Source organism: Ursus arctos, unplaced genomic scaffold (assembly GCF_023065955.2).
Source record: "Ursus arctos isolate Adak ecotype North America unplaced genomic scaffold, UrsArc2.0 scaffold_17, whole genome shotgun sequence".
Classification (NCBI taxonomy): domain Eukaryota; kingdom Metazoa; phylum Chordata; class Mammalia; order Carnivora; family Ursidae; genus Ursus; species Ursus arctos.
Genome location: NW_026622841.1, coordinates 25,979,065 through 26,113,415, shown reverse-complemented (window position 1 = coordinate 26,113,415; position 134,351 = coordinate 25,979,065). Strand labels below are relative to the sequence as shown.

At 38.3% G+C, this 134,351-nt stretch overlaps 1 protein-coding gene and 1 pseudogene across 10 annotated transcripts; one reads left to right on the top strand and one right to left on the bottom strand.

Moving 5' to 3' along the window:
- Window positions 1–28,241: 28,241 nt before the first annotated feature.
- Window positions 28,242–116,956, bottom strand: PIAS2 (protein inhibitor of activated STAT 2). 10 transcript variants are annotated; one of them, XM_048218405.2, is made up of 15 exons: window positions 104,376–104,464; window positions 102,073–102,181; window positions 89,513–89,987; window positions 78,189–78,273; window positions 70,422–70,472; window positions 70,205–70,295; window positions 64,517–64,651; window positions 62,215–62,320; window positions 60,738–60,811; window positions 53,317–53,477; window positions 51,850–51,983; window positions 49,833–50,004; window positions 43,128–43,267; window positions 38,348–38,385; window positions 28,242–35,644 (listed from the first exon to the last, which is right to left on the bottom strand). In XM_048218405.2, exons 3-15 carry the CDS (start codon window positions 89,982–89,984, stop codon window positions 35,465–35,467), a joined length of 1,839 nt encoding a protein of 612 aa, XP_048074362.1. In that variant the 5' UTR covers window positions 89,985–89,987; window positions 102,073–102,181; window positions 104,376–104,464; the 3' UTR covers window positions 28,242–35,464. The 10 variants fall into 10 exon arrangements, with proteins under 10 accessions (XP_048074362.1, XP_026352039.1, XP_044238920.1 ...); XM_057313110.1 differs by lacking the exon at window positions 104,376–104,464 and adding an exon at window positions 116,787–116,956 and having other exon boundaries at window positions 31,474–35,647; XM_057313109.1 differs by having other exon boundaries at window positions 31,474–35,647.
- On the top strand, window positions 44,472–44,854 carry LOC113253382 (40S ribosomal protein S25-like; annotated as a pseudogene).
- Window positions 116,957–134,351: the final 17,395 nt, after the last annotated feature.

Here is a 134,351-nt window from a genome sequence, read left to right as displayed (position 1 = left end):
CCACATCAGGCTCCTCTGCTAGGAGCCTGCTTCTTCCTCTCCCACTTCCCCTGCTTGTGTTCCTTCTCTCGCTGGCTGCCTCTCTCTCTGTCAAATAAATAAATAACATCTTTAAAAAAAAAAAAAGAAATGTCTTCTGCAAATATTTTCTCCTATTTCTCGTCTTGTTTTCTTTACAATGTCTTCCACAGAGCAGGAGTTTTTAGTTTTTCAAAATTTAATTTAAATTCTAATTAATTAACATATAGTATAATATTGATTTCAGGAGAATTCAGTGATTCATCACTTACAATATTAACACTCAGTGCTCATCATAACAAGTGTCCTCCTTAGTGCCCACTACCCTCCATCAACCCTCAGTTTGTTCTCTATAGTTAAGAGTCACTATAGTTATGGTTTGCCTCTCTTTTTTTCCGTTTCTATATGTCCATCTGTTTTGTTTCTTAAATTCTACATATGAGTAAAATCATATAGTATATTTCTTTCTCGGACTTATTTCACTTAGAATAATACACCCTAGCTCCATCCATGTCATGGCAAATGGCAAAATTTCATTCTTTTTGACGGCTAACATTCCATTTTGTGTGTGTGTGTGTGTGTGTGTGTGTGTGTGTAGACCACATCTTCTTTATCCATTAATCAGATGATGGACATTTGGGCTCTTTCCATAGTTTGGCTATTGTTGATCATGCTGCTATAAACACCAGGGTGTGTGTGCCCCTTCGAATCTGTACTTTTGTATCCTTTGGGTAAATATCTAGTAGTGCAATTGCTAGATCATAGGGTAGTTCTACTGTTAACTTTTTTTTGAGGAACCTCCATACTGTTTTTCAGAGTGGCTTGCATTCCCACCAACAGTGTAAGAGGGTTCCCCCTTCTCCACATCCTCGCCAACATCTGTTCTTTCCTGTGTTGTTAATTTTAGCCATTCTGACAGGTGTGAGGTGGTATCTCATCGTGGTTTTGATTTGCATTTCCCTGATGATGCGTGATGCTGAGCATCTTTTCATGTGCCTGTTGGCCATTTGGATGTCTTCTTTGGAAAATGTCTATTCATGTCTTCTGCCCATTTCTTAACTAGATTATTTGTTTTTGGGGATGTTGAGTTTGATAAGTTCTTTATAGATTTAGGATACTAACCCTTTATCAGATATGTCATTTGCAAATATCTCCTCCCATTCTGTAGGCTTTTAGTTTTGTTGATTGTTTCCTTCGCTGTGCAGAAGCTTTTTATCTTGAAGTCCCAATCCATTTTTGCTTTTGTTTCCCTTGCCTCCAGAGATGTGTCTAGTAAGAAGTTGCTATAGCCGAGGTTAAAGTGGTTGCTGCCTGTGTTCTCCTCTAAGATTTTGATGTTTTCCTGTCTCACATTTAGGTCTTTCATCCATTTTGGATTTATTTTTGTGTATGGTGTAAGAAAGTGGTCCAGCTTCATTCTTCTGCATGTGGCTGTCCAGTTTTCCCAACACCCTTTGTTGAAGAGACTTTTTTCCATTGGATATCCTTTCCTGCTTTGTCAAATATTAGTTGACCATAAAGTTGTGGGTCCATTTCTGGGTTTTCTATTCTGTTCCATTGATCTATCTGTGTTTTTGTGCCAGTACTATACTCGCTTGATGACTACAGCTTTGGAATATAGCTTGAAGTCCAGAATCATGCCTCCAGCTTTGTTTTTCTTTTTCAGGATTGCTTTGGCTATTTGAGGTCTTTCGTGGTACCATATAAATTTTAGGATTGCTTGTTCTTGCTCTGTGAAAAATGCTCATGGTATTTTGATGGGGATTGCATTAAATGTGTAGACTGCTTTGGGGTAGTACAGACAGTTGAACAATGTTCTTCCAATCCATGATCACGGAACGTTTTTCCATTTCTGTGTCATCTTCAATTTCTTTCACAAGTGTTCTATAGTTTTCAGAGTAGGAGTTTTTAGTTTTAATTAAGTGCAGTTTATCAATTATTTCTTTTGTGGATTTTACCTTCAATGTTGTATGTAAAAAGTCATCATCATACCCAAGATCATGCAGATTTTCACCCATGTTATCATCCAGCAAATCTGTCACTTGCTTCTATTTCTGTGAGTTTGTGTTGCCTGTTTCCCCAAGAAATCATAAAAACCTTGAGGTTTTAAATCTCTGTATTCTCCACAGCACCTTGCACACAGCAGACACTCAACAGAACGATGGCTGAACAGGCTGGTTTACCAATAAGGAAAAAATGAAGGATCCATAATTAGAGGCTACACTATCTTTCTGGCCCCAGCTCTCATGGGCCCACCGTTCTCACTGTACACATGCAGGTAGAAAGATAATGACTAGCAGCCACAACAAAACTGTGAAGTCCCGGGAGCCTTCTGTAGACCCACCCTCCCTTTCCTGTGACCTTGACACACAGTGGCCTCCATGGTTTCCTCATCTTTTTGCTTGGTAGCTGTCCAAAAAAGAAAAAAAATTCATATGTGCTTGGAATAGAGCTTTTTTACAATAATGATTGCCAGTTTCTTTTATGTCATGAAAGGATTTTTCTCTTACAAAGGAAATGAGGGGCATTAATAAGTAGACGAAGAAGGATGTTAAGAGAATGTTGCTCTGAAATCATGCCATGCCTAACACTAGTCCCGGGGATATGGGGCAAGGTCTGGGTCTATCCCCTGAGATGTGTGTGTGTGTGTGTGTGTGTGTGTGCGCACATGCGCAAGAAAGAGAGACAGAGACATCAGCTAAGAGAATACTATTAATAGTTAAAAGATTGGAGTGTTTACACAGTGAGAAGAGAAAAAAAATTTAATGAGCTGTCAATATAAAAATGATACTAATTACAGTTACTTAGTAGAACTGCTTGCCATTTCTAGCAGATTATCATGCAGCACCATAAGTACATAAGTCAGTGATTTTTAGACCCTTCTTCAAAACATGGGTTTCTGTGGCAATGCTTCCAGGGCCCCACCACCCCCATTCTACCTGAGGCACTCCTCCTCATCTACTTACAAGATTTAATTAGAAAGAAAGTTTCACCGAAGATGAAGAAAAGAGAAGAGGGACCAGAGGCAAGGAGGGAAGGAATCTGTAAATCACTGACATGAAAGATTAAATCTAGGCTAGATAAGCGTGACTTGGATCAAACTTTTTTCTCCAGCTCTGAAACAAAAGCAGCACAATAAGAGGGAGATGGTTTGACCAGACACTAAATGCATTACAAAGCCTTGATAATTAAAACGGTATGGCAGTGATTCTTGAGGGGACAGATTACTAAAAGAACAGAATCGAAAGTACAGAAATGGACCAAAACATGCACAGCCATTTGGTAAGAAACGAAGATGGCTTATGAAAGAAAAACTGCTGCTCTGAGTTACGAAATGATCCTTGACAGGGAGACAAATGAGAAATCTCCTGAATTCTTGGAAGAATTACGCTCTGAGTGGGGCCTTTATTTTTTCTCCTTCTACCCATGGTGTCGGGTTTGCCTGCACTAAACTAAAATAGAGCATTTGCCGTAACCGTGTCTTCCTTTCCCAAGTCAGACGATTTGGGGCAGCTGGACAGCAGGCTGAGTTCCTGCTTCATTAAATCTCCGTTCACCCAAAAGTCCTTCCAAGCTGCCCCATTCTGGCCCTCCCGCCTCAGGCTCCACGTCCCTCCCACTGTGGGGACAGCTGTTCTGGGCAGTGAAGCGGAGCATCTTCGGAGGCCAGAGGCCCTTCCCAACCCTCACGCAGGCCAAGGCCCAGATACGCGTTAAAGCAGAAAGCAGCTCTCCTGTGCGGCGACCGCTCTGCCCAGCTCCCAGCCTCTGACTTCTGGTTGGCCTGGAGTGCCCTGGGGTCACCACAGATTTTTAAAACTCCCCAGGTGTTTCAAGTGTGTGGCCAGAGTTGAGAATGACCGCTTGAAATTGTAAGGTTATCTTTCTTTCCATAAAGCGTGGTAAATCATTCTCGGATGATGCGTGATTAAATAAGATGATGTATGTGGAAGCACTTGGAAGCTACGTCACTACCTAACTGGCATCCACTGGCGGCATCAGAACCTTCAGGGTGGGGCCCACGGGCTGAAGGAGAGGAGGCTCGCAGCCTCTTGAATGCTCACATTGTCGCTGCTGTTCAGGGACCCGTTGTGCTGGGTGACACGTGCGCAGGACCGGCCTTTGGTTACCTACGTTGGTTTCAGGTGGATCGACCTCGGCCGTGTTTTTTTTCTAACAACTCCATTGCGGCCAACGGCAGAGGCTGCCGCCGATCCCCAGTGGGAGCTCAGGTGAGCAGGCTTCGTGAGCCAAGCAGGCGTCCCTGCTGCCCAGCCTGCGTCTGAGGGTTGTCACTGCCTCTTTCCTCCTCCAGGACTGTCCCTCCCCGCAGAGCACAAGTGGACACTGTCTGTGACTAGCCACCCGCCCCACCCCTGTGTCTTACTGCCGGAAACACCACTTAGCTGTTCACACTGCCTTGTGAGGCACCTCTTAAAATTTTCTTTGCAGCCAACTTGGTAATATGTTGTAGTTTTCCACACTCTCTGCTCTCCTCTCTCTCTCAAATAAAATCTATAAAAATGCATACATATATAAGCACTTTAATGCACTCTATGTTCATAGCAGTGTTATTTACAATGGCCAGGGTATGGAAGCAGCCCAAGCGTCCATTGATAGATGAATGGATAAAGAAGACGTGGCATATATACAATGGAATATTACTCAGCCATAAAAAAGAATGAAATCTCGCCATTTACAATGACATGGATGGAGCTAGAGAGTATAACGCCAAGTGAAATAAGTCAGTCAGAGAAAGACAAATACCATTTGATTTCACTCATATGTGGAATTAAAAAACAAAACAAATGAGCAAGGGGAAAAAGAGAGAAAGAGAGACAAGGAAACTGAGTCTTAACTATTGAGAACACACTGCTGGTTACCAGAGGGGAGGGAGTGGGGGGATGGGTGAAAGAGGTGATGGGGGATTAAGGAGGGCACTTGTGATGAGCACTGGGTGCTGTATGGAAGTGCTGAATCACTATTTGTACGCCTGAAACTAATACTACACTGTACGTTCACTGGAATTAAAATAAAAACTTTTAAAAATATATAAGACCTTTATTTTTATTCACTAGTTCATATGTCAGTTTTTTGGTTTTGTTGTTATTGTTGAAAGCTTTTTCATAATAGTCGACTTTGGTATCCATAATTTGTTTCATTTACCCGTTAAATACAAATAAACCAGTGGTCAATTATACACTGAATTTTATAAGTTTCAATCTTACTTATAAAATAATTTTGGTTAAAAACTACCACATATGCTAAATGAAGGAGGCGATTAGATTTGAATCTCTTAGAAAACTCACTGTTAGTAATAAAGCAGTTTCCCAATTCGTCACTTTATTCAATTATCCCCAGTCTGCCCTTTGGTCCTCCATGGTCCTGGGTCAGAGCTAAATCTGAAGATTGGGACCCCAGGGCAGGGGCCCTCAAGGAGAAAGCTTCCCAGACCTCCTGCTCTAGACTGAATGTTTGTGTCCCCCCAGAATTCCAGTGTTGAAACCTACCCCCCCCCATGTGATGGTATTGGGACGTGGGGCCTTCGGGAGGCGATGAGGTCATGAGGCTGAAGCCCTCAAGAATGGGATTAGGGTCCTTATAAGGGGACGAAGAGACCAGAGCTCTCTCTTTACACCGCATGCTACAATGAAAAGTCAACGGTCTGCAAGACCGAAGTGTCCCCTCACCAGAACCCAGCCGTGCTGGCGCCCTGATCTCAGACTTCCTGCCTCTAAAACGGTGAGAAATGCACATTGTTGTCTGTAAGCCACCCAGTCATTGCTACTTTGTTCATTCAGCCCAAACTAAGACACTGCCTAAGTTCTCTTAGGCCCGGATGTCAATTTTGAGACTGTATCCATGTTCTTCATTTGTGCAGTTTTACACCTTACTCTCCCTAACAGGCCTGTGCACGCTCGTGAGCAGGGACCAGGGCAGCCCCTTCTCAGGTGCCCCCGTGAAACTCAATACCTTGTTGGGTACAGGCGAGGCTGCCAGTGACTAATTCTCTAACCCAGAGGCGGCTTTATTACGAAGCTGAAGACACATAAGCTCCCAGGACCCCTTTAAAGGCCCTACGAGGGCCCTAGTCGTGTGTTCACCCATCACAGGTATTTGTAAGATTTGCAGATAATGCAACCTATGCAATTATAAATGCATGATACGTTTTTAAATGGGAATTGTGAGAAATAGTGTTTTTCAAACACAAACCTGTAGTGAGCAATATTACAGTGGGTATGTTCATGAAGCTGAATCTTTTTGCATCCTATCAGCAATAAATTCTGACCAACTACTAGAAAACCAAACTTTCTGTTCTCTCTATAGAAAATCTTACAGGGGCGCCTGGGTGGCACAGCGGTTAAGCGTCTGCCTTCGGCTCAGGGCGTGATCCTGGCGTTATGGAATCGAGCCCCACATCAGGCTCCTCCGCTGTGAGCCTGCTTCTTCCTCTCCCACTCCCCCTGCTTGTGTTCCCTCTCTCGCTGGCTGTCTCTATCTCTGTCAAATAAATAAAATCTTAAAAAAAAAAAAGAAAGAAAATCTTACAGACTATGAAAAGACGAGCATATGCAATAATGTAGGAACAATGTTTTATAGAGGCATGTCAAGCAGTTAATAAAAAAAGAATTTCTTCTGGACTTTTTATGGTATTTATCAGTGTGCAGTAAAGGGTTAACTCAACAGATTGAGATTGTTCAAACCCTGCACATTCCAAAGAAAGACTGGCCCTTTAAGCGCTCCTAGGAGAGAATTCTAAGCCTTGGAATATCCTGAGAAGAGGTTGTTTTTAAATACCTGAGGCCTTGGGCCACATTCTGTCAGTGTGAACAGATAGTTTAGGCTAATAGTGAGACTGATGGTGAATGCCTGCTTTTGTGTGTCCGAAGCCCAGGGCCATACCCTATCAGTGTGACCTCTAGGGGGCTGGAGACTGAGTAGCTAAGGTCAGCTGCATGGGAGCTGCTTGCCCGTGTGACTGATACGAACCCTGGACACAAGTCTTAAGTGGGCTCACTTGGGTGGTGACACTTCGCAGACGCTGATGTGCATCTTGCATGGGAGAATTCGGTGCTGTCCGTGCAACCCCACTGGGGGAGGATGAATAGGAGCCTGCACCTGGTCTCTCCCGGACCCCACCCTCCGTGCCTTTCCCCTTTGCTGATTTTCATCTGCATCCTCTCACTGTAATAAACCACAAACAGGAGTGTAACTGCTTTTCTGAGTCCTTTTAGCTTATCACGGAGCCCGAGGGGTGGTCCTGCAGACCCCCAACAATCAGCTTTTCGAATTTGCAACTGCTATGATCTTTTTCATTCTCCATGGTTATTTTCCTATCTAATCTTGTATTCCTGGTATTGTATTTCCCCAAAGAGGGACCCCAAAATTGCATAATGTTCGAACTCTACAAAATGTGGGTCTACCCTTAAGTCCTCCTTCTCGCCTCTCTTGGGCCTTTTCTCATGCGAACACCTTCACTTGGGGAGGAGTCAGCTGAGCCAAGGCACCTGGAAATTTCCTACTTCCTTTAGTTCTGGGCCAGAACCTTGCCCTCCCTCTGCCATGCCCCTAACACCTCACACACAACTCTGTTTTAGTACACATCCCATCATACCATCATTACTTACGTTACAGATGCGTGTGTGTCTGCCTCACTAGGCCGGGCAAGGCTTGGCTCTGTCGTTATTCCCTCTGGAAGGGAGGGGAGACAGAATGAGTCGAGGCATCTGGCAGAGGTAACGTGGTGAGTTAGAATTTGTGTTTATCACCAAATAAATGGGGGTTGGGGGGGGCTCAAGATCTATCAGCTGTGAGGGGTCAGGCAAGTTTACCTCTCTCAGCGTCCCACTCTCCTTGATGGAAAATGGGTGATGTGCCATTTGCCTGAAAGGCCATCTTGAACACTGAGTAAGAAGATGCAGATGAAAACGTAGCCAGCAATCTGAGTACGAGGCTGGAACGAGGTGCCCTGAACTCGAATGTCAGTTTCCCCACCTACTGGCTCGGGACTCTGGCCACCTCCTCAATGTCTCCATTGTGTAATGGAGACAACAGTGCCTTCCTCACAGGGTCATTGTGCTGATTAAGCGAGCTAACCAGTGCCTGGCTCGTAGTAAGGGGTCAGTAAATGTTGAGCTACTGTTAGACGCTCAAGGAAGGCTAATTCCTTTCTCTTTCGTGGCATGCACAGCAAGGAATAAATCTGTTCATAAACTCCGGCATTTGTGGTTATTTCCTCTAAATAAATATGATCCTGTTTGTGCCTCCATCCCACTCCCACTCACGGAACAGGTAGGAAATTCAGCCTCAGACATGTGGAGAGCTTCTCCCACACCCATACCCAGAGGTGCTGGGTCAGAAGAGGTTCCAGGTACCAGTGACTGGCTCCTGTGGGTACTCCAGAGTGCAAGCTCTTTGGACACGCTTGGGGAGAGTTCCTGACATGCCTTTGGTGGTCCCTGGCAGTCCCACCTGACCCTTTGGGCAGCAGCCATGAAGGGGTACTGGGTCACCATCAGAAACCCACTGTCCTCTCTCCCTGGCTTGGAAGGCTGTCTTAAGTCTGGGTGGGAAAACCATCCTGACCACCCCAAGAACCTGCAGCAACAGTCCCTACAAAGGGCTGCAGGCTAGGTAGCTTCCTAACTTAGCACGAACGCTCAGAGGCTGGCACCTGCTGCGATGTGAGGGAAAGATGGAGTAAAGGGAGAAGGAAAAGGAACCGGAGCTTCAGTGTGGACTCCTCCTGCTCCCCCCATTCCTGATGGCAGGAGGCTTTCCACCGCAGCTAGGGCTCTCTCGTGGACACGGGGGTCCCGGGACTCATCAACCTTCCCTACAGCAGGTGACTGGGCCTCGGTGAGCTGCAACTTCCTACAACCCTGCAGGTCCACTCACCTACTCACTCATTCCAGACGCTTATCCTACTTCCAGGCACTACGGTTCTTAGCCCCGGCTGCCCCCTTGGAATCCCCTCTCTACCTGCTGCCCCCCCACCTGGAGCTTTTAAAAAGTGCCCATGCTGGACCCCCATTCCCCAGAAATTGACTTAATCAATCGGTCAGAGGTGGAGGCCCAGTCACAGGTTAATTCTTAAACGCTGCCCAAGACTTCGATGTGCAGCCGGGGTTGGGAACCACAGGGTTGGAGCTGGTGGATGAAAAGGGTGAACTTGCACTGTCCTTCGGCACCCACCTGCCACTACCTCCTCCCGAGCGCTATGTAGGATGGTTACTGCTCCTCCCAGGACAGCAGGGCCTGATGGGAAAGGTCTTGGGTTGGAAGTCAGTTTGGAGTCCTGTCTGACCTTTGGTGAATTGTCTGTAGTTTAGTTTCCCTTTGGAAAATGAGAGAGAGGAAAAAAAAAAAAGATTTTTACCCTGTATGCCTCATGGGATTATGAGATACAGCCCTTTGGGGATAAAAAAGTTATAGAAAAGGGGGCGCCTGGGTGACACAGCAGTTAAGCGTCTGCCTTCGGCTCAGGGCGTGATCCCAGCGTTCTGGGATCGAGTCCCACATCGGGCTCCTCCGCTATGAGCCTGCTTCTTCCTCTCCCACTCCCCCTGCTTGTGTTCCCTCTCTCGCTGGCTGTCTCTATCTCTGTCGAATAAATAAATAAAACCTTTAAAAAAAAAAGTTATAGAAAAGGCTATTTTTTTATATATCTCCAATAAAGTCAGTACCTTAACACAGGAAATATGTTTTAATATCTTTACCTCTCCCCAAAGCTTATAGCAATCTTACCTGTAAGCTGTGAGAATTGCAAAGAAAAGAAACTGGTGGTGGTTTTGCCAGATTAATAAAAGCAACAAAACGTAAGCCTGGTCCTAGTTACAAAATAAGAAAAATGAAATACCTTAGTATATCCAAATATATCCAATTAAAAATATGCTAAAGAGCATTTGGTTGAAAACCAAACTGATTTTAAATTAGGGACTCAAACTGAAATATAGGAGCTCATGCTAGCAAATACTTTCAATGGCTTTGGTTTCATAATTTTATCAGCTTTTGTTGCTTCACTACTGTTACTTATTTTGCTTACATTTGTGGTCCTCTTTAGGAGAAAAAAAACGTGACTATTTGGCCTTAATTAGGGGCCTGGCAAATGAGAACCATTTATTCTAACCTGAGATTAAAATAATCAGGTAATTCTGCTCCCCTCCATAAACTGAAAGGGAGTGATAATAGTTCTTAATGGGTGCTGGGTATTTGCTCTGAGGCTTTCCCTGTATTTCAATCCTCCAAAATGACAAACTCAAAGGTAAAGTACTCAAGTCCTCCTCGTTTCGCACAGGATGAAGCTGGGATAGACAGTACTTCAGTAACTTTGCCAAGATCACACAAGTAGTGAGTGGTGGAGAGGGACACAGAATTTGAACCCAGGTGAGCCTCAGAGCCGAAGCTCTTCACCACCACCACTACCTGAGGGTCTGGCCAGACTCTGCTCAGTTCCAAGTGACAGGAAGCAGCTCATGCAGCTCCCATTCTGCAGAGACCTCATCGCAAACCACAAGCCTTTCTTTGTGTTTCTACTGATGTCAAAGGACAGCATCGTTCCCCATGCTGGCGAGCACTACTAACAGAGGTATTTTGTGTTAATTATTCAACAAACATTTACTGAGTGCCTTTCAAAGCACTGAGGGTAAAAGAGCAAAGGAGGCAAGGTCCTTGCCTGCAAGAGGTTTACCTTCTGGTGAGAGAACAGGTAAGTAGATAGTTGTCTGTCCTTGGCAGCAGGATAATGGCTCCAGGGGAGGGAAGCACAGGGTGCCAGGAGAGCTCCTGAGAGAGAGTTGGACCCAAAGCTTGGAAGGGCAGGGATTGTTGGGGTTTTCCTGGAGAAGTGACCCTTCACCTTGGCTGCATATTAGAAACACCAGGAAGATTTTAAAAGATTGCCAAGTCCAAACCACAGGCCAGACTAATCCATCAGAATCTCTTGGGAATTTTTAAAAAGCCCCTAAAAGAGCAGCCTCTAAAAGAACAGCATTCCTATCCCCTGGGAACTTGTTAGAAATCCCATCCCAGATCTACTAAACCAGCTTTCCAGGGGATTCTAACACAAACTCGAGTTTGAGCAGTGGGTTGAACAGTGGTTCTCAAACTTAAACAGGCATCAGAATTGCCTGGAGGACTCCTTTAAATACATTTTGGTTTGCAGAGCCCCAGAGGCCTCACCCCCAGAGTCTTGGTTCAGTCCCAGTTCTGACCGATTCCCAGAGTGCACACTTAGAGAACCACTGCCCTAGACAAAGGGATGGCCAAACTGGAATCTGAAGGGTAAGCCAGCAAAGTGAAGAGGTTGAAGGGATGGAATGAAAACATACTGATCACTCCATTGCATTTTTCTATTTTATTTCTACTCTTAGTTTTTTCCTTTCTTTTTTTTTTTTTTTTTTTTTGACTTAGGATGCTAGTCTTATTCTAACTTTATATGGATGTTTGTCTCATTTTCAGCTTAGCTTTTTTTTTTTTTTAAGATTTTATTTATTTATTGGACAGAGAGACACAGCGAGAGAGGGAACACCAGCAGAGGGACTGGGAGAGGGAGAAGCAGGCTTCCCGCTGAGCAGGGAGCCTGATGCGGGGCTCGATCCCAGGACCCTGAGATCATGACCTGAGCAGAAGGCATACGCTTAATGACTGAGCCACCCAGACACCCTTAGCTTTTCTAATATACATCTTTGAAGCTACAAACCTTCAAGTATTACTCTAGCTGCATCCCAAAAGTTTTGATACACCGTGTTTTCATTGTCATTCAACTCTAAATACTTCTGGTATTTCAACCCTTTGAGATTTGAAATGTATGGCCTAGTCTTTGGTCAGTTTTTATGACCCGTCCCACCTGTGCTCCAAAGGAATGTGTATTCTGCAGTTGTTTGAAAGAGCATTCTATATGTTCACTAAACCATGTTTTTCATGTTATTTAATTCTGTGCATTTCTAATTTTTTAATATGCTTGTTCTATTCATTACAAAGACAGTTGTGTTATTATCCCCAGCAACTGGATTCTTTTATTCTCTATGCAGTTCTGACATTTTCTGCAATATATATTTTGGCTATGTTACTAAGTGCATGTAACTTTAAAATTATTTTATCTTGATAATTTCGTGGCTGTTCTGATATTAATACAGCTACATCAATGTTCTCTGGGTTAGAATTTGCCTAGTGTATATTGTGCTATCTTTTTAAGTATTTCTGCACACTTGTGTTCCAGATTTTTTTTGTAAACAGCATATTCTCTCATATCTGACTGTCTTTGTCACCTAAGTAGAGATTCAGTCCATACTGACTTCATGTAGTTTTTGAGAGATAGGCTTTCCATTTATCACATAATTTTGATGTTTCTATTTCTCTCCTTTATTTCTATCATTTGAATTATTATTATTATTAGTAGTAGTAGTAGTACTATTTTACATCCTGCTTATCCCCCTACACGTCTGGAAGCTGCTTGTTTTAGCAGGAGGCACTAACCTGGCCAGCCACCTGTCTGCACCCAGCCAGGTGGACAACATCCAGTGTTGTCAGGCAATGCTTTTTAAACTGCTGGTTGACACAGTTTCATGTGTCAGGAAATCGATGCAGTGGGTCACAATCAGCAATTTTTTAAAAATAGAAATATCAGAAATACCTACTTGAAATGGATATTAGAATAGAAAGTACCTAAGGGAGAGAGCCCAGGAACAAGACATGTCTCAATAAACACTATGGCTGAGACAAACAGTATAGGAAAAATAGTGAGGGGCAGGTGATGAACAGATGAAATGGAAGGAATAGGTCACTTCCTCTTTTTGTAGAATGGCACTCCATTTGATTTTCTGGCACAGGCGGGGTCATTCCAGTATTATTTAAGTTTTATATTAACACATTCCACTCTTGGTATTATAATCCACTGTTGGTAAACACGTCAATACTCTGACAGTTGTTCAAGTATGGTGAGTTCGTTTTTTAGACAGAATACTATCAAGGATGTAGCATTTTTCATATGGAAAACAAGACTTAAAAGTTCTCACTCTATTATATTTCCTAACATTCTTAAGAATGTGAATGTTTTTATGACAATGGTCTGAATGAAATAAAAATAGAGGTGGTATTAGATCTCATTTTTCTGTCACAAACTCTTACTCATTACATTCCAGGAGAGAAATCTGAAACACTAAAAAAAAAATTTTAGTGACTTCCCTTCTGCCCAAGAAGGGACTAGATTTATCCTTATGCCTGCAACAATCAAAATATCCAAAAAATATGTAAAACAATTGCTTCTAAGATACTGGGCATCAGGCAGCAAAGGACAGTGATCCCCAAGAGCGAGGAAACAAATGGGTTGCGCCCTACTGTCTAGAGAGATTCTAAGCTGCAGCACAGAGAACCCAGACAGAGCCCAATGGAGCCCCGGATTAAGGAAATGGAGCCAAGAGCCCAGAGAGACCAAGGTGGTGAGAATTTGCAAGACACACTACCAGAGACAAAGAGCTAATCAGAGAGGCACTCCCTAAGAAATTCACCCCGATGGTTATCAGTAAGTGCATGTAAGGAAATGATCTGAGATTGGTGGAAGAATCACCTGGAAGAATTAGGGGGAACAATGCTTAGCACTCACACAGAGTCAGGATATAGGTACTATTCCTATATAGGAGTGCAAAACTTCATAATTCAAGAGGCGCTGGGTGCAAAAACCAGGAAGATCTTGCCTCAGTAGTGGGGAATAGTTAGCTCTAGAAAGAGCACCGTTCTGGATGTATCTAACAAATCATAAAAGCAAGACCTGAAAGGATCAAATGTGCCCAAGTAACAAAACCGTATCCCAGAGCAATGCTCAACTACATTCACAGGAATACAAATACATTCAGCACTTGACAAGGTCAAATTTACAATCTCTGGCATATAAACAAAGACTACCGGGCATACAATGAAGCAGGGAAACATGACCGATAATGAGGAGAATTATCAATCAATCAAAACCAAACCAGAACCGACCCAGATGTTAGAGTTTGCTGATAAGGACAGTAAGACAGGTATTGTAACTTTATTCTATATGCTCAAAAATCGAATAGCAACTTGGAAGAGACTAAAACTAGATTCCAAATGAACTTTGAGATGAAAAATATACTGAATGAAATTACCAGATGATCAGTCATGCTGTATTTAAATGTTAATGAAGTCATATATGCTTCTTAGCTACCTAAGGACCAATAACGTTTCTCAAAACTTGTCTTTAAAAAAAATATGTGTAAGGGGCTCCTGGGTGTGGCTCAGTCGGTTGAGCATCTGACTCTTGATCTCAGCTCAGGTCTTAATCTCAGGGTCATGAGTTCAAGTCCCTCATAGGGCTCCATGCTGGGCATGGAACCTACTTAAAAAAAATAAAATAAAAAAATATGTGTACATACAAAGTGGGTATATTAAGACATAATGTAAAATATATTTCTTACTGTGGTCACAAGTGAAAGTTTAGAATCACTAATGGAGGGCCTTGTAAGTCATGGTAAAAACGGTTGTATTTTACCCTGAGTGAGCCGGGGAAACACTGAAGGGTTGTAAGCTGAGCGGTAACAGGATTCAATTTGTATTTTAAGAAGACAAATTTGTTGCTATGAGAAATAGCTGTAGGAAGGCCAGGAGGAAAGCAACAAGACATGCTTCCTACAATTACAATAGTCCAGGTAAGAAAAACACATATATGCAGCATGACCGCCCCCTCCACCCCACCATGCAGCCAGACTGTGTAATTACCCGCTGAGACAGAAGGAAGTTTTCCTCAAGAATTAAAAACCTAGGCTTCTGTCTCCCTCATACACAGCTGTTATGAATGAGAGACAACCTATCAGATCTGAAAATATGTAGTTTCTCCAAATCATTGTATAAATCACCGAGAAACCAGTATTGATTCATGTTCACATTTTTTAGATCAAAGTTGTCTTTTATCTTTTAAAATGAGTAATATGTGCACATAGTCCAACCTGTCCAATCTGCAGTACAAAGTTATTATGAGGTTCAGATGAAATAACAATGTGGGAGATACAACTCTACATTATGTTTAAGTTAGAATGCTATTACTACCATGTCTTCCCCCATTAAAATAAAATGTCTTTAAGGACCTAATCCTACTGCTAGAGCTTTACTTCTTTAACTGAAGACATGAGTGGGGATGCTTTGAATCAAGCTATCATCGATGGCATGAAAGAAAAGGGCTGACTCAGAGGTTAGGGTGTGGGGGAGAAAAGGCTGTGGGCTCTCACATCCTGGGCAAGAAGACGTACAACCAGTGAGGAAAAGAGTTTAGAACAGCTGGGAAGCTGGCATGACCAAGGGAAATGCTGCCAAATTTGGCTTAGCCACAGATCTACTGGGGAGGGAAAGTGGTATTTCCTTTACCCCTCATCTTATTCACTTAAAGTAGTAGACATGCCCAAGAAATAAAGCTATAAATAGAGCGTGTTTGGGAGGAAAATCGGCATTAAGTATTATTACTGAAAATAATACTTCTGCTTGAGGCCAAGATGGAATAGCTGGAGTCAGAGTTACCCCCTTACCTGAAACAATGAAAAAATGTGTGAAAAAATAGTTCTCCAAGGTACTGGATGTATGGCAATGAAGGAAAGCAATCGGAGAGATGGGGAATCAAGCCAGATGAGCCCTATGTTTCAGGCCACAGGGCAAGCAGTGGGAATGCAGGAGGAAGCCAAGAGTCCCCTTCAAAAGTTGAAGAGTCCAGTCCAGCATGAAAGGAGCTTGGAAGTTGTCACTCCCACCCTAGCAACAGGAAGAAAGCTCAAACTGAAAACCAACAACCCTTCTGGATCCAGCAGAGAACTAGTATCACAGTGTAAACTGCTGTCCCCCAAACTGGAGAGATGGGCAGGCAGACACAGAGAGTCACAAGCAACCAGAGGAGAAACCATCACTGGAACCAACAGTGGGCCCCTGTTACCCAGCATATCATGTCTGACTTCCAACAAAAAAATTATAAGGCATACTAAAAAACCAAAAACACAGTTTGAAGAGATAGAACAAGCACCAGAACCAGACTCACATATGGCAGAGACAGTGAAATTACCAGATCGGGGTTTAAAACAACTTAAGATTAATAAGGTAAGGACTCCAATGAAAAAAAATAGGACACCATCAAGAACAGATAGATAACACAGAAAGATAAAAACTCTAAGAAAGAATCAAAAATAAAAGTTAGAAATAAAAAATGGTGTCACAAAAATAATGCCTTTGATGGGCTCATCAACAGATTGGACACGGCTGAGTAAAGAATCAGTGAGCTTGAAGAAGTGTTAATAAAAACCTCCAAAATGGAAATGGAAAGGAAAAATAAAAATTAAAAAAAGAGAGAGAACAGGATATCCAAGAACTGTGGGACAGTTGTAAAGGTGTAAGTTACACTTGGTAGGAATACCAGAGGGTAAAGAAAAAGAGAAAGGAACCAAAGAAATATTTGAAACAACAATCACAGAGAATTTCCCAAAATTAATGAGACACCAAACCACAGACTCAGGAAGCTCTGAGAACACCAAGGAAGATAAATATTTTAAAAGCCCATACCACGCATATCATATTCAAACTGCAGAAAATCAAAGAGACAGAAAATCTCACGAGAAGCCAAAGAAAGAAAACATCTTACCTACAGAGGATCCATGATAAGAATTACATTGGACTTCTCTTCAAAAATCATATAAGCAAAAAGAGAGTGGAGTGAAATATTTAAAGTGGTGGGGAAAGAAGACCTACCAACCTAGAATTATGTCACTAGCCAAATTAACCTTCAAAAGTGGATACAAAATAAAGACTCTCTCAGATAAACAAACATAAGGGGAATTTGTTAACCGCAGACTTACCTAGCAAGAAATGTTAAAAGAGATTCTTCTGAAAGAAGGAAAATGACATAGGTCAGGAACTCGGATCTGCTTAGAAGAGGAATACACAAAGGTAAAATAAAATCATTTATTCTTCTTATTTGAACACTTTGTTCAGAATAATAGAAGCAAAATATTCCATGAGTATAGCTATGGATAAATTCACTGAAGGACAGCAGTATCATAAGAGATGGAGGGAGGAACTGGGAATACTCAGTATAAGACACTTACATTACCCCTGCAGCAGTACAGTGTATTGTACCCTGACAGATGACAGGGATTAGCTGTAAATGTATATTGCAAAGTCAAGGGCAACCACTAAAAAAAAGTTTTTTGAAAAAGGTAGAATTGACATACTGCAAAGAAAAAATGGAATATAAAATGCAGAAAAAGAGGAAAAAAGCCCAAATAACATGGGCAACAAACAAAAAGTAGGAAAAAATATGGAACATATTGACCCACCTATATAAAAAATCACTTTAAATGTCAATGGTCTAAATGCACCAATTAAAAGACAGACTGCCAGAGTGAATTAAAAAAACAAGACCAAACTATGCTGTCTACCAGAAACCCACTTTAAACATAAAGACACAGATAATAAAAAGTAATGGAGAAAGATGTACCATGCTAACACTAATCAAGGAAAGCTAGAATAGCTCTATTAATTTCAGGCAAAGCAGACTTCAGAAGGAGGAAAGCTATCAGGGATAAAGACGGGCAATACATGATAATGGGGTTGATTCTTCAAGAAGACAGGGCAGTCCTTAATGTGTCTGCACCTACTAGTAAGTCAAAATATTTGAGGCAGAACCGGATAGAACCTCAAGGAGACATGGATACATCCACCACACAGCTGAAAATTTCAACACCTACCAGTAACGGGCAGACCCAGCAGGCACAAAATCAGGACGTAAGGAACAGCGAGCTCTGTCCACCAGACCTAAGAGGCATCTATAGAACACCTCATCCTGCAACACTCTTCTCAAGCCCACACAGACACTCATCAAGAGTGACCACATTCTGGGCCATACAACACATCCTAGCAAGTTTAAAAGAACAGAAAACATATAGTATGCTCTCAGACCACAACAGAATTAAATCAGAAAGCAGTGAGAGAGGACGCAGAAACCCCCCAAACGCTTGGAGATTAGACAGCATACTTCTAAGTAACGTGTGAGCCAAAAAGGGAAATTTTCAAGGGAAATTTTTAAATACTGTTAACTAAATGAAAATGAAAATACCACTTATCAAAATTTATGGGATATAGCCAATAGCACTGCTTGGAGGAAAATTTATACCACTGAATGTACATATTAGAAAAGAAGAAATATTTAAAATCAATCATCTAAGCTTCCACTTTAGAAAACTAGAAAAAGAGGAACGAATTAAATCCAAAGCGAGTAGAAGAAAAGAAATAATAAAAATTAAAGAAGAATTCAATGCAATTGAAAACAGGAAATCAGAGGAGAAAAACCAATGAACACAGCCCCCCTGCCAATCAGTTAAATTGATAAACCTGAAGCCAAACTAATTAAGAAAAAAGGAGAGAGGATATAAATAACTAATATCATAAATGAAAGAGGGACATTTCTGATACCATGGACGTTAAAAGGATAATAAAGGAGCTCTATGCACAATTCCATGCCCACAAAGCTGATAACCTAAATGAAAGGAGCCAATTCCTGAACTACCAAAATTCACACAAGGAGAAATAACTAACCTGGATGAGCCTGTATCTACTAAAAAAAAAAAAAAGAGAGAGATGATAATTATTCAGCTTTCAAAACAGAAACGACCAGGCCCAGAGGGGTTCACTGAATTCTACCAAACATTTAAGTGTGAAATGATACCAATTCTCTATCAAGTCTTCCAAAAAAACAGAAGCAGAGGGAGTACTTCCTAGCTAATTCTATGAGCTAGGATCACCCTAATACCAAAACCAGAAACATTACAAGAAAACTACAGACCAATATCTCTCATGAACACAGCTGCAAAAATACTCAACAAAATATTAGCAAATCAAATCCAACAATGTATAAAAAGAATTGTACACGATGACCAGGTACAATTCATTGAGGTACGCAAGACTGTCTCAACATTCAAAAATCAATTAACATAATCCATCACATCAACAGGCCAAAGAAGAAAAACAATCACATCCATAGATGCAGACAAAGTATTTCACTAAATCCAAGACCCATTCATGATGAAATGCTCAGAAAACTAGGAAGAGAGAACTTCCTCAACTTGATAAAGAACACTGACTAAAAACATACAGTTAACATTGTACTTAGTGATGAGAAACTCAATCTTTCCACTAAGATCAGGAACAGCAAGGCAAGAATATCACCTCTTAGACTCCAATTCAGTATCATACTGGAAGTCCCAGTTAATGCAGTAAGACAGTTAGAGGTGTACGGATTGGGAAGAAGAAATACAACTGTCTTTGTTTGCAGATGACATGATTTTGTAGAAAATCCGAAATAGCGGACAAAAAACCTCCTGGAACTAATAAGTGATTAAGGAAGGTTGCAGGCTATGAGGCTGAAGTCCATTGCTTTCTTATACAGCAACAATGAATAATTGGAATTTGAAATAAAAAAATACAAGACCATTAACACCAAAGGAAAACAAATATTTAGGTATAAATTTAACAAATTATGTATAAAATCTATGTAAGGAAAACTGCAAAACCCTGATGAAAGAAATCAAAGAAGATAAATAAATGGATAGATAGTCCATGTTTATGGGTATGAACACTTTACATTGTTAAGACGTCAGGTTTTTTTCCAACATGATCTATACATACATATAATGACTCATATAAATCCAAGTTATTTGTAGATGTCGACAAACTGATTCTAAAGTTTACATACAGAGGAAGAAGTCCCAGAATAACCAACACAATACTGAAGAACAAAGACAGATACTACCTGACTTCAACACCTAACATAAATCTACAGTACTCAAGATAGTGTGGTATTGGCAAAAGAATAGGCAAATAGATCAATGGAAAAAATAAGGAGCCTACATGTACACTGACACGAATATAGTCAACTGATCTTTGGCAAAGGAGCAAAGGCAATTCAATGGAGGAAGGAGAATCTTTTCAATAGATGGTACTAAAATAGACATCCACAAGAAAAAAAAACATCCAGACAGAAGTTAACTCAAAATGAATCATAGACCTAAATGTGAAATGCAAGGTATAAAACTTGTAGAAGGTAACATAGGAGAAAATCTAGATGACGTTGGGTTGGGCAAGGACTTTTTAGATAACAACATAAAAACCACAATTTGGGGCAGCTGGGTGGCTCAGTCGCGTCTGCCTTCAGCTTAGGGCGTGATCCCAGCGTTCTGGGATCGAGCCCCGCATCGGGCTCCCTGCTCTGCTGGGAGCCTGCTTCTCCCTCTCCCACTCCCCCTGCTTGTGTTCCCTCTCTCGCTGGCTGTCTCTCTCTCTGTGTCAAATAAATAAAATCTAAAAACAGAAGAAAACAAAACAAAAACCACAATCTATGAAAGAAAAAAACGACTACACTGGACTTCAATAAAATTAAAAACTTTTGCTCTGCAAAAGACACTGTAAAGAGAATGAGAAGATAAGCCACAGACTCAGAAAAGATATTTGCAAAACATGTATTTGATAAAAGACTGGTTTCCAAAACAAAGAACTCAAAATTCAATAAGAAAATGAACCCAATTAAAAAATGGGCAAAAGATCTGAACTGACATTTCACCAGAGAAGATGTACAGATGGCAAATAATATATGAAATGATACTTGAGATCACACATCATTAGGGAATTGGGAATTAAAACACTGAGATACGCAATATAGCTATTAAAATGGCTAACATCCAAAACGCTGACAATGCCGAACACTGACGAAGCTGTAGAAAACACGGGAACTCCAATGCACCTCTGATGGGAATGCAAAATGGTGCAACCACTTTGGAAGACAGTTTGACAGCTGCTTACGAAACTGAACATACTCTTACCATGAAGTAGAGGAACCCTAAACGCATATTAGTAAATGAAAAAAATCAATCTGAAAAGGCTACATACAGAATGATTCAAAACCATATGACATTCTGGGTGCCTGGGTGGCTCAGTTGGTTAAGCAACTGCCTTCAGCTCAGGTCGTGATCCTGGAGTGCTGGGATCGAGTCCTGTATCGGGTTTCCTGCTCAGCAGGGAGTCTGCTTCTCCCTCTGACCCTTCCCCCTCTCACGCTCTCTCTTTCTGTTGCTCTCAAATAAATAAAATCTTTTTTTTTTAAAGATTTTATTTTTATTTATTCGACAGAGATAGAGACAGCCAGCGAGAGAGGGAACACAAGCAGGGGGAGTGGGAGAGGAAGAAGCAGGCTCCCAGTGGAGGAGCCTGACGTGGGGCTTGATCCCATAACTCCAGGATCACGCCCTGAGCCGAAGGCAGACGCTTAACCGCTGTGCCGCCCAGGTGCCCCATAAATAAATAAAATCTTAAAAAAAAAAAACCTATATGACATTCTGAAAAAGGCAAACTATGGAGACAGTTAAAAAGATCAGTGGTTGCCAGGGATGGAGCTGGGGGAGAGAGATAAATAGGGGAAGTACAGAGAATTTCTAGGAGAGTGAAAATACGCTGCATGATACTACAGTAATGAATACATTACCATTATACATTTTTCCAAACCCATCTAATACACAACACCGAGTGAACACTAACGTAAACTATGGACTTTGGGTGATTATGATATCTCAGTACAGGTTCATCAATTGTTAACAAATGTCCCACTTTGGTGGATGATGTTCATAATGGGGGAGGCTATGCATGTGCGAGGACAGGGGTTATATGAGAAATCTATGTACCTTCCTTTTAATTTTCTTATGATGCCAAAGCTGCCCTAAAAAAATAAGGTCTTTTTTAAAAAATGGGCAAAGGATCTGAACAGCCGTTTCTCTACGGAAGATATACAAATAACCAATCATCATGTGAAAAGATCGTCAACATCATTAGAGAAATGTAAATCAAAACGATAACCAGGTAACATATCAAACCCACCAGGAAGGCTGTAATTAAAAATCAAATTATGAACAAAAAACAAAAGTTGGTGAGGGTAAGAAGAAATCAGAGCCCTGATTTCTTTGTCGGGGGGAATTTAAAATGGTGCAGCCACTTTGGAAAACAGTCTGGCAGTTCCTCAAAATGTTAAAATTGGGGGAGCCTGGGTGGCGCAGTCGTTAAGCGTCTGCCTTCGGCTCAGGGCGTGATCCTGGTGTTCTGGGATCGAGCCCCACATCAGGCTCCTCCGCTGGCAGCCTGCTTCTTCCTCACCCACTCCCCCTGCTGTGCTCCCTCTCTGTCTCTCTGTCAAATAAATAAATAAAATCTTTTAAAAAAATGTTAAAATTGGAGTTACCATATGACCCAGCAACTCCTCTCCTAGGTATATACCTAGGAGAAACAAAAACATATGTCCGTATTACTACTTATACACAAATATTCATAGTACCACTATTCATAATTGCCAAAGATGGAAACAACCCAAATGAACTGGTGGACAGATACAGTATGATACATCCATATAACGGAATATTACTCAGCCATAAAAAGGAATGAAGTACTGTAGTATATGTTACAACATGGATGAATTTTTAGAACACTGGGTGCTAAGTGAAAGAAATTAGTCACAAAAGACCACATATTTTATGTCCAGAATAGGCAAATATATAGAAAGAAAGTAGATTAGTGCTTGCCTAGTGCTTGGGGGTGTACTGGGGAAGTGGGGATGGGTGATTGTTAATGGGTATGGAGTTTCTTTTGGGGGGTGAAGATAATGTCCTGAAATTGACTGTAGTCATGGTTACACATCAACTCTGAATATACTAGAAACCAATGAATTGTACGCTTTAAATGGGTAAACTGCATATGAACTGTATTTCAATAAAGCTGCTATATGTTTTTTTTAAAGCTACACAAGACACTAGCAAGAAAAATGCCATCATGCCCTCATCCCTGTTAATATGTCATTACATGAAGCCAGATAATCCCACATCCACTTAGACTCTCATCCCATAAGGCTCTGAATATTTCCCAATCTAACCTCCCCCATTACTTCTCAACCCTCCGAACTCTTCCAGTGTGCCCTCTGCTACTTAGGGTCCATCCATTATCAACAAAATCCCCTATATTCTCAATCATTCTCTGAAATTTCCCTTCATTGTCTTGATCTAGCAGAACACTGGCTCTCCCCTGAGGACCCTGCTTACCCTGCAACCCTCTCAAGTGGATATACTTTCTCTCATTCCTCCCACCAGGAGACAGACCAATTACTGCATCCAGATGAGTCTCCCTTTCACCTCCCTGAAAACCTCCAGCTCCTATGATCAAATGATATCACCCCTCCTTGGTGCAGTCATCTACAGACCTGCAGGTCACTCACCACACTACCTGAAGCCAGCCCCTGGGCTCAGTCCTTCTGCCCAGTACTACTCCTGTTGCATTTCTTGGTGACCTCAGTATCTGCATGGATGGCCCTTCCAACCCTGGCCTCTCAGTTCCTCGACATCCTCTAATAATCTTGCCTTTCCTCCCTGACCTCAGCACCCCTTCTACAAACATAATTTAGGCCTCAGGATTAAAAATCACTGCACTCTTGGGGCGCCTGGGTAGCGGTCGTTAAAGCGTCTGCCTTCGGCTCAGGGCGTGATCCTGGCGTACCGGGATCGAGTCCCACATCAGGCTCCTCCGCTATGAGCCTGCTTCTTCCTCTCCCACTCCCCCTGCTGTGTTCCCTCTCTCGCTGGCTGTCTCTCTGTCACATAAATAAATAAAAAAAAAATCACTGCACTCTTGCCCAAGTGGTCAGGAACCACTGCCTTCACTTCCTCTCCCCCGCTGCCTCATGAACCCCTCCAAGTCAGAATCTTGTTCCCACCACTCTACTGAAACTTTGTGAGGGTCCCTGATGCCTTCCACATCACCGAAACCAGTGGCCAGAGCTTCTGCTAGACTTTTTGTCCTTTCTCCCCTGAGAGGTACAGGAATATGATTTAGGAAACAATTAAGTCTGAAACAATTATAATCTCTTGAGATGCCTATTACTGAAGGTTTCATGTTAACAAATCGGCAGCAAATTGAAAGAAAACAAATGTGAGGCTAAAAATATAATTCTCTCTGGGTGAAATAGCTCTTTAATCATAATTTCAGATTTTTTTTGGTAAACAGTATTACTTCTGTATTCAGAAAAGATATACACATACTGCTTTCTCCTGCTCCTCCACCTGTGAAATCCTTCTCTGACGTTGTTCTGCCAGAGCTGCCAGGGAGAAGGGGATGACAAAACCACACCAAGACTATCTATCTATTCTGAGTCTGTAATCAACATGGCGCTCACTGAAATTTAGAGAACTTTGCAAAAAAAAAAAAAAGTCATATGAACAGATTAACAGAATCATCTCACACAACCTGAGATTAACCATCATTTTTAACTGTATGTTTCTTAAAAGTAGTTCTAGCAATTTGCAGCTCTTTCCTTAGAGATTTCTATTAGCCAACACTTGCTATATGGCCTTTTGAGAAACAAAACACTCTTGGTATCTTAGTTTTTTGTTTTTGTTTTTTTAAATAATACTTCAGACAATAATCACTCTAGTCAAACACCACAGGAAAAACTCTGGCTACCATGGCTACCCATCAGCAAAGGTTGAGTGGAAAGCCTAGACTTCTTCCTTCACCCAGGGGTGGGTGATCGCTAACGGGTACAGAGTTTCTTTTGGGGGTGAGGATAATGTTCTAAAAAAGTTGTGATGGTTACACAACTCTGTGAATATACCAAAAACCAGTGAATTGTACACTTTGAATGAATGAGCTGTACGTGTGTTACAGGTTGAATTGTGTCCCCCAGAAAAAAAGTTATGTTGGAGTCCTAACACCAAAATGTGGCCTTATTTGGAGACAGAATCTTTAGAAGCAATCAAGTTAAAATGAGGTCATTAGGGCAGGCCCTAATCCAATATAAACAGTGACCTTATTAAAAGAGGAAACTTGGACTCAGAGACAGGCACAGAGGGAAGACAATGTGAAGTGACACAGGGTGAAGATGACTATCTATCTATAAGCCAGAGAGACCGGGAATTGATCTTCCTCAAGGCCCTTACAGGGAACCAACCCTGAGGACACCGGTTTTACTGCAGCCCTTGCAAACGAAGACTATATGTGAATTATAGCTCAACAGAGGTTCTACCAGAAAACAAAAAACAAACCACCAACCACATGCTGTCTATAAGAAAGTTGCCTCAAATATAATGGCATAGGTTTAAAGTAAAACTATCTTGGGGCGCCTGGGTGGCACAGCGGTTAAGGGTCTGCCTTCGGCTCAGGGCGTGATCCCGGCGTTGTGGGATCGAGCCCCACATCAGGCTCCTCCCCTGTGAGCCTGCTTCTTCCTCTCCCACTCCCCCTGCTTGTGTTCCCTCTCTCGCTGGCTGTCTCTATCTCTGTCAAATAAATAAATAAAATCTTTAAAAAAAAAATAAAATAAAGTAAAACTATCTTAGACACTTGCAATAGTGTGGTTAACAAAAGAAACAAAGAACTTAGCCCTCGTGGAACTTACATTCTAGCGGAGTAGTTGAGTATAACAAGGAACGTGAGTCAAGTGGCTGGGAAAGGCAGCCAACCAAGCAAAGTTACACCTACATGTACATTTCCAGGGCAGAGAGAAGAAAAGGAGCTCCTGAAGAAGTCAGAAAAAGAATTGTGTTGTCACAAAAACCAAGGAATGGAAGAGACTGTGTCAAATGCAGATGTTGAAGCTGAAAGTCAAGTGCACGGAACGTGACAATTTATGTGTACATTTTGACTTCAGCAAGAATAATTTCAGGAGTGTGATGGCAGCTGAGCTTTCATTGTGTCAACTACTTGCCAGCATCCTCAAGATGTTATTCCTGTCATTCTTCTGTTGCACCTTTACAAAAACCCATCCTTGAATAAGTAGACTTTACCAATGAGCACTGCTGAAAAGTCCCACAGAGAAATGGATGCCATTGGTAAGTCTATAGTGTCTAATTCATTGCTGTTCTAGATCATTCTCTTTCCCATTCTAAGACTATTTCAAACCGTCTCTGTTGTCTTTTTTTTTTTCTTTTTAAATTTCTAACTGAAGTATAGTTGACATACAATATTAGTTTCAGGTATAAAATGAGTGATTAACAATTACATACATTATGAAATGCTCATAAGTATAGCCACCATCTGTCACCATACAAAATTGTTGCAGTATGTCTGACTATATTCCCCATGCTATATTTTTCATCCCTAACTTATAACTGGAAGTTTGTACCTCTTAATCCTCTTCACATATTTTGCCCATACCTGCATCCTCTCCCCTCTGGCAACCACAAGTTCGTTCTCTGTATTTATAGATCTGTTTCTGCTTTTTGGTTTTTTAGATTTCATATACAAATGAAATCATATGGCATTTGTATTTATTTCACTTAGCACAATACCTTCTAGGTCCATCCATGTTGTTGCAAATGGCAAGATCTCACCATTGTTATGGCTGCATAGTATTCCATTGTGTGTGTACACATCTTTATCCATTCATCTATTGAACCAATTCAATCTGCCAAAGGTCACTTAGGTTGCTTCCATATCTTGGCTATTGCAAATAATGCTACAACAAACAGAGGGGTGCATATAACTTTTTTGAATTTGTATTTTTTCTTCAGGTGAATACCCGGAAATGGAATTGCTGGATCATATGGTCTCTTTTTAATTTTCTGAGGACCCTCCATACAGTTTACCATAGTGACTACACCAACTTACATTCCCACAGTGCACAAAAATCCCCTTTCTCCACAGCCTAAAACTTGTTATTTCTATCTCTGTTGACTTTGTACCTAAATTCTCATCTCCTTCCCACTTCTTGAACTCGTCATTTCACTTGGTTCTCAAAAACATAAAAGCAAAACCATTAGATGAAAACATTACACTCTCAGCTAACTGACACAACTGTGTCCATATCCATTGCCTCTGATATGGATCCCAAGTTCCCCCTCTCGCTCAGGGACCTAAATGTACCAATGACCTTGGCCAACCCCTACTGCACTACCCACATTCACCTCCCCCTCTCCTACAGACTGCATCTCACTATGTAATTAGCATTGACACATGAGACTCGAGTTTCTCCCATCTTGAAAAAAAAAAATACACATTTCTACTTCTCCAGCCTCACCCTTCATCTGAGCCAGCTGAGTTGTCTATATTTGCACACTTCATTTCTGTACTTTGCAGTCCTCATCCCACTGCAGCCTAGATTTACCCTCATCATTCCACTGAACTTGTTCTTGGTGAAATTACTAGATACGGCCAGGCTGAGAAAACTGAAGGCAGATACAGATTATTGTTACTCTTAAATTCCAGGATGCATATTCACTCCTCCCCCACATTTTAATGAGCTTCATCTTACAATCAGTGCGATTGAAAGCAATGGGTCATAGCTTGATTAGCAGGTTTTGTTTATACAAAGCTGTTAAAATCAAGCAGGTACAGATTCAAATATGGTATTTCTGAAATTAGTTCTTTTAATGAATACTTTTTGTATTATAGAAGCTTTTAATTCCACTGACACTCTCTTCTCCTTGGAATGCTCTACTGTTTTGGACTCTGTGAGATCACTCCTGACTTCCATTCTACCTCAGGTGCTCCTTCTCAATCTGTTTGTTGTGTTCCTTTTCTAGCTCTTTTCTCACTCACTGACTTTACAGGCTGAGCTCTTGCCTTTTCATGGTTCAATACCACCCATACGTTGTAGGATAGGCCTGTTGCTCCTCTAATGGCATGTGGGCATGATTTCCAGAAACACTGCGTTAATGGATTCTTGCTCCAGTTCCAAAGTACAGACTCCAATGACGACATGGGTCAAGTTACTTGCCTTGAGAGACTGAGGCTGATACAGGAGAATTCCATCTACAATTGTATTGTGTAACTCAGTGTGGCATACCTGACCCAGATGAGTGGTCTGTATATAGATTACCCACAGAATTTCCCAGGCATGTATGCACATGGGAGGCCAAGTCTGTAAGGGGGTCATTTAGACTTTCAGGTTTAAATACAATACCTACTTATACATTATTATCCTCAGTGTGTACTGCCCTAAAATTCCCCATTCCCAGTGCTTGCCCCTGTAAGATTCCGGAGTCTAGGTCAGTATACTGACTTCCCCCCAAATCCCAAGCATGTGTCACCTCTACCATCTGCCCCAAACATGTATCTCCTCGTTTTCCTCTCTTGGTGAACACCTGCTTCTCAGGTATTAAATTATTTACCCTATCAGCACAAGTCAAATACAAACATTTATCCACCACTTCTTCATTTACAAATTTTTATTGAGCACCTACTATGCACCACACACCTTGTTTGTTAGGCTCTGGGATGCATGTGAAATGAGACCACTCCTGCCCTCACGGAGCTTACAATCTAGTAAGGGAAAGACAATACACGGTGAACCAACACATAAACACAGGTTGTGATAAGTGCCATATTGAAATATAAACAGTGACATGATAAAGGGTAGTTAGGAAATACCTACTTTTTAGATAGAATGACCATGGGCGGCCTGAGGTGGTTAAAAGCTGAATTTGAAGCCTACCTTGCCACTTACAAGCTGCATGACCACAGGCAAGTCACTCTCCCTCTCAGGCTGTTTCCACATTTGTAAAATGGAGACAATCATACCAAACTCAACCAGTGCTGCTCATCAACGGTTAATGATCATGAGAACTTCTCAGTGTCTTCTCACTGCTAAGGCCCTGCATGATTTCTCACACACCTCCTATTCCTTAGCAAATGTGCAGCTATTCTGAGCACTGTCAATTCTCTTGACAACTCATCAACTGCCACGGTCCTACTCACTGGACACCTCCACCGGATCAGCTGCCTCATCTATGTGCTACTCTAACACCCTCTATTTTGCCTTTTACCACTGCACTGTCATCTCCCTATTTCACTCATCTTTATTCTACTGAATTACAACTTTGGTGAAGGTAGGTATTTATCTACCTTGTGTTCTAAATGCCTGATACAATACCTGGCATGTAACACAGGACCTCATATTTGATGACTAACACTTCTGTAAGCCAAAAGCAGCAGCAGAGAGGTGAAAGACATTCAGAAAAGAGGGAGTGTGATGAAGAAAGGTCCTGAAGACGGCAGGAGACAACAGTCAAAAGTCCATGGGGCTAAACTGGCCTTCGGGCCCACCTCATCCTGAGACTGGATTGAAGAATGAAGATGGGCACATGTGGAGAGAAATTATGCCGACAAACTGAATCTTCTGAGTGCATTAGGAAGCAAGGTCATCTGCGGAGACAGGTGTGGTTTGAAAAGGAGTAACATTTGTAATAATCAACAAGAATGGGCAAAAGAAGCATTTGATGCCAAATCAAAGGACGGATGGGTGACCCCGGAGGAGGGATCTGGGATACTTTTGAGGCTGTAATAATGGAGGAGCAGTCTAAGGTGGACAAGAAGTACAGAGAAAACACAAGGGGTTAAATATTGGTTGGGTGTTTCAGTGCAGGAAAATATCAGAGGTAACCAAAAATCTCACAAGCTAGACTGCTGGATGGATCATCTGCCAAAATGCTGAAGACTGAGAATGACTACAAAGTTAAGAGATGGCAAGAAACACTGAGTCAGGAAGTGAATGAAGCCTTCAGCAAATCCAAGGACGTGGTCAGGTTACTTGGTTAAGAGTAAAAGCAGCTAACAGTAGAACCTCGCACGTGCTGCACATGGGGCAGATTTTCGTCAGAGGCCTGGGGAGAAATTATTTAGAAATTACAAGAGTAAGGGCAGCAACCACCCACCTGTTAAGTTATGTGGAATGTGAACACGGCCACACTGGTGAGAGGTGCAGGGGATGACCAGACTTAAGGTGACAAGGCAGGGAAGAGAAAAATCCACAGAAAAGGTGGAGATGCAGTGAGCATGCTTTAGCAGAGAGTGGATGCGCAACTGGGAGGGACTGGAAGATCTACAGAATGGAAACCAGTGAACGCGAAAACAGACAACGAAGGAAGGTTGCACATCTTCAAAAGACTGCAGAAAAACAAACACGAGCTTCACAGGCCCTTCCCTTTTGAAATCTCATGCTTAACATCAATCCCCTCACTGCCTCTCCTAAACGACTAATGTCCATTTTAACTGCATCCTCTCTCTGTAAACGTATCCATTATCCTGGTTACCCAGGCTGGAGAAATGGACTCAGCCCCTCACTCCTGTTACCTATTCACGCCACTGAATCTGGAGTCTTCCTCTGGAATGGCTCCAGGGTCCACTCCTGCCTTATTCCCGTGGCCATCACCTAAAATCAGTTCTTATAATCTTAGGTCTAGATAGCCTAGCTGATTAATGTCACTTCCGTTTAGTCAGAGGGCTTTTGAGGTAGGTCTGTTTCAGACTCCCAAGTCCACTAAGAAACTTACTTAAATCTGTTCCTTCATCTGTAAAATGAGAACTATACCACTTTCCTTTGTAGGGCAATTGTAAAGAATGAGACATTTTTGTAAAATTCTTAGCACAATGCCTGTTAGTAAGTAAGAATCCTTGATTTTTGAAAAGCTGATTAGGAGCCCTTTGAAGCCTGGGACCAAATCTTTTATTCTACTCTATCCCACACACATTTATAAGACATGTGAATAGTTTGATGAAGGCCAAAGTAAGAGGCATATTCTATTTTATAACACAACTCTCTTCTTCACTTGAAAGAGTTAAGCTTTGAGAACACAGAATGAAGAAGCTTTAAAAGCCATTCTGAAATAAAAAGCAGTCTGGGAAATTATGTGATATGCCAATCAAGAAAATAATACACCCTGAACATTTGAGATAGCAATCTGTTTTTGCGGGTTTTTTTCTGTTTTTTGTTTTTGCCACAGAGCTGCCCTTAGGACGCCAAGTCACTGGAAACACAAAAGACTACAAAGCGAAACAAGCAAAGCTCAGCCCTGCTTTTGTTGGTCAGCCTTACCACTCTTCCAGTTTGGGTGGACTGCCTTTGGCTCAGGAGATCCTACTGGCTGTGGGGAGCTCAGAAAGCCCAAAATGGAGCCTACAGAAAGAGGAAAAAAGAAAGCTGGCTACTAAGGGCTGGCCCTAGGTACAAATGGTTTAAAAAAAAAAAAAAAGTCAAAATCTTCTAACTAAAAATAGAAAATATAGACAACGGGCTATTTCACAAGGCTAGTAAAACTATGTGAAAAATTATTTGGATACCCTTAAGCAGGTGTATCTGGAACATGTCAAAGAGATGTAGCTGAAACTGAGACAGCCCAGGAAAATCTTTGCCAAGTACTTCCAAATCAGCCCAGCTCACCAGGCTCAGAAAGGTAGAGGGTCTTAGTGCAGATGCCAGCAGAGAGAGGAAAGGTACATATTTTTGGAAAATATGGTTAAAGAGTTCTTCTCATAGCATACGGTTGGAGTACAAATCAGTAAATTCATGTCTGGATAAGTGAATCAAGAACTACAAAAGTGTTTGTATTCTTGACCCAGAAATTCCATCTCTAGTAATTCATCCTAAGGAAATAATTTATACACAAAGACATTCACTGTAACTTTATGAGATGCAATCTAAAATGTCCAATGGGGAAAGGTGAAACGAATCATGGCACAACCATACAATGGACTATCATGCAATTAATAAAAGTTGACAGTTTTTAATTGACATGTAGACCGAGAAAAAAAACCGAGACACAAATTATATTGAGAATAAATAAAACTATGTAAAAACACGCACAAGGAGCAGAGAGATGGGCAAGAAATATGCAAAAATATCGAAGTGCTTATTATTTTTCTTTATACTTTTCTGTATTGTCTAATTTTTCCACAATGAGCATGTATTACTGACATAAACAGAAAAAACAAAAACATTATTCAATCAGGCAAGCATTAAAGAAGAGTGGGCACTTTTATATAGCTTTATTTGTTTCTGTTACGAATTGGGACCGTGGCTCCTAATAACAAAAAAAGGGGGGCTTACAAACCAGTCATTCATTTGACAGGAGCAGCAGACTCTTAAAAAAGCAGAGGAATTCTTAAATTGTTTTCCACAAGTTTCACCATATTCATGTAGAACTGCAGCAGAAAAAATGGTGAATCAGATTGAATGAGCAATCACTGATCTTACTGACAATAAGCTCCCACAGCACGTGGACCCAGGGCCACAAAACACATCACACCCAAGTTTAAATGGCGCACAGCTCTGCATTTTTCAAAATGAAAAAAAATAGGAAAACAAGTGCTAACTTAAAAAAAGGGGGGGGGGAAGTACATAGTTTAAGTGCTTTTGTACCAATTGGGGGCTAAAGAGAAATAAAAAGCATATCTGAGAATTAAACTAATGCTTTGTAAAAATCAAATTTACTTTAAAAGACAACATGTAACTAATGAATACTTTATTAGCAAAAGAAAAACAAACTTGGTTATAAGTGACTAGTGTCCAGGACTGGCCTGAAGGCAGAAGGCCTGAAAGGTCTAACATCAGAACAGTCTCTGTTGAATACCACTTCACCTAAAATCCAACATTTTAATCTTTCTTCAAACTCTTTAAAGATTCTACCCTAGGGAAACTTGCTTTATGTCAAGAGTTACGGCTCAACTTACTTATACTTAAAACCCTCCACTAATCATACTATTTTCATTCTAGCTTTCCTGAAGCACATTATAAGATAAATGCCACATAACCTAAATTTAACGCTATTATTTCATTTGGCCTTATAATTATCCTATGACAGATGCCAAGTATATTTACCTTCTGGGCAGAAATGGAAATTACAAAATCCTAAAGTGGCTCACCTAAGGGTCAGAAAGCTAGCGAATGTAAGCAGAGTTTAGCTGTGAAGTTCAGCACCAATTATGGCGGGAGTCACCAAATCAAGGAAAGCCCTTAACATTTCTGCGCGGATAAGGATCAAAACCACAGGCTGCCTCTGTTTTTAACTAGTAGCTGCAGTATGCAGTTCCTTTCCTTAAACAAGATACTCCACATAATCACTGGTTGGCTAACATCTACGTAACCGCTAAGACCACCTCCTCTGAAACTGCATTGCACTAGGTTAAGCAGAAATCTGGGCAAGCAAACTAAACTACTAAAAAGTTACAGTCTCAGTAGAAGTATCGGGTGACTGTGCTTTAAAAAAAAAAAAGGGATAATGACTTAATGATCTTGCTGTTGTAAGGCAAAAGCATGAAGAGTACTCACCTTCAAAGATACATACATAAAAGCCCCAATGTTAAGATCACAAACTTAAAAGTGTATTTTTTAAAATGTTAGTCACCTGTATAAATTAAATTTTATGTAATTTCAGTATAAAGCACCAAAAATGAACACTAAAACTGTTCACATAAAATAGTAAAAAGGAAACAAAGCACAACTATAAAAGCACAGAGGTATCGGTTACGAGAACCAAGTAAATAATTTCTATGAATATATTTTCATTTAACCTTATAAAACTTTGTTGATTACACTGGGGAGGGGGAGTCTGAAAATCTAAAGGGTAACAAAATGGTAACAAATATACATCATTTATTTATTAACAAATTATACCACACAAGTCGGAGTTACGTTTTCTATCTGATTACAGAGTTAACAGAGATTGCATCTGTATTTAGAGCAGCAACATAAAATTTGACGAGGAGGAAATTCCCTATGTGGACCAAAGTCCTGTAACATGGACTGGAAATCTAATGACTAAGAAGGTAAAACTGGCAACGATGGTGCAACTACTGCAAGAAGATTCCGGTTTGTTTCCACGTTTTTAATAGTAAGCAGCTCTCCAAAAGGAATAATATATTAATTTAAGGGATGATGTTGCCAAAGGAGGGATGACGTAGAAAATCACATGAAATTAAATCAGTTCAAAAGGAGCACAGCGGCCATAAAAACTTGAGAAGGTGTTTAAAAACAAAAACCACCGAGCAGTGACAAGTCAGCTTCCTGGAGTTACACCAACCCTCAAGTAATGTGAGATGTCCCTGCTCTAGCTGGACTGGTACTCTTCGTCTGGGCGCTTCGGTCTGAGAAATCAGATTAGTCCTTCTTAAAAAGGGTATTTTATTTTTAAAGTAGATACAGTTAGGAAGAGAAAGATAAACATTAGAAAAGTATTAATTCCTTGAGAACTCAAAAATTTAGGGAGCCAAATGAAACAAAGGGAAATATAAAAGGTGGACAGAAATGTTCCTCTAAGGGTAAAACTCGGTCTCCTGAGGGATTTAAAATCAAACACACTCTGAGCGAGTGGTTTTCAAGATGGGCTGCAGGCCCATCCTCCCCAGACCTTCCTTACTTTAAATTCACATATTTCTAACTCTGTATGTCCTTCGTGGTATCAGGAAAGATTTCCTTGTAAAAAAAGGAACAGGAAATCCGATGCAGTCCCCGTGCCTTGCCGTTGTTTTTGTCTACTAATTAAGTTTGAAAATCATCACTGAGACTGTACTGGTGAGAAATGTGACCAGAGTTCTAAATCATATCTGCTTTGTTAGTGTCACTGAAATGTGAAAAATTTCAGCAAAGATTTGTATATTATTCTATAAAATAAATGAGCAAAATAAATTCCCAGGGAGAGATTAAACTTTGTTAATCCCACCTTCCCAAAATCTGTTGTTCTACTGCCTCAAAGCTCTCAATGTTTCTGGTCAGTGTGAACAAAATTCTAATGAACAGTCTAGCCACAGGTTGCTCCAAAAACATTTCATTCAATATTCAATGGCTGCACAGAATTTCTTTTTTGAGAAGGCAAGCCCAATTTTGTAGAAATCTCTAGAATGAGAATGTACAATTACCAAAAATAACACACATTATGTCAGGGCAGAATCTGCATAGTGTTCTTCAGCACAATCACTGATACCAAGCAGCCGAATCCCAGAACCTCCCTCTGCAACTGCTAGCAAACAACATCAAAGTGTAAATGACAACCAGGGAAAAATAAGTAACACAAAGGCCATTTTTCTTTGATGGAATCAGGAAGAAAAGAGGAACTGCAGGAAGAAAAGTGGAGCCAAGCTCTGGACACTTAGCAAGACTTCATTATTCGATGAAACAGGACAAATCTCCGTGGAAAGGACTCATTCAGCAAACATGACTTCTTTCCATGTATTTTTTTCCTTCACATCAGGTTAAACAAAAGTTGCTGTCATTTTAGAATCACTGATTACATCTCTTAGTTAGAAAAAAGTTTACTTGAATATTTACATAATTTTATTGCTGTTTATTACAACAAAAAAAATTTTAACCGATGTGTGTAGAATCCATCCAGTAACATATGAAATTGAAATCCGTCTCTGGAGAAGATACAGTTATGGCTGAATGTATCTGATGCTCAGAGTACAGCATGAGTAGGAAAAATCCTTGCATGTCATTTGGTTCTTGCTGCAGTCATCTGTGTTCGTCTCTCAGAAAGCAAAAGAATCCATTTGACGTTTCAATAAATATCAAAGTAATTGTTACCAAAAAAATAGCTTCCATGGACCAGAGATCCAAGAAAGAACAGTTTTGATGAATGATTCCTAGAACCGAGTGAGTCCTCCTTTAGTCCAATGAGATGATGTCAGGAATGTTACTTCCACTGCTGGTTATGACCCCTGTCTCACTCCTGCTGCTGGATGAACTAACATGAGTACTGCTTTCATGGGGGCTGGTGGTGGTGACAGACGTACTGCTTGCTGTTAGGGGTGAGGTGAGACTATCCAAAAACATAGGAGGACAGTACTGCTTGAAACAAACAATGATGCCGATGAGGAAGAGGCTACATTGATTTTAAATAAAGAGACTAGAAATTGTTAGATATGCACAAGTGATAGCCACATATTTAAATCCCAGTGGGATTAAGAAATTTCTCAAAACTTCACATCTTTGGATGGAAGGTGGCATGAATTTAGTTAGCTAGTTTACTGTTTAATGAGTGCAGTATATTTTTCATTTTCTCAAATCTTGTAGGATTTGTTTGTTGACCAAGTATATAGGTACAAGTACAAAAATGTCAACAATAAACTTATTTAATAGTAAATATTGGCCCCACAATTATGACTCATACTTAACCTCCAAAAGAATTTGCTCACTAAATGTATTTACACTTGGTTTAAATCACATCAAAAAGTCTAGCAAATACTTATTTCCAATGGTATTAAGCAAAAATGCCAATGCAAAATTCAATAATTCTTTCAAAATTTAGTATCAATCAGAACCTTTAGGAATAATGTTAAGACTGATTAACTCAATAGTGCCATCTGAATCCTTCGGACATACTTTCTGAAATGATACCTGTGTAATCAGGAACATAGCATTCATTCTAAAATAGAGACTTCATGGCAGCTATCACGGGATGTTCAGAACAAAGGTGTACCCCACATAATCACAAAATTTTGGAATAAATCTTAAAGGAGATCTGATCTAATCTTCCTTGTGAGACTCGATACCCGCCCTCCAAGAATTCATATTTCAAGTTTCTTTACCATCTTGATCGCTGACTCCCAAATTCAGACCTGAGTTTAATACTCTAATATCGTCCAAGAGAAGTAGAGAAGACAGGAGCTAACAGCTTTATTTTATGTCACCAAAGAATATTTTATGTGAGAAACAGCACCACTGACTTCAGTAAAGTAAGTGAGGTCCAATATATACAAGAGGAGAAGTCCTAAAAGTATGTCTTTAGATTAACTGTATCAAAGAAGATCAGTAAAGATATCCTATCAGTATCATCAATTCAATAAACTTTTCAGCCTATCATTAGACATACTAAGTCACCAAACAGGAAGCTGTTTCAACTACATGATTTTCCAAAAGACCTTAAAATGGCAATGACAGCCCCAGGCTTACACTGCCAGTCAGTGGAAGAGCAACAACTAACATTCAGGCTGCCTTACCAAAAAAAAGTAGTTTAGTGGTTAGGATGGGTTATGGTCTTGGTTCATGAATAAAACGAACGTCATGCACAAAGAGATCAAAGGGATATTGGTTAAGGGCGGGGGGGGGGGGGGAGAAGGAATAGTTCTTAAAAAGCTTCTGAGAAGCTCTAAAGAAAGAAGAATCGTAAGGCATTAAACTATTTTAAAATCAAATCAATTCTAATTTTCCAGTAATATTGAGGAAACAATCTGGAAAAAAGCCCAGAAACTTACGTTTTATCTCTACTTCCTCTCAGGCCATTTTTGACTGCCTGGTAATAAAAAGGTACTCTCTTATTTATAAGATGAATGCTAGACACCACAGTACTGCTATCAACAGGCCCTGTAAATTATAATACTCAACTTGCAGCCAATTCACCTCCAACTCTGTAGTCTTCATGCGTAATTGGCACATATCAGCACAAAGATAACAGGGCTTAAGGGGGCACTACGGAGGTAAGGAGAACAAATCTAAGGATTCTCAGGAAAACTGAAAGCACCACCTCACCTTTCCACTGGCTTAACAAAGAAGTTAGCCTGACACTAAGTATGCCAAATAGCACTATGAAATCAAAACCCTCTGGGTTCCAACGTCATTTTTTTAAAGGATGATTCTCACAAAAATCAGTAATATTTTAAGGCTGAAGATTCCATTTCCTAGAAAAACATATAGCTACCTTTGCTAAGGATCTACTGATGTAACAAAGTCATCTCAAGGTGAGAAGAAATTCCTCATTCTGTACGTGTTACCCTAGGCCCAAATTTCCAGTGCTGTTTTGGTGATGAGATACAGAACCCTGACATAGGAGGTCGACAAGAGATTTAGCAACCTCTGTGGCCTACGAAGCAGTGGTCTGTGGGTCTTCCTCTGGCCCTCCCTACCCTTGGCAATTCTCTCCAAGTCTCTCTGGGTCCCTTTCCCCCTTCTGCTTCTCCCGTGCCTTTCCCTCCTCTGCTCTGCCTCTGCTCTATGCCTGTCAGTCCAGGCTTACTGCAGGTCTTCATGTTGGGACTCTGGGCTACGCGAGTTTCTTATCGCTGGCAGAAAAAACGGGAATGACTGGTTTATAGCAACTTTAGATTGGGGCATCCCCAAAGTCTGAATCTGACTGCCTCTAAACACAAGGAAGAATCAAGCTCATGATTCAAGCCTGTTGAACCAGCTTCCGCTCTTTTCTACATATAGAACGAGTGTTTCACAAATAATCTCTGTGAAGTTTTAACTTCCGCGCATCACTGCTTCCCCTCATTTTAATCACTCAAGCGCTTGTAAAAAATGCCAACTGAGTATATTAAACTAAATAAAATATAATTAAAAATTCTGGTATCGGTCAAAATATGATAAATTTAGAAACAGCAACTTTATTCCTCTAAATAAAATTGTGAAATACTTATATAGTAATTCCTTTCCATCAAGCTAAGTAACTGAAAGTCGACTGTCCTGATTTTATGCAACTGGTCATTTTTAGTTAGTATGACATAACCAACAATCAAATACAAATTAGTTGCTTAAATTCAGGATACATACCTGGGGATCAACTGGAATAAGGGAAAGAAAATCCAAACCTAAAACAAAAATGCTTTGTTAATAGTTGTCTCATATTTTGGAGACAAGAATTATTTCCCAAAACCATTTTGTCTTTATCATGAGTCATTAAACATTTGGGTAAGTGCTTACCATTCTACCATAGAGAAGTTCAATACCACAATCAGTGATATTTAAAGTGCATAAAATGCCAAAATGAACATATTCCCTCACAAAACAACTGGAAAAACCACCTCCCAGAAACTTAAGGGACCAGTCCAAACATTTCCAGAGAAATAAGACTAGCCGAAGCAAACTTTTCCCCTTCATCACTTAACAGAATGAGAAGCAATAAAAATGATGAGAGAATGATCTGGATTCGGACCATTAAAAAAACATACTTAGGCTCTTAAGATACTTCACATTTATTTTTTAGAAATACACCACATTGAGCTTCATCTAAAATAGCACTTCTCAAACAGATGTCTGTTTCATGGATCGCTCTCTGTCACCTTGTCCCCACATGAAGAGTCATACACAGTTCAACGCTCTGCACAAAGCAAGCACTTGGCTAACTGCTGCTCACTAACAAGTCAAATCTTAGTAGGGATTACTGGGTTATAAGCTAATGCAGTTTTCTAAACCAAAGATCTGGGATTCTCCAATTATGCTTTAGAAACAGGAATGTGGAAAAGTTTGCCCAGTAATACAATTTTGAAGTATTAAAATTATAACAATAAATAAATAAAAATTTCGGCTCTGAAAAGTCTAGCAATAAACTTCAAAATCAGTCCCCCTAAACCTCTCTGACTGAATTTTAAAACATTAAAAAAAAAATTACTAGGTATAGGTCAGTGAGACAGGCCAATTTCTGTTTAATTCTCTATGAACTTTTATATGCTGGCATTCAATGTCACCTCAAATATAACAATCATACAGAATAAAAGTCTGATATTAGACTGTTACTCAAAATAGAGAATATTTGTGGAAATGATATTTAAAATATTTAATAACCAGTATGAGTAATTTACACCTCTTTTAAAGTCTATTTATTCCCTTATAATCTGTAAGGATATGATAAAAAGGCTTATCAAGTGATACAAGCTATAGCACCAATCATTTGAAAGAAATCATTCAGTTTCTAAAACATTTTTAAAAACTGCTGATACAGCTTTTCACTCCATATGCCTGTCACTAGCTGTATGACACAAGGGAGTCTGAGCCAACACTGGACAAAGGGGATCACAATTAATTTTTCCAATGACTTCCCCATTATACTCATAATCAGTAGATGACATACCTCAGTCAGCTGAGAGTTTCTCTTCACATTAATGATATTATTCAGTAAATCCTCTGCTTCTGCTGAACAATAATTCAAAATCTGTCTAGCCCTTAAAATACCTTCTGAATGTTATATATTCAACATTTTTATTATTGACTAAGTCACAAAGATAGTTTATTAGCATGTCCTTTAATTGACTTAATTTTATTAATTTGGTTTTGCTTCAAATGGTGCAACATTTTTCTTTTTATAATAGCTTCTGCTTTTTATAGCCTACTTAATTTTATATGTTCAACCACTTTTAATGTTTGTTGAATCACTCGGTCCATTTGAATAACTTAAACCTTTCTTATAAAGCTGAAAAAAGTATTATCTCTTGCAATATTGTGTATGAAAGCCAAATCACTCAAAAATACGCATTTTCTAAATGTTTAACTATCCCCACTTCATAATTGCAATTTAAATAAATATACAGGCCGGATACAATTTTCAAACTGTGCAGCTCCAGCACTGGAGGCTGCCCATCAAGGTGCAAAGATTCTTCGTATTTTCATTATTTCAATTCCCAGCTCTTCAGATGTACTTTAATTCTTTTTGATGATCATTTCACGTGTGCCAGTCAATATATACTGATAAAAGATTTAAGACATTTACTTCATCTGTATCTTTTGACACCTTATCCAAGGATAACGGAATACGGTGACTTATAATATGCCATAATAAAACAACTAGAAATGTTTCTAATATTGGTTGAAACTCTTGACTGTGTCCCTAGCATTACACAGATGATCTCCACACAAAATCAATGTTTTAAGTCAAATATTTCTCACTGAAACCATTTTTCTCAAACACTAACACTGAAGTTTGATACAGTATTTCGGATGTTATTTCTTCTGACAAGAAACTTTAAACTATCATCAAAGTCTTGCATCTCACATTTTAAGTATACTTATTAAAACTCCTATATGAAATAGATAGAGTTTCATGAATATGGATTAAAATGTTACTGCCCTGTTTTGTAGTTTAGTAAAATGCTGTTTTCTTATTTCACCGTAAGTTTCAACTGCAGCATGTTGTACTGATATATTTTTATGCCCACCTAAATATTTCATGGTTGAAAATGCTCAATTATTTTTAACTAAAAAGCAGGCAGTGTTAAAATTCTGATGGTACATTCTAAATATTGTTTTATTAACACTGATAAAATTGTAGTTTTTAGATTTTAAGTGCTTATGTGAAACTGACTCTACATGTCTTATTAATAACACCACATTTTCCTTGAGCCATGAACTTTAACAAAACATGATTGCTACATGATTAAATATGTAAATGTTTAGCACTTTCCAATTTTAATGATACAACTTTTGAGCACCATTCGCACCTGACAATATGGCACTAGCAATAATAAGGCAGTCATATTTTTTCTTGAAATAATCAAGCTGTTTTCCATTCCATAAATACAAATTATTTGTTTTATTTTGTATTCATTGTTGCACAGTATCAGGAGGTGTTCCAAGCTGCAGTTCATTATTAATATCATTTCTTCTTTGTTCTCCTGCAGATTCAGAAGATTCACGTTTATGATGTTTAAAAGGAATGTTAAGAAATGTATTAAAACTTTGTCATCTCTCCATTCTTGATGTTCTATTTAATATTTTATTATAAATTATTAAATTTATAAATATCAAAACTTTGCACAATAGGACTAATTACATAAAAATTATGCACAAAAACCCCAAAATAATTGCTAACTACAAAAGAGCACATTAACAATAAAACCAAAGTAAAAACTAAACTATTTAGATATAGTAATTGCTACATAATTCATAGATGATGTTAAACTGGTAATTCTTCTAAAATACAATAGATTCTATTCTGATCAATTTATCAACTGGTAAGAAAGCACTTGAACACCTCAATAACCAGTATCCCCATACTGGTTTATACTGGCCAAATATCAGCCCTGCATATTAGTCTTAGTTCCTTAATACCAACTTGAAATGTATTTTACAAAATACACAGTTAACATACCTTATTGTTTCTTAAATCTGCACATTTTATAAATAGTCTCACTTTATGCCCAAATTTTGAATTAACGTAAATTCCCTAAAATAAAAATTCTCCCAGACTTACATAATTTGAAAACAGAGCAAGTGATTCATAAATTGTGGCTATTCCTAGATGGCCAGGGTCGCTTTAGTAAACAAAAAGGTTTTTCAGCATTAATTTGTATTTCAAGGTTTTTAGGAACACAAATTCTTCCAGAATGCTTATTTATAACACATACTAAGACGATATGTGGACACTCTGCAACCTCATTTAAAACTAGACAAAGTTAAAGGAAAACACGGCAGTTAGGAATTAAGTATCTCTGAGTTCCGTCTGTCTTATGGACCATGAAACCTCCCCTGCATCTTGGCATCAAGTTTTGTACACAACAAATAATTTTTAATTGGTGCCGACTGGGCTTAACAATGTTTTAAAATACCAATTCCCCAAGTACATATGGAGTAAACACAGTTAAGTTGATTTTTGAAAATTTTTGATAGATACTATTATTGGTCTATTTGTCTTGATTAAATTTTATTCGAATAATCCGAATAAATTTCAAGTGGCAAGATTACACTAGGCCAGATAACACAACTACCGACTGTTTCAACAACACAAATTTTGCCCAACAGAATATATACCATGCTTAAAATAAAGACCTCATTGAGAGGGTAAAAAAAATAAACTGTAGGTCAAAATTAACTTCACAAATCTAGAAAAGAAAATTAAGAACAGGAGGAGGGAACTGTATTCCATCAAAAGGGCCCCTCAGAAAAAAGGGAAGTCATGAATACAAGAGGCACTGGTTTCAGCTTGCTCAAATCTGATTGACAAAAAATGTCTACGAAAACAATGGCTATGGAGGGAAGAAAAGTGGGGGGCACAGGCTGAGGGGGGTTCCAAATTTTATAATATGGCCTTGGTTCTAAGGTAATTCAAGCAGCACTGAACTTTTCAAATGTTAATATACACCTAAGAGATATCCCTAAATATTAAGCAGTGCTCTAAGGAAACAGCTGGTAGATCCTGTTTTTACAGAGGGATAAAAGGCCACAGGGTAAAGCTATGGGTAACGTTAACCCCATTCTACCGCACTATGTTCTGAAGCTGTGACGGACTACCAAGAAGATCATGAGAAAATAATCTTCTGAACCTGTGAAACTTCTATGATAAAGAAAATATCTCTGAGTACAAATTCCTTAGGAGGGAGAGTAAAGTCCATAAAATTTTCCTACTATCCTACTATATTTCCAATCATCAGGAATCTATAGATTGGTCTGTAGTTAAAATGACAGGAAATGAACGTGATGCATTAAAACAGATACTACCTTTAAATGAAGCCTTCAAATTTCCTTAGTATTTCTGTTTAAATTTTGACGCTACATTTGCTCCACAGATTAAGAGTAAAAATAAATAAAACTTGGTAACAAAGTACAATAACTCTTCACATACCTGGCAAATCTGATGACATGCTTGATATTGGCGTGTGGTGGAATGGTACTGAGTAGTCTGTTAATGAAGGCGGAATAGCAGCAGGATCAACCGAAGTCACACTGGGCACCCTTACAGAAGATGGCTGATACATGAGAACCCTGTTTTAAATAGCACGGGAAATTACAAACAATCTGGCTGTTAGTTCACAGGAGACAAGGGCTGCACCACTGGGCATTCTCAGCTGTAAGTGCACTAAGTTTCAACACAACTACACGGCGGCTACTCACTACACAGTCCTCCACTCTACTCTCCTCTCTCTTAACAGTCTTCATTTTAACATGAATGTACGCTGGCTCGCAGCAGCAGCTGTGACGTAAGAGCAAGTTGGCATTAAAACATCATGTACAGTGCTGGAGCAATACAGAAAACTGTCATCCACAACAGAAATATACTGTACATAGGCTCTTATTAATGTATGTGTAACACAGATGTGGATATTAGTAATTTTATCTATAAAGACATTTAGAAATAAAAGAGGACTCCAAAGATTTGACATAAATCATGGCACCTTTATAAGTGAAGCTACTATAGCTACTATAGCTAAACCAGAAGCTCTTTCATTCTAACCCAAACTGTGTTAATTATCAGCAATCTTATCTGAGAATCACCTGAGCAAAGATAGCCAATCCTAAAGCCAGCCAACCTGATGACAATAGGCAGCAGTCAGAAATTAGAATAAGATGATTTCTCAAGATCTAAGACAAAATATCCGAAAATAAAAATGTTAAGTTACTATGATACCATCTACTCTAAAATGGTTTATAGACTATGAAATTAACTAATCATGCTAAGAATAAAAATTAAACACACTTAAAAAATACACTATAATTAGTTTTATTCATATATATATACACACACACATATATACACACACACACCATATATATATATATATTATATATATATATATAATATATATATATTATATATATATATAATATATATATATTATATATATATATATATAATATATATATATATGGTATATATATATATATTATATATATATATATATAATAATATATATATATAAAATCAGCTTTATAATTTCAAGAAGCAGTATAATTAATCATCTTTTTTTAAATGTCAGGAATAAAGAGAGATGACTTGGCATTCTATCTATTTAACCTTCATTTTCTCTTAGTTGCCCAAGCTCAACAATTAGAACCTCACAAGAAAAACATCTTGAATGTACACAAGAAACTAAGTAATGTTAGGGACTCTATGGCTGCTGGCGGCCATCTTTTTTGTCCATCATCTTAGCGAGGCTGCAGGGGTAACAGCTGCTCTCCGAGCTTCATGATGTCACCCAAGGACGACAAGAAGAAAACAGATGCAGGAAAGTCAGCCAAGAAAGATAAAGACCCAGTGAACAAATCTGGGGCCAAAACCAAATAGGAACAGTCCAAAGGCAGAGTTTGGAACCTAAGATCAATAATAACCTGGTCTTGTTTGACAAGGGCCCCATATGACAAACTCTGTATGGAAGTTCCCATCTATAAGCTAGTAACCTCAGTTGTTGTCTCTGAGAAACTGAAGATTCACAATTCCCTGGCCAGGGCAGCCCCCTTCAGGAACTCCGTAGTAAAGGACTCCTTAAGCTGTTTTCAAAACACGGCGTTCAAGTGATTTACGCCAGAAATACCAAAAGTGGAGATACCCCTACTGCTAGTAAAGATGCATAAACAGGTCCCAGCAACTGTGCACTTTGTAAAATAAAATTTATTAAATAAAAAAAAGGAGAGGGGACAGGAGAGGCACAGGGACATTAATGTTAGCATCCCAAAGCACTGCCGGTGAACTACTGTAAGCTTAATGAGAGAGGCACAGAATTATGTAGTGGGAAGGGATCATTACAAAAATGAAGAAAGTAAACCCAACAGCAACTGAGCACCATGGTCACCAAGCTAGACTGAGATGACCACTAGGACCTCCAGATGCCCTTTCCTTTGGTTGAAACACTTCCGCTTACTGCTCCGATTATTACATACTAGTGATAAGAACTGCTTACATAGTTGCAGGACACTTTTCATACTCTAAACAACTGACAAAACTATTTCATGATCTCAATTTAAATCTCAAACCACTGAAATAATCACAACCTATTTAGACACTGGAGTCATTCTAAAACTAGTTTGCATGATGACATGAGGATCCTGTGCAGCTCTTACTCTATATTCTTTGTCAAAAATACAGACGTCACTGGAAAATGAAGTCATCTTGAGAGTACATATATAGCTGTTTTGGCAACTAGGTTATTCTCAGCATAGTGAATAAGTAACACAGGTCAGAGTTCAGAAGTCTTAAAAATGGATCTATAGGAAACATAACATGCTTGAGAAAATTAACAGAAGCCTGGTATTTCAAACACATTTTCCAGAGGTAGTTGAAGATGGAAGTCATCATCCAAAGAGCAACCTGCCTGGCTTAGAATCAGAAGGCTTCTTGGCCTCCGATGTTACTTGGAGACCTAAAACCACAAGCAGGAGGTAAGCAATACTAGAACAGACTGACTCTGTGGAGGAGGAAAGAATGAACTGGGGATGAAATCAAATAAGTTATGTTGTATTAAAGCACATCTTTTCTTAGAGGTTTGAAAACAATGGTCCTCTACAGGGATGAAAGTACAACAGGTAATCACCAAAAGTATTTTCAAATTACACACGATCCTACCTCCCACACAGGAATGTGTATCTGTAATTGGGGGAGGGACAGGGGCTAAGAAGGAGAGGGACTGGTATTCTCATGCTGAGGAGGGGGTTAAAGTGGCTCTGATTATTCTGGCTGTCTCGTAGTACTAATATCTTAATCGTATTATTTTAAATGTGAGAGACAAGCTTTTGAAGATACACACACACATCACACATGTGCACATGCCTGGGCCTACCTTCCTCCTGCTCTGCCTTCTCTTCCTTTGATATCTCACACTGAAAAGTTTCTTTTGTCTTGATCCTGAATTGACCTCTGAACTTGAGTCAGATTTATAGGAGACAACAACAAAACTCACTCTCCTCCCCAGCTCCATTACCTACACCTGTAGCATCAAGTCAGCGTCCCAAGACACAGTCTATCACCATAGTAACATCTGATTATTGCACAGGTTCTGTTCTCATAACATGAAACTTTAAGTAATTACTCCTTGTTTCTCCAATACAAAATTCACATGTGAAATGTCAAAATCCAATGAAGGTATAAATTATTAGGTCAACATCTAAAACCCTAGCAAACATCTAAAAGACTAAATTATTTTGTGTAGATTAATTTCTATTACCTGAACTTTGCAACCATTAATACAAATTCCATTTTTATAGAATCGGTAAATTAGTCGGTTGTGACCATTATCAAATTATGCACTGGTAGCAGATTTGGGTTCTAATCAGAATGTTCACAAGGACTACATTCAGAAAGGTAAATGATTCTAACATCTATGCAAAAAATAGATGTATTTATAAATACAGAATAACAGGGACCATGGAGAAATGTAAATGGCTATTTCTGATGGAATTATGGGTATAAAAATGTTTAACTATAAAGTAATAAAAAAATTTAAAGTTTGTAACATGTTACTGCCTCCTCACAGGACTGGCAAATACACACACAGGCATAGGTATGCATTATCCATGTGTACATATATATTTTAAATTTTTCTAGCTTTATCCATAACATCACAGCACAAAGGTAAACTGCTAGGACACTGCTAGAGAGCAAATATTAGTATTCCAGACCGTGTACTGGATCACTGAATTCATCATACTTGGCCCAGACTTAGATGTCTGAAAATGAGTTAACAGTTCAATAACTTGAATTTTTATCCATAAATCTGAAATCCCGTGTGCTCCCACTTTATCATACAAACATAAAAAAGACTGAATTTTGTTACCAATTCCAAATGAGTCTTAATCCACAGAAATACTTATCTCTATACTTCTCTATGCCTGTCTTTAGAATACCTTATTAGTGACAAAGTAATCATTCCATGGTTCAGGGAATGGGGTGGGGACATAATATTTAAAATTATCTTAAATGTAGAAAAATATCAGAGGTTTTTCTAACAGTCTTAGATTAAGGTGCCAGTCTCTTCTGACAGGTACTATATGACCACCACATTTAAGGACTAGAGTAGGTATTCAAGGAGAGAGGCTAAAAGGATTACCATCAAAATGTTAACAGAAGTTATATCTAGGTGGAATGCATTCTACCTCTTGATTATAAAACAACTGTAAAATTGTTTTTAAGAACAATTTCTAAGGGTGCCTGGGTGGCTCAATCGGTTGAGCGTCTGACTCTTGGTTTCAGCTCAGGTCATGATCTCAGGGTTGTGGGATCAAGCCTCACGTCAGGCTCTGTGCTTAGCAAAGAGTCTGCTTGGGATTCTCTCTCCCTCTCCCTCTGCCCCTTCCACCACTCGCATGCATTCTCTCCCCCTAAAATAAATAAATAAATCTTAGAAAAAAAGAAAAGAACAATTTTTACTAAAACAATACCTCTTAAAAAATAACTGCTCTCTGGAATGTACCTGAAAGCAAGTTGTCCTGTTTTCTCATTCTCTATTCTTTCTCATTCGCTTACTATCATCAACCAAGAAGTCCCACGATAAACTTACGCAGCAGAGGAAAACCATGAAAATTCTAGATGCTGAGCCACAAGACAATATGAAAAGGATGACCAAGAACAAAACCGTAAAAGCATTAAGAGTTGGAAGGGATTACAGAGATGATATAACCATAGCATGAGTCTCCATGACACCCACTAGGACAGGTGGCATCCACTCTACCTCAATACAGAAAATATTAAATTTTAGCACAAAACATCAACTTTCCTAGTGTTCAGCTCCAATGGAAAGTCTTTCCATGTTATCTTCCCTCCACTGGACTTAGATCTCCCAAATGTTATAACATAGAATAAACTTAATCCACTTAATCAATGATTCCCTTTTAAGAACTACAAGATATTCACATATTTACATATTATATATTCTCTTGTCCTGGCTTAACAGCTTCAGTCCTTAGACCCATCCATCCACCATGCTACAGTATGCACTATTTACCACCTTGTTCCCATCCTCTCATAATCAACACTGACTAAAATGATATTAAGTAAAAATCATCTAGCATTGAACAGAATAAAAGTAGTGTGGGTATATATCCTGGACACTATGCTTCTTTCATTAATGCAGCCTAAGAATAAATCAGCTTTGGTGGTAAACCCTTCAAACCACTAAATGGATTCTGATATTTCAAAGAGTTTCTACCAGGAATGGCTATTAATGAACTAAATACCTTTCCAGAATCCATTAAGATGACTATATAGTCATCCTTATGACACGATCCATTTTATCAATGTATTTCCTAACAATAAAGAATTCCTGGATGAACCCTACTTTGTGGTAATGGATACCATTTTAAAATATAATTAAATGATTTTCTAAGACTGAATTCAAAATTTTCACTGGTCTTTCTATTGTGAGCCAGCTTCATTCTGTATGGTTGTTAATATGTAAATCTCATTTGGATATTGGGAATTAAGTTGATTTCATGGAATGAGCTGGGTAGCTACAACTTCTAGACTTCTTAAACCAAAATACAATGAGTATAATTCAATTTATATAAAATGTCTAGAACTGACAAATTCACAGAGATGGTAAGAAGATGAACGGCTGCCTAGATTTGGGGTGTGAATGGGGATTAACTACAAGTGAACATGAGAGAAGTTTACGATGTGTTGGGAATATTCTAGAACTGAATTGTGATGATGACTGGGCAACTCTCTGAATTTACTAAAATCAATGAACTGGGCAACTTAATAGTTAAGATGGGAAAATTTTATGGCATATAAATTATACCCCAATAAAGCCATTAGAAAAAATAAGTGCAATGAGAGGCCCAAAGGACAAGACCGGCACACCCAAGTCTAACACAGTTTGTTCATGGGATGTCAGGAAAACCCTCTGCTACTAACTTGGAGATTTCAAAATTTCTAAGAAGCACCTGTTGCTAGATACTTAGAGCTATCACTTACTACATAAAACAGCTATAGCTTCTACCACAAGAGTCATAAAACATACATGCTAGAACGCATTTACTTGCCCCCAGTTTGCCCTGGAGAGGATGAAAATAGGAAGGCAACCAATTTTTATTGAAAAACTACCGCATGCCTGACACTGAGCCTAAGCTCTCTATCTTATTGAAACCAGACGATCATCTTATGAGGTAGGCATTATTTAACCCCATTTTACAGAGCAGAAAAAGGAGGCTCACACAAGTATTTCAGTCAAGATCCCAGAACGAGTAAGCAACGGTATCAAAACTGGAATCCACACTTGTCAGATTCCCAATGCCACACTCCATTTTTACACCAGGCTTACTCATGTTGGTCTGCGATGCCAAATTTAGGTTCCAGAAAATGACAAAAAAGGATCAAATATGAAATAAATACTTAGACACGAGAAGACTTCAACTCTCACTTCCCAAAGATGGTAATAATTTCTTCATCAAAATTTTCTCTCCTTTAAACAGGTGCTCTCTTGAAAATATTTCAACTTAACAAACGCCAATGAAAATAGCCTTCTAAGGTTATGCAACTCTCAAAAGACATTTACAAACCTGTACCAAGAACAGTTAGTTCCAAGTGTAATAAGCAATAGTGAACTATAAATTAACAAACCCTTTGGTTGGGCTGCTTTGTGTTTCTGACATAAAGATGCATTTCCTTTTGGCAGGAGGGTCTTCCTCTTCATCAGAAGAGCTTTCTATTGTTAGGTCAATAACATCCACTTTCTTCTTGCTTGTCTCATTGGCTACAGTCACTGAACAAGGCTTACTGAGGACACTTGAACCTGATGTAGGGAAGAGAAGTAAAGAAAAAAATCAAAGGTGGGACACAAATAAACTCTAACCATAAGAGTCTTAACTGTGCAGCAAGTCCAGGAGACTATATAGCCAGTAAAGCCACATACTCTGCCCAATGGATAAACACTAACTCCTTAACTCCAGACACCTGTTTGTAAAGTGACTGTTTACCTGGGGAGAAGGAGTAAGCTCTATGCCTTGCCAGAGGGTCAAAGCCTCCTTCGGACAGCATGCTCTTACGTCCCCGGTACTGCCAAAGGATTTGTTCAGATTCTGCGGCTCATGCTGTCTCCCCAGGTAAGCAGTCATTTTATAGACAGCCTAGGGTTAGGGTCCAATCTCCAGCCATAGGCTAAGAGTGCATGGCTTCACAGGCTGTGTATTCTCACAGATGTATGACACTGTTAAGTCAGAATCAGATACTTCCATTCTAGCAAAGCAATGGTACTCATGTCAGAGAACGTATAGGTCCCTCACCATAAGCCAGAACTTGGTAAAAATTTAAATCGTGATGAGCTGAAAAAACTCCAAACTTCTCATTTAAGTTATTCAGACATTTAAAGCTTTTTTTTTTTTTTTTAAGATTTTTTATTATTTATTTGACAGAGATAGAGACAGCGAGAGAGGGAACACAGGCAGGGGGAGTGGGAGAGGAAGAAGCAGGCTCATAGCAGAGGAGACTGATGTGGGGCTCAATCCCAGAACGCTGGGATCACGCCCTGAGCCAAAGGCAGACGCTTAACAACACTGCCACCCAGGCAGCCCCTAAAGCTTTTCTTATCAACAATCTATTAATCACTTATGTCCTCCTTCTGCCACATATACCATATGTTAACTCACCATTTCATAGAAATCATTATGCCCCGTAATCTGTTTAACAAAAACTAATGCCGGCTAATAATGGAAAAGCAGCAACTAATCAACTAAATCACTATTCTTCTTGAAGATGAGGGAAACCTTGATCATTCTACCTACGGGTTCAGTAACAATCACAGCAGAATGAATTTTTTTTCAAGTAGGTTCCACGTGGGCCCAATATGGGGCTTGAACTTACGATCTTCAGTTCAAGAGTTGCAAGCTCTACCGAATGAGCCAGCCAAGTGCCCCAGGAGAATGATTAATATTGACATCGATCTTTTATTTTTACTCTGAGTACCCATTATTCATTACATTGTTAGACTGTCAAATATAGTCAGCATAAACTTAAATGCAGTGAGTGAATTATGTCAGATAAAAAGAAAACTTTAGGTTCACCTACAGGTTTCAATTACTGTAATTGCCCTTAGTTTCCCCACTCAGTGTGGATGGGTATAGGGAGTTGAAGGCTGAGTATACACCCTAGGTAACCAAGGCAATGGTCAAATTCCTTTCCACAAAGAAACGGAAATAATCTGCTCACTTTTGTAGCAACTAATCGATGAACACCCCATCCTCCACTGACAGATTCTGTGGCCTCTCTAAACACCTCCACTTGCAGTTCCCCCAAAAGATACTCTAAAAACGATCCTGAAAAACTGTCCGTAAAAATGTCATTTATAACTTTTCATTTTGTAACAAACACCATATATTAAAATAATTTTAGATGACTGCTTCATTTACTTTACATATAAAAATATACTATGAAAAAGCTAATTATAAGATGGTATAAACTTTAGCACATTTCTTAAGGAAAGACTAAAAATCATTTGGGGGAAATTACATATGTAACAGATGATCAAAAGGTAAAGTTCGCAAACTGAGCTGCGAACGTAGTTCTAGTGGCCAAAGTTAACAATAAAGACAATGCTGCAGGAGTCTCATTGCTTTGCTCTCTGTGGCCATTCTGCACATACTTTCTATTTTTGTACACGGCTGGCTGGACACTTTCATAGCTTCTTTCTTCGGTCTCATTGGACACCAAGTGCCATCCTCTTGGAATTTGATCTCATCCACATCAGAACAGTCATTGAGAATTTCCATAAAAAGCCTATAAACCAATTAAGAAGTACATAAATGTAATCAACAGCTTTGTTCAAAGGGCAACTAACAAAGTAACATGTACACTGACTTGGAGACAAAAGTAATGCTATCTTTTTGGTGTTTCAATATTTCACACTTTACAACAACTATTACATCCCCTTACTCCTAGGTTTTAGATCTTTAATGAGCAACATAAGTGACTTACTGTATCATCTAAGTAGCTAAGTATCATCTAAGAAATCAGTGACTACACAGAAAGACACCTGGAGCCTCCTAACTGGGACTGGCAGTGAAGAACCACCTCCAACACAACATATAAATCAAACATAACCAAATACAAAGGTTATTATACAAAAAATAATTTATAAGCTTATTATCAAGAAAAAAGGATTATGGGGTGGGGGGAAAAGAGCATTAGGGACATAAAAAAAGTCTCAATAAATTTAAATTAACTCTGTGTACAAATTATGTTCTATGCCCATAATGAAATTTGAAATCATCTTCAAAAAAATTTGTGGAAAATGCCCAAATATTTGGAAACTAAACAACCAATGAGACCAAAAAAAACCAAAACAAAACATAAAAATATAAATTAGAAAGTATTTTGAAGTGAATGAAAATGAAAATATAATAAAAAATATAGCTAAAGCAGTACTTGAAAGAAACAAATGAAATAGAAAAAAGAGAAAAATCAAAGAAAACAAAAAGCTGGGACTATAAGATCAATAAAATTGACAAACTTCTAGTCACACTAAGGGTCAAAAATAAATAGATAACCTGAGGAAACCCACATATATTAAAGAAAATGAATCTGTAGTTAAAAATTTTATCTCAGAGAAAATTCCAGCCCCAAACATCTTCACTAGAGAATTCTACCAACTATTTGAGGAGATATAATACCACTTCGCAACTCATTTGTATGAGGCCAGCATTACTATGGTATTAAAAGCAGACAAAGGGGGCGCCTGGGTGGCTCAGTTGGATGAGCCTCTGACTCTTGGTTTCAGCTCAGGTCATGATCTCATGGGTTGTGGGATTAAGCCCCGTGTCCAGCTCTACGCTCAGCACAGAGTCCGCATGAGAAAGTCTCTCTCCCTCTCACTTCACGCCACCCCACCCCACACTCATGCTCTCTAAAATAAATAAGTAAATAAAATCTAAAAAAACAAACAAAGACATTACAAGGAAACAACAGACCAATATCCCTTGTGAGTTTAACAAGCTCAACAGTACACAAACCCAAAAATAAATAAAAAGGGTAACATGATGCTAGACTAAAATTTATATGAGGCTGTACTGAATGTTTACATAAGCTAACACTTATGTTGGGGTATACTTACCCATCTAAAATTAGACTTTCATAGGCAGCTTTTTTGTCACACACAGGACAGATCCAGGTGGGCTTCTTCTCATTCATTTGCAGATAAAGCGCAGCGTCAAAACACTGTAGATGTGTACAAGTCACTGCACGGCATGGGATTGTCAACCTCATTTTCCCTAACTACAGGACAGGAAAGACAACAGGGGAAACCTTTCAGAAAGGAGAAGAATCACTTATAAAAGTCTGAAAAAATCTTACAAGAAGAGCAAAACGAAAAAACATTCAAACCAGAAGTTATTTCCGTCAAGATCACTATTATTTTCTTTGTATTCACTGACTGCCCTATGACTTTTAAAAGCCCATTTCAGGGGCGCCTCGGTAGCACAGTCGGTAAGCGTCTGCCTTCAGCTCAGGGCGTGATCCCAGCGTTCTGGGATCGAGCCCCACATCAGGCTCCTCCGCTGGGAGTCTGCTTCTTCCTCTCCCACTCCCCCTGCTTGTGTTCCCTCTCTCGCTGGCTGTCTCTGTCAAATAAATAAATAAAATCTTAAAAAATAAATAGATAAAATAAAAGCCCATTTCACTTTTTAAAAATAATTAATATGAAAATTCGCAGGTAGGAAAAAATGTCTCTTTCTCACCGGTTCCCCTATTTAGAGGGAATCACTGTCACCCATCTCTTGCATGTACTTTCACTGATACTCTATGCGTAACCAATTATGTATTTTAAAAAATTTTCCAGAAATGTGGCATGCAATACACACAATCCTGTACCAACCGTCACATAATATAACTTAGTGACTGTTTCATATATATCAGTACACCAAAGGCTTCCATGACATGAAGGTATCGTAACTGATATGAAGTATATGATACAAAGAATCATTATTTATTTAACTAGTACCCTGCCCTAGCGACGGACATTTAAATTGCTTCCAATCTATTATACAAATAATGCTGCAATAAATATCTATAGGATAAACTCCTAGAAGTAACATTTTTGGGTCAAAGGGAAAGTGCATTTGTGACTTCTGTCACACTGACAAAATATCTTCCACAGAATACCTGCCGATTTATATATATATATATATAAACACACACGATTATGAACATGAAGTTCAATCTAGAAAGATGTATTTCATACTATTAGTAATACTACTTCTGACTAGATATATATATATCTAAATATATATATATATTTAGATATATATATCAATGTTCTTGGTTCCCCTCAACCCTGACAACACAGTGCTATAATTCACTCTGATCTCTGCCAACCTGATAGGTGAAAAATATTCCATTATAGTTGTGAACTACATTTATTTTAAGTTGAGCTTCTTTTTTACTTCTAAGAGCCATCTGTGCTTCTAAGAACCGTCTATTCATAACCTTTTCTCATTTTCCGTTTGGTTATTAGTCTTTAGTTATCTATCTACAGAAGCTCTACATTAAGTCAGCCTGATGTATATGATATGAACTGCAAATATATTTTTCACCTATGAAAATCTTTTACTTGTGTATAATCACTTGTGCTGCTATTCCAATATACTTTTATATAACTATAGTGCTCTGTTCAATTCTTATTCCAATTGGTAGAGGTATACCAACATCAGGACACACACCCAGATTAGATGGAGTCTTTCTGTATAACCTTTCAACAGCCCTCCCTATATCCTTACAGAAAATATCTCAGTTTATAACCAGCTCTGTGTTACTCTGATAGAAAATCTGTTTCTTCCACTAGACTCTAAGCTCCACAAGGACAAGGTCCACATCACACTGTTCACCACTGCAATCCAGGTGTCACAGCACAGTACCTAGAATGCAGCATGCGCTCAGTATTTCTTGACCAGATGACAGAATAAAGAAAAACTAGAAAAATGGCAAAGGGAAAGAAAGGGAAGAAGGAATGACTTCTTCACAGGCACTATAAAGTCTAGAAAACTTCACAGCAAAATTACATTGTTAACTTTGCCAGAGGGGTAGGATTTTTAAAATGCCTCTGTTTAGGGTTTATTTCTCCCCTTTTGGTTTATAATTTCTTTCTCCTAAAATGAACATTTGGTTATTTCGTAATTAAAAAATAATAATTTGGCCAGTCGTCACCATAGCAATAACTATTGTTTGTATAGTTCTATTTACATGGAAGGCACAATGTCGACGACTTTATAGTATAAAGTGACACTTTATATTTAAACCTAACAACTGCACTATATGATTGACCTAGATTATCATCCCCTGACCCCCACTCTGAGAACACTGTGGCACAATGAAGCTAAGTGATAACTACCATTACAAAGTCAGAAAGCAGCAGAGCCAATTTCTGAACCCAGCAGCTCTGGCTCCAGAGTCCATACTCTTATCCCTGTGCTATACTGACTCCATCTGAGCGTTTAACTAGAATTCTAAAAGGCATCTTAGAAGTTAACAGTGATTCGTGCAAGTACATAGCACAACAGAACTCATGATTTAAGAAAGAAGAAGAACAGAACTGAGGCAATTTCTCTTCTTACGATATTTGCTTCTGTATTTTCCTTTCCTTTAATAAAAAATTATTCCCTAAGTCATGTGGAATCTAACTGGGTGCTAAGGATTTTTACATACATTTCACAGAATTCTCCTAACAGCCCTCTGACTGCAGAAAGACTGGTGTCTGTATTTCTGCTTTTGAAATGAAGATGCTGAGATGCCGTGAGGCTACAAACACCACACTCACTGAGACCCAGCTGGTGGAGCTCTAACACAAACACAAATGTTTGTTTCCGTCCATGAGAATCCTCCTAGTTTTACAAGATCACACATGGTGCTAGTTTTTGGTTTCAATTATCTACCTTTTCCTGTTTTGCTAAGAGTTTTTGTTCTATTAGGAATGGATGTTGACCAAACACCTATTCAGCATCCTAATGTAATGATCACAGGGGTTTCCCACTCCCCTTTCAATTATTAATATAAAAATTTTTTACACGTTTTCTAAAATCAAACCATACTTGCATTCCTAAGAGGTATCCTTTTGTTATCATGTATTATTCTTCTAAAATACTGGCTTCTTTTTACTTAGGAATTTTTCATCATTGCTTTTTATTTGGAAACAACCTAAATAATCACTAAAAAAGGCTGACCAAGTAAATTTACACCACACCCAATCAACAAAATACCTTTAGTGATTACAATAAGATATATCTACAGATATTAATAGTTAAGATATACTGTTAATTAAACCACAAAAAAGTATATGTAGCACAATTTTTTCCAATAAACACACACGATTATGAACATGAAGCTCAATCTAGAAAGATGTATTTCATACTATTAGTAATACTACTTCTGACTAATAAACCATATCAACTTAAAATTTTAATGTTTGTTCTATTTGAATAATTTTATAATAAAGTAGGTACCATTTGTTAATTTCCATAATTTGTTTCTTTTAAATAATGCTCTAACTCGGCCTACTATGGTTTTTTGGGGGGTTGGGGGCAACTAGTTCTCATACTTTTGGCTTCAGAATCCCTTCACACTCTTAAAAATTGAGAATCTCAAGGAGTTTTTATGTATATAGGTTATATTTACCAATATTTATTGTAGTAGAAATTAAAACAGACATTTTTAAAACACAAGAATACACAATTACACCCTACATCAACCCTCGGAGCACTGATATCACCAACAGCCAGGCAACCCTATTAAACACCACTGCCTACTCATGAGAGAATGAGAGCAGAAAAGGGACAAACTGCATCCTAGTATTATTTTAAAAACACCTTTGACTTTGTGAACCTCTTCCAAGAGTCTCAGGGGCCTCCAATTAACCCTGAGCCACGCTTTGAGAACTTGGTTTTTTTCTTCTTCGGTGTCACTTTCATCTCTCCTGTCACTGCCTTAGAATTTCCACGACATACAAAACTGAAAACATTCACAACTATGGAATTGCTGATTTAATCCTAGTGTCTCACAAGAGTTAATGAGTATTTCCCAAGTTAAAAAAAAGCATTTATTACCAACTGGCCAAATCTGATCAATTTCCTAATACTGATAATGGCATGTTAATAAAAGTTTTGTATGTGTTAAATTCTATTTAGTCAGATGATGGATGATGGATGGATGGATGGATGGATGGATGGAAGGAAGGAAGGAAGGAAGGAAGGAAGGGTGCCTAACCAATGCAACATCTTTTTTGATTAGTAAAATGTTTAAGTTTTCACTTAAATTCCATTTAACATACAGTGTAATATTAGTTTCAGGTGTATGATATAGTGATTCAACACTTCCACACATTACTTAGTGCTCATCACAAGTGTCCCCCTTAATCCCTGTCACCCATCCCCTCACCCCCTTCCCCTCTGGTGACCAGCAGTTTGTTTTCTATAGTTAAGAGTCTGTTCTTGGTTTGCCTGTCCATTTTTGTCCCCTTGCTCATTCGTTTTGTTTCTTAAATTTCATATATGATTTAAATCATACAGTATTTGTCTTTCTCTGACTGATTTTACTTAGCATAATACTCTCATGCTCTATCCATGTCATTACAAATGGGAAGATTTCATCCTTTTTTATGGCTGAGTAATATTCCCCTGTGTATATGTGTGTGTGTGTGTGTGTGTCTATTCATCAGTCAATGGACACTGGGTTGCTTCCATAATTTGGCTATTGTAGATAATGTTGCTATAAACATCAGAGTGAAATGTTATACAAAGAGTACCTAAACTGATTTTCACTTTACTGTAGCCTAATTAGTATCTACGTAAATTAAGAAAGAATGTATATAGTAAAAATGGCCCCAATCAGTGGTTCCAAACTATGTATGAGTCAGCATCTTAAGAGATAAAAATCAAACCTAGCTCCCTTTTCTAACCCCCAGCCACTCTGCCCACCTCTGCAGGACAGACGTAAAATCACTAGCTGATATCACTAATATAGAACCCCTGTGTAAAACTCAGACACTGTATTCAGAAATATAATAATGCACACGTAGTCAGATCCCTCCTTCAAGAACGACTGTAAAACTGCCTTCCAAAGGTCCCAAGGATAGAGGCTTTGGACTGTGCTCCCCACTACCCAGCCTCATGTCTACTCTGAATCATTTTACAAACATACTGTGAAATAGAACAAACACTTCTTCCACTACCTTAAAGCCATCATTTTCTCTCATTTCTGCCACCTGATTCCAGGGTTCACCTCTTATCCTTCCAAATGCTTCCGACCCACTCTGTGCTTATTTCCTGTCACTGTACCAGATCCAGTGTTACTTCCACAGCCAGCAGGCTGCACTCCTTTCTGCTCTCTTCAACCAATACTGGTATTATCTCTTCCTCAAAAACTCCTTTCACCATCTAACTTCTGTCATCCACCGGTTAAATCTGATCAAAACACCTGTCTGGTGCTCTAATTAACATGTATCATATACTATAGTTAGCTTCAACTTCATGTTAACACTACCACAGCCTTACCACAGTAAGTACCACTTACTCTTTTTTTTAGAAAGTGCTGAGAAAATCAGGTATGATTTTTTTCAAAAAGCTCAAAAGACAGTCTGCAAAACAGACTTAGTGAAAAGGAACTGTTCCCTATCCTTATTTGGAAGGAACCCTAACCACTCTGATATACCACTTTCACTATTTTGAAAATCTGAGAATCCATTCTGTTGTTCTCATACAGAATAGCATAGTGTTTGAAGAAAAAAAGGAAAAAAGTTTAAAAAAACAAGTGCCATGAAAACAAGACAGAAAATGGAATCATGCAGCCACTAGAACTCCTCAGGTAAGCTATACAGAAGCACTTTCCTCCTGACAGAATAGTCTGCTACTAAAACATAAAGGTAACATGAGTTCCCTTCCCATATAGTGACTATGCCTAGAATATAGCCCGCAATTAACATTAACAGGGTTAAACTGTAAGAAAACTGTCAATATTCAGCTGTTTTTGAGCAACAAAATGGCAATTTCCTGTGTTTCAATTTAACAGCAATTTTAACACGAGAGGGAGGAAAAGGGTAATGTGAAGACACTCAAAAGAATTCATGCCTCAAGGTTTACACACAGCATGGAGGTAGAAGAGGAGGTCCTGGGTCCAAACACAAGCCCTCTAGGGCTTCTGCCACCACTTCAGGGCATTAATGCCCCCCCCCACCCCCACCATCCTGGGACTGCAGACCTTCTCTCTGGGTCTGACAACCACAGGTTCCCATTTCTAAGCAATCCCAATTTCATGCACTTCTATTCCTTTTCAATAAAGCTAAGTTAGTTCAAGTTAATAATAAATAAATTCAGAAAGAAAGAGATCTGCAAACATCACTTTCCAGGGTAACAGAGAGATGGACTTATAACTAGGATATTTATATTTTAGCCCAATTTGGTATTATGGTATATTGTTAAGGTAACTGGAATAATGTCAGAAGACGAAAGTTTTTATCCTTGTTCTACTACTAACTGTGTGATGTGGGTCAGCCAACCACTTTTAGCCTCAATTTCCTCATTCGCAAAATGGGAACAACTCTTCCACACGGGTTTGCTAGGACAGTTAAATTAAGGAGCACATCACTGGAACTCAACAAATTATTCCTTTCTCTCTCCCTCTCTCTGACACAATTCTCTCTCCATTTAAATACTGTACATTTCTCACAATGGTGGCTGGTCATGAGGTGCCCCCAAAACTACATTCCTGGTTCTGTGACTTTCTCATAAAGTTCCTCGCATTTGGAAAGGGTCCCCTCCACCAGCACTGATTTTAAAGAAGCCTTCATCCATTATTCCTGACCTCTCCCATCTCTTTGGTACTCTTAGCAAGGTTACATGTGGTACGTATGTCTTCACTTTCTCATGTGAGTTAGTTTTCTCTCTCAAAGTAGGATATTAACTTTCTGACAACTTCTTATCAAGTCCTCAGTATTTTCTCCCAAAATTAGCTCAGGAACAAGCACACAGGAGGATCTGAGAGTTTATTTCCAGCCCATAGTCTCTATGTAAAGAGACATAAAAATTATTATGCAACTTAGAAGTACATTACAAACACATTAAGACATCTCAAGCATTGTAACCATTAAACCAGAACCATCAATTAGCACTTATTAGGTGACAGTAATTTTATTGCTATTTTTTCAATACTATTTATATTCTGACCAAAGGAGCCAACGCTCTATTCTCCCTGTGTGTTTACTATTAGCTGTGGATCATCTACAGTAAAAAACTGTGACAGATTATTCTGAACCTAAAGCTCTCTTCCCTCTTCCATACAATATCCTTTTAGGTCTCTCCTTGCTTAGTCATTGTTTGAAGAACATTTGCATTCTTTAGAATTATGTTTAATCATTAAAATTCCTGAATGGGAAAGTGAGAAAAGTTCAGAATTCTATCATAATGTATCATTCACTCCCACACTTACTTATATAGGAAAATTAGTAATTTATAAAAAGTGAAACACCCCGGGATGTTTCGTTGCTTTACTTACAGGGCACATCAAGGATACCCGAAGGCTAGTTGTAGCAATTTCACTATCAGGATCTGCAGTAAGTTTTTCTTTAACTTTAAAAAGAAAGAAAAAGAATTTTAAAAACTTTTTAATTAACTGTGATATTCTGAACAGAATTATAGAAATATATATCATCTTTTTTAAAGTTTCCCAAACACTTTGAGTAGGTCAAGAAACTACAAAAAGAACACAAAAAACCCCCAAAATGTTAAGTAATAATGCACTGAAAACACAATCATACTTCCAGTATTAAAGAATTACAAATTTGCAAACTCTAGATCACATGTTTACTTGAATTTTTAAAATGTCTTTTTAGAAGTGAAATCGCAGGTAAGGAAGAGTTTCAAAACAGCAAGCTGTGTAAGACTGAAGAACAATACAACACTTGGGAAAGGAACTTGGAAGGGAGCTGTACTTGGAGCTTCAGTGCCATCCTCACACTCAGGACTTTTTACTAGGGGGTACTGGCTGCTTCCAACAACTATTAAATTTGTAAACCAAAAAGGCCAAACATTCTTATACTACCTTTGACAACTGAGAACTACAATAGATGTGCTAATGTCTCTGCAATTTGATTTACCAGGTAATGTATACAAGTTACAGTCTCTACAAACAAGCTCACAAATGTATGCATGCTTCTAAGTGCCTAATACCCAACGCCATTATAGAAAAAACGCAAGGAGAGGGGAGACAGTGGAACTGCAGCAGGGCACGAAAACGGAGGGAAGCGCTTCCTTGGCTTCCAGCTCTAAGGAGGAAGACCCCTACTGTGCTGTTTAAGGAGATGAGAATGGTTTAAGTACAAGAAAAGCAACACCATTTCAACAGCCCTCCTTGGCCCCCCTTTCAATCTGTAGATCCTTTTCTCCTTTCCGCTTCATTCAGTGTGGGAGGTAACTGGGGAAAAAATATTCTCTTTCCCAGAAAAATGTCTTGTTCAATTAAATGAATTTACTGAATTATTTCCAGTTCGACTTAGACTTTTTTCTCTATTATTATACATTGTGAAAGCAAAGTACAAAATAAAACTTCTGAGAAGGCAAATATTGTTGATAGATATCAACACTACTTTTTACAAAAAGAGCTTCTTCATTTCAAATTTTTTAAAATATACATTCTATTACACACTGGAGGTTCTGAAGACTAGCACTCCTATTCTCAAGTCAACGTATGCATCAAAATTACCATCAACCTGACATTTACCCAAGTAAGTTCTCATGAAAAAGCCAAAAATCAGACTAGCTGGGATTTAAAACTGATCCTTGGGAGTGATTTCTGAGAAACGTTTTTCAACTTATAGGGTTCTTAGGGTATTTTTAACTCAAAATTCACTTTAGGTTTTTTAATAATTCTTCCCAAATTATTCCTGTATTGATGTATATTTGAGGGTTGCGTTGTTTTTTTTTTTTCTCCCAATAAAGCATCTCATATGCTCAGTCTTACAAACATTACTTACTTAGTGCTCTGGAATGATCAGGGTTTCTAATACCTTTCATTTTTAATCTCTGTAATAACATGGCTGATGTGAGCTGTCGTACAAGATATACAGACATGGAGTAATTCTACAAAGAAAGATAATCTGTATTAAAGATGAGAGATAATAGTCTATTTACATAAAATACTTTTCTAAGAAACTCTGGTTTCTAAAAATAACATTCAAAATAACTTTCACAGGAAGGTCAAGAACGGGGAAGGGAACAAAATCAACTCAGCTATTATAGGGAAGATAAAACTCAATCATATTAAAAGTATTTCTCAATCACTTATCACTTTAAAACATCCATGTGAAAGATAACATATCTTAGATCAGTAGTTTTCAAACTGTGTTTCTAATTTAGCAAAACTGATTATCCTAGGGCCATCATGGTATGAATGAGAATGTACCCTCCCATGCCCACTTCTAACTGAAATTGTTCTGTTTCCATGTAATAGGACTGTTGCAATATTTTCACTGAAGAATGGGTTCCACTGCAGAAACAATGTCCAAACACCAGTGGTCTGAATTAACATTTCGAATCCAGAGTTTCAAAGTTCTAATTCTGGCAGAAGAGACCACATCATACATGGCCTTGAGCAAATCTTCAAATGAACCCAATATTGGCTTTCTTCTGAGAAAAACTTTGATAAATTAACTCTTGTTTCCAAATGCACATCTTATTAAGGAAGGGACAACTACTATTGTATTTAAGACACATGAAGAAATGATAAAAATCAAAAAGACAAGGCCAGAAAACAGCATCCAATCCCATACCTCTTAGATCTGGCACAAAGGAACCTTCGTTAGCTATTTATAGAGCTATGAAGTGATGAAATAGAATTTTACCTACTTGCTAAAAATCTATCTTATTATTTCACTACATATATTCATTCAATTGATCCTACAATAAACAAAATACTTTTAACAGTTACCAAGCCAAATATTTTAAATATCATTTTTAATGTCCTGCAACAGTCTTTTTAAGTAACTGAATACTCAATATAATATGCAAATTTTAAGTCAATTAATCATTTTAATTACAAGGAAAGAATATTATTCCCATTACACAGCAAAAAAACCTGCCAGGTCTTCAACGTCTACAATCATTTACTCAAAAATCTTTAAGTTAATAGTTACTTCAAAAAGATACATCCTTCTATTCAAATTCCTCCCATAAGCTTTAAAGTATTAATACCTGTTCATTTAACAATGTCCCTTGCATTTGCAGACAATACCCACTCCCAAGATTTTACTTATCTTTAAGTAGGCCTCAGGAAATTAAGCAACTTTGCTAAAATCACAGTGGCCAATTTGGGACTAAGTCAAGTTTTTCTGACTTATCCAGTGCTTCACTACACTGTACATTCAGTTTGTGCAAATGAAAAATACTAGGAATCAGCGCCCTGTGATAATACAGACAAGTTACGGTAAAAATTCAAAACTGAGAGCTCGAGAAAACAATCATTAGAGAGACAGTAATATTTTTATAGTGCAAATACGAATACAAAGATATTCTTTATGTCCAGCTCTGCAACTGCCTTGGTGTTACAACCAAAAAATTCCTGCTACAAACATATGACTCAATTTCTCTGTCCATAAAATAGGAATATTACCCTGTTTATCCCCATGAAATAGCAAGATGTTCAGAAATTAACTGAAATCTCTTTTGACATTCTATTGTTTCTATATATAAACAAATAGTTTTAAAACAGAAATCCCATGTTGTATTAGTCAGTATCCCATAATTGACATAACACATTTGAGACTAAGAATTAGTAGAAAGCCAGGTTCATCAATCTAAAGGTATTGGGAAAATACTGTAATTCTAAGTAAATATCTTCATATGAGATTCCCCACATTATCTGAAGTAACAGCTGTTCATGTAAAGGCTGGAACAGATTATTTCCAACTACATTTAACCATTTCCTCAAAGCCTGATAAAACTTTGTCCCTCTTCATAAATGTATAACACTACCCAAAGTTTCCAGTTTCTTCAAACACTACTTAAACATATACATAAATATAACTGTGATGAAGCCATTTCCTTAAGAAATACCGTAAATACACTCACTTCTTTTCCAAGAAAACGAAGAGATGACACTCAGGAAATCTTGAGCTTTTTAACTCTAAGAATCTCTACATCTCCACCCCTGAACTGAAAATTCCTGCTTCTTAAAATTACAATCAGAAAACTAACAAGTTAGAGCTAGGAGCTTGAGCTAAGAAAAGACAAATCACCTCCTAGTGAGATCACTTTCATGCTACCCAGAAAAATCTTTACCTTTCCGATTTCTGATGCCCAAGAAATGGAAATCTGGTTTGGCACAGCTGAAGATAACCTAACTAAAGATGTAATATTCAAAGGGCGTCCAGGGCGTTTCTGTTCAATCCCATTTTTAGGTGGTGGTGCATAGCCCTAGAACCATAAGAGAGAAAAATAATTTTAAATTCTCTATCAGGGAATCAAAGATCTTCTGCAAGATAGATACATATTTGCCTAATTTCTGTTACATAGATCCGGTATTTTTATTTTATCCTGGAAATCACACAATCTTCACTCTAAGGTCACCAATCCAAAGAGGAAACTAACCTTTTAAAAAACGTTATATTTCACAAGTTCAGAAAAGTACAAACAAAACAAAACAAAGGCAAACCCCAGGTTCCACCATTAAAATGAAAGATACTAACATCTTGCCATACTATGAATCTTTTTCCTTTTTATAAACGATAAAGTTGCACCTCTTTGCACTGATTCATCGTAGAAGCTCCTATTCAAAATGCATTCAAATACTGGGGATGGGAAAGAGGGAAAACAAAGTTTGGGGATTAAAAAACAAATTCATGCAAAAATAAATTACTGGGACTACATCAAAATACAAAGCTTCTGCACAGCGAAGGAAACAATCAACAAAACTAAAAGATAACCAACCTACTGAGTGGAAGATATTTGCAAATGACATATCTGATAAAGGCTTAGTATCTAAAATATATAAAGAATATATATAACTCAACACTTAAAAAAAAAAAAAAAGATCCAGTTAAAAACTAGGCAGAAGACATGAACAGACATTTCTCCAAAAAAGACATACACATGGCCAAGAAATAAAAGATGCTCAACATCACTCATCATCAGGGAAATGCAAATCGAAACTATAATAAGATATCACCTCACACCTGTCAGAATGGCAGAATCAAAACCACAAACAAGTGTTGGCAAGGATGTGGAGAAAAAGGAATCCTTGTGCACTGTTGGTGGGAGTGCAAACTGGTGCAGCCGCTGTGGAAGACAGTATGGAGGGTCCTCAAAAATGAACAACAGAACTACCCTACAAACCAGTAATCGCACTAGTAGGTATTTACTCAACACAAAAACGCTAATTCAAAAAGATACACGCACCCCTGTGTTTACTGCAGCATTGTTTACAATAGCCTATTTATAGAAATAGCCCAACTGTCCATAAACAGATGAATGGATGAAGAAGAGGTAGTATGTACATACAATGGAATATTATTCAGCCATTAAAAAAAGAAAGCTTGCCATTTGCAACCACATGCATGGAGCTTGTGAGTATAATGCTAAGTGAAGTCAGAGAAAGACAAATACCAGATGATTTCACTCATATGTGGAATTTAAGACAAAACAAATAAAGGGGGAAAAGAGAGACAAACCAAGAAACAGACTCTAAACTATAGAGAATAAAGTGATGGTCACCAGAGGGGAGGGGTGGAGGGATGGGTGAAACACATTATGGGGATTAAAGAGTATGCTTCTCATGATGAGCACTGAGCAATGTGTAGAACTGCTAAATCACTATATTGTACACCTGAAACTAATATAACACTGTATGCTAACTGTACTGGAATTAAAATTTAAAAACTTACTAAATTTTTTTAAAAATAATAAAAATATTTTATTATAGTTTATAGGGGAAAAAAGAACAAATCAATGAATTTCAAAGAATTATTAAAGTCTTGTGAATGAAAAAAAAATGCTCTCCACTGCCTTCTCCCCAAGTAGAAAAGAAATTGTCATTTTTAAAACCAGAACATGTTAACAAAGAATAATCAATATTTCAATTGGCATTAAATTAGCATGATGGCTATAATACTGGTATTTACACTTTATTTTATTTCTTCTAATCATTAAGTATTTGTTTTAAACAGCAAGTTGATTCACATTACATCCATTTCTCAATTACAAGACTTCTCAGTTTGTAATTTTCAAAAATAAAATAATACATTTTTTAAAGATTTTATTTATTTATTTGTCAGAGAGACAGCACAAACAGGAGGGGGAAGGAGGCAGAGGGAGAAGCACGCAGAGGGAGAAGCAGGCTCCCCACTGAGCAAGGAGCATGAAATGGGACTCGATCCCAGGACCCTGGGATCATGACCTGAGCCGAAGGCAGATGCTTAACCAACTCAGCCACCCAGGTGTCCCTACAATAATAATTTTTAGAAAATTAAAATCTCTTAACTGTGAAAACATCTATGTATTGAAAAGCAGATACCATATTTCACTGAATCTAAAATGCCACTGATATAATTTAACTGTGTACCACTGAGAAGAAAAAAAACACTCAGTTAATGATACAACCTAGCATATCACTACTTATTTCTGCATGCATAGCAAAGAAATATAAGCAAAATGAACTGGCTAACATATTCCTTTTAAATATACAGAAAAATCTTCTGAATCACTTTTCATTCAGTCATCAATGCATATGTTTCATGGTACATCCCCAAATGCCACTAAGAGCTCTGGAGATACAATTATTTCTTAAAACTATATTCTACTCCACTAGCGTCACTCAGATTTCCTTGCAGGTCACTGACATCCTTAAATTAACTGCATGTGTTAATGCTAATACAATCTAGATCTTATCAGAATGTACTGATCAAAGCTTTCCAGACAACATCCAGGATTTGGGAACCTTCCTTAAAATGTTCTTAAATCATTTGTTGCTTAAAAAACCAAAGGAGCATAGCTAACCACTCACGCCACAGGAATAACAGCAAGGCTGTACAAATACAGGCAATGACAATACATCACAGCGGCCACCTGGTCATCAGCAACTGTAAGATACCTCTGGATTCTAGTGATGTTAAAAATATGCACGTTAGAAACAATGAAATACAGTATTGGTGGCATTACACCACAGGCTAAGGAACACATTCTATCACAACTAGGGAACCTCCTTCACTGCCTCGTCGGAGGTAGGATAGTAATTATTCAGTGGAAAGGCACCTAACTTGCAATCTACAACTTGCATCAAGACTTTGAAAATCATTAAAAACAGTCTGGGCAGAGAAGAAGGAAGGCAAAGAGCGTATCTTCAACAATGGCCATTACGCTATGGAAAAAGGAAATTGTGTGTGCACCTGCGTCCGCGTGTGTAGGAAGCTTATGCCCACCTAAGTATTCCTCTAGGATTTGCTGTGCAATAAACTAGGATCATGGGCTAGGATGGCACGTCAAACTTCTTTGTTACCTGTCAAAGTTTCTTACAACTGGAACAAAGTCCCTGAGGATCTCCACGGTGGTGAGGAGCTCAATATATTAATTTCCAAAAGGTCATTGGAGTTTCCTCATCTGAGGCTGCAGTATACTCACATGATTTTCATAAACCTGCTTCATGCTAGTAAAGACTCCATATTTCATTATCCCAATCAGTAGCAACTGTGGATCGAGATGTGGTTTAAGGAGTTTTCTATCACAGTTACGTGTAAATTTATGTCAGTTGTTCCACAGAAGGTCACAGAGAGCCAAAAAGCCTCTTTGGGAAAGGCTGGCATTTGATCTCTGGGATGGCCCTATCAGGCCAGGATAGCTCCCCCTCCCCAAGCCCCCACTACTTTCTGTTTTTGAAATCCGTCTTTGCCTTTGTCCTAAGGCTCCATTTCTTCACCTCCTTCACAGAGCCCCTGGAGCCACTGCAGGCCCCTGGCTCCAGAGGAAAAGGCCAGACTCATTACACAGTAACTGATATGTTCACAAACAGCCTAATCTAAGTACTGAAGGGTTAGTTGGTGGTTTTTTTGGGAAAAAACCAGCAGTGATTGAGTAACATTCTATCAGAGAAAGTACTCAACTGCCTAATTTCTTCTCTCTCAAAAGGACCGAAAGAGTGATAAATTCAGAAATATCCACTGACAGATCTCATGGCGAAGATATCATCCCAAAGCATAACACTGCTCCATTTGGAGTATTGTGTGGAACTGTAACCACCATATTTTCTGCAGCAATGCCAGAGTTTAGGTAGAACCTCACACATTTCAGATCGCCCCAACATTGGCACAGTCACGTGATACTGGACAGGTCTTCGAGGCAGGTCTAGATACCAAAAAGATCTTCATGGTTAGATCTTTCAAGGGTGATAAGAGTTAAACAGCAACAAAAGTCAAGGTCAAAGAAATTTTAACACATCTCAGATAAAGAAAACTGGTATGAACAGCCATGGAAATTGTGCAGACAGGCATTCCACAATCTGTGATTTTCCCAGGATTCCTTCGTCACACATGTGGCCACCCATTGGCATCCTTCAGTTCCAAGGAAAACTGCCTCTTCCCTTGGTTCAGATCTTTGTATGATCTACCCAGATAAAAAAATAGCTCCTAAGAATCTACTGTTGCTCATTGCCAGAAACTGAGAAGCAAAATGTCCCACCTGGGTCTTGAACGAGCATGGCGCCATGTAAGCATTCCCCCTGACCACATCTACTCTTCCTCTGCAATTTTCCTGTTCATCCCCAAAGGACTATCTCAAATATTTCAGCCCCACAGACATCTTTCAAAAAGAGTCAGGCAGTAACAGTGCAGTATTGCTCAAGGTCTTTAAAATTTATGAAATAGGTACTTCTTCTCAGGTCTCTAAATCCACAAGCTATGAAGAGACAAAACAGGATTCCTGACAATCAAGTCAGATCTTCAACTACAAGGGTTGGCTTTGGTCATGGCCCATCTTCACTTTGGGGGGCTCAATGACAATCATCTGGCTCTGGTAGAGCCCAGAATCCTAGACCATGTTGTCCGGCCTCCTCAGCTATTCATCAGTGTTGCTTATATACTTATTCCAGAGCCAAGCCTTGTGCTCAGCAGGGATGCTAAACAGCTCCCCCACCTCCTTCTCTGTAGTCTCTGTTGTTGAAATGGCAACTTAGCATCCTCGTGAAATCACTGTTCTTGCAGCATGTCCTGGGTTCAATGCACCACCACTTTGTAGTGCTTGACAAACAGGCCATGCTCTCCTACTTTTCTGATTCTGGCTTTGCTGGCCTCCTACACAGCTGAACTAATTTACTGACTTATTCCAAGACTCAGTGGAGACAGATATACAATCCAGTTCAACAACTAACTGTTATTTTAAGATGTGACTAACAGGATTTGAAGAGTCCAGAGTAATCTATCAGAGGGGAAACAGGCTGTATCCATTGTATGAGTGTGCGAGTATGTGTGTGTACGTGTGTGTGTATCCCAAGGGCTGAAGCCCATACACTGCTTCACTGTTTAAACAATGGGCTGTCAATCAAATACCAATGCATCCACCCCCCAGGTGTGCACATCAAGGCCCAAACTTGGAATCCTTGATCTCCATGTCCAGTTGCTCCCAGCAGCCTCTGCCCTTTACCATCTCATCCATGGAGGAGGCCCAGCTGATTCAGACAACTACCACAACACGCTGCCCTATATATGCAAGTCCTGCCCTGTTATTATGCCATTTGATATGATCCTAAGAGTCTTTCACAGCCCCTCTGCTTCCTGGCACAAGATGTTCCAGGCTCACCTTTTCCATCTCCCCCAGACCAGGAATCAGCCATTTCTCCAAGAAGTCATGAATCCCTCTAGTGGAAAACAGTATTTAACCTGGATAGTAAGACTGCTCATTGGTATGGAGTTGTCACTGTTTCCTCCCCTTGTGAGTATTTAGACTAAACTTACATGCAAGTCTGGTAAATAAAAACCAACTTACAGGCAAAGGAAACAGCTTCCCATTTACTTTTATACATAGACTATTGGGATAGTTGTCTTCTTGAGGGCAACTTGTCTCTGCCAGGCAAAGTCTGCATTAAAGAAAAGAAACCAAATTATTCTTAAAGAGCGTACCCAAACATGTTTACATATTTCAAGTTCAGGACTATATGCACATAGTTAGCAAGTACAAAATTAACAGAAAATTTCAAACTCACCTCAGCTGAACCTGGACTGTATAATCTCTCCTACCACCTGGCAAAAAATCCCTGTTGGAAAGAGAAAGAAACTGGGTTGAGAAGGCACGACGAGAATTCACAGCAACATTCTCACCAGAAAAAAAGCATTATTAATATTTTTATTCTTATTCCTAAAGATGAATACTACCCTACCAAGAGCACAAACCTTCATCAAAATGCTACAGTGATGCTAACGCTCATTTACTTAACATTTAGTCATGTCTCCACAGCAATGTTAAGGTATTTTCAATTCACAGAAACTTTTCGTGATGCAGTATTTATTCCAATAGGCAACAGATATGGTTAACATGAAAAGCACCCTCGATTCTAAAAGAGTTTACTAAATTAATTTGTTTGCTCATAATGGTTCTTAACCTTGGCTGAGCATTTTAATCATGTGGTTTTTTAAAAATATAAAGATCCATTCACTAGACTATTCATCTGGAATACATACTGAGCATTGGTTTGTACAGCAGGTGGTTCTAATATAGAACCATAATGACAAGCTCAATGACAATCATTTGGCTCTGGTAGAGCCCAGAATCCTAGACCATGTTGTCCGGCCTCAGCATTTCTGTACCCCGGCAACTTTATAATAAGTATCCAATTAAGGACACAGAACCTTTCAGAATTTCTACACGAGAACCTAATAGAGTCCCATATAAAGTACTTCTGGCACTGAACCTTCCAAAGCCTTGCCACTCCAAATGAGGCCCACAGTGAAGCAGCATAGAGACTGTTTGGGAGCTTGTCAGAAATGCAGAATCTCAGGCCCTACTGCAGACCTACGAAATTAGAACCTGCACTTTTAACGAGACCCCCAGGTGACAGGAATGCACGTTACAGTGTAGAAATATTGTCCTTAGCCATTATCATCAATCTTGGACTCTGTCAAAGAGAAGAGTACTGAGAAATCAGTCCTTTTTTAAGAGTACATTTGCCCTCCCCTTGCTCTAACTGGGCCACTCTCCTGTTTCACTATGTTCACTGGAAGGCAGTTACCAGCTTGAGTTCTACAGTCCCAAACTTGGACATATGGACTTAACCTGTCTGTGCCTCTGTTTCTACATCTATTAAAGATGGAAAATTATGGAGCTGCTGTGATGACTAAATGTGTTAATAATACATGTACAGTGCCTGGATGTATAATGTGCCCAACAAGTATGAGCAGCCGGCTATTATTAACTCTGCTTTTACTTTCCCTCGACAGTAGCCTCCACTCTTCTCAAATGTCTATTCAAAACATCCCCATACCCTAGACAACACTGACCTCTTGTGTGAGTAACCCATATCATCCCCCTCAAGTAAATCAAGAACCATTTATTTCATAGTCTGTGTGCTGGCTCAGCAACAAATAAAGACACAACATTTGCTTTCAAAAGGTCTCATGCTAGTAGATAACATATATATACAATTAAAATGTGGCAAATGTGAGAGTACATTAGGAAAAATAGGTGCTACAGAAGAGATACAAGTTTAACTTTGTCTTAAAAGTTCAACCCAATTATCACAGTCCAACCAAACTAGAAAGTAAGGTTTGCACAGCAGCAGGTCTGCCTATTTCTACTTAGACACACTTCCATCATTAACAGTGGATTCACCAGTGCAGATTCTCAGCAAAAGGAAAGGGTGAAGATCAATCAGAGATACCTAACAAAATCTTGTTGGGTTAGAAAACATAATATGAAAAAAGAGCAACAGCAAAAGACATAACTAGAAAGATAGATGGGAAAATAATATAAAGGGTTTTAAATAGCTTGCCTAAGGATTGATACTTTATGCCAGTAAGGGAAATTAACATAAACTGGGAAATGCAATGTGTTATATATCTTCACAAACATGAGGAGTAATGAGTAAGGATCTTCTAACATTCAGTTTCTGCCAGTCACTGTTCTGGGAACTTTCACATGTTCATCTCATTCATCAGATATAAAGCAGGCATTTACTATATGTCAGGCACTGCGACAGGCTTTGAGAACATAAAAAGAGTAAGATGTTGTCATCAAGTTCGTAAATTCAAGGAGTCAAAAAAATGCATTGAAAGTTTAATAGAAAATAAGTAAGTAGTACAGTGAGACAAAGTGTGTGTTTGGGGAGATCCGGAAAGGCATCACAGAAAAGCTAAGACTAGAACTGGCCCTAAAATATACCTCAGGTTTGCCAAGCAATTGTATCTGCAAAAGATGAGGGCTCGAAGGCTACTTAAATGTAAACATCACTGAGTGGTATTTAGGCATAAAAATGGACGGAATTAATGACTGACTAGATACAGAAGGCAGGATACGGAAGGGGAGCCCCTGGGGTGGGGCCCAGGTTTTGGAACAGGGGAACTGCTACTCACCAGGGTAAGAGGTAAAGCAAGTGATGACGTTCAATGCCCCCAGCCACTGAGTGAGGTGGTGATTATTTTTCCTATGTTACGCTGGGTAAGTAAGATTCACCAGGCTTTAGTAACTTACCCAGGGGCTTACAGACAGGCCTAAGTGGTTGAGCCAGAATTCACACTGCAACTGGTGTGCAATTCACACTCCAAAGACCATGCTAGCTTCCTCAAGTGCAGAGCTGCATTCAAGTTTTAAATCGTGAAAGAGACATAAAAGAAGGATCAGTGGAGTACAGCAAACTGACAGGACGTGGAGGATGAAGTGTGGGATAATACAAAGAGGGCTCTGTCTGGGCAGACCCCATGCCATTAATGAAATGGGTAGTGGGAGGAAATATACCAAGCACAAATCTCCTTGAAGCCAGTCTGTTTTTTCAACTTTGCACCCCTGGTGCCGGGAACACTGCCTGGATCATCATAGGTAGTCAATAAATCTATGTGAGACTAAATGAATCAATGAAAGAATAAAAGATAAACAAGCAAGTTTGGGAGGAACACAAGTTCAATTCTGAATGTGCTGTGTTTGATGTACCTGTGGGTCATCGAAGTAGGAACAGTGAATATGGACTCTGGAGCGAAGTGGAGATTTTGCAGCCACCAATATAAAAATAACAAAGCACATTCATGAATACCATCACAGTAGTGAGAAGAGAATCACAGACTGATTCCTGGGAACGTGTAAGAGAAGTCAGTGTGAGAAGCTGAGACAAGCATGATTAGGGGAACAGTAGTAGCAAATGGAAGGGGAGTGCTAAAACCAAGAAGAGAGCTGAACTCACTGATCAATCTTCACAAGATGTAATATAAAAAGAACAAAACAACCCGAACCTGAATGTATTCGGGCCTCATTCATACCTTACTACCACGACAGGCCAGGGGAGAAGCTGGATGCCCCGCAGTGCTTCTCAAATTTGTTAAACACCAGAAACACCTGGGGAGCTTTAAAAACTGTGGTCCAGCCTAAGAGAGTCTAACTGAATTGGTATGAACGAAACACGCGTATTTAGATTCCTAAAAGCTCCTCAGGTGATTCTAATATGCAGCAAAGTGTGAAAACCACGCATAGAAGTTAAACGACACCGACAAGAAGTACCTCTGGATCCAAATCCAGCCATGTGTAATATGCTACAAAGTCAATGAACCGCTTTTGTCAGAGAGTGGTAAGAAATATTCTAAGAGCAGAAACAGAGCTCTTTAGAGAAGTGATCAATTCCAGAACTGGGGCAGAGAAATTACGAAATGAACCTAGAGCACCCTGTGGTGCCACAAAGTAAAGCAGTACTCAGAAACAGGTGGAGACGTACCAAAGGGCACCAAAGCCAACCTGAAAGATCAGCCAATGGCCAAAGGTAGACCAGTTTGAACAACATAAATTATCACAGTACTGCATTATAAATGCAGAGCACTCAAGAGCCTACACAGATACAAGTAAACGGCTGAATAAGTAAACGGGGGAGAAGGGACAGCTCTTCCTTATGAAAGAATAACTAATGTGAAAAAGAGTAAGGACAACAGAAAATCACACCGTTGGAACACAAGAGTGTTTACGACAAAGTAACTGCTGAAGGAAAGATCCATCAGTGAATGCTAAATCAGTGGGCAAAAATTTGAAGAGAAACAGAATATGTGCCTTGTCTCAAAGTATCTCCCCCAAGATACTTATTACTAACAAAGGAAAAAACAGCAACTTAAATGCCAAAATCTAGTAGAGAGTACCTTACCCAAGTGATCAAGGTTAAAACTGCCAAAAATTAAATGTATCAATATTATGTGGCCCAACATGATACACTAAGGAACAGCATGTAACTTGAGGTATTTTTGCCAAAAATGCATAATTTCATGACAAAATATCAGAAAAACCAAATTGAAAAATATTTTATAAAATACCTGGCCAGGACTCTTCAGAAGTATCAAAAGTTATGAAACTGTCACAGACTGAAAAAGACTAACATGGCACTAACAATTAAAGGTAATTTGGGATCTTGAATTGCATCTAGGAATAGAGGTTCATTAGCATTAAAAAAAAAAACTGGTGACATCTGACTAAAACCCTATAGCATGGTTAACAGTATTATACCAAGGTTAATTTCTTCATTTTGGTAATTGCACTATGGTTATGCAAGATGTTAATATTAAGAGAAGCTGGGTAAAGAGTATATCTATTTTCATAACTTTTCTATCAATCTATAATTACTTCAAAGTAAAGTTTTTAAAAATCTTGGGAGATAAAGAAGTCAAAAGTAATTACACGGGCCATGTATAAACACTGAAACAACTAAGAAAATCTGAATATAGCCTAGTCATTGTTTTATATTAAGGAATTCTAATTTTACTATGATTATATTAAGAATTAGAGATCTATCTTGAGGTATTTCTAGCTGAAATTATATGATGCTTGTGATTTGCTTTAAAATATTTCAGGAAAGGGGTGCCTGGGTGGCTCAGTTAAGGGTCTGTCTGCCTTTAGCTCAGGTCATGATCCTGGGGTCCTGGGATCCAGCCCCATGTCCTTGGCTCCCTGCTCAGAGGGGAGTCTGCTTCTTCCTCTGCTCTTCCCCCCTGCTTATGCGCGCCTGCTCTCTCTCTCTCATAAATAAGTAAAATCTTTAAAAAATATGTCGGGAAAAAGCAGGGGTTACATACAGACTGCCAAAATGTTGATAATTATTGAAGTTAGGTAACAGGTACCAAACTTTCACTTCCACTTATCAGGAAGAAGTTGATTTTGTATTATTTAATTACATGATTCTGAAAGGGTTAGGCTTTGTCTATATGAGTATGTGATTTATCTTGTTTTCTTTGGAAGGAGGATTACAAATAGCTTTTTATTTGTTTTTAATTTTTATACATAAGATACGTAAAATTTATCACGTTAACCATTTTTAAGTGTATAGTTCTGTGGCATCAAGTATACTCACACTGTTGTACCACCACCACCAACATCCAGCTCCAGACATGATCAAAATGTTTAGTTGAGATTTAAATTTTAGTCACTCATTTTTGGACTACTTAATAAATTCACATAGTTCAAACTTCAAAAACATACAAAAAAGGACATAAAGTGAAAAGACTATCCCAACTCTGGCCCTGGCTATCCAATACCCCTGTACAGAGGCAGCTGATATTTGTCCACACATATTTTAGACACTTAAGCAAATTACACACACACATACCTTTTTAGGGCAACTGGTAGTATACTATTCACAATTTGAAGCCTTGTTTTTGGCACTTAAAAATTTATCTTGAAATCTGTATCTTTAAATCTAACATACTCTAAATAATCTCCTTCCCTCAAAGACCCTTCCTTCAAAGACCAACGCAACACTCTTGAAGCTTTCCCAGACCACCAACATTAATAGTAATCTCATCCTCCTATAAATCAGTTATTTGTAGTTACTAAAATTGGATCTCTTCATCTGACACCTTGCAATGCCAAGATCAGTTTATGTATATGAGCTGGTTCACTAACAAGAATGGCCATGTTATATAATGTACCTAATATTATATAATTGTATCTAATACACAGTAAACGATCTCAAGCAAGGGATCATCACTAAGTAACAAAAAAAAATATTGATGATAAGGTTTTGGATATAAAATATAATTTTAATAATATAAATACAATTTAAAAATTTTCAATTTATTCTATTTATTTGTTAATTGGTTTATTACTATCCCCAAGATTGCAAGTACTTCCAAATTTACAAAAACCCACTGCAATGTCTTGCCCCTGGTGAAAATGAACCACATCAAGCTACATTCATTTTACTTCTTCGATAATTTTCTCCTCTGAATTTTCTGTTTTCTGAAACTCCTATTATTTTGGATATTGGATCTTTTACACTAATCCTTGTACTGTCTTTTTTTTTTTTTAATCCTAGTTTTCAACACTTTTCCCCTGCCTGTGGAAGAGGCAGTCTATCTATGCAATACTCTGTGAGAGATCAAACTTTACAGGGTCAGAACATAACAATTATTTGAGATTTTGACAACAGCACTCTCACCCTCTATATATCCGTAAAGGTGATATGTGAAAGAATCTAAAACTTTGTCCCAGACTCTTCCACTAAAGAGAGCGTCCTCAAGATGTTACTGTGCTTTGAAGAGATGTGAGACCCGTAAGTTTGAATTCACCATCTTAAGAGATTGACCAGGCACATGAAGATATTAAACACTAAAAAGTCCAATCTTAAAGAATTTATGTAATTGTGCTGAGCACAGAATTTCCAAAACTTAACTGCAGAATCCTTATTTTTGTAAATTATTAACATCTCAGAGAAGATGAGCATTCAAATGAATAGCTGAAAGGAGGCAAAAGACCTCTAATTTGCTCAACTCTTCTACTTTTAACTCTACAATCCCAGAAAAATCATTTAACCTCCCAGAGCCTCCATTTTCTTATACTAAATCTTTAAGAATGCAATTTTTAAAAGTCACATACGTATTATTAACACCAAAGATGACTATTTTTTAATTGGAAAAGTATATACTACATATTTCCTTTTCTTTCCTCTTACATCTTAGTTCATTTACTCTTTATAAATGTGTCTATTTTAAGTTTCTCCAATTTTTCTAAATGGCAAAGCTAAGAGTACTTTTCATAATCGTTTTCAGATTTCTACTAATTTTATGGTCTAGGTGACCACATAGCTCAGAACAGTGCCAGTTTATTAATAATTTTTCTGGGATAAGAACATGATGTCTACTTTAACTCTTGAAATGCCTCAGTGGGAATGATAAAGTTTATGGACATCCTATCTTTGTGCTGTTGTCACAAATTCTTTTTTATGTTGCTGTATTTGGAATAAAATTTTCATTTAAAAAAGTTACTGCCAAAATGTAATTCAAAAAAATAAGCTGGGGTTTTAGTCAAAGGTTAAAACTGTTTTCTAATACAGAGTATTTAGTAAATAATTGGCTAACTTTAGTCAATGCTTGCTTAAGGAACAGTCCAAATGTTACGGACTGTGTCTCCCCAAAATTCAGGTTGAAGACCTAACCCCTCAATCTGACATATGTGAAGATGGGAACTTTAAAGAGGTAATTACAGTTCAATAAGGCCATAAGGGTCGGTCCCTCACCCAGTACAAATGGTGTCCTCGAAGAGAAAAACACCAGGGATGCACAGGCACACAGAAGAAAGGACAAGTGACGCGAGAAGGCAGCCTCTACAAGCAAAGGGGAGAGGCCTCAGGAGAAACCAAATCTGTTGACACCTTAATCTTGGACTTCAAGCCTCCTGAATTTTGAGAAAATAAATTCTGTTGTTTAAGCCAGCCAGTCTGCTGTGCTTTTTAACGGCTGCCCGAGCAAACAAATACACCAATATTCACGAAGAAACATATTCCAAACATTCCTCTTACCTGGATATGCATATCTCTCTAACTTGCTGAGGTGTCAGAGCAAAAATAAAAAACTTCTCTTGAAATCGTTGAATACTGCTTTGAACTGGGGAGGGAAAAAAAAGATAACATTCCAATATCCAATATCCAAAAGATAACAGATCCAAGGATGTAACCATGTGCAATAACAATGCATTTCTGATCAAGAGTCTGCCAAATTCTGAAATATTTACGGTTAAAATACTCCAATATAAAGAAGTAATAAACTGCAGTCATCTTGGAATCATGAAAGCAAAGTCACTGTAAAATAGGCTCAATTTTAAGCATTTAGTCTTTATTCTAAAACGCCGATTATAACATAGTCAAAATATAACAAAACTGTTCAAAATTACATTTCATCTTGACTATAGCATTATCAAATGAAAGCTTGAGGAAGTCAAAAACTACCCCCCAGAACTCTATACTAGATTTAGGTGATCTTTCGTTTATTTCTTTGTTGTGTTCTGTTTTCAACCCTTTATATTCAGCTACACAGAACATTCATATAAGATAAAATTTTAAACTTAAAACTTCTAAGTTGATCAAATGAAGATACATAATTATTTGTATATAATCTAATTAAAAAAATTACCTAATGAAGTCACCCTTAATTATGTTATTAAAAATTGAAATCTATTTACTTCACAAAGAACTTTATAACACATTTATCTTGATGTATTATTCAATGATGTTCTAGTGCTCATTAAAACAAAATAAAGCAAAAGCTAATATAGAGAACTTTTGCTTCCTAACAAGTACCGCAACAACTGACAAGGCAAAAATGGCTCTTGTGTGTGTTACTGGCCACAGTTTTCCTGATACATGAAAATAAATAAACAAGATGCCAGTTAAATATCCAATGTCAGAGGCCTTCCATCCACAAGTGACACCAAATCAAGAAAAATATTAACCCCTTGAGTAAAACACTTTTCTTTAAGCACAGTTTATTATAGCAATTATGCGCCTAGAAATCATGTCCTAAAGTGGCACATATTTTCCCAGAACATTTAAAAAAAAAAAAGCGGGGGAGAAAGAGGAATGCAGTTTATGATGAAGGCCTAAAAATGGAACAAAATGCTAGGTCACAAATGTGAAGTATGGGGCAAAAAACACAAACACACAGCCACAGCAGTAAGTCCCTCCATTTCTTCAATCCTGTTCACTCCTCGACTCTTTCTTGTACAGATTTCACTTTCTACTCTCTATCCACAGTTAAGGTCACCAATGACCTCTTAACTGTCAAACTAAATAACCTCTGAGATTAGAGGTGAACACACTGCATTTTCAATCAGAGTTAATGGTATAAGCACTCAGTCTACCCACTCAGAAACCCCAATTGTCTAATATAGGTACAAATGGAGTCCCAGAAGGAGAACAGAAAACAGGGTATTTTTTAAAAAAAAGTTTCAGAAATAGTGAAAGAACACTGATTAACTCATTGGCGGGGGGAAGCCCTTACAGATCAAAGCTCAAGCAAAGTAAATACAAAGAAAGATACTAGTCACATCAAAATCAAACTACTGCAAACCAATGATGACTATAAAATCTTAAGAGCAGTCAGGGAAAAAGAAACATTACATACAAGGGAAAAACAATATGAATAAAGGCAATGTAAGCCAAAAGTCATCTTCAAAGTGGTGAAAGGAAAAAACTGTCACTGGAAAATTCAATACCCTTCAAAAACAGGGTTAAATAAAGACTTTTAGATAAACAAAGACCAAGAGAATTTTTGAAAGCAAATAAGTAATACAAGTAACATACAAGGAAATTGTCAGGATAAAAAGAAATGATACCAAATTCTAAACCAATTTTCAGGAATGAAAACCACTCTGAACAGTAAATAAGTGGTAAAGGTAAAAGGATATGTTGTTTTTTCTTATGATTTCTTTAAAAAGATAACTATTTAAAGCAAAAGTGGGGCAACTGGGTGGCTCAGTCAGTTAAGCGTCTGCCTTCGGCTCAGGTCATGGTGTCAGGGTTCTGGGATCAATCCCCATGCTCGGCTCTCTGTTCAGCAGGGATCCTGCTTCTCCCTCTCCCTCTTGTGCTCTCTCTCACTCTCTTTCTCAGGTAAATAAATAAAATCTTTAAAAATAAATAAAAATAAAGCAAAAGTAATGGCATTGAAAGGAAGGATTTTTAAGACAGGAAGAAGGAAAAGATATGACAATAGCAAAAAGGATAGATAAATGAAATTATCTGCCCAAGAGCTGTGATTCTTGCTTCATTCTGATAAGGTTCATTAACACAGATCTCCCCAGAGACAGATTCATTCCTTGTGCACCAAAAATGTCAGGTATCTACTACTGCAAAGCTGGGCGCAGGACCTTCGGTCAATTCACCCAGCGTAAATACGCGTATCTGAGGCCTTGCCTGGGTGACTGGAGTCAACCCACCCAGAACAGTATCTATATACCATGAAACTTGCATTGAACCTGGAAGACTTCCATAGTCAGCATATGCCAACATTTATGTACGATTTACAGAACTTGCAGCTTAACGTTAGCAGTTTATATCTCAATACATTTTTGCAGAGGCTTTTATTTTTCTGACACAGTTTTGAACTTATTATTTGATGCTAAATTTTCTGTCCAAAATATTAAATACCACATAACTACCCTGTTTCTATGAAAAAAAATGGATGTTTCATCACTGTGTACCAGGAACTTACAGCAACAAAAAAACAGTGCATATGCTAATAAAACCCAATTTGTATTAACACTGATAAATTTTATACAAGACAATTTTATGACAGAACAGCAGACAAAATCACACTAAATGTGCCATGAGGTAAACCTATTAGCTAGACTGTCGTTTTAATACAGATCAGGAGAAGGAATGGCAGGATATAAAGCAGAAAGATGCAGGTTTTGCACTGTATTTTCTTCCCATTAGTGTCTCCAACTTGGGATCAGAAAACCAATTCTACACAGACCCCATGAACACTTTTACCTTAACAGCAGCAAATGACAAAGGAAAAAGACCATGACTCAGGGACATGAATCAGACATGACTTGATTCAAACCCTTTCCTTTTTTAACAATCCTCCATAAGGTAGATTCTATTTTTCAAAGACAGCTACAACAGTATCTCCCATCATGCCCTTCTTATAACCTTGGCATTGTTTCAGTGAAGCAGTGGGGTCTCTCTCTATCACCCTCCCTTTGAACTTGAATGGTTCTTTGTGACTGCTTTAATTGATGGCATAAGCGATGCTATATAACTTGCAAGGCTAGATAATAAAAGCACCATGCACTTTTCCCTTGCTCTCTGAGTCACTCTCTTGAGACCCAGCTCTCATGCTCTAAAGAAGCCCAAATTAGACCAGAGGAAAAAGCCTTACACAGGTACTCTAACCAATAGCCAAGCTGAGTCCAAGCCAACAGGTAGCACAGACACCACACACAACTGAAGATGCCTTCAGATGATCTGGGGTAGCCATCAAGTCACCCCCAGCCCCTAAATCTTCTCAGCTAACACCCCAGACATCTTGGGGTGGAGACAAGCTATCCACACACTGTTGGAATTTCAGTTCCTAACAGGAGAAATCCACAAACATAGTAAGATGGTTGTTTTACACCACTGTACTCTGGGATGGTATATTATACAGCAATAAGTAAAACTATGCCACAATTTCATGAAGTAATTTTAGCATTAATCTTAGAAATTCCAAGTTCTATCATTATGTCTGGCTTCATTTATAATTACTAACTGATGAGGCCTGCTGATATGACATAATACTTATGACTATTCTAGGTTTGTGGATATTGGTTCTTTTTACCTTTTTAAGCGTAATTGGACCCGAATATTCCTGTATCCTCATCTTAGCCCTACTGGTTATTACCCAAGTGATAGGAAATTCACATAAGATCTTCAAGTCCTTCTTTACTCCTCAATTAAAATGGGAATAACATTTTGCTCATCTGCTTGTTTTTAAGATTTTATTTATTTGAGAGAGGAAGAGAGCGTGCATGCACTCAAGAGCAGCGGGGGGTGGGAGGGTGGGACATGGAGACTCTGCACTAAGCATGGAGCCTGATGCAAGGCTCAATCTCAGGACCCTGAAATCATGACCTGAGCCTAAATCAACAGTCAGATGCTTAACCGACTGAGCCACCCAGACACCCTTCATCCGTCTTTTAAAGGCTGTTTTGTGGGTGTCATGACCTCAGGATCATGAGATCAGGTCCTTCACCAGGCTCTGCACTCAGAGCGGAGTCTGCTTAAGATTCTCTCTCAGGGTGCCTGCGTGGCTCAGTTGGTTAAGTATCTGCCTTGAGCTCAGGTCATGATCCCGAGGTCCTGGGATTGAGCCCTGCATGGGGCTCCCTGCTCAGTAGGGAGTCTGCTTCTTCCTCTGCCCTCCCCCCACCCCGCTAGTGCTGGCACACGTGTGCTCTCTAATAAATCAAATCCTTAAAAAAAAAAAAAAAAAAAAAACTCTCCCTCCCTCTCCCCACAGCTCACAAAAAAAATTTTTTTAATTTAAAAATAAAGACTGTTTTGTGGATCGAATGCAATAACATACGTGAAAGCATTCTGAAAACAATATGGCACTATACATATGTGATGTGTTTTCAGTTCCAGAAGCCCTAATCAAAAATGTCTGCTTTTAAAGATACTAAAATTTCAAGGAAAAAAAAAGAACTACAGTCCAACAGATGCATTCTGCCAACTATTTGATAATAATGACTTTTTCTTGGTAAGATATTCAGGTAGAAAATATCTTAACATAACCTAAAAATGTTAACTACCGCTTTTAACTATTGTTAGTAAAATAGGAAACTTCCCAAGCTCCCCCACCACAGAAAGTTATAAGGACACCTTTTGATAAACTGGTTCCTATTTGGTCAAGAATGCTTCCTAGCAATGAGTGCCTAGGTTAACAGGAGCTTATAAAACAGCTCACTCAGGGAAGAGATAAAGCAAGAAGTTTTATAGGCAGTTTTGTGGATGTCACGGCTCAGTCTGGCTAGTCTATCCATAAAACGACTCATAACATGACAACGAATCAGTTTGTTAGACCGCATAGTCTGAGATCTCTACCCCGAGCTGTCTGCTGCCCTGTCACCCGTCGGTTAACCACACCAGTGCCGCCAGTCAGAGTATTCTTACTTTATTCCTCTTCCCAGCACATCTCCGCACCGAAAGTAGGGAAACAACCCTCAAACATGTATAAATAAAATTACACACAAAAATAATATTCTCATACAGTTATAATAGAAGAAATAAATATAAAAAGTTCTGTTCTATATTCGCCAATTAGCCCATTTTTGGTAACTCGTTTCTTAACACACTGGAACAGGCATACAGAATGCTTTCAATAAACACTTAAGTGATTCTATATTCCAAAGAGTTTACAAATAGTTATCACTGAACATTGCTTTACATGAACACTTTTTAAATGATAATCCTATATATACACCCAAATTTTTCTAATTTAATGAAATTCACTCAGAAACCGGAGTCATTTGGAAGAATTTTACCTAGACCGAAACCATCACTATATTAATAATCCTCAGTGATGTTTAATATGAAAAGACTTTTTTCCCTATACAACAGCTGCAAAGATCATGTGGGAAGAGCAGAGTACTAAGGATTCATGCTGCTTATAAAAACAGTGACTTTAATTCAGAACTTTGAAACAGAATAGTTACCAATTTTCCAATCACTAGAAATCATTCATTTCCTTTACCCCAGTCCTCTTCTTCATCCTCCATATCCTCTTAGTCATTAAGTCCTGCTTTCTAAAATTTTCTTATCAACTGCTTCTTCTCCCTTTTCACTACCACCATCCTACTCAGAACTATTATGGTTGGTACAAATAAAACAGCAACAGTGCCTCTCTGCGTCTCCCATCAGAATACAAGTGCGGAGCTGGTCACCCTTAGCATCACTATCATCACCCTTCCTCTGCTCAAAAATGCTCAGCAGCGTCCTATTTCAGAATGAACCCAGTCTAACCTCCCTTACCTATAAACGTCTCCATAACAACGGCCATGCCTCTTCCCTAGCAAACCTACACTTCCAGTATCTCCCCAAGTCTTACACTCTATTCAAAACAGTTTCCTCAATCAGGTCTCACAACTATGTCACTTTCATTTCTACTCCTGTGACTACTCACAGTTCTCCCCTTTCTTGGTATTTCCTCTCCTATAAATGCCATCAATTCAAAGTAGACAAATTCATACTTCAAAGCTCCTTCATGTCTCTCTCACTCCTACTCCAAGAAGTCTTGACTGACTTCCCCATTCTTTAGGCCAATACAACATTTGAGTTTCAGATACACAATTTATAGTTCTTCATCATACAGGTACATACCTCATTGCTACTTGGCTCTCATGTTAACACTACTTCCCCAACTAGATAACAAATTTCCTAATGGCCATCTCATACTTCTGGCTTCTTCACAATTAGACCACACGACCATATCCAAATCAAATCCTCACTATATACTAGTTAACTGGGTTAATAAAAATGATGTGTATAGTGTCTGAATTTATCCAAACTCCTTAGGAGTAAGGTTCTATTTTAATGGCTTTCTATTAATATGCACATCACTTTAAACCTGTTTAACTGTACCCAAAAGCTTAATGAGTATTTCCTAATATTCAGGGATTTAAGAATATGAAAAGATGTTGATCCTCATTAATTTCTCATCTTTTAGATTAAAAATTAAAAGACCAATAATAAATTAAAAGACCAATGCTGATGAGGGTATAGAAAAAATAATACACTCATACACTGCTGGATTATAAATGGGCACAAGGCTTCTGAAGCAACTGCTGAAACAAAAGCTGAATATCAAAATATTAAGTACTCATACTCTTTGACCTAAACTTCACAGAAGCATTATACTTCATAAACACTCACCCAAGTATTCAGAAGCACATATGCAAAAATGCTAATGGCAGCAATGTCTAAAAAACTGCAAGAATAGTGGCTACAATGCTGGATACTAAAATACTTTCAAATTAATAAAAAACTGAAAATCACTGAAAATGCCCATCAATACTAGTTAAGTGATGTTACATATACAAGATAACGGATCTATTTAGCCCATAAATCTATAATATATTTCCAGGAAACACTGTTAAGAAAGATTATCGTGATGCAGAACTCTGGGAGGTGCTACTGGCAGAAGATAAAAGTAGAACAGTGTCCTCTCTCACTAGAAATGTGGCAGAGTGGCTCTGCAGTTGGAAACAGCTTTTTTAATGAACAGGAAGAGAAAGAAGGTGACATGACACATGCAGCAAAACAGTTTGCTATTGATACAACTCTATCTGGGCAATATATGACATTATGAGGGACCTTCCCTTTCTGTTCTATTTCTATGATGTTTGATTTTCAATTACTAGCATAAATTACTTTTCTAATCGGAAAAGCACAATGAAGAAGTTTTAAGGAATTAAAGGCTCAAAATACACTGAAGGTATTTCACAAAATACCAAACAGCTAGATGTATCAACATACAATGCTTATAAAACAGAGTGAACAACAAGAGCTAGTCACAAAAGAATATAGAGAATATACCGTCAAATAAATTTTAAAAACAAATCAATTAAACATTACTTTTTTAAAAATACATATATGGTAAAACAAGCAAAGGAGAGGAACATAAATTCAGAATAGTGATTTAACTCAGAAAAGGCAAGGAGATGGCTTGAAGATACTGGCAATGTTCCTTTTTGAAAAACTAGGCAGCGGGGGAACACCCGGGTGGCTCGGTCGGTTAAGCATCTGAATTGATCTCAGCTCAGGTAACGATCTCACGGTCCTGAGTTCAAGCCCTGCACTAGCTCCATGCTACAGCCAACTTAAAAAAAAACAAAAACACAACAACACAAACACAAAAAACAAAACTAGGTAGTGGTTTCACAAGTGCTCATTTCACTGCTGTTTTTTATACCTTAATGTTTTATATATATTCTTTTGTACAGACTAAATATAGACCAATTTCTTAAACAGAAAATTCCCAAAGGGTTTCACCTTCAAAAGTTGTCTTAAAAAAGAAGGAAAAAGACAGCCTGTGAAGGCAAATCAGAATAGCTACTTAAGGGGGAAGAACAGAGATTTCTGTTAGTTTGTTTTTGAATTATGGGGTTACCCATTTGTTATACTAAGACCTTAGCCATAGAGAACCTCATTTAGTATTATATACACTCTTGTTTTCCAGATGCCACAGTCTGCCATTTAAATACTACATTATTTTTATTTTAACCATTTTGAATAGAAATAATTCCAAACTACAAAACTGTATTACAATGTATCTCCATATATAGAATATATACATTATTTGTTGGGTTCTTTTTTTAGCACCAGTACATGTGCCATGCTGTAACAGCGACTCCCTCACTACTAAGGGGTTATTCGTTTCAATATACCAAGAGGTTTGGGAATTACATTTTTTGACCTCTTGTGCCTCTTTTTTTCTACCATGGCTCTTCTAGTCTCTCTCCTGTTGTCAATTAATTCCTACTTAACAATATGTTGATGGCTTAGAAATCATCTGATCAATTGTATATTAAAATCAAGAATACACAGACCGGCTTGCAGATGTCAAGAATACGTGCTTTGAAATACAGATCTGGGCTGTGATCATATAGTGGTTACTACTCTGCGTTGTGAAATATGGATTTGATACCTCTTCTGACTCCTGAGGATTTTTAATTCTCATTCCCCAAATGTGAACAGATTTCTCCATAGCAGGATTCCAAATGAATGGACTTCCCCAGAATATCTATTTTTATGTATATTTTCAATATTATAAAACCAAATTAATAAAAATTAAGGAAACTTCTGGATGTCATTACATTGCCTTAGATACTGTGACACTGAAAGTTTTCAATTAAAGGGCATTACTGGAAATGATTAAACTTTTTTCACTTTCATTTGGATGACTACATGCTGATGCAGATTTTCTAACTTTCTACCTCCAAGTCTAAAAGAGCATTTCTTAGATCACTGTTTTATCAATCTGACATAACAAGATTACATACATTAAGAAAATTCTTTTCTTTTTCTCCTTAGGGAAGGCAAGATACAGAAATGTTTATTGTTTTAAAACAAGAATCTGTTTATAAATTCATAAAAACAATGATAGGCAGGACTCTTGAAAAGCATATGTATGGATAGTTTTTAGCTCAGGGGTAAAAAAAGTTATTTCATAAGCCCTAATGTTATAGGTTATCTCTTAGATTCTAATTTAAACTATGAGCAAAAGGCAGGTTTTTCTTAGCCACTCTTCAACACAAAACACTTCTGGCATTATTTTATCTAAGTGAAATGAGATAGGAAAGCTTTATTTTAGTAAACTTATAAAAAGCCTACTACTCTCCTTTAACCTTATGGAGGCAATGAAAGAGAAACTATGAAATACAGAAAAGCAGAAAACTCCAGTTCTATTTTTGAACTAAGCAGGGAAATCAGGAAAGAAAATCAGAAAGCCTCTCCAGAGTTCAGCCCTTGGTGCACCACTGATGCTAATGCGTAAAGAAGACACATGGCTGCATCTCCTTTCCAGGCACGCAACCAGGTCTCTTTCAGTCCCTTCCACTGTACCTACAACCCCATAGGCCCTCTTACACCCACCTTCTCCAGCCTCACCTTAGCCATACTCCTGACAAGTCCCATGAGGCAGGGGCACCTAAGCATATTACCAGTCTGAATCTTTCTCAAAATACATACAAAAAAAACAAATTTGCAATAACTGCTGCGAAAGAAACATGGGAATGAGCCATGATATGGTCCGCTGGTGTAAACCAAAAACCATCACAAAGGGAAAAATAAAAAAAATTATGGAACCATTTTAACCAGATAAATGAACTTGTTTAAAAAAAAAAAAAAAAAAAAAAAGATGGGGCGCCTGGGTGGCGCAGTCGTTAAGTGTCTGCCTTCGGCTCAGGGCATGATCCTGGCGTTTGGGATCGAGCCCCACATCAGGCTCCTCTGCTGGGAGCCTGCTTCTTCCTCTCCCACTCCCCCTGCTTGTGTTCCCTCTCTCGCTGGCTGTCTCTCTCTGTCAAATAAATAAATAAAATCTTAAAAAAAAAAAAAAAAAGAAGATGAAAGTAAAAGCGTAAAAGAAAGGCAACTGGGTAATAAACATTTAAAAATGTTTGCTCCAGTTATTAATTTTAAAAATAAAAAAATCTAAACAAGATACAAGTTTTCACCTGTCAAAATCACCAGGATTTGTTTTTAATAACACCTAATAAAGGCAGGAAGAAAGGCAATGAAAGACATTCTCTCACTTTGTTTGTGTAATGTAAAGTGGTACAGCTCTTCTGGAAACTAATTTAGTAATGTTATCAAGAGTCTAAAATTAAAATATTCTTACTCCTTGATGTAATAATTCTACTCACAGAACTTTGTACAAATAATAAAACGTGAACACAATCCTTACTTCATAATGAATGTAATGAAGGGATAAAATGCATTACTCTACCTGCCTGGCTAAGTACTGCTAAATAAAAACATTTAAAGCGAGGAGAAAGGGGCTGGGAAAAGCAGGACCACCACCATGGCCTGCCATCAATCAGGCCATACTGACACCATTAACCAGTCCTACCCCTCAAAATTTCCTTCTGCCTCAACCAAGATATACGGCAGCATAATCCTCTACAAAAGGAAAAAGACACATTGATCTATTTAAGAGAGTTCTCAAATGACTTGAAATGCAAAGAGTTTTCCCAGGATGAGGAAAAAAAAATCTCCCAAATTAACTATGAAATGCCATTTCCTAAACAATTTATTTCATCAAAAAATCCAAATACCTCTGTAAATAATTTCATTAGGCAATAAGAAATCATACCATTATAGCAAAGAAGCCAACAAGTAGTAAGAATTTGTTAAAGTCCCATGTATCAACTTTTAGTAACGATAAAATGTATTAAACTTTCTGGGGAGTTGATGGATATTAAAAAAGCTAAACACACGTGTCAAACTCCGTGTGCCAAATTAAGTATAAAAGGTTTATTTCTTAGGAGAGCAGTTTTAACACTATGTTAAACAGAAACTAAATCTCTGTAAAAATACCAAAACAGAAATCAGACAGCAAGCAGTATTTGTACCTGTTCCTACACACACAGAATTTGAGTTCTAAGCCACAAAAATGCTGGTATGATGAATCAGCAGTTCTGTACTAGATTTCAGTCATGGGTGCCAATATTTTTTATCTGGCATTTATTTGGCATTAATGTCTCAATTTTATAGTATTAACAGCAAAGCATTAATCACTAGTTGAAGGCCTCTTGCTTTAGTTATTCTCTCGTCTGGAAGGAACTAACTTCTCTAACACTTACCTAAACTCGTGGGCTTGATGAGAACATCAAGGACATCATAAAACGGCAAGTTTTTTAACTGCACATCAGGATGGACAGGAGGAATTGGGGGAGATGGCTGCTGCATCTCAAACGTGGGCTTAGTATCCTGAAGCAGCACAGAACCAACAGGAGAGGACGGTGAGTGCGGTGTAACTGAGGTGGAAGGCAGCGCGTGGATTCCAGCCACGGCCAAGTCAGGCTCTACAGGTGATGAGCTACCATCCAAATTGAAAACTGAAGATTTGATTGTGGATAAATCAGAAAGTCCTTCAAGAGTCCGTGGGTATCGACGTCTGTACAATTCTCGGATTTTAATCTGAACCGCAGGGCTGCAGCCGCTCTTCAATAAATGCAACGCCCTCATCAGGAGGTCATGCTTGCGTCCACTTTTATTCCGTCCAGCAAAGCCTAGTAACACTTGTAGTTCAGAAACCCTAAAGCTAGAAACCATATTCTAAAAGGAAAGGAAAAAAAAAAAAAGGCACATAAGCCAAGAGTCACCCAGCATATAAAAATCCCATCTAAAATATACTGTAAAATCCGATTTCACCAGCATTTTATCACCTGATATACGCTAGTACCCAGCACTTTCACATACCACTTAGAATTGATCCTGTTTATAGAGCCACTGCCCGCCCAAGTTACAGTCAAGTTATGGTATTAATTACAGTTTGCTGTATTCTTAATTTTGATACTCTACGGTCTATCATTTATCTGCTGATGCTCAAGTATAAACCGTATTTGCTTTAGGACTATGAAATTTACAACCAATGAAAATTTCCTTTTCAAAATTAAGCCCCATCAACACACAATGTAATGTTTGTTACAGTACCGTCATAAATTAACCAAACAAAAAATTAGATTTTTGCAAAATTATATGCATAACTTCCAATGCTAAACAGTAAATCTACAAAATCAAGACAAAATAGTGATCCAAAAACCCAATGAAGTTTTCACCCCAACTCAAATTATTAAGGAACAGACAACATAAGAAAATAAGTTATTTTTAAATAGTAAAGCTAAAAGCTACATACATCTTATTTAGCATACTTCTAAAACAAGTGAAATCCCCAGCTGATGAGAAAATGCCCTTTGAAGAGCAAGAAAAGGATTGGTTGTAAATCTTAAAGGGCAAGATTCTTTCCGTGCCACCTTACTGACTTATTCTTGACAAGGTATATGCAGTTCTTGCTTCACATTTCACCATCTATTTATTCAACAAAATCTAGCAAATACTTTTAACTACTTGCTGCCTCTTAAGTCCACCTACTTGGTGATTTTCAGAACTTGGGAGGTTAAATCACACGAGTCAGATTTACTTGTACTGCATCTAGTCAGAAAGAAGAATAAGACCTGGAACTGACCCTAAGGAAGCTTTGCCCACCGCTCGTCTTCAGTGCTACACACCCCAGAGCTACCTGGGATTCCTTCCCAACCAGGTAGGTCTGCAGGGGCAACACCTACAGCTGGCACTGATTCACAGAAATCCTCTGTTCTGCACTTTTCAGTCTCATTGATAGCCCAGAAGCAATGGTTTAAACTCTAATTGGCTTTTAAATAGTAGTCAGGAATAATACTTGCTAGTTTTCTAAAAAGCGAACAAATTTAAATATATCAAAGTAATCTGGATGTACAGCTGTATCATAATTCTCATATACTGTGTTTCTCTATTTCATATTATAGAAGTCAGAGACCATTAAGTTGTAATCCTAGCAACCATTTTTTATACTAAACTAGCACTGTCCAACAGAAAAGGGAACCACATATTTAATTCTAAATTTTCTAGAAGCTACATTAAAATAAGTTAAAATTTTAATATGCTTTATTTAATCCAATATATCAAAAGTATTATTTCAACATGTAATCAATTTTTGTGATTAAAAATAATCCATCTTTTCTGGGGTGCCTGCATGGCTCAGTCAGTTAAGCGTCTGACTCTTGGGTTTCAGCTCAGGTCGTGATTTTAAGGGCTGTGGGATCAAGCTCCATGTTGGGCTCCTCATTCAGTGAGGAGTCTACTTGAGATTCTCTCTCTCTCTCTCTCTCTCTTTCCCTCTTCCTCTGCCACTCCCCCCACATGCATGCACACTTGCTCTTTCTCTAAAATAAATAAATCATTTTTAAAAATCCAGTGTTTTAAAAGTGTCAATGAGACATTTTTTAATACCAAATCTTCAATATCCAGTGTATTTTACACTTGGAGCCTAACCAACCATATTTCAAGTGCTTCAAGAGCCTCATGTGGCCAGCAGCTACCACACTGGACAGTGCAGCTCTACATCACACTCTGATAGCAACATCCAGCACAACGCATGGTCATTACACTTCAACTCGCTCATTTCCTCCATGTGTTAAAATGAAGATTTTATCTATCTTACCCAGTGCTATGGACAACAAGGATGAAAGACAAGAAAATTCTTGGCCTATGTCCAGTTACAGTTTACTCAAGGTTTCATGTATAAAAAGGACTATGACAGCTTTCTCAAGAGTCTTGCCAAGCAAGAACACAATGCATCTTTCCCAAAGTCCCCAATCGCAAAACTTCAATTAAGTTGGCTTATACTACAGTAGCGTAAGCAACATTAAATCATGAGAACACTAACAAAGGTAGTCATACAGATACAATACATCCGGGATATTTTCTAAAGAAATCTAACTCAGAATTCATTACTTTGCTTCCCTCCTTCTACTTATTTTCACATTATTCTTTGTTTTAAGGAGACTTGTTTTACAGAAATGACAAAAAAGAACACAAAGTCACCCTAAGCTTGGCTCTCAAAATGGAATTTCTGGGAGGTCTCATATCACTTATTTCCAGTGATTTGCCAATGCACTGGCTCTATCAGCTATTGTAAATATACAAACAAAAAGGAAGAAAGAGGTAACAGCTCACAACATGAATGCGGAATCAGGACACTCTGAAGCAAAAAGAAATCCCCCAGTTTGGGGAAGGGTAAAGAAAAGGACAGCAGACAAGGATGGTCTCTGTTATTGCAAAATGCTGCGAAGATGAAGTATCACTGAGAAAGGGCAGCTGTGAGCCCACGATGCCCCGTGGAAAACTTCACAACAGCAATCACCAGTCACGTGTAGGTCAAGTCCTGGCATCCAGACTCAGGATACTGAAAGTCACTTCATCCCTCAGGTCATCCTATTTGTATTCAAAAACACATAATAACAAAATTCTCCTCTATTTAGCATTCACTATTAAGATACTCTCTTCTCGAGGGAGCTTACTAAGTCAAATTCTAGGACTATGTTTTTCTTGGCAAACCTTGCTGGATCCCACTTCCTTTTAAAACGCAAACAGAGGCAGCACCTTAACTCAGTCTAAACCAAATTTCAGCTGTCACCAGGTAAGGTGAGCCTGCTATGAACACTACTAAAAAGGGATTTCAGCTACTGTTCTCCACCAACCTCCAGTGTCTGTATCTTTAATATAATTTTTAGTATAATTATTTCTAAGTGGACTTTATCCAGTCCATCCTGCTGCCTTCCAAAGTCTGCCTTCTAATACTTCAGTGACAACTGCTATATGCTCTACATAAAAGAATTTCTCAATAAATGCCTGCTAACTGATTTTAAGGAAATTCTATGAGCCAGAGAGAAATACATTGGCAGGACTGATTTTTAAAAAGATATATAAACAATCTGGATTTCTAAACAAAAGATAATATAAATTAAGACTAGGACTTTAGGGTGCCTGGGTGGCTCAGTCGGTTTAAGCATCTGCCTTCGGCTCAGGTCATGATCCCAGGGTCCTGGGATCAAGTTCCGCATCGGGCTCCCTGCTCAGCAAGGAGTCTGCTTCTCCCTCTGCCCCTCCCCCTGCTAGCGTTCGCATGTGTGGGTTCTCATTCTCTCAAAAATAAAACATTAAAAAAAAACATTAAAAAAAAAAAGACGAGGACTTTAAATCAACCTTGTTTCTTTACCAAATTTAAGTAACAATATTATTTAAAATATTAAAGCTGGGTCATCATATAATTGGAACATCACATATAGGAGTAAAGGCAAGCTGAAAGTGCTACATTTAGAAAACCTCATTAAGGAAGTAAATATGATAGTTACCTGCAATAACCAATGAGGAAAAAGATTTCCCCAAGACTGCTCTTCAACTCTTAAATATGAGGTGGAAATTGCACAAGCAGTCTGGAATCTGGGGAAGTTCTAATAGGTTGGAAGCTGTGGTAAAGATCAACACAAACTTTGTAGACAGATACTCCATCAGCTAGGATGTATAATATGAGGTAGGGAAAGGAACTGCTGAGGGAAATCGATAGATCACATTATTAACACTGCCTATCCCAACTACAATATTAAAACAATTTACATCTTCATTTATAAGTAGTAATGGATAAAGAAAAGCCACCAAATATATAATCAATACATCAAAGGACTGACCAACCCATAAGAGAAACTATGTGACAAATTAGAAAGATACTCCAATTCCTAACTACTGCCCATTTAAGAGGTCACAGGAGGCCTCAGTTCCTAGCACTGTATTCCTGTGAGTTCACATTTTCCCTATAATTAAATCCCTTTTACGTGAGAGACCATATGTGGATCTCTTCCTTACAACACATTGATTAAATTAACTCTCAGGCTGAAGAAATCAAAATTGAAAAATCGACTATGAGAAACAATAAAGAGAATACTACTTTTCAAAATCTATAAATAAAGCCAAAGCTAGGGAAAACACCTCCCTAAATGCTTCTATTATTACACAATACAAAATTTACAATTTAGTTCAAAAAGCAAAAAAGTAACAAACACAACCCCTCAAAAAGAGTAAAGAATTAAAAGATAAAAAACAAACAAACCATGAATTAGAAAGCGAAACACAGAAAAGTATGTAACATCAGGTCCAAAAAAGGGAAAGAAAAGTTTTGAGAATGAGAAAAAGAACATTAAAGACCACAAACACTAGGCAAATCTCTTTAAACAAAGAGAACAACACATGCAACTATATTCTAACTTAAAGTTATTTCCTAGAAAAACATAAATTACTCAACCTGATCAAGAAGATATATATTATCTCTACCCACTCCACTTCCAAAAACATCTACCCAAACAGCTTAATGAATAAATTCTACTAAGCCTTCAAGGAAAAGATGGAATTGTTTCTTAAACTGTTCAAAACAATAAAAGTCAGGAAGTTAAATACATGTTAGGAGACAAACATGAAAAAATCAAACACAAAATTTTTAAAATATGCATATTACTGTTTTCCAAACTTCAGCAGGAAAGTCAGACTCATTCAACCAAAATTTTAAGTAAAAGCCTGATGAAACTGGGGGCCTAGTATGCTACCTATTCTTATTCCTTCTCATTTCCCAGTATGGACCACAGAAGTCTTTTTGTAATTCATCAATGTTTCCTGTGAGAATAGACACAAAAGCCCTCAATGTACCCGAACATAGTTTAATATGAAAATTAAAATGGCTTAACATAAACCTTGTCCAATACTTAGTTAAGATGATTTCTATGCTTATAGTTGCATACTGAAATACTTACAGATAAAATTATACAATATGTGGGATTTCCTTTAAAATCATTTGGTAAAGACTCCAAACAGTCAAAGCAATCCTGAGAAAGTATAACAAAGCTGGAGGCACTAGACTCCTGTTTTCAAACCATATTACAAAGCCACAGTAATCAAAGAAGTAAGATATTGGCATAAAAAAGTATATACATCAACAGGAGGATCAGAGAACCCAGAAATAAACCCAACCATAAATGGTCAATTAATTCATAACAAAGGAGCCAAGACTATACAATGGAAAGAGAATGGTCTCTTCAAAAAACGATGCTGGGAAAATTGGACAGCCACATGCTAAAATGAAACTGGACAGTTATCTTACACTTTACACAAAAATTAACTCAAAATGGATGAAAGACTTGAACGTAAGAACTGAAACCATAAAACTCCTAGAAGAAAACATGGCTGGTAAGCTCCTTGACATAGGCCTTGGCAATGTTATTTTGAATCTGATACCACAAGCAAAAGTAACAAGAAAAATACCAAGTGGGACTGCATCAAACCAAAAAGCTTCCACAAAACAAAGGAAACCATCAACGAAACGAAAAGGCCAAGTGTGCAATGGAAGAAAATATCTGCAAATCATGTATCTAGATAAAGGGATAATATCCAAACTATTTTAAGAACTCATAAAAATCAATAGCAAAAAAAAAAAAGAGTCCAGTTAAAAATCGGGTAGAATTTGCAATGACGCAGATGGTTCTAGATCCAGAGTATTCTGCTAAGTGAAATAAGTCAGTCAGAGAAAGACAAATACCATGATTTCCCTCATATGTGGAATTTAAGACACAAAACAAAACGAGCAAAGGGGGGAAAAAGAGAGAGACAAACCAAGAAAGATTCTTAACTATAGAGAACAAACTGATAGTTACCAAAAGGGAGGTGGGTGGAGGGATGAGTTAAAAAGGTGACAGATTAACAAGTATACTTGTGATGAGCACAGGTGTTGTATGGAAGAGTTAAATCGCTACACTGTACACCTGAAACTAATATTACGCTGTATGTTAACTAACTGGAATTTAAATAAAAACTTCAAAAAATTGGGCAGAAAGTTTGAATAGACACTTTTCAAATAAAGACATAAGTGGCCAACAGAGACATGAAACGATGCTCAATATAACTAATCATCAGGTAAATGCAAATCAAAACCACACTGAGATATCACCTCACACCCGTTAGAGTGGCCACTCTCAAAGACAACAAATGTTGGTGAGGATGGAGAAAAGAGGGAAAACTGTTGTGCGCTGTTGGTGGTAGAGTAAATGGGTTTAGCCACGATGGAAAACAGTATGGAGGTTCCTCAAAAAATTAAAAATAGAACTACTAAAGAATCCACCAATTCTACTTGTGGGTATTCACCTGAAGAAAACGAAAACACTAAAAGGAAATGATATATGCACCCCTTCCAAGTTCACTGTATCATTATTCAAATACAATAGCCAAAACACAGGAACAACATAAGTGTCCATAAATGGAAAAACGAATAAAGAATTCACACACACCTCACAGCTTTATATACATAGCAGCTTCTACAGACATACACAATGGAATATTACTCAACCATATAAAAGAATAAAATCTTGCCATTTATGACAACATGGATGGACCCTGAGAGCATTATGCTAAGAGAAATAATTCAGACAGAAATACCATAGGATCTCACTTATATGTGGAATCTAAAAACAAAACGAAAACAAGAACACCAAGCTCATAGATATAGAGAACAGACTGGTGATTCCAGTGGGGGGATGTGTGTGGGGGGGAAATGGGTGAAGGGGATCAAAAGGTACAAACTTTCAGTTATAAAATAAATATGTTATGGGGATGTAATTCAGCATGATGAGTATAGTTAATAACAGCATATTGTGGGGCACCTGGGTGGCTCAGTCAGTTAAGCGTCCAACTCTTGATTTCAGTTCAGATCTTGATCTCAGGGTCATGAGTTCAAGGCCCGATTAGGCTCCATGCCCAATTAAAAAAAAATAGCATACTGTATATTTCAAAGTTGCTAAGAGAGATCTTAAAAGTTCTCATCACAAGATAAATATTTTTGGTAACTGTAAAGTGATGAATATCTACTAGATTTATTGTGGTAATCGTTTTGCAATGCATACAAATATTGTACAGCTGAAACTAATAAAATGTTATACATCAATAATACCTCAATTGAGAAAATAATAAAAATACTACCTGAAACTTGAAAAAAATCATTGGGGGGAATGAGTGGAGACACAAAAAAAAGATAAGAGTTGATCACTGCTGAAGCTAGGTACAGGGTACAAGGGGAATTCTCTACCTTTGTAAGAATGTTTCCACATAAAAAGTTTGCTTAAATGGGGGAAGCTAGTTGTGGGTTATATAGCAACTCTCTATACTATCTCCCCAACTTTTCCATAAATCTAAAACTATTGCAGATTTAATCAGGCAAAATTTGTTTGAGGCAGGGAAAAACAGTTTATGATCTAAATACCATTTCCCACAAAAGGAACCCAGGCTCCTTGAGGAAATAGCTAATTGCAAGTCTGGGGTAGAAAATGCACAAGATGAGCCTAGGACATTTCATCATACCAGAAAACAAAGAAGTTACCAAAGACTACTGGAATCTTGTCAGAAGGACACAGAAAACAATCCAGTAGCTCGAGGCAAGATAACCCAACCATCAAAGAGAACAATAACTACATTAATTCAACCACATCAAATATATTAAAAGTCATTTGTTCACAGTAACAATACTTAAAAAAACCTCACCGATCTCTGTTATAGGACGCTGAGAAACCAACTCATTATTCTGAAAATTGTTAAAGTAAGGAAAGCAATACAAAAAGATCTATTGGCTCAAAAAAAGCCTTATATTAGATTAATCTGCATAAATGCCAAAAGGGCATTTGAAGAAGTCCTATCCGTTACTGATAAAACCTCTCAATAAACAGGAACAGAATGAAATTCTGTTAACATGAGAAAGGGTAGCTATCAGAAATCAAGAATAAATATCATTCTTAAAGATGAAACCCTAGAAATAAAGACCAATAAAAGATGTTTTCTCATTCAAAATTATTCTAAAGTGTCCAGACAGTACAGATTTTAAAAGAAGCAATATTTATAATTTACAAATGACAGAACTTTCTACACTGAAACTGTTTAAAAATCCACTGAAAAAGAAGACCTAATAATAAGTTAAGAAAATTCACTGAGTTATCTATACATCGAACAGATTTTCAAGCTACTGATCAGGAAAAACAATATTAAAAAAAATGAGTCTAATAACAAAATCTTAAAATGCAAAGGCATAAATTTTAAAATTTTGCAATAGCTACATAAAAACAAGACGTAAAAGAACTCTTGAATAAATTAAGAAACTATCATGTTACTAGACAAAAACAGTAAATACTGAAAAGATGTCAATGCCCCTCAACTGTATAAATATAATAAATTCCAATGAATGACTGAGTTGAAGAGCTTGACAGATTAAAATTTATCATAAAAATAAAATATATAGGGGCGCCTGGGTAGCGCAGTCGTTAAGTGTCTGCCTTCGGCTCAGGGCGTGATCCCGGAGTTCTGGGATCGAGTCCCACATCGGGCTCCTCCGCTGGGAGCCTGCTTCTTCCTCTCCCACTCCTCTGCTGTGTTCCCTCTCTTGCTGGCTGTCTCTCTGTCACATAAATAAATAAAATTTTTTTAAAAAATAAAAATAAAAATAAATAAAATATATAATATGGCAGGTGGTGATGAATACAAAGGACAAAAATAATGGGAGAAAAGGAAACAGGGAATGAAGAGATAAAGGATTTGCAATTTTCAAGAGAGAAGGTTTCCCTCAGAAGGTAAATGAATAAGTAACTGAAGGATTAAGAAGACACCTAAAGAATATCTGAGGAAAAGCATTCCAAGACCTTGGATGCAGCAGGTGCAAAAGCCGTGAGTAAGAAAGCACGTCTAACACAGGGAAGGGAGAGTAAAAAGCCCATCAATGCTGAACCAGAGGAATCTAGAGGAATCTAACATAGCAGAATGATGACCAAAGAAAATGACAAGCCCTGGAGAGGAAACTGATTAGCTTAAACAAATATTTATTGTAAAAAATTATATTATCAGATTTGCAAGGCTAAGAAATAACAGAACAAAACTACGGAACAATGGCATGCATCTAAGTTGGCAGAGTGGGGAGCAGTTTAAAGCATTCTGTAAGAAAGGAAAAGATAGTTTTAGATTTATGTGTATTAAAATTTCAAAAAAAAATTCAAGAAAACTCCAAGAGTATGTGAGTAAACAAAACAAATGTAATTTCACACAAGTAAATGGCAGAAAACATAAGAAAGAGGGCAAGAAAAAATAATTAGCCCAAAAGGTGGCAAGAAAACAGATGGGGAGACAAAGCACAGAAAAAGCAGGATAGCACAAAATGAAGGAGTAAGGATAAATGCAAATATACCAAAAACCCAACAAATAAAAATGAAATAAACTTGCCAGTTCAAACAGCAAGATTAGCGAATATCACCACAGAAACCACAGACATCATAAAAATACAGGAATACTAAGAACAACTCTATACACACGAATTTGGGAATTTATATGAAAAGGACCAATTCCTTGGAAAATATAAATTATGAAACTCACCCAATATGAAATAGATCATTTGAATACCCCTTCAACTACTCAGGAAATCTAATTCATAATTTTAAAACTCCCCAAAATAGGGGCACCTGGGTGGCTCAGTTAAGCAACTCTTAATTCTGGCTCAGGTCATGATCTCAGGGTTATGAGATTGAGCCCCACACGAGGCTCCACATTCAGCACGGAGTCTGCTTGAGATCTCTGTCCCTCCCCCTGCTACTCACGCAAATAAATAAATAAATAAAATCTTCAAAAATATTTAATTAAAAAATAAAACTCCCGGGGCGCCTGGGTGGCGCAGTGGTTAAGCGTCTGCCTTCGGCTCAGGGCGTGATCCCGGCGTTCTGGGATCGAGCCCCACATCAGGCTCCTCCGCTATGAGCCTGCTTCTTCCTCTCCCACTCCCCCTGCTTTTGTGTTCCCTCTCTCGCTGGCTGTCTCTCTCTCTGTCAAATAAATAAATAAAATCTTTAAAAAAAAATAAAAATAAAAATAAAAAAAAATAAAACTCCCCAAAAGTAAATGATCAGGCCTAAGTGGTTTTACTGGAGAATTCTACCCAAAATTTAAAGAATTAACACCAATCTGTTCAAATTTCTTCCAGAAAACAGAAAATGAGAGAATACTTCCAAATTCATTTTATAAAGCTAACATTACCCTGATGGCAAAACTAAACAAAAACAGTATGAAAAATAAGACTACAAACCATCACAAATATTAATGCTAAAATACTAAACAAAATGTTAGCACACAGAACTTAGTAATATATAAAAAGAATTATATACCATGACTGTGTGAGGTTTATTCCAGGACTAGAAGGCTGGTTCAATGTTTGAAATCAATGTAGTATACCCCCCTTTTTTTGGTAGTATACCCTTATTAATAGCTAAAAACAGAAAACCACATGATTGTAACAGTCAATGCAGAAAAAGCATTTGACAAATTCAACACCCACTCGTGATAAAAATTCTCAGAACAGGAACAGGGAACTTCCTCAACTTGACAGAAATCACCCACTGAAAAATCTATAGCTAACATTACACTTAATGGTAAAAGACTGAATGCATCACCCTAAGACTGGGAACAAGACAAGAATGTCAATTCTCACCCTATTAATCAGAATAGTGCTGTAAGTGCTGGATAAGGGAAAAGATAAGAAAAGGAAATAAAAGGCATACAGGTTGGAAAGAAAAAAAATTTTTTTAAACTGCCTGTATTTGCAGATCCCAAAGAATCTATAAAACAACTCTTACAACCAATAGCTGAGTTCAGCAAGGTTGCAGGAGACACAGCAATACACAAATACCAATCACATCCCTATATACTAACAAAGAACATACGGAAACAAGTTAAAAACACAATACTATTTATAATCATTCCAAAAAAATGAAAATACACATTTAAAAATATAACAAAATATATACAGGACTTGTATACTGAAAACTATAAAATGCTAATAAAAGAAGTCTAAGAAAATTTAAATGAACGGATTGGATCCTCCAATGGCTTTTAAGACTCAATAAAGAAACTACATCAATTTTCCCTAAACTGACACAGATCTATTAATACAATTTCAACCCAAATCCCACCAAGACTTTTTTATATTTAAGATTATTCTAAAATTTATATGGAAAGGCAAAGGAACTAGAAGAGCATTAGAACAATTTGAAAAAAATAGAAATCAGTCTATTCCATTTCACAACTTAGCTCTGTAATCAAGACTGTGTGGTATGTGGTATTAGCAAAGGTAACACAAAGGTCTATGGAACAGAACAGAGAATCTAGAAACAGACCTACACAATATGCCCAAATAGTTTTTGACAAAGGTGCAAAAGTAACTCAATGGAGGAAAGACTGCCTTTCAACAAAAGGTGCTGAAGCAAAGTGTACATCCAACTACGTCTTACATTTTATACAAAAATTAACTCCAAATGGATCATGGACTTGAACGTTAGAATAAAACTACAAAACTTTTAGGAAAAAGCACAGAAGAAAATCTTCAGGAACTAGGGCTAGGCAAAGAGTTCTTAGACTTGACATTCAAAGCAAAATCTACAAAAGAAAAAAATAAACACTGGACTTCACCGAAATTAAAAATTTGTGCTCCGCAAGACCCTGTTTAAAAAGATGACAAAACAATCAACAGACTTGGCAACGGTATTTGCAAACCACATATCCAACAAAGGATGAGTATCTAGAATATGTCTAGAACTCTCGAACCCCAACAGAAAAAAAAATCCAGTTTAAGAAAGGGCAAAAGGCATGAAGAGACATTTCATCAATAAGGATATACTGATAAAAAACAAGCACATGGAAATATGTTATCATTAGCCACTAAGGGAGTGCAAATTAAAATCTCACTGAGGTGTAGCTAGATACATACCAGAATGACTAAAATGAAAAACAGTGAGAACACCAAATGCTGGCGAGGATGCAGAGAAACTGGATCACTCCATACATTGCTGGTAGGGATGTAAAATGGTACAGCCACTCTGGAAAACAGTTCGGCAAGTTCTTAAAAAACTATATATACAATAATCATATACCCCAGGAATTGCACTCCTGGGTATTTTTATCCCAGAGAAATGAAAACTTATGGTCACAAAAAAACCTATGCAGAAATCTTAAAGCATTTTTATTCGTAACAGCCCAAAACTCTAAACAACATGGATATCTTTCAACAGGTAAATGGTTAAACAAATCCAAACCATGAAATACTACTCAGCAATAAAAAGGGATGAGCTATCAATACATAAAACAACATGAATGACTCCAGAGAATGATGCTTAGTGAAAAAAACCAAACCCAAAAGTTACATACTGTATGATTCCATTTATGTAACATTCTTGGAAAAGATGAAACCATAGAAATGAAAAACAGATGACTGGGTCTGAGATATTAAGGGGGTGAGAAGAAAGTGAGTGTGGCAATAAAAACTGACAATAAGAGGGATCCTTAAAGTGATGGAAATGATCTATACCTTGATTATGTCAATGTCAATATCCTTGTAGTATTGTTGTGATACTGTTCTATGGTTTTGCAAGATGTTAGCACTGTGAGAAACTTGGTAGAGTACATGAAATGTCTGTACTACTTCTCACAACTGTGAGTAAATTGACAATTTTCTTAATAAAAAGTTTAATTTAAAATTACAAAGACCAAGATTACTAGAGATTAATATTTTTAATCCAATAGCATGATATTCACAAGAGAGAAAACTAAAAGAACACAAAAATGTAGGGGGAGGGAGAATTTTAAAAATCAGGCAAAATTAGTTGACCAAAAGAAAATAGCACAGGTATAATATGAAACAGTAGTGTAAAATACAAAGAACATTCAAAGACATAGAGTCAATACAGAGAGTAAAAGCTCCAATTCAACAGGAAAATACAAGCTTAAACTTTCATGTACTAGCAACAATTTAAACCATATTTTAAAAATTAGTAGAACTATAAGAAAAAAACTGGGGAAAAATATTCTTCTAGAAGATTAACATACTTCTGTTTCTAAAAACATATGGAAGATTTGAACAGAATTAACAGCCTATCTACTAGAACGTAAAACTTTGTGCTTATGAATGGAAAATCCACATTCTGTTCCATGTACAAACAAAAATAAAAACTGACCACAGTCTTATAACAGATTTCAAAAGATCAGTATCATACATATCATGCTTCCAAACTACAACACATTTACAAATCAATAACTAAAGAAACTCCCAGAAGTTTGGAAATAAAAGCTTTTAAATAACTCATAAAGAATTCGCAGTGAAAAACAGAAAAATACAAGTGAAAAATAATGAAAACACTGCACATCAAAACTTGTGTGATGCAGAGAAAACAATGGAGACCTATATTAAAACACTGAAAATTAAAAAAGCAAGGCATCCAACTTAAGAAATTAGAGAAAGAATAAAAATAAACGCCCAAAAAGTATAAAGTAAATAAAGAGCAGAAATTAATGAAATGGGGGAGGGATACATTGAAAAGCATTAAAAAAAAAAAGTTCAAAAATCTGATCTTTTAAAAGTCTTCAAAAATTGACGAACTTTTAGTTTTTACTATTGATAAAGGAAAAAAGGCATTAAAAGAAAAAAGGTAAAAGGGACATAAACTACAGGTACTACAAAATTAGAGATTAACAACTTAATACCATAAATTCAAGAACATGAATGAAATAGACAACTTCCTATAAATGTATAACCTACCAAAACTGGCTTGAAAATTGAAATATGAACAATCCTATAAGCAAAGTAATTGAATCAGTGGTTAAGAAGTATCCCACAAAGAAAACACCAGTAACAATTTTATCAGGGAGTTCTACCGAACACTTAAACAGATAATTCTAATCTTACATAAATTCTTCCAGAAAAAGAAGAGTATATTTTTTATGGGTCAATATTACTAATTATTAGAAGCAAAAATCTTAAATTAACTATCTTCAGTTTGAGTCCAATAATGAAAAAAGAGACAAATCAGGATTGACTTTATGCTTGAAACACACAAATTTCACCCTGTTAACAGATTACAAAAGAAAAACATCTTCTCAAAAAATGCAAAGAAGGCTTTTGATAAAATTCAACATCCATTTATTACTTTTTTAGATTAGCAAACTAGTTATAGAAAGGAACATCCTTAACCTGAAAAGATTATCTACAATAAACCTACAGCAAGCATCATACTTAACTGTGAAACTTTGAAAGCATTCCCTTTAAAATCAGGAACAAGATCAGGATGCCCCCATCACCGCTTCTATTCAACATTGTACTGGAGATCCTAGCCAGCACATTAAGACAAGAAAAAGAAAGAAAAAAAAAAAGCATAAGAATTGGAAAGGAGGAAACAAAGAGGTCATTATTCACAGATAGGTCTGTCTACACAAAAAAATCCAAAAGAATTCTATAGATAATTTATCATAATTAGGAGTAGAGCAAAGTTGTTACACAAAGTCAAAACTGTACTTCTATAAACCAGCAAGGTAGAAAATATAATTATGAAAAGATACCATTTATGATTCGATACAAAAACAAAGTACCTAAAAATAAATCTAACAAAATATTTGCAATAGTTTAGTTGAAGAAAATTATAAAACTTTATGAAAGACATTGTAAAAGACCTAAATAAATGGAGATTACAATGTTCGTGGTTAAGAAAACTTAGCTCTCTCCAAACTGATTTACAGATTCAATGCATTTCCCATCAAAATCCCAACAGATGCATGCTTGTGTGTCTACATAACTTAGAAAAATGATTTTAAAATTATACAAAGGATCAAATGGCCAAGAAGTACCCTAAAGAACTACAAGGCAGGAGGAGCTGGCCTACTACTTGTCACGCGGTGACTGACTAGACTAGACCAACCTTCCCTAAGAAAATTTAAAAACTGAAGGTAATATAAAAAACATCCATCTGAAGACATGAAGCACTATAAAGTCAGAAAGGACCTGAGAGGCCAATGCTGTGGAAAGAAGGGAAGTGTAGAAAATGGAGCCCATCATTTAATGCCTCTTTTCCCCTGGAAATATCTGCCAATGGGAAAAGGGCAATGGATAAGTTGAGAAGTCAAGATCTTTGAATAGATTTATAGGGCTGGGGAAACGAGAAGATTATTTGCAAAGTATAACCTGCAAGAGCGGTTATGTGGGATATGTAATGAACTCCTACAAATCAGTATGAAAAAGGCAGATGGCCCAATATAAAAATGGGCTAAAAAATTGGCAAAGCCATGTCACAAAAGATATCCAAATGGACAATAAGCATATTAAAAGAGACTTAACATCATAACTCATTAGTAGAATGCAAATTAAAACCACTAAACATTCACTAAAACATCTAAAATTAGAAGAGTGGACAAGAAAGAATGTGAAGCAACTGGAACTCTTATTATTTTGCTAGTGGAAGAGAATGAACAAATTACAACTACATACCAGTGAATCTTGCAAACAAAATTGAGGAAAAAAGTCAGACACAAAAAATATATACACCATACAGTTCCATTTATATGAGTTTCAAAAAACAGACAAAACTAATCTAAGAGTAATGTCAAGCCAGTACTATCTTTGAAGAGACAGAGGTTAGTCACTGAGAGGTGGTAACCAAGGGGAGTCTCTAGAGTCCTGGTAATGTTCTATTTTCTTCATCTGCATTTGGTTATATTGAAAAAAATCACCCAGATGTATTCCTATAATCTATGTATTTCCTACATGAGTGCCCTATATCAACAGAAGTTTGTTTTTGTGAAAGTTGTTATAGAGTTGGAGTACTTAAGACAAGGTGATGGTGCTGTTAGTGCAGATTAAAAGATTAGAATCCGGAATGCATAGACAGATCCAATTGTAAAACTATTACAAGTTAGTAAGAAAAAAAGTTTTTTTAAGCCTAGTACCAACACGGACAAGAGACATAAAACAGGTAATAGAAGCTCAGAAGAGTCAAGAAAATGTTATAAGCATAATAAAAGATGCTCGCTTTCACTACCAAAGGGAAAAATTAAAAACAAGTGAAATTTTTACTCACGCAAAAACTTTCAATTTGATAAAAGTGTTATAGCGAGAAAGGTAAATAATGAAAACTTCTACATTGTTGGAGAGAACAAATACCAATACAATCCTCTTTGGAAAATAACCCGGCATCATCCAGTACTGCTGAAGACGTACATATCCTTAAATCCCAGCAATTCTGCTCCTAGAATTTCTACAGTGAAATATACAAATATCTACACTAAATGAAACCAATAAAAATCACAGTGTCAAATCAGTGCAGATTAAGTTCATAGAATTTTTCTTTTTTTGCATTTTCAGAACATTTTGGGTTTCAGAAGTTTGAATAAGGATGTGAGGATCTATAGTAGGAAAAAAATGGAAACTACACAAATTTCCAACAAGAGAATGGATAAACTGGTATTCAAACAGTGGAAAATTAAAAACAATAACAAAAAAAACCCAAATACAGCATCATTCCATTTGTATAAAATTTTTAAATACTTAAAAAGTTACATATATAGATATAAATATAATTTTATATATCTACATACTGTGGATAAAATCAGGAAAGGGCACCCTGCTGACCTAAACGATTTCTTAACTTACATGATGGCTATATACATGTTTATTTACCTATACCTTACCTGTTATAATCTTTTGTACCTATTAAATAACTTAAATATTTTTTAAAAATTAGCGTAGTATACCCAAATACACAAAGCATGATTACAATAAGAGAATTGTCTCAAGAGCTCTTTTTAAAGGAATTAGCATCCTCAGAGAACTCAAGGTACTTTCCCCCATAAACGGAGGACAAATTGCTATTGAAAGAATAAAGCTTCTATAAACTAAAAATATAATCACTGAAATAAATCCCGTAGAGGAGTTCAAAGACAAAATCGAGGAAATCCTCAGAAACAAATACATGTCAATCTAGAAGTCCAACTTTCACCCCTCAAGTCTCAAAGAAAACAGGAGAGAAAGAAATTATCAAAGAAATAAAAGATATTCCCCACACCTGAAAAATTTTAGAACTAAAAAGTTACCCCAACAACGAAAAAAAAAAGACTTACAACTAGACACATTTCACAAAATATCAAAGATAAAAAGATTACCACAAAGATTTTAAACAAGGTGACTACAAAAGGATAACCGTCAGATTTGTAACAGAACTCCATTCGCAACAATGGGTGTTTTAAGTTCCTAGGGCAAAGCTTTCAAAATTTGGTAGGAAAAACTGATTACCAATTTATAATTCTATATCTAAACTTCCAATCAGGAACAAAGGCAAGTCATTTTCAGACACTGAAGAAATCAGACTGTTTATCACCACGTCTATCCTAAAACCACCACTCAAGATATTCCAATAATAACAAAAGAGTAATTTAAAAAAGAAAGACATGGGATTCAAGCAAAAGACCTAATCCAGGAGTGCAATGTAATCCCAGGATGACAGCTGTACAGCAGATCTAGAAAGCAAGCTGCCCAAATTAGAAAAGGAAGGTTGAGAGCTCCAGAAAACCTATCTTCAAGAAAAGTTGAATGGTTACAAATAAGAACACATGATAATATCAAATTTAAAAAATAACTTCCATGAGTTCTCCTCACTCAAGCAGGACTTTATAATTCTCCTTTAAGGAGCACAGGTTTAGTAACAGAAGTTCCTCTATAGCTCCAAGTGATCTGGTTTCACAGTGACTAATGTTTCTAACAGGATACATACTATAAAGGGCGGTCCATTACTCAATTTCTAGACTCTTCCTATAGAAGCACAAAAAAGTTTAGAAGTGTTATAAACCATAATATAAATGCTAAAATCTAGACAGTGCAATAGAAAATGAAGGCTGGAAGAAGAAGAAGAGGGGAGGTAGAAGAAACAAAGGGAAATGGATGGGTGCTAAATCCGCTGAGAGACTGGGAACTGAAGACATACTGTCTAAAACTGATAGGTCAAAAAACAGAAGTTTAACTATTACAAAAAGTTAATACCAACTAACAACAGCATTAGGAACAAAAATGTAACTGGTAGAAGACCTAGATGGCCAACAGACACATGAAAAGATGCTCAACATCGCTCATGATCAGGAAAATGCAAATCAAAACCACAAGATATCACCTCACACCTCTCAGAATGGCTAAAATCAACAACACAAGAAACAACAGGTGTTGGCAAGTATGTGGCAAAAGCGGCACCCTCTTGCACTGTTAGTGGGAATGCAAACTAGTGCAGCCACTTTGGAAAACAGTATGGAGGTTCTTCAAAAAGTTAAAAATACAACTAATTTACGATTCAGCAATTGCATTAGATTTTTACCCAAAGAACACAAAAATACCAATTCAAAGGAATACATGCACCCCTGTATTTATAGCAGCATTATCTACAATAGCCAAATTACAGAAGCAGCCCAAGTGTCCATCAATAGGTGAAGGATAAAGAAGACATGGTGTGTATGTGTATATATGTATGTATACACACACACACACACACACACACACACACACACAGGAATATTACTCAGCCATAAAAAAGAATGAAATTTTGCCATTTGCAATGACAGGATTGGAGCTAGAGAGTATATGCTAAATGAAATAAGTCAGAGAAAGACAAATACCACATGATTTCATTCATATGTGGAATTTAAGAAAAAAACAAAACAAAGGGAAAAAAGAAACAGGCAAGTCAAGACAGACTTTTTTTAATGATACATTTTAAAAATTTTTTTTATTTATTTGCCAGAAAGAAAGAGAGAGAGAGAGAGAGCACACTCACAAGCAGGGGGAGTGGCAAGCAGAGGGAGAAGCAGGCTCCCTGTTAAACCAGGAGCCTGATATGGGACTTGATCCCAGGACCCTGGGATCATGACCTGAGCCAAAGGTAGATGCTTAACCAACCGAGCCACCCAGGCGTCCCTAGACTTTTAACTATAGATAACAAACAGATGGTTACCAGAGGAGAGATGGATGGGGGATGGGTGAACTAGGTGATGGGGATTAAGTGATGAACACTGCTTGATGTACAGAAGTGCCGAATCACTATATCGTACGCCTGAAACTAATATTACACTGTATGTTAACTGGAATTTAAATTAAAGCTTAAAAAAATAATAAAAAATATAACTGGTACAAATCAATATGCTAGGAAAGGTGGAAAACATAACAATCTAAACTTCTTAACTACTAGACTCAAGCAACAGACACTGTTCAGAATTGAAAGAAAAATCAAGATACAGAAAGATATGTGGTGTTTTTGAGTTTGGGAATTAGCAGAAAGAAAAAAAAAACTAAAAACAAAACACCCAAACATGGTTAAAGATAGTTATGTCAGGAGTGGAATCTACTGGGGAAGAAAGGGCTTTTATTTTTCCTTCTGAATTTTCCTGAACTACCTGTACAAGTATTGCTTTCATTTGGGAAAAACAATGAGGAATGGAGATAAGAATAAAAATTATTATTAAAACCATTTTCCAGGGGCACCTGGGTGGCTCAGTCAAACTGCCCACTTGTGATTTTGGCTCAGGTCATGATCTCAGGGTCCTGAGAACAAGCCCCTAATGGGGCTCCACTCTCAGCATGGGGACTGCTTGAGATTCTCTCTCTCCATCTGCCTTTGCCCCTCCTCCCACTCATGCTCTTGTGCGAGTGTGCTCTCTCACATGTGCGTGCCCTCTCTTTCTCTCTCTCAAAATAAATAAGTCTTCAAAAACAAAAACATTTTCCAGGTTGGGGTGCCTGGGTGGCTCAGTCAGTTAAGCATCTGACTCATGATTTTGGCTCAGGTCATGATCTCAGGGTGGTAAGATTGAGCCCTGTGTCAGGCTCTGCACTGAGCATGGAGTGTGGAGTCTGCTTGGGATTCTCTCTCCCCCTTTCCCTCGGCACCCCCACCAACTTGTGCACACATGTGCACACGCTTTCAATAAATAAATAAACTATTTTTTTAAAAAACAACTATTTCCCAGGTTAAAGAAAAAATGAAATAATTTGGCCAAGGTCATACAGTCAATAACCATGCATCCCCAAAGCTAATGTCGAAAAGAAAAGAAAAAGGAAGAAGAGGCAGGAAGGAAAGAAAGAAGAAAGAAAACAACCTTCCGCAACATAATCAAGAACAGCTTTTACTGACCTATATGAATAATCAAATGGAGAGCTCTGAAGTCTATGTTAGATTTATATTGTTCTCTGCAAAGTCACAAAAATTCTTATTTGTTTTAAACCACTTTTCCAAAAAAGTCTAGAAAAAAAGCCACATTACCAGGGATGGGGGTTCAAAGTAAACATTCATAGAGAATAGATCAGACTATGATACCAACTGATTCCATATATTATTTTTATTTCAACTGTGCAACTTCTTAAATTTAGTCCTGAACAAAAAGAGATTAGCTGTAAGGATAACTCAAGGGAGAAAGAATCATCCTTCAATAAACAATGTGGGAAAGTGGATATCCACATGCAAAAGAAGTTTGATCCCCACCTCACGCCATAAACAAAAATTAACTCAAAATGGATCAACAATCTAAATGTAAAAACTAAAACTATAAACCCTTATATGAAAACAGACATAAATTTTTATGTCTTTATAAATCTTTATGACACTGGATTAGGCAATGATTTCTTACCAAAATCACAAGCAAGAAAAGAAAAAAAGTTATAAATGAAACTTTGTCAAAATTAAAAAAACTTTTGTGCTAAAGGACATTATGGAGAAAGTGAAAAGACAGTCTATAAAAAGGAGTAAAATATTTGCAAACCATATATCTAATAAAGAACTTGAACTTAAAAAAAACCCCAAATTTAAAAAATGGGCAAAAGGTTTGAATAGACATTTTTCCAAAGAAAACATACAAATGGCCAATAAGCACATGCAAAGATGCTCAACATCTTTGTTGAGCATTAGTCACCAGGGAATGCAAATCAAAACCACAATGAAATACCACTTTACACCCATGCGGGTGAGGATACGGAGAAATCAGGACTCTTATAACTAGTAGTAGGAACGTAAAATGATAGAGCAGTTTGGGGAAAATTTGGCAGTTCCTCAAACACTTAAACATGGAAGTTACCACATGTACCCGCAATGCCACCCCTAGGTAACTACCCAAAATAACTGAAAACATATGTCCACACACAACTTATACACAGATGAATGTTCATACTAGTCAGAGTGCAAACAACCCAAATATACATAAACTCATGACTAAATAAACAAAATGTGGTATACTCCATACAATGGAGTATTATTCAACCATAAAAAGGAATGAAGCACTGCTACATGCTACAACACAAACCTTGAAAAGGTTATGTTAAATGAAAGAAGCCACACACAAAAGGCCATGTGTATGATTCTATCTCTATGAAATGTCTAAAACAGACAAATTCATAGAGAGATGTCTAAAACAGACAAATTCATAGAGACAGAAAGTAGATTACTGGAAGCTGAGGGCTGGATGAAAGGAGAGGGAGTGACTGCTAATAGGTACTGGGTTTCTTTTGGGGTGATGAAAATGTTCTGGAATTAGATGGTGGGGATGCCTGCACAACTTTGTGAATAGACCAAAACCACTTTAAAAGGCTGAATTTTATGGTATGTAAATTATATCTCAATTAAAAAATTTAAAGTAGCTAAGATCCAATCCAGAAAAACAAAGGAAAAAGCTGAGAAAAGAGAAACATCTGAAGGATGTTATATTTAGAAAAGTGTCAGCTTTATCAGAAAAGATATTCATGGAGGGAGTCCACAGACCTAAGGAGCAAACTAATGCAAAAGTATCTACAAAAGCTAAGAAAACCTTTCTTTACTATTAAGAATTATCAATTTAACTTAAATATTGAGTTTTGAATGTGCTTTCAAAGACATGACCTCAAGTGAAGTTGTGTCCTGAAATTTTAGTTGTGTACCACTCATGACTCTGAATCACATGGTAGATTCAGTTGCATCTACCATATCTATTAGTCTACTTCCTTGCCCAATAGTTGAGGAGTATGACGGATGACGAATTCTAACCTCAAATCCCGCATTAACTTCCTATTCTCCCTCTATATCCTAGCAGCACCTGAAGCTACCAGAATGGCAAGCCTTCTAGGTGTAAAGAACCAAACACTCAAGCCTCCTAGGCAGAAAATTTCTGTTATATGAATTACTTAAGACTCTTAGCATAAAAGATCTTCTGCATTTGGTTTGCCAGTATCTGTTAAGAAAGTTATGATGGGGCGCCTGGGTGGCTCAGTCGTTGGGCATCTGCCGTCAGCTTGGGTCATGATGAGATCGAACCCCGCATTGGGCACCCTGCTCGGTGGGAGGCCTGCTTCTCCCTCTTCCACTCCCCCTGCTTCTGTTCCCTCTCTCACTGTGTCTCTCTCTGCCAAATGAATAAAATCTTTAACAAAAAAAAAAAAAAAGTAAGTTATGATGACTCACTCTTTCACTAGCCCAAATACACACTAAGACTGCACACACATTCACTCTCTTTCTCTGACAGACATGGAGATAATAAACTCAAGGCACAAAAGGAAGAGGATGAGGAATACAGGAGAGAAGGAGAAAGGACCTTTATTTTTTTTTAATAATTTTTTATTGTTATGTTAGTCACCATACAGTACATCCTTAGTTTTTGATGTAGTGTTTCATGATTCATTATTTGCATATAACACCCAGTGCTCCATGCAATATGTGCCCTCCTTACTACCCATCACCGGCCTATCCACTGGAGAGAGGACCTTCAAAGAAAAAAAAAATGTTACTGCAATAGATCCCCCCTCCATTTCCACACTTGAATGGTGAGAAGTAAGGAGAGTGGATTAACCAGGTTAAATAATAGCAGGAACCAGGTTAAATAATAGCAGCCAAAAGACTGCACCAGCAGCCAACAATATACAATTATGAACTGGAGGAGAAAGACAAGGGTAAAAAAGCCACTCTGGGGGGCTCCTGGGTAGCATAGTCGATTAAACGTCCCACTCTTGATTTCAGCTCAGGTCATGATCTCAGGGTCGTCAGACTGAGCCCCATGTTGAGCTCTGCACTCATCAGGGAGTCAGCTTGAAATTCTCTCTCCCTCTCCCCCTCCGCCCCCGACAACTCGAACTCAAGCTCACTCTCTAAAACAAAAAAAATCTTTAAAAAAAAAAAAGCCACTCTGGTTGAAGAAGAAATGAGGGACTTCAGAACCCCGACTATTTAGCCTCTGCTCCATCCCTGTGCTTAGCTCTGCTAGAGACTATTTCGTACAGAGAAAGGAGGGTGGCAGTGACAGAGGTCCAAACCATCAGATCTTATGAGCTTGTCCCAGGTAAATTCACAACTAGTTAATTTGCAAACTAGTTAATTCAGAAACTTCTACCAACATAAATGCTATAAACAAGCAACCAGTGAATTGAATAATTTCATCTCTAGTACCTTGAAAGCTCTGAATACATGATGTTTTATTATAAGCACCCTTGACTACTCAGCCCACAATTTCCATTTACAGAGAACTTGCTCCTTCCTTTCCCCCAAACCATCAAGATAATCTCATGACTCAGGTTTGTGCGCTAGGGCTCTAACCTTCTGGCCACAGATGATTAGAACAGAAGTGGACCCTCACCTAAGCTCAGCCAGTGAGATCCTCTCTCTCAGAAGAACTAGAAGAAAGGTGGGCTGATATTCTATTAAAATGAAAGGAGCAAAGTGTAGGGCTGCCATATTCTGCTACGACCGGACAAGACCTCTGGTATTGGCTTACATAGCAGTCTCAAAAACTAAAATCATCTGGCAGCCTCTTAAGGTTCCACAGGAGTTGCCTCATCAAATAACCCCCACCCCCACCCCAAGCTTACAAAGCAAAGGCACAGGAGTCACCAAAGCACAGTGAGAATGACCTTTCCCAGAATGCCTGACCTCCAGTACAGGAGATGGCTTCACCAGCCAGAAGTGACCTGCTCTGGTTATACATGCCCCTAGGGAGTAGCCCTGAATGATAATGGATAAAGATAATGGAAATCCTCTCAGCAGCAGTGTGGGCAGCCAAATATGTGACATCCAGGTCGGCTATTTCCTCTACTGCCAAGTTAGCCAACAAACTAATGCTGCCCATTTTTCCCGGTCCTTTAATTTACTTGACGATCTCTCTGACCCTCACAGAATATATTCTGAAGCAGAGACCATTTAGAATGCCCTACATGTTTCTTCCTCTTTTCCTCCCTTCTAATTAGATTTTCAGTCAGCTGTCTTGTTTCCCCTCCAGTATTATATGTCACATAAGAAGGGCACTGGCTATTTACCATTGTTTAGTTCACAGACTGCAGGCTGATGGCTAGCAGCACCACGTGGACCTGAAGGAAACTACACAGAGCAGGATAGCTCAGACTCTGAAAAGCATGGACTCTAAAGCTGGACATCTGAGATTAAAAATCCCAGGTCTCCCAGCTCAAACTGTGTCAGGTTACTCAAGCTGTTTCAATTTCTTCTGACAATTTCTTCTAACAATTCTATTACAATTGTGAGAATCAAACAGGTATGTGAAGTGCTCAGACCAGAGCCAGGCATGTAATAACCACTTATATTATAATGGATATCTATCATCATCATCATCATCATCATCATCATCACTGTTCAAAATGGGGGTAGGGCACAGAGACTGTTCATTTTTAAATGTAGAAGATGCTGCTGAGCAACTAAGGCAAAGACTGGGGTGGATAACTCTTCCAGCATCTACACCCTTCCCCTCGCCTGAAAACTCTTCCCAGTCACCCTCTGTTGGGCACCTTATGTGAACTATGCGGGAGGGACCATCTTCCATCAAGTGCAGGGAGAAGCAAAGACAGCTGATTTCCAGAAAGAGATGATGAAGCTGACCCACAAAACAAATTGTAGAGGGCAAGGTGGGGGAGGGGGAAGAAGAAGGAGGGAGAGAAAAAAGGTGAGGGAGTTAAGGGGGGGAGGGGAAGGGACAGGCACACCCAAAGAAAAAAAGCATCTTTGGTTTCCAACCACTTTGCAGTTCCTGGTTCCACTCGAACTTCAGCACTGACTGCCGTTTCTGCCCTATACTAGTAAATAAATCCTCCCTTTTTATTAAGCTTTGACCAACATTTATAAAAGTCTAATGCAAGTCTTGGAAAATTTTTCAACAAAAAACCTTAGAAGAGGATAAATTGTACACAGATGTTACTACTCAAAGTTAAGAGGATATTGCAGGTAAAAAACAATTTTAACTTCGAACTTCAGTCTCCTCAACCAATCCCTAAACCTAATGCATTCATTTACATAGATGAGGCTCAGGCCTGGTTGTTTCAAAGCTCCACAGGTGTTAAAAGCTCTACACTCTGAGACATTAAAACTCCTCCACTTCCCAATACGAATACCCTTTACCTACTATCATGGTTCTCTGTATAAACTAATACAGGGCATAAAATGCATTAATGTGCAATTCTTTCCGAAACAACAGAAGGGAAAATGGCAGGTATTATGCAAACTGTAACACACTCTCCCTCTAGATCGCAATCACCAATACGTTCTTTTGCTGATGTCCACCCTACCAGCCAGGTGAACAGCCAACAGTCTTCCCGACTCCATCCCTCGCAGAAAAAAAAAAACAATAAACATACAAAACTGAATCTTTTACCAGATTCCTCTTCCTTCTTATTCCAAAAAAGTAACCCTAACATCATATGCCTGTTATGCAAAAGGATTGCCGTTAATTTCAAGTTCACATTCATCTTTTTTTTTAAATCAGGGTTTCTGTCCTTAAGTATTCCATTTCTGTCGCCAGTAATTCAGCAATCCATAAAAAATAAAGCCTGTTCGTTTACCATAGTTTAGTTTCAGTTGAGGACTCTGAAGGTTATCAGCCCAGGGAAAAATATCTTTTCCGTTCTACCCCCAGCACACCCATTTTCAAACCTCTACTATACAAAGATATCAACAGTAAAGTTGTGACCTTGTTCGAAGGCTAGAAAGAAAAATGTTTTCCCTCAAGAGCAAAACGAGTTCACAAACAAGCCTCATGACAACACAGCCTTTGCGGGTGTCTTACCATGGCACTAAGAAAATATCAAGGTTTAAGGTCGATTATTAAACGCAGTGCTCCCAAAAGACCACGCTTCTCTCCAAGAGGAAGCACCGGTAGGAGGAAGGGGCCTTTCTCGTGACAGATCTCACTACACGGTAGCATCAGCCATAAGAAGAGAGAGGATTCCTAAACGCAACTTCACGTTTCAGAGAACAGTCTCCCCACCAAATGAGTAACGTGTAGACTTCTGAATCGCCACACACACGTACGCACATGAAGGTGGAAAAGCAAATTCCGCTTCCCACCTCAGCCCTTACACGAGGAAGTCGGGTCCCCCACGAGCCCCTCCCGACGGCGGCCCCCGCCCCATGCCAGGTGTGCGGACCCCGGCGGGACCCACCGGCCACTGGGCCCGCCGCCCCGCGAGGCCCAAGCGTCCTCCGCCGCCTGGCTCCCCTCCCCCGCCCGCGCCCGCCGGGGCGGGCGCCCGCTCGCGCTCGGGCCGGGGCTCGCGGCACCACCAACCGGTCCCCGCGAAACAAGAAGGTGGCGGCCGGCGACGCTGCGGCTTCCCCGCCTCCCCTCCCCTCCCCCGCGGCCTCCACTCTCCACTCCCGCGCCCCCGCTTACCCTCAACTCCTCGAAATCCGCCATTTTACACCACCCGCGGGCGCCGCCGCCGCTGCCGCCACAGCACCCCCTCCCGCTGCCGCCAACGACGCCGCCGCCACCACGGCCGCCGCCGCCGCCTCCAGCACCATCCTGCACTGGGCGCCGCTGAAGACGCCGCGGCCACCGCCGCCGCTACCGCTGCCGCCGCTGCCGCCGCCGCCGGGCCCGTCACGTGACCGGCGCGGGAGCTCCGCCCCCGGAGCGCGCGGGCCCCGCCCTCCGGCGCCCACCCGGCCCACCCGGCCCACCACCTTCCGCCCACGTCTTCCGCCCAGGCTCCCGGCGCGCTGCCTTCACCGCGCGTCAGCTCCCGCCCTCTCCCGCGGCCTGCCCGCCTCCCGCACGCCTTCAGGCGGCGGGCCTCTGGCCGCGTCTTCCTCGGCCCCGCGCGGCGCCTCCCTCCCCTGGAAGCGCCGGCACAACTGCAGCGTTACCCGCCGGCCTGGAGGAGGGCCTGGCCCGCGGGAGCGGCGGAGAGGAAGAAGAGGTGGCCGGGACTCCTGACCGCAACATTTCGGGAAAATTCTAACGGTGCTCTTCCACACGGTGGCTGTAGCTGGGGGAAAGCCGCCGCAAATAAAACCATCCCCCAGAGTAGTGGCGGAACAATCTAAATGTGGGTGTTGGGTAAACTATTGTTCCGATCTAATGGTGCAGGATTGGTGAGACGTCTTTGGATTGGTAATACCCTCCAAGTACTAACCTTCCTTCTGACTTTGAAGGGCGACTGAATGTCATGGACTGCAGAGTTGAGAGGGTTGAGCGGTGGGACTGGGGAGCTGTGAAATAAGAGAGCGAAATCAGAGCGCTCAGAAGAACCCTCGTTTTTAAAAAGTTGAGGGGTCAGGGAAATAAGATAGCTAGGAAAGATGAAATGCCAAGGTTAGAAGAGATGGAAGGAAGCTTGATGGCACCGCTGACGTGCTGATAAAGGATGAGAGAAGATGCTGAGTCAAGCTGCTCAGAAAATTCACTGGACCAAGTCCAGGGTTCAGATTTCCTTGAAGAGGTGGATGGAACCCACCCACGAAAGAACTTCAAAACACTTAATACAATTTGCAAGGCCCTGTTTAATTTGGTTCCTACCTACTGTCTCTTCCCACCATTTGTTTAATGAATAAAAGAATGAATGAACAGTATCTAGAGTGGTTTCTAATGCTGGCTCTCTACCATTAACTTTATGGTCTTAGCTTGGCTTGTTCTTGATCTTAGCTTAAATTCCTTTGGCCTTGGTTTACACCTCAGTGGAGTTTAACATTGTTCAACAGGCATTAAAGGAAGGCCACTGTGAACTAGGAGCTTTGACGGAATAGAAAGATGAATGGAATATAATACAACCTTCCACCAAGAAGCTTACCAACATGAACACAAAGTTAAGAGAAGCATGGCCTCACTGAGACTTGTTTGTAGTTTCATTGCAGGGTTGGTTAGGTTTGACCGCAGAGTTCTAAGTGCTGCCTCAGACAGGCCTAACCCAATCATAACCAATGTCCTTGTCACAGTGATTACATCAGAGCTGAACCTGTAAATCCAACTACTACCACAGGGCATTTCCAGGCTTTGCCAATTAGATCAAGCGTGGACCCATTTATTCAGTGATTAGAGATGAGACTTTCTAGCTTGTGGAGTGCTATAACCATTTCGCTACAATGAGGGGCCAGCCTGAGGACCAACCCACCTTATGGGCAAGAATCACAAAAAATACCAGAATTAACTTTGACACCCTCCCCCCGCACCTCTTGTCAGTTTTCTTAAGCCAATGCCTTTCTGTTATTGCGTCAAATAGTTTTCAGTAGGTTTTCTATTAGTAGCATCTGAAATAGAATGCTACCTTGTCTGCCTAGACCAGATTACTAATTTGGCATCTTTTCTAAACTATACTCTCTAAGACTCATTCAATATTTGTTTAGTGGAAAGCCTGAGTGGTAGAGAGTGGAGGGGATGCCCGTGTCTTTACTGTCACGAACAGTTCAGCTCTGGTCTAAATTTGTATATCCTACTCATGAGAAAGAAATCTCTGCACTTACTTGAATCTAACTTCCTTATAATGTGGCATGAAATGTCCTTGGAGCAGAGCTGGGGAGGAGAGAGCTGTGATAATCTCACCACCACTTTAAACCACATACCAAAGTACCACTTCCATCCACATACAGAACTTCCCCCAGAGGAATTCCATTAAATACAATTTTCTCCTCATTACATTTTTTTTTCTTTAAGATTTTATTTTTAAGTAATCTCTCTACCCAAATTGGGGCTGGAATTTACAACACCAAGATCAAGAGTCACACGCTCCACAGACTGAATCAGCCAGGCATTCTCCTCATTACATTTTCTATGATAAAATGTGTTAACACTTTTTATGGATTGAGATTCCAGGCAATTACCTAACTGGTCCAGCCCCTTAGCGCAGCTCCAATTAAAAAACATCAGTACTGTAATTAAAGTGTCCTAAGATTACACTACGTGAAGTCAAAAGTCTCAGGAGTGGCTTTTCCACTTATTAGTTGTGTAACTTTAGCAAAGTCACAACCTCATTTTCTAATCTATAAAATGAACAATTATTCCTGAACTCAGAGTGTTGAAGGATTAAATGAGATAAAGTATCTAACTTTATGAACTTTAAAAGTGATAGATGATAAATCTTTTATATCTAAACAGCTGATAAACATTAAAAAAAAGTATTAAGAGGCACTCATATACCCTTATGATATATCTTAGTATCTTTAGAAAAGACTCAACCTAGTTGGGCCATGCATGAAATTTTGAATTCAGTTCCAAGCACCTGTCTTATCAATTCTTTTCCTTTCTATCTCTGAACCCAACAATTCTCCCTGATCTCAACATCTCTCTTTTCCACTGATTTCTTCGTCTCTCCCTGTAATCATATTCAAGCCTCCTATACTTCCAAGCCACCTTTCTTCCTTTGCCTATCATACATCTATTTTAATCACATTTCTTCACACCTTTATACTTTTCTGATAGTGTTTGGCCTTAACCTTTACTGAAACTAATATCAAGGAAATTGAACAACAAATTTATCTTATAATTTTATATCCTCAACTTTTTATTCTGAAATTTTTTAACACCAAGAACAGTTGAAAGCATAATACGATGAACACCTGTATATATTCCAACTAGATTTAACAGTTACTGATATTTGAAAAATAATTTTTATTAAGGTATAATTTACATACAATGAAATCCACATGTTTTAAGTAAACTCTTCAGTTAGTTTTGAAAAATGCTTATCAAGATACAGAATATTACCATTACCCCAGAAAGGTCCAAGTTCCTTCTTGCCCCATCCCAGTCAAGGCTCCCACAAGAAGCAACAAATGATCTGATTTGTAATACTATAGAGAGAACTAAAAAATGAAGGAACATTCTCTACTTATTTTTAAGTGCTATAATAACTTAGAATCCAAAACTAGATAAAAATTAGTTTTCCCATCTAACTTATAAATACCTCTTACCTGGTAATGCAAGGATGGTTTCACACAACATATATATTAAGCAACTTGGTAATTTGATCCAACTTACCGTAACCTGAAACAACCAAAAAAATCTGGGTTTAGAAAAACAGAACCAAATGCCTAATATAAGTAATTATCCAGCCAAAATCTTAGAAGGAAGTATTCCAGGCAGTTAAACCAAACATTTGTCCTGAAGGCATTGAACAATCCAAAAGTAAAATCTATAAAATGAGCTATGACTTTTGCAGGATTGCTGAGCAAGAGAGAAATAAATCTAAATCTAGTATCACAGAAGATGGAAAGTCTAATAAATACCCCCTATATTTAATATGAGATCCCATAGGGTAAAGATAAACCAGAAGTAAATCAGTACTTCCACAGATTGTAATCAGGTTTAATGGTAATCAGAAAATCTCAAGCTTTGTATATTGAATAAACAGGTCCTAGAGAGGCGTGCTACAGGCACTGGACAGAAACAATTAAGTCCTCTCCAGATTATGACCCCAAACCTCAAATTACTCTACACAGATAATTTTCCAAATAAAATGACCAGCACATAGTCAAAAATCAGGAAAAGACTGAAATCAAAGCATGCTTACACTAAAAAATAAAAAGTTTGAAAAAAAATAATCTAGCAGAAACTCTATTCCAGAATTGAGAGGTTTAAGAACTCAGTGCATAGGTTAAATAGTATATTACATACAGTTTAAGAGAAAATAACCAGAACGTATGTTAGAAGTCTATTTTTTTTTAAAGATTTATTTATATAAGAGAGAGAGAGAGTTGGGGGAGGTCAGAGGGAGAGAATCCTCAAGCAGACCCTCCCACCAAGTGTGGAGCCCAACATGGGGCTCGATCCCATGACCCATGAGACCACAGCCCGAGCCAAAACCAAAAGTTGGACACTCAACTGACTGAGACACCCAGGTGCCCCAGAAGGCTATTTAGAATGAAGCACAGAGAAAACAAAACAAACAAACAAAAAAGGAAAAATGCATAAGAAAATATTGAAGACATAGTTTGAGGCCTAGGAGATGATGTTGAAAAGGTCTAACAAATGTTTAATTGGAGTCTTCAAAGAACAAGAAAGCCAGAATGAAGCAGAAGTATTATGTGAAGAGATAAGTTCTGAGATTTTCTAGACTGAAGAAAAAAACAAAATCGTTTGCCATCCTGCATGGAAACTTGACTTTCAGTTAACTCTCTAGGTTTGTTCACTGGTAGGGTGATAGAGGGCTATAATTAAAAAAAAAAAAAAAAAAAAAGACCTCTGACTAGTAAATTGCCTCTGAATCAGGAGGAACTAACTACAAATGAACTATAAATACCTGATGGGGAGGCCATACTTGGGACTTTCCTGAAGGAGTTGAATCATCAGTAAAATAGAGCAGTTTTCAGTTTGTGCACAACTGATGGCATGATCTTCATGTACCATATAGAACTACAACGAGAAATAGAATAAATCCATAAGTATAGCGAAGCATTTGACCATACCTATCTCAGTAATTGATAAAAAAAAAAAAGAAAAAAAATCATTAAAGATACAGATTTTGGGGACGCCTGGGTGGCACAGCAGTTAAGCGTCTGCCTTCGGCTCAGGGCGTGATCCCGGCGTTCTGGGATCGAGCCCCACATCAGGCTCTTCCACTATGAGCCTGCTTCTTCCTCTCCCACTCCCCCTGCTTGTGTTCCCTCTCTCGCTGGCTGTCTCTATCTCTGTCGAATAAATAAATAAAATCTTTAAAAAAAAAAAAGATACAGATTTTGGGGTGCCCAAGTGGCTCATTTAGTTAAGCAACTGCCTTCAGCTCAGGTCATGATCTCAGGGTCCTGGGATCTGGCCCTACATCTGGCTCCCCACTCAGCGGGGAGTCTGCCTGTCCCTTTCCCGCTCCCTCTGTCCCTCCCCCGGCTCATGCTTTCTCTGTCTGTCTCTCTCTCAAATAAATAAATAAAATCTTAAAAAAAAAAAAAAAAGCATGGTCATACTGGGGGCACTTGGGTGGCTCAGTCAGTTAAGTGGCTGACTCTTGATCTCCGCTCAGGTCTTAATCTCAGGGTCATAAGTTCAAGCCCCACCTTAAGCTCCACACTGAGAATGGAGCCTACTTGAAAAAAAAAAAAAAGATAGATAGATAGATAGATAGATAGATAGATAGATAGATAGAAAGAATAGGCATACTGTTGTACAACCATCATCACTATCCATCTCCAGAACTCTTTTTATCTTCCCAAACTGAAACTCTGTACTGATTTAAAAATAACTCCCTATTCTCCTCTACCCCTGGTCCCTGGCAACCACCATTCTGCTTTTCCTGTGGAATTATACAACATTTCTGTTTGTGACTGGCTTATTTCCTTTAGCATAGTGTCTTCAGTGTTCATCCATGTTGTAGCAGATGACGGAATTTTCTTCCTTTTTGAGGCTGAATAATATTCCTTTGTATGTATATACAATATCTTGTTTATCCATTTATCTGTCTATGAACATTTACATGTGTCTTAGTCAGTTTGGGCTACAGAAACAAAATATCGCACACTGGGTAGCTTAAACAACTTTTTTTTTCCTGCAGTTCTGGAGGCTGAGAAGTCCAAGATCAAGGTGCCAGAAGACTTGGTGTCTGATGAGGGCCCTCTTCCTGGTTTGCAGATAGCTTCCTTCTTGCTGTATTCTTACACAGTGGGAAGACAGAGCTCTGGTGTCTTCATATTCTTATAAGGGCATTAATTCCATCACAGGGCCTCCACCCTCTCACCTCAGCTAAACCCAAATATCATCACATTGGGAATTAGAGCTTTAACAGGTGGGTATTGGGGAAGTCAGGGGGACACAGACATTCTGTCCATAGCAGGTTGCTTCCACCTTTTAGCTATTGCGAATAATGCTGCTATGTACATGGGTTTACAGATACTTGAGACCCTACTTTCAATCTTTTTGAGTATGTACTCAGAAGTGGAATGCTGGGGGGCGCCTGGGTGGCGCAGCTGTTAAGCGTCTGCCTTCAGCTCAGGGCGTGATCCCAGCGTTCTGGGATCGAGCCCCACATCAGGCTCCTCTGCTAGGAGCCTGCTTCTTCCTCTCCCACACCCCCTGCTTGTGTTCCCTCTCTCGCTGGCTGTCTCTGTCAAATAAATAAATAAAATCTTGAAAAAAAATTATTTAAAATAAAAAAAAAAAAGAAGTGGAATGCTGAAGCATATGGTAATTCTGTTCTTATAGTTTGAGGAACTGCCACACCATTTTCAAAAGTGCCTGCATCATTTGACATTTCCACCAGCAATGCACAAGGGTTCCAAATTCTCCCCATCCACATTAACACTTGTTATTTTCTGTTCTTTCAATAGTTGCCATCTCATAGGGGCAAGCTGGTGTCTTATAGTTTTGATTTGCATTTCCCTAATGATTATTAATGTCGAGTATCTTTTCATGTGTTTATTGGCCACATGTATATCTTCTTTGAAGAAATTTCTACTCAAATCCTTTACCAATTTTTAAAATCAGGGTTTTTTAGTTGTTGTTGTTGAGTTTCACTAAATTTGTAAGGATTGAAATCATACAGATTATTATCTGTGCACAATTAAGGTAGAAATCAATAAGAGATAACTAGAAAATCACCATAGTTTTGAAAATTAAGAAATACCCTTCTAAATAACCTATGAGTCAAAGAAAAAATCACTATGAAAATTTAAAAACTGCCTGCATGAAAATATGACGTATCGAAATCTGTGAGCTGTACCTAAAACCACAGTTATAGGGAAATATAACCTTAAACTTACATGTTAGAAAAGAAAAAAGGCTGGCTATCAGTTGACCTAAACAACTTTAAATAACAGAACAGAAAAATATCCAAGGAAGGTAAGGAGAAAGACACACTAAACATAATAGAAAAAACTGATAAAGGGGAAAACTAACATATAATTGGTACACAATGCTTGACATTTCCTCAAAAATTACCAGACATGCCAGAAAACAGGATCAAATGACTAAAAACCAAAAAGGAGATTTGTGAGGGGCTGCTACAAGTCTGTTTCTCAGTCGCTTCTCTATCACAGAGAATGACATGATACAGGTTTTTAAAATCATCTCCCAGGTTCTGATGAGATATGGTAAGTCACGATAATAGTATGCACCTTTGTTGTGATGTCATGAGAATGGTACTTTACCTCTGTGGTCTTCCTCTGAAAAATCCATAACCCCAGTTTAATGAAGAGAAAAACATCAGACAAATCTCAATTGAGGGACATTCTACAACTGTCCCTTGTAGGGACACTTGACCAGAATTCATTAAAAATTTCAAGGTCATCAAAAACAAGGTAAGGCAGAGAAACAGTCATAGCCAAGGGGAGCCTAAAGAGATATAACAACTAAATAAGATGTGGCTGAGACCTGCTACAGAAGAAGAACATTAGGTAAGAACTAAGGTGATCTGAGTAAAGTAGGAATTTTCGTTAATGATGTATCAATAACTGTTCGTTAATTACAACATATATACTATATAAACACAAGGTTTTAATAATAAGGGAACCTGAGGTATATGGGAACTCTCTGTACTATAAACACAACTGGAATCTAAATCTTATTTATCAGGGCGCCTGGGTGGCACAGCGGTTAAGCGTCTGCCTTCAGCTCAGGGCGTGATCCCGGTGTTATGGGATCGAGCCCCACATCAGGCTCCTCCGCTATGAGCCTGCTTCTTCCTCTCCCACTCCCCCTGCTTGTGTTCCCTCTCCCGCTGGCTGTCTCTATCTGTCAAATAAATAAATAAAATCTTTAAAAAAATAAAAATAAAAATAAAAAATAAATCTTATTTATCATAAAAATGATAAATCATACTTGATAAATAAAATGTTTATCATTCAAAATTATATTTTCCAATGATAGAAAAGAAATGGCTATAAGACTTTTTAATTTATTTTCATTTTTTATTTTTGGGGGTATTACATTTTTAAATAACAATTTCAACCTTTATCTTGTTATATTAATTATATATTTTTTCTCATTATAAGTTAAAATTAACTGTTATTTTTAATTTTTTTAAAGATTTTATTTATTTATTGAGAGAGAGAGAGAAAGAGAGAGAACATGAGCAGGGTGGTGGGGAGGGGTAGAGGGAGAGGGAGAGAGAATCTCAAGCAGACTCCACCCTGAGCACAGAGCCCAACTCGGGCCTCGATCTCTTGACCCTGAGATCATGACCTGAGCCAAAATCAAGAGTGGGCACTTAACCAACTGAGCCACCTAGACTTCCCAAACCCTGTTTTAAATGCTGTTAATTCCCTTTTAATCCCTAGAGTTCATCCCACTTTATTTTTATTTCCTTTTTTAAAATTTTATTAAGTTTTTAATTTTAATTCCAGTATAGTTAACACAGAGTGTTATATTAGTTTTCAGGTGTATGATATAGTGATTCAACAATTCTATACATTACTCAGTGCTCATCACAATAAGTGCACTTTTTAATTCCCATCACCTATTTCACCCATTTCCGCACCCACCTCCCCTCTGGTGACCATCAGTTTGTTCTCCATAGTTGAGTCTGTTTCTTAGTTTGTCTCTGACTTTTTTTCCCTCTGTTTCTTTGTTTCTTAAATTCCACACATGAGTGAAATCGTATGGTAGTTGCCTTTCTCCGACTTATTTCACTTAGCATTATACACTCTAAGTCTACCCATGCTATTGTAAATGGCAAGATTTCATATTTTTATATTCCATTTTGTGTATATATACACATACACACACACACACAATACTCACACCACCTCTTCTTTATCCATTCATCAATCAGTGGACACTTGGGTTGCTTCCATAATTTGGCTATTGCAAATAATATTGCAATAAACATAGAAGTGCATCTATCCTTTCAAATTAGTGTTTTGTATTCTTTGGGTAAATACCCAGTAGTGTGATTACTGGATCATAGGGTAGTTCTATTTTTAATTTTTGGAGCAAATTCCAAACTGTTTTCCACAGTGGCTGGGCGGCACCAGTTTGCTAACACTTCAACCTTTAAATGATGGTAAAAACATAAAATTTCTTTTCAGCTGTATCGACAAGAATTTGAAGCCATTGTCATTAAAATGCCTTGATCAGGAAGTATAGACATTTCAAACCCTAAATCTGCTATGGAAGTTCTCTCAAACTTTTCATTAATTTTTTTTTGGAAGTTTTATATGAGTTTAATATTTTATGTTTTCCGTAACACTTTATTATTCCATTTTTTTCTTATAAGAAAACAGTAATGAGCTTTTTTTGTTTTTAACCAAGGCCCATATAGGTATTCTAAGTCCCTTCTAGTTCATCAACGTGCCACAGAAATTTTATCATTTTCTTTGTGAGCTATGACCTGAAAAAGACTAGGAAGTACTCACCTAGAGAAACTTACACCCGCACGTGCCTAGTAGAGATATTTACAATGGTAATCATTACATCACTGTTTGTGATAGTGAAACTCTGAAAACAACTTATCTTGTCCATCAAGAGAGTGGGTGTATGCATTGTGCTATATTCCTGAAAAAGAGTGCTATGTGTATAGAAGAAGAAAAAAAAATGAATAAGCCAGAGTTCCATATAATAAATGGGCAAATTCCAAAAACAATGTGAAATAAAAAAATCAAGTTGAAAAAAGTTATATATCCTTTATACAAATTTTTCCAAAATATGAAACAATGGTATATATTTACGGACATATACATATGTGATAGAAGTTCAAAAACATACACGAGAATGATGAATACCAAAAACCAGGACAGTGGGTACCTCTGAGAAGGGAATGGGATCTGTGGGGTGTTCTGGAAGATTCTATATTTATAAAGTTTTTTTTCTTAAAAAAATAAATACCTGAAGCAAATACAGCACAATGTTAAGATATGACAGATTTGGAAGGTGGATATACCAACCTATTTTTCTTTATATTTGTGTGCTTTAAACGTTTCATAATAAGACAAAACACAAAATACATCCTAAATCTGATCGTTTTTTACAACTTCCCTGCTCCTACCACCATCAGCCTGAATGACTTGGAGCAGCCTCCTGTCTTGTTTCCTTGCTTTCTAGCTTGTTCCACTACAATTATTCTCCACACAACAGCTAGAATGGTATTTATGAATATAAATCTGCTCTCACCATCCCTCAGTGCAAAACCATTCAGTGGGTATATACCACTCTAAAAATAAAAATCAAACTCCTTACCACAGTCCACAGGCCCTTGTTTTATCTCCGACAGTTAGCTCTTAGTCTTCCTCCACTATCATTATTTATCCCCTCAAACTGTTTTATTTTTCTTCTGGAACTTTTCACTACCTCAAATTATATTAATTCATGGTTTAAGGGTAGAGTTATTCCCAGAGTCCCCAGCTTCCACTCAAATATAAACTCCACGAAAGTGGGAATTTTACGCTCTGCTGTATCCCCCTTGCTAAGAACATTGTTTGACTCATTAAGTGTGACGTGTTTTTTTGGAGGAATGAATAAATGATTTCTTTTTCATTCAAAAAGGAGAGGAACGACACTTCAGTGGTTTAAAAAAAGGTATACTCAAACATATGGAGGCTGAAAATTTTAGGGTGCTCTGTCAACAATACCGAAAGCTAAGACTCATTAAGCGCTCATGATGTACCAAGCATTTCCAAGCACAGGGACCACATACTTCTTGGGGAGCATGTCAGCCTCGCTCTCCTTCTCACAGGCCCCGAAAATCTATTTGTAACATGGAAGCCTCCTCCCTAATCACAGCGAATTGGATCTGGATCGAACACTGGGTGAGAAAAGCCCATCTGCGAGCCAGGAGGAAGCAATCAGATTCTTTTTCTTGAAAATTGCGCGGAGAGTCATGCCGGCTGAAGACGTTTGGAGATGAGTCATGTTCATGGCAGGACATTTTTGAATGAAGGGGACAGCTGTTGAGGTCCCTGAAGCTACACTGGTATCTGCCCTTTCTGGACCTTGTTGTTCAATGTTTCCTGGGCTTAAAGACATAGTTACCCCTCTGTCCTTCCCATAACACCCGGTCCCTTCATTTTTAATATGAGTCTCTTTGTTTTGTTGATGATTTGTTCTAAAAGCAGATAAGTAAGCCATCTCTTCATCAAGGAAACTTGACTAAGACAGTCTTTCCCATGCATGGTCTCATTTAATTCTTGTAACATTATGAGAGGGTATTACTATTTCCATTTTACAGATGAAACAAGGCTTGAACAGGTCCAAAAACGTTCCTAAAATCACAGAGCAGTGAAGGTTCCAGTCCTGGCCTGTGTGACTTTGGAGAAGAGCCTGATCTCTTCTCCTGGCGGCAGGAAGGGCAGTAGAAGGACTGTGGTGGAGATGTGGTTAGGAAACCAGAGCCAACATTTTATTGTATTTATTTTTATTTATTTTTTAAAGGTTTTATTTATTTATTTATCAGAGAGAGATAGCAGAAGCAGGGGGAGCGGCAGGCAGAGGGAGAAGCGGGCTCTCCACTGAGCACGGAGCCCGTTGCAGGACTTGATCCCAGGACCCCGAGATCATAACCTGAGCCGAAGGGAGACGCTTAACTGACTGAGCCACCCAGGCGTCCCAGAGCCAACATTATAATACTGTTTAGGGCCATTTAGAAAATGACACTGATAACAGTGATGGGGCAAAACCCAGATTTCATTCTGTTTTGGGGTAAGATCCAGAAAACGTTTTATTCTCACATTTCAACAACCGTTGGCAGAGAGAGATTTATATCGACACAGAATGGCTATATGATTAAAACGTTCTCTCTTCCCATTGACAGAGTTGACAGTTTTTAAAGAATGGCAGGATTTCTTTAGCAACATAAAAAATGGAGTTTTAACAGTATATGTTTGGAGATGACTTATAGTTGACTGTCACAGGGTTTGCAGTGAGGCAGGTATGTTTCTTGTCATTCCCCAAAACTCTCCCTCATTCTTGCATGCCTTAAGAAGTCTTACTGAAGGTCGTTTGACACAAGCGCGGTTGTGAATACAGAAATCCAAGGTGCTTACTTGGGAGGGGGGGGGCTCGGGGAGAGAAAGGGATGGGGATTGATGGGTTAAAGTATAATTTGAAGAGAGTAATCAATAAATCAAAGCTTATGATTTAAAAACACTCAGAATTCACTTTACAAAACATCCTCACTGTGGGAGAAAGAGCAAGTGGAATAACTTGTTTCTTCCAGCTGAAGTTGGACTGTGTTTTCAATACTTCAGAAAATAATATGCCTTGAGAAAGAGGGGCTAAGCTCGAGCTGTAGCTCCTAGACGTCAAGTGACACAACTTGGAAGCATCATTAGTGTGTGCGTCAGACACATTTGGTTACCTTGGTAGTTATTTAGACTGTTTAGAACTCAAGCATAAGAAATTTTCATGTGTTTTATAAAAGGAGGGTAAATGTGTTTTTCTTAGAAAAAGGAGAGTATTAATATTTGAGAAGCAACACACTGATACATTAAAAAAAATGGTTCTGAGAGCAGGGAGCCTACCATTTGCTCACCTCACACCTTCACAGTCCCTGGAGTTATTGCTGCAACAAACGAGGAGGCGGCCCCGGGCCATACTCTCTTCCCGTTGAGATGTCTACTGGTGTGCCAAGTAAGGTCCTACTTAAGGCTGAATGCCACAAAAGGAGAGACAAACACTGGTGAGGTGCCTCATGGGAAGCTCAGAGGCAGAGGACAACAGGAACTGCCAGATGTCCAATATCACAGTCCCCTCTGGAGATGCCACGTGGTATAGCCGGACCAGGTGGACATCTGCGGCAGCAACGTCTTTCTGAATTTCTCTGACATGATGAAAAGGGCGCCCATGTGAAAGAGTGTGAAAAAAGAAAAACAAAGGTTCAAGGGGCCAGCTGTGGAAAAGGTCCATGTGGGCCCTGAGAGGAAGAGGGTATGGAAGGGGGCATGGACACTTCTTCCAGAAGTGAAGAAAAATTAATCTGTTGAATGCATGTGGGGTGGGGAAAAGAGGTGAAGGGGATTAAGAGTACACTTATCTTTTTTTTCAATAAACTTTTAAAAATATTTTATTTATTTGGCAGAGAGAGAGCACAAGCAGGGGGAGTGGCAGGGAGAGAACAGAACTTTGCCATTATTATTATTATTATTATTATTATTATTATTATTATTATTTTAGTTTATCTGGGTTGGGGATGGAGGGTGTGCATACTTATGTGTATTTCCTAGGTTCTAATCTAAGGATGAGTTTGCTCCCCAGGGGACATTTGGCATTCAGCAATGCCTGGAGACATTTTTGGTTGTCACAATTTTGGGCAGTGCTACTGGTATCTAGTGGACAGAGGCCAGGGATGCTGCTAACCCTGCTAGTCCCCCACAACAGAGAACTATCTACCCCAAATGTCAATAGTGACAAGTCTGAGAAACACCGCCCTAGCCCAGCAAATCTAGCTAGCGGAGAATTTCAGTGAGAAAAGTTGAGTTCCTTTTTTTTTTTTTTTCCCTTTTAAGTAAACTCTATGCCCAACCCATGATCTCACAACCCTGAGATCAAGACTCACATGCTCTATTGACTGAGCCAGCCAGGTGACCCCGAGTTTCTTCCTTAAAGGGAAAACCTATGCATTTGTGTTTGCTTTTTGTTTTTAAAGTGGTGGCTTTGGGCCGCCTGGGTGGCTCAGTCCTTAAGCGTCTGCCTTCGGCTCAGGGCGTGATCCTGGCGTTCTGAGCCGAAGGCAGACGCTTAACCACTGAGCCACCCAGGCGCCCCTAGAGATGTATTTCTATAATCATCTGGATTTTCAGGTTGTTTCCATGTCTTGGCTATTGTAAATAACACTGCAATGAACTTGAGGGTACAGATATCTCCTCAAGCTGGTGATTTCATTTTCTTTGGATATATATCCAGAAGTGCAATTAATAGATCAAACAGTAGTTCTGTTTTTAATTTTTTGAGGAGGCTCCATACTGTTTTCCGTAGTGGTTGTACCAATTTATATTGCCGCCAACAGTGCCTGAGGGTTCCTTCTTCTTTGTATCCTTGTATGCATTTTTATCTGTCTCTTTAAGAATAGTCATTCTAACAGGTGTTAGGTCTGTCTCACTGTGTTTTTGATTTGCATTTTCCTGATGATTAGAGACGTTGAGCACTTTTTCATGTACTTGTTGTTCCTTTTTTTTTTTTTTGTTCAGGTTTTTTGGTTTTTTGTGGGTTTTTTGTTTTGTTTTGCTATTGAGTTGTGTAAGTTCCTTACACAGTTTGGATATTAACCGCTTAACAGAAAAATAGTTTGCAAATTTTTTCTTTCATTCCATAGGTTGTCTTTTCATTTCGTTGATAATTTCCTCTGCTGTGAAGAAGCGTTCTAGTTTGCTGTAAGCCCTATTGGTGATTTTTGTTTTTGTTGCTTGTGCTTTGGTGCATATCCAAAAGAAAAATCATTGCTAAGACTGATGTTAGAGAACTTTTTCCTATTTTTCTTCTAGGAGTTTTGTCATTTCAGGTCTTATGTTTAAGTTTTAAATCCATTTCAAGTTAATTTTTGTAAATGGTGTAAGATAGGGGTCCAATTTCATTCTTGTGCATCTGAATATCTGGTTTTCTCAACGCCATTTATTGAAGAGACTGTCTTTCCCCTGTTGAGTATTCTTGGCTCACTTGTCAAATATAAGTTGATCAAAATGAATTTCTTAATGTGAGTCTTGGTTAGAAAAGTTTGAAAGCCAGTGGTCATGTGAAGGAGATTCCTTAGAAAAAAATACATTAAATTTGGAAATAAAGCAAAACAGTATAGCATGACCTTTCAATGTCCCACTAGAACAATGTTTAGGAGGCCCACCCTCTATCCAATAGGACTTTCTGTGATGATGGAAATGTTCTATATTTTCTAAATATTCAATATATCAACCATAAGCTACATATGACAACTAAAGACTAGAAATGGGGCTAGTGTGACCGAGGGATTGAATTTTTAACTTTATTTAATTTTTATTAATATTGAAATGTAAATGGCCCAAACTAGAGGAATGTATCTATGCCCCTTAGAAAACATTCCAAAGGCTATTGCCCTGTGGAACATCAGCCAGTTTTGCATCTAACCCAGCAGTCTTACCCTAACTATGTTTTCTTTAAATGCCTGTGAATACCTGGTACCTCAAAATGTTCTTTAAACCACCTTTACCATTTTACTAGCTCCCTCAAGGACTTAAGGGGCATCTTTGACATGTGACCGTTCATATTAAAAAGAATACTGTTTTTAATTTTTTGAAAATCATGTCAACAAAACAATGTAATAAGTGCAGCAGGAAAGGTATGTAATGAAATCAGGAACAATTTACTCTCTGCCTAAACTTTGCCTGGGTAAGTATAGTGATTGGAAAGTTCCACTGAACTGTCCTAGAAGGGTGATTTCTGAGCTGAGTCTTAGGAGGAGGCAGGATAGGCTTTTATTAGGCAAATGAGGTGAAAGGGATCCTCTAAGCAAAAGAAACTGCTCAGAAACTGTTCACAATTCATGTAATCTGGGGTTGGGGGATTGCCTGGGTTGGAGTGGGAATGGCAGGTGAAACTAGTCAGGCAGGGTGATGTCGTGGAAAGGTACACTGGCTTCACTCAGGAGACAGTCTTGCATCCTAACTTTATCTTGTTGGATAACTTAGAATTGGCTAATTTGGCTCTTTGAGCCCATTTCCACAACTGTAAGTTGGGAGTGTTAATGACTTCCCATGGGGTTAGGATTAAATTAAATAACCACATAAATCACACAGTGTGTTGTGTGGTGCTATAGATGTTTAATAAGTTACAGTTATTATTTCTAATGAGAGAGTGGTCTCGACAGCTTCAAATGGTGTTAGGTTTAAATAAGATAAAAGTGTAAAATAATCTATAATTGGCTTTCCTAATTAGGAAGTTATTAAAGACTCTGGTAAGAACAGCTTCAAAGACGGAGGGGCAGAATGTGTTGAGAAATGGATGGGAGGTGACAAAGGGAAGAAGAGGACACCCAGTCCTTTCAAAAAGCTTGAAGTGAATGGGAGAGAGGTGATTCAATTCAGCACTTATAAGATAAGAAATTTTGGGGTTTGTTTTGTTTTGTTTTTAGATTGAGGAAACTTGAATATTTTTGTATCCTAAGGGTAGAGAATGGAAGAAGAAGCCTGAAGATAATGAACAGGGGATGGTTTAGAATAGGATTAACAGCAAACAAGACAGAAGGGAAAGACATTGAAGACACAAAGTAGTTAACACATGAAGAGAATGGAGCAGAGGAAAACATCAAGTCCATGTCTGTCCACTTTTAATGAGCCATAGGTTTGGTGTGGAAGGAGTTGGAGGAGAAGGGAAAGGCTGATGCACGCTTCGCATCCCAGAAAGCCTCTGACAGCCAAAATCCATACCAGATTCTTCCCGTCTAAAAGGACCACTTGGCAGACATTTCAAAGTAAAGCAGAAGTTCCTTCCAAACCTTTACCTAAATATGGCAGCAGAAGGGGGCCTAGAGTTTGAGAAGTTCTTTGTAGATCTTGGATACCAGTCTTTTACCTGTAGTGTCATTTGCAAATATCTTCTCCCATTCCGTGGGCTGCCTCTTAGTTTTTTTGACTGTTTCCTTGGCTGTGCAGAAGATTTTTATCTTGTTGAAGTCCCACAAGTTCATTTTTTCTTTTGTTTCTCTTGCCTTTGGAGATGTGTCATGAAAAAAGTTGCTGTGGCCAATGTCAAAGAGGTTGCTGCCTATGTTCTCCTCTAGGATTTTGATGGATTCCTGTCTCACATCGAGGTCTTTCATCCATTTGGAGTTTATCTTTGTGTATGGTGTGAGAGAGTGGTCAAGTTTCATTCTTTTGCATGTAGCTGTCCAATTTTTCCAGCACCATTTATTGAAGAGACTGTCTTTTTTCCACTGGCTGTTTTTTCCTGCTATGTTAAAGATTAGTTGCCCAAAGAGCCAGGACTGGAGGAGATAATGGTAAGCAAAATAAGTCAAGCAGAGAAAGACAATTATCATATGGTTTCACTCATTTATGGAACATAAGAAGTAGGAAAATTGGTAGGAGAAGAAAGGGGGGGGGCGTAAACAGAAGGGGGAATGAACCGTGAGAGACTATG

Excerpts from the sequence above, each read along its gene's own strand:
- PIAS2 (XM_026496253.4), bottom strand. The coding sequence starts at position 116,810 with ATGGCGGATTTCGAGGAGTTGAGG. Across the intron at positions 78,274-89,512 it reads CATCAAGCCCACGAGTTTAG|TTCAAAGCAGTATTCAACGA; the intron begins GTAAGTGTTAGA and ends TTCCCTCCCCAG. Across the intron at positions 50,005-51,849 it reads GCCGTGTACAAAAATAGAAA|GTTCAAGTGTCCTCAGTAAG; the intron begins GTATGTGCAGAA and ends TCCCTACATCAG.